The 144,179-nt window shown below is 40.7% G+C and overlaps 2 protein-coding genes across 12 annotated transcripts; one reads left to right on the top strand and one right to left on the bottom strand.

Moving 5' to 3' along the window:
* Nucleotides 1–11,289: 11,289 nt before the first annotated feature.
* On the top strand, nucleotides 11,290–20,960 carry SRI (sorcin). Of its 3 annotated transcripts, XM_076331567.1 has the most exons (8): nucleotides 11,291–11,411; nucleotides 12,678–12,761; nucleotides 16,049–16,118; nucleotides 16,860–16,903; nucleotides 18,657–18,804; nucleotides 18,965–19,078; nucleotides 19,551–19,609; nucleotides 20,244–20,960. In XM_076331567.1, exons 1-8 carry the CDS (start codon nucleotides 11,358–11,360, stop codon nucleotides 20,268–20,270), a joined length of 600 nt encoding a protein of 199 aa, XP_076187682.1. In that variant the 5' UTR covers nucleotides 11,291–11,357; the 3' UTR covers nucleotides 20,271–20,960. The 3 variants fall into 3 exon arrangements, with proteins under 3 accessions (XP_076187684.1, XP_076187682.1, XP_076187685.1); XM_076331569.1 differs by lacking the exon at nucleotides 12,678–12,761 and having other exon boundaries at nucleotides 11,290–11,411; XM_076331570.1 differs by lacking the exons at nucleotides 11,291–11,411; nucleotides 12,678–12,761 and adding an exon at nucleotides 15,304–15,485.
* Nucleotides 20,961–24,397: 3,437 nt separating this feature from the next.
* Nucleotides 24,398–96,082, bottom strand: ADAM22 (ADAM metallopeptidase domain 22). 9 transcript variants are annotated; one of them, XM_076331571.1, is made up of 29 exons: nucleotides 96,026–96,082; nucleotides 93,786–93,868; nucleotides 89,122–89,185; nucleotides 88,395–88,464; nucleotides 83,091–83,161; nucleotides 81,732–81,806; nucleotides 79,012–79,083; nucleotides 77,815–77,981; nucleotides 75,768–75,852; nucleotides 75,226–75,316; nucleotides 73,309–73,360; nucleotides 71,336–71,435; nucleotides 65,014–65,085; nucleotides 64,274–64,366; nucleotides 62,042–62,122; nucleotides 61,764–61,814; nucleotides 61,415–61,478; nucleotides 60,800–60,905; nucleotides 60,116–60,232; nucleotides 59,239–59,407; nucleotides 58,153–58,261; nucleotides 54,514–54,604; nucleotides 53,158–53,175; nucleotides 50,076–50,270; nucleotides 47,126–47,226; nucleotides 46,480–46,546; nucleotides 41,040–41,126; nucleotides 33,035–33,158; nucleotides 24,398–31,136 (listed from the first exon to the last, which is right to left on the bottom strand). In XM_076331571.1, exons 3-29 carry the CDS (start codon nucleotides 89,179–89,181, stop codon nucleotides 31,116–31,118), a joined length of 2,409 nt encoding a protein of 802 aa, XP_076187686.1. In that variant the 5' UTR covers nucleotides 89,182–89,185; nucleotides 93,786–93,868; nucleotides 96,026–96,082; the 3' UTR covers nucleotides 24,398–31,115. The 9 variants fall into 9 exon arrangements, with proteins under 9 accessions (XP_076187686.1, XP_076187688.1, XP_076187692.1 ...); XM_076331573.1 differs by having other exon boundaries at nucleotides 50,163–50,270; nucleotides 96,026–96,075; XM_076331577.1 differs by lacking the exon at nucleotides 50,076–50,270 and having other exon boundaries at nucleotides 96,026–96,075.
* Nucleotides 96,083–144,179: the final 48,097 nt, after the last annotated feature.

Here is a 144,179-nt window from a genome sequence, read left to right on the forward strand (position 1 = left end):
CTGTCTTTTACAAAGAAGCTGACACTTAAATTCACACTTAACTGTCATCACAGACATATCCCGAGTTTCTTTAATGATCCATGTCAGTGACTTATACTACATCACGTAGGAAGTCAGAGGCAAGGAGAGGAATTGGATGCAGGTTTCCTGAAGCTGAGGATAGTTCTCTAATTACGAGGAGCTTTACAGATTAGAGAGCCAGAAGGCAACCTTGTGATTAGCTATTCTCTCTTCCTGCAGAACACAGGCTGTAGATACTGCCTGAATTAATTCCTTTCTGAATTATCAGGAGTTGTCATATTTTTCAGTTCACAGACCCCTACAATTTTCCAATGGTAATGCAGATTGCTGTAAAGTTTAAGCTTCCTGACAACATGCAGTTTTATCCTAGTTACCATTTGTTATTGCTGGCAGGTAATCCATTAAAACGGGCTGAAAACTCCTGAATTAAAGATATTCTGAAAGAACTGCTGAACTTGATATAAACATTAGAAAACTCACCACAACTTTTGGCAAATGATTTTGACAGCTGATTACCGTCACTTCAATATATATAATAATATACAGATACACAGCCTGATTTTTTTTTTAACCATAGTATTCAGCCAACATAATTTATGATTTCCATGACGTATCTGAAGTGTCCAGAATGGTGGCTATATATGGAACATATATATTACCCCAAAGAAGAAGCTCAGGTGTAAGAAGAAAAAGTGTGATTTTATATATATATTTATGGAGAAATATAAATCATACTGGTCCTACTGCATATGTGGAAATACAACCACACACTGAAGTCTCTTGATGATGACAATGAAAGATTCAAGGTATTTCCAGCTACAACTTTTTTAATTTTAAAATTAAAAAACCTAAATAAAGTAAAAAACTAAAAATATTAACAGTCACTGCAGATAATATCAAACGAACATAATTTCACAAAAAAAAAAATGCTAATAAAAATTTGTTAGTAACACTGTGAAAACAGCTAGTATGTTACCTGCAGGATTACAGTTTTTGTAGCCTACTCTGGTAAATTCATATGGAGAACAACTACCACATAAGCAGGTTTCTAGGAAGTTTCTCAGGAATTAGCTGCAGGCCCACCATTACACATAACAAGTCCAAACAAATATAAAATCATTGCTGACAAAATGTGCAAGCTATATTACCCTGGAAATCCTTATGAGCAATGAGGACAGATAGACATGGAAGCGATTCGATGAGTGGTGCATTTTCAGCCACGGCACCACTGAATCCAGTTCTGCAGAAGGTCATTGTCGAGGAACAAAGACTGCGTGCCACACTTCCAGCCCAAGGAGGTGCAGCCTGGAAAGCACTGGCTGAAAACCATTCACAGAGGGCCTACTAGAAAGGGTCATGAACCATGTTCAGATATGCTAGGGGAGTAGGAAAGGGAGGACAGGAGAAAGATCTAACGTGGTCTTGTGATTTTCAGATGTACAGAGAAGGGAAGCTACTCAACTGCTGCAGAGAGCAGCGGCTGCATACTGTTTCACATTGTGAAAAGGACAATGAAGACTGTGGAGAAAAGTCCATTACACCAAAAATGGTGTAAGAATGTGGAAATATTCCTTACATTTACAGACTACAGGGATTTAATTCATTCACTTCTGCAAAAAAAGTTAGAGGTGAATGCAATAAAACATACCCAGGTCATTATCCTAATGATGAAATTTCGTAATCCAGTAACTGAAGAAGTGCGAAAAAGCAGCTCATCTCTTTTATGAAACAGCAGAAAAAAATACAAGCTACACAAACATATGCAACTCTGGGATTGTTTAACAGAGCAGCAGGTGTGAGAGAAGTATACAGGGACTATCACGTAAACTTCAGATAAAACCACAAGTGTACTTAGGCAGCTTTGACTTGGTTTAAAGCTGCAACTCTATTTAAAGCACTCTACCCAGAGGCTGAGAGTAAAGAAACTTGTTCAATTCTTCCCAGGTTTAGGCATTTGACATTTGATGCCATTGCACTTATTTTCAAAGAAGACACATAAGGAAATATATGCCTCCATTACAACTTCTCTTTCCAAAGAAAAGAACATGAAGACTAATAAGCTGTAAATGCTTAGGTTAGGAGAAGTATTAGAACCATTAGAGAGACAAAGCACCAGTATCAAATATCATTATCCCAGCATGAGAAAGATACAACAAAAATGCTTTTGGAGTTAAAGCCATACAAATTTAGATTAAAAACCTTCTGGTTGTGCCTTGAAAACAAAAACAGTGAGAATAATTATCCTCATGTTATCAGGTGAGTATTCTTTAGCATGGGTGGATTCACTGTCTCTTGCAAACGTTAGATCAAACGTGGATGCTGGTGTGGATGCTTTAGTCAAGCCTGTCACTGAGTTTAACATAGGGACAGCAGCATTAGATGAAATGTTAATTGCCTGTGTAACGCAGAAGGTTACACTGCATCACAAAATGCTTGTTTATTCTTTAAGCTGTGGCAACGAGTGTGTGAACGCTACCACTTGCATACTTTCTGCTTATTCTTCTGAGAGTTCCTAAAAACAGACAAATGAAAAAAAGATCATGCCATTTCATCATCTGCTTCTTTCCCCACATGGTTACGAGAAAAAAAAAAGTGAAGATTTTCTTAAGTAGGTCACTCTAGCACAAGCACAGAGTATGTGTAAAGAGCGAGCCATGGATTTTCACCTTAGCTATCTGGAGAGAAGTTTCAGTGATCAGTCCAAACACTGTTTCTGTCAGAGATGTGCCAGGAAAAACAGTAAAAATAAATATAGTGGAAAATACAGTAACGACAACTTCCTAAGTAGGGATGTTTAATTTTTAGAAAATACATAATAATAAAATAAACTAATTAAATTCAATCTGTTACCTATGGCAGAAGAAGCAAGCTAAAAAGGGATCACAGTGCACTAACTGGGTGCAGTGCTAATGCACTCTGTGAACGTGCCTTAAATCCCAATCTTGGATGTAATAAATGCTAAAATATTACTTTTGCTGAATATTCATGCTGTAATTAGTTAAATTATGGAAGTTCTACCTAAAGATTTTACAAATTAAATAAGTGGAAAGACCCAGAGGGGAAAAAAAAAAAGTCTTGTTTACAAGGAGGTAAAAAGAAGTGTTCAAAGGTAGACAGAATCAGAGGCATCTGACCACTGTTGACACCTGAGCTCTAACTCCTGCATCAGAAGAAAATCAAGTCTCTCTGGGTACAAAGTACTCATAGCTAATGTATATCTACATGGAAGACAACTTTTAAAATCAGATCTTTCAGCCAGGACAGCGACACCCCTTAACATGCCTCCATGTTTTATTCCAGAGAGGAAGAGGCAGTATTTGCAGAGAATTGCTTTCTGACTAGCTTTATTAACAGAGTTCATGAGGGAAACAAAATAAAGCACTTAATCCATAATCATTCTCCACCCCCCTCTCATCCCACTCACTTCTTAAGGAAAGTAAACCTCCAGAGGAAGCAGACTTACTTACTTCTTGGATAGAAAAAGCCTGGCCACTTCTACAAGCATGAAGATAGGTATCTGTGACCTCCTCTCCCAAGCAGGTTTTCAGCAGAGAGCTTCACAAGACTGTTCATTGATTCAGTCTTTGCATCATCGTAAGTTCCTGTGCAAAACAGGACTATGCAGGTATAACTCACTGTGCCCACTACAGTGAAGAACTGGGGGCCCTTAAATCCAAGATAATGATGGTCATGAGCTATCATATAACCATCTTATATGTCAGAACTACTATGGAGTTGGCTTTTCCCTGAATATGTTCGCGGTTTTATTAGACCATGGCTTTTACGTTTTTTTTCCCAGTCTTTAATATTTTCATTAGCCTCCACTCTAGAACATGATGAGAACACTAGTTTTGATCAATTTTGTGACATATGTATGTGAAATATGTATGTGAAAGGCTGACAATGCTTTGCTCTGTTAGATTTGGAGGTATTATGCTTAAGCTAAATCCTCAGAAAGCCATACTAGGTATTAGCTAATATGAAAGGTGATGAAAAACACCAGAAATGAACAAACGACACAAAACCTGTGTATGAAAGCAGAAAGGGAAGAGGATGGGAACATCCTTAGAGAGTTATACAAACACCCTAATCCAGAAGAGTGTGGAGGTGACTGTGCTTATCCATAGCTTTGTTGGCTTCACAAGGGCTTTAGCCAGCCATGGGAGCCCACCCATGGAAGGACACTGCCCAGACTGGGCTCCCACATCTGAGAGCAGCTCCAAACTTCAAAGAGCCTTTTTTTTAAGTGTTTGCTGCCACCAACTGATTGCTCTAACTTTTCCTTAAATAAAATTCAAAGGGAATCAGAAAGCTTTGCTGTACACTTGCAGAGTGCTCTTAGACAGCTCAAGGCCAATTCATCCCTGGATGTAACGTGTCAAGCATGCACAACACAAATGCAAAACAGCAAGTGATTATTAGCATCTGTAAAGATTCCTGGAGTAGGTAAGTATTATAAAGATATGTATTGTTGTTCATGACCATATACAGTTATCAGAACAGCAAAAAAATAAAGTTCTGTAGCTTTTTTTAATTAGAGAGCCCTAAACTTTTTGAAGCACAGAGTACAGCAACTGACAGCCCATCTGGTCTCTTTACCCCTTTGCTTTCTCATAAGCCCTACACATAGTTTCAAACAACATATGTGAATGTTTTTACTAAGAGGTGATGTAGAACCTTATTTTATTTTCCTGAAAATTCTAATCATTTTACTGAAAGAATAAGGAAGAATCACCTATAATGTACATATTAACAAAGTATAAAAGGATTCAACTACAAAAGAACTGGACAAGAAAGAAGCATCAATATGACAACAAAAAAAAGTGTACAAGCCATCTGACAAACCTGAACTAAGAACAATCTGTATAGCATCAGCTGTCCTGATAGCCATGGTATCATGTCCTGAAGCTCAATGCATCAAATATGAATATGCTTTGATACATTATTATACATGGCTGGCTAATGATTACTTACTTTATTTGACTAATCATGACCTCATGTGTAGATAGTACTCACTCTTTCTAGGTGAACAAAAAGGTTCTTCCCATATAACATAATCTTACCCCCAACACAGGGAGGAGAAATGTTCCCTGTGATCTAGTTCATATAAAATATGGCAAAATGGAATACTATAAGTGGCAGACTTATAGCTAATTTCAGAAATTACACTGCTTAACCAATCTAGTTATTTAGAACTCTCATACCCAAACATTTAGATATTAGCCAAAAACTTCAGAGTGGATTTCAAAAAATATATGCATGAACCTATGCTAGGTTTTTTTCCAATAGAAAAACCTACATATAAACTCCTAAACCACTGTTAGATATCTACAAAGGGAGTTTGGCACAAAGAATGGCTCAGGAATATTACAGCTCCTATTAGAGATCAGCACTGAGACCCAAGGAGCTGGTCCCGCAGCAGGTACCTGACGCCTCTCTAGGTGGGTTCCGTTTCTACCTTTGGCAGAGCTTATATTTGTATATGGTAAAAACCGGGTACAGGTTAGAAAGCCATCAAGCATGGGCTGATGTGCCCGTATTAGAAGTATCAGTGTGACATCTGGTGGGCACTTTTTGGGACAGCAATAGGCTGATTCATTCAATCTTTAGCAACTGAGAAAGGTCGCAAGAAACGAAACAAAAGGAGCAAAAAAGCTATTACGAGGAACAAGGAAAACAGCATGGACTATACATGTGAGAAAAAATATTTACAAAAGCCACAGCTAGAGGAAGAAATTTTGTGTTCACTGGTATTGCCTTAAGAGTGTACTCAAGTATGATAAAATCTTGTGGCAGGAACTGCAAAAACATCTCATGTTGGCCACATGGGGATGTGTTGCAATATTTGAGGAATTTTCAACACACTCCCCCTGTAGTAACAGAAACAGTAACCAAAACAGGCACCAAGAGGAGACATCATGATCAGGAAAGTGATTTTTCTCTGCAGGGTGCGGCACATCTCTTCCACTCCAGGCCTGCTGATACTTGGGATTTCCCCAAATGCTGGAAACTCCGTTGCATCATTCGTGGTAGTAGGGCACTTAAACAAGCACATAAAAAATAAACTTTATTCTCCTGGAGTCATTTATTTGTATGCTACTGGGTGAGTCACATGCAAACTGGCCCAAGACATTTCCCCAGTAATTCTGCCAGTCTCATCGATTATAGAAATTACAGACCAGCAAATGAAGATGAATTCTGGTAGCGCTGCACTGGTGTCAACTCAGTTCAAGCGCTAGACATGGAGACAATAAATGCTATCTGCCTAGATACTCAAGAAACCTAGGAGGTAAGAATGAGAGCCCAAACGGACATCAGGCACCTAACGGGTGACAATCACAGAATTTAGACACCTGAAACACCATTTCTCCATTCTACATGCTGGTTTTCTGCCCAGAAGTACTGCCCCATGGCTGACTAACCAGCTGAGCTTATTTCCCCACCTACCACCATTTTGATACTCAAGTGGAGAGTAATTCCTCAATACTCCGACAGGATCACCTCACGGAACTGAGCTCAGTGCGAACCAAGGTGGGGAAAAGAGCACAGTGCCAATTTCTTGCATAATTAATGCACATCTAACCCTTAATGCTTAGGGTTTTCACCCACAAAGTGGCAAAAATGAGTTTTAGGCTACCTGAGAACAAGCTAGTGCTCTAAATTCCTAGCTCAATGGAACTTTCTACAATAACATGCTGCAGCTCACGTATTAAAACAAAGCCACTGTGCAACTGAAATTTAATTGAGAAGGTAAAGTAGCATAATATATATTCTGACTTATATCAGAACATATATGCTGACACATATGATTGTAAAAAGTGCTGTACAGAGGGAATGAGATGCCTTATTGCTGAACTTGTTCTGTGCTGCAGTTCATTTTCATACTCTGGCTTCTGTCTGGTGAAAACAGTGCAGATCAGGATCCTGACCCCATGTTATTCAACCAAAGGATTAAAGGAGCTTGCATGACTTGCTCTAGTTCTCATCAATCTGTTTTAAATTATCCAAGTTTTCAGTACCGAAGGTTTTGAAATAAGGTACATGGTAAAGGAATAAAGATCAGTTGTAAAGTGATATGCAAAGTAAGCGGAACTGTAAATGTCTTTTCCAAGTCACTGGCATGTATCACTGTTATCTTCAGATACCTTTATAATGTAATTACAACTCTAGTTAAAGACCATCTTGGGAACCATCCGACTGCAAGCTGTGAGATCTTAGAAATTAATGTTGTTACTGAAAAACTACATTTTAGCTTTAATTCTGTAAAGATCTCATGCCTGGGGAATACATATAGCACCAACTGCTATATATATAGCACCAACTGCTATATTTATAATGAAATGGATGTGGTAAGTTGTGTTATTGTACTGCATTGAATAAAAGCTGATTGTTAGCCTCAAAAATCTCAATATCAAAACCTCACTAGCTGCACCACCCACAGTTAAGGTTATCTTGTCTTAGGCCTTCAGTGATACTCTTGCTGATGCCCCGTGAGTGATGAAAAATTCCCACAATGCTGAACACAGAGGAAAGAAAGAAGGGAAGGAGTATGGAGTAAGGAGGTTGGTCACCACTGAACCATCTGTTAAAGAGGTTGGAGCTGGGAGGGAAAAGTAAGTCTGGAAGTCATATGAGGTTGGAGAAAATTCAGGTAGCTCAAACTGGATAATAAAAATTTTAACTTTTAATCTCCATACTCTCTTTACCTATAAAGTGACAGAAATGCCTTCCCCCTGTCCCTTATCATTGCAAGTACATTATTTGACGATTCCAACATAAAACTTGGCTATTACAGAAAATCCTTGTACAAAATAACTGGCTGCAGAACTGAGTATAAATAATGTGCGGTAAATACAAAAAGGGTGGTGTCAAAGGGAAGAAAAAGCAGCAGAACAGTGGAGCACCGTTCATTCTGGGCACTGAGTGAGGCATTGTATTAAGGACTTCTGGTCTGTACTATATTTACCTTTCCACTGTTTGAATTTATCCCTCCTCTCAAGTTATGGCAATTAAAAGGGTAAGGAGATTATTTTTTGTCCCTCCTTAAGTAATATACTTATTCTCAAATTTTTATTCCCTCAGATGTCCTAAGTAAACACTTCAGGAAATTTGAACTTTACCCTTTAATTCCCTGTCTCCTCCCTAGCTTCTTTTATTGCAGTTCTGGAAAGGACAAATTCCACACCCGGCTTGCCAGGAAAGCGTGATGCCTCAGCACGCCGCCACCGAGCTCCCAGCCACTACACCAGATGGGAACGTAACTGGCAGCACGGTGTGGCTCAAGGCTTTCAGTTCAGGGTGGCTGAATTCCCACATCACGTGCAAGCTCATGTCAGGGTTAAACATATCCAGACTTAGTGGGGCAGAGGGAGGGAAGAGGGGCAAGCAGAACGTGTGATTTGTAGTGGGTTTATGCTAGCCTTTGTTCACTGTGAGAAAGCGTGGTACATACAATGAATGTGACCTGTGATCAGATTTTAAGGCAGTAATGCTGTATTACTGTATCTCCGTTTTGAATTCCTTCTTAACGTCGTATTACGAAGAATCCAGCAAAAGCTATGGAATGTAAACTGCACACATAATTTTCATTTTCTAAACAGAATTATTTTACTTCAGTCTTTTCTTAGGAAAAAATACTGAATGATCTCAAAAAAAGGCAATAGTACTAGCATTCTGTGTTGCTTGACTTCAGTCTTCCCACTAGAGGGATTACATATTCTTTGAGACCTGCAAAATCAGTAGCTATTTATTCTACACAGGTTTCTTACTGGTGTATTTCTAACGCAATGATCTTATTGTAACTTAAAAGGTTACCATAGCTCAGTAGCCCCTCGTTAATCTCGAACAGTCTTCCTTTGGAGCCTTCCTTTTCCTTGGATAAAAACTGAATAAACAAATGCACCACTGCAAACAAAATGCCTACCCAACAAACCATATAAAATACATCACTTTGTTACATCTGTCTCCTAGCTCTTTTGCTTATGTGTGGTTGAATTCAAATAATCTTGCAAATATTAACTACTGAGTGCAGTGTTCATTACCAGTAGTCTCAGCAGAAGCACTGCAAATGGAGGATGACTAGGTATTTATGCCGAGTTCAAGTACAAAAAAAACCCCAAACTTATGAAACGTCTACCTTTTCTATACAGCTACAGTTGTACAGTTTTAGTATCTTTATCTACCAACTGGTCTGAATCTTATCTGTTTTTTTCTCACTAAAGCAGTTAAAAATTCCTCCCTATTATCTTTAAGCCATTGGCAATACATAAATGCTATTTGATATTTTGCTTATCAGTGTATAACTCTTTAAATCTTACCACTTACATTCTTTGCCACTTATTTTCAATCTTTCCAGCCTTTAATATTTTCATCACTGTACCTAGATCCTATTTTAATTAGGAAGGCTTCTTGCCTAGATATTAATATATGTACTCTAACAAGGTTCAGCACAGGGTCTCCAATAACCTACACTGCACATGATTAAGTCTGGTAAATAAAACTATTTGACCGTTGCAGAGTTTGAGATCAACAGACGCTTATTCAAATACTCTTGTGAGACAGGTATTTCTTAAGCCGAAACTCGCCAGATTCGCTACTTTGTTTCTCAGCTGCCCTGAAAAGATGGGCTTCGTATGCGCTATCTTGTGTGATGAAGGTATTAAAAAATGATTTGTCTCTGTCATTTGGCAACTCTATTGAGTATTAAATTTCACAGAACACCACAGTACTTGTTTTCATGTTACTGGCAACTATTGACAATATCAGTGTAATTGGTGCTGAAATAATAAAAATATATGCTATATAGATATTGTCTGAAAGCCCTGTTTACTGGATGACTTAGAAGCAGAGAAGGGGTGCCTCACTCTTAATGAAAAGTTTACTGTAAATTAGCGTGATCAAATTAATAAGGTCCTACACAAATTTACAAAGTTCTTCAGAAATTATGCTAACAAACAGAAAATAAAACGTTATACTTTCAGATTTCTGACAGACCATTTACCCTGCAAGGTCTCCATCAGTAGATTTGTTTCAGTCATGCAGACTCTAGCAAATAATTTCTCATCCTCTTGCGACTTAATTAAATACCTCTCAACATGAGGAAGTTCTAATACTTTGCAAACAAGCAGTCCGGCTCAGACCGAGCTGCGGCCATTTCAGCTGTTGTTGCTTCCTGGGGTACTGACGCGAATGAAGTCCGTAGGATTAAAGCGCGGGTTGTACCAGTGAGCTCCTCCAGCCTGGAGGAGGCTGTTGAATCAAAGCCGAGACTCCTCCAGCTGATGGCCAAAACAGAGCGGCCTCAGACTGAGCACTGCTGGAGGGACCCAGCACGAAAGGGCTTCCTAGCTCCAGCGGGACACTGGCATTCCCCTCTCCTTCTGGCTCCAGAAGAATTTGGAACTACAGACGCAAGAGAAAATTATACAGCTTATCTATTTTCTCTTTGGGACCAGGGACAGGCATTCAGACTTTGAAGAGAAAGCTACAGTACCAAAAAAGCAGGATGTTTAACGTAACGATGCATTCTGTGATACACGTCATATATACACACGAACTGCTGAGTTTATAAAATAATTTGACGTCAACACAGCCGATTCACCCGTGAACGCCTCCAGTGCTTTCCAAACGCCTTAGTGGGTAACAGCGCGACACAGACGACCGCAGGAGCAGCAGGCCCCGCGCTGTGCCAGGGACACCACCTCTGCCGCCGGGCGCTGCGGGCGGGCCGCGGCAGCACCGAGCCCCTGGGCTTCCCGCGGCCGCTCGCTCAGGGGGGCAGTCTCCTCCCTAGCTGCGCGGTGGTTACCACGGGCGCTGCCTTCCCTGCGTGTCAGACAGCTACTGGCAGGGACACCCCGCGGGCGAGCTGAACCCGCGCCCCTTCGCCTCCACCGGCCCCGCGCCTGACGCCGCGGCCTCCAGCGCCCGCGGCACTCCCCGCCTGCGACCCGCCCTGACGGGGCCGCGCCGCCCCGACAACACCGGCAGCGCCGGAAAACGCAGGGGAAGAGGCCGATCCCCCCCTCCGCCACGGGCGGGCCCCGAAGCCGCGCCGCGCCGCCCAGTTACTGCGGGGAGGACAAGCCGCCTCCGGGCCGGCGGCCTGTACCACCCCGATGGGGGTGAGGGGGTTGGACGGGGTGGTCCCTCAGCTCCCGGCGGCACCGTCTTGCGCTGCCCGGCTGCCCCGGTGACTGGAGGCAGCCGCTTGCCCGCACGGGGAGCTTTCAGCCCCGGCCCTTTCCGGAGCTCGCGGCCCGTCCCGGTCCCCGCTTCCTGGCCGGGTGGTTGCGCCCGGGCGAGGCCGGACTGGCAGGGGCAGGTGCCAGCTGAAGATGGCGTTTGCCGGGCAGCCGGCGCCCGGCGGCGACGGTTTCTACCAGGGCGGGGTGAGCGGGGGCTGGCGGCGGGCTGAGCCCGGGCGGCGAGGGCTGGCGGGGCGCGGCCGCGCCGAGCCTGGGCTCGGGGCCGCCACGGCGGCGGGGCAGCCTGGCTGAGGCGGGGGCGATGGCGCCTGGGGCGGGGCAGCCCCTTCCCTGCCTTCCCCCCCTCCCCGCGCACTGCCGGGGACCTGAGGCGCCCTCCAGGCCGTCCCGCCGGCGGTGAGGAGCGCCGGCCTCCGTCTCCCGCCGGCCCGCTGTGGCCCTGCTCGGCCGCGAGGCGTCCGGCAGAGTTGGGGGGCCGCGACTCTCGTCCCCGCGGCGCAGGCAGGGGTGGCTTCACGGGCTCTCTGAGGCGGGGGGACGCTTCGCCGGGGCGGGGACGGCGTCGGCTTTCCGGCCCGCGCGGGGAAGCGGTAAGAGCCGCGTTAGGTGGGGCTCTGCCCGGCTCTCCCTGCGGCCTGCCCGCAGCTCCTCCGCGGGAGGTGCTGCTGGAGCCGGCCCGCGGCGGCTCGGGGCTCCGCCTGCGGGAGAGGGGAGAAGAGAGCAGGCACATGCCCGGCAGGTGCTGCCGGTGAGCGAAAGTCACTTCTGCGGGTGTCGCTCCCTGAGTCGGCTCCCCACGCGGTCCCCCGAGCGAGGTCTTGCGTCCAATACCTTGTGTAAAGCTGGCTTCGCTTCAAGGGGCCGGGAGCAAGGTACACCTGATCAAACTCTGTCTGTCTCCAAACAAGGCATATTCTTGTCTCGGCAAAAGATGGGTATAGACTTGTTACACAGATTATTGGTTCAACTCAGTCAAACAGGATTAACTTCTCTCAATCCATGATTTTCAGTTAAGAATTTTATTTAAGAATGTCCATGCTTAATGCATATTCTTCCAAGTATTTTCCGTAGAGATCTGTCTTGCTCAACTTTTTTGAAGTGGAAAGAAACATCTGCAGTGCCTTAGTAGTCTTATCTTCAGTACCCCATTTTCTGCTAGTAGTAGACTAAAATTCAACCTTGATGAGAGACACCATACTGCATCTAGATCAGTGGGTTGTTCCTGTGCAAGGTTTTACACTGATCTGCTTAAGTTATAATAAATGAGTATATCAATACCAAGACTCGGGGTTTTTTTTTTTTTTAAGGAATTTCTTTTTTGGTTGGTTTGACTTTTTTTGCATGGTGTGTATATAAAAACACAAGTTGATTCTTAAGTACAAACACTGCGGTTTCTTAACAGTTAACTGAATCATCGTTTAAAATTAATTTTGTTCTTGATTTCTGAAGTATGGAGGAGCTCCAGGAGGACCAGCATTCCCTGGACAAGCTCAGGATCCTTTGTATGGTTATTTTGCTGCAGTAGCAGGGCAGGTAAACTTATAAAATGTTATTTATTTCTTGGATTTTTTTTTCTGGGGAATAATTTCTACATTAGCTTTTGGAAAGAGGAATGCCTAATATTTGCAGTGAGGAAAACCGGTGTTTCATTTAAAAAAAAAAAAACAAAACCCAGAATGGTTTTACTTAGCCTATCTGCTATGTATAGCTGTATAGCTATATACCATATAGCTATATACACACAGTAACTATACAGTTTGAGTAATGCTGTTAGTTTCTATATAGTGTGTGTGTATGTGTGTGTAAATGCATACATATATATACACACATGTATGCATGTATGCGCTATATTTCCTCTGTAAGTCTATACAAGGACTATATAGTTACATGAAAAGTTGTAACTGAATTGTGGCTCAGCTCTGGGCTGGGGAATGCTGGCAGTTTCAGGAGAGAGAAGCCAGAAACAATGGGAAGCATGGGCTGTGGAGATGGCCTGCCTAAGAGCAGGAAATGCTAATAAGAAAGAGATCATTACATGGACTTAATAGATTAACAAATGGAAAAGCAGTCTTGAATTGTGCCAATATCTGGGTTTGCTGGTGGGACAGAGTGATTATTCTTTTAGAGGAAAAGGCATTCACAACTTTTCGTTTAGGCCTTTCTTTTTTCCTCCCTGTCATTCTGCACTGCATTTTTAATTTCTTTCCTGTAATTTTGTGGCATATATTGTTTTTGTATGATTATGGATGTTACTAGAAATAAGTAGTTCTTGAACTATATAACAAAGTTTAGGAGCAAATAAGTTAGGTTTATTGAGCTGAAGCGCTGTCTTTGTTGGCCATATGTATAGCTGTTTATTGCACACTTCTAGGGTGTGTGCAAATCTAATACTCTGCTCCTGGATCTATTATCACAGGTAGACATAACCACAACATGAAAGTTTGAATTCAGCAATATTAGCTGATGTTTAAATTCCCAGTTTAAGACTGTAATTTGGGTTATTTTTGTTCTCTACATTATTCTTTTGAATTAATAATTCACCATACAGTCTATATATTACCTCTTTAACATTGCTTATGAAAATATGTAGCTGGTGTATTTTTGTAGTAAAGGAGAACACTGGAATGACCTTTATGTAGTGAGGCAGGCCTCTCTGGTAAGGTGGAGCGCAAGCTAAATTCTGCTGAACGTGCTGACAATTTGCCTGCCAGCTGAGATGCCTCTGCATCCAGGTGCCACCTGGCTGTGTGCCAGGAATCAGCAGTGGAGCCAGTAACTGACGCTGGAAAAATGAGTAAGCTCCTAGTGTAAAGAGAAAGGGAGGTAACAGCAAACAGGATGCAGTCCTGTGGAGAAGAGGCGGCAGGAGCTGGACCTTAGCAAAGCATAGACCATCCCCAGGCCTCTCAAGTGAGGCATGGTTACTGAAAAGTGGGGAACCAGTGAGCTAATGGGTATGATCAAGTTACCGCTTAAGAGTACTTAAGTTAGTACTCTTAAATACTTTATATTTGTAGAAATTATTCCTTATTGAAATAAACTGGGTAGCTTTTGAAATGTTATCCTTGGAATTGGAAGAGTCAGTTTCAGAGACCAGTGGCTGTGCAGAAGTAAAAATCCTGTAAGGAGACAGTGAACTGGAACAGATAAATTATCAGTTGCTTTTACAGCCATCCGTCTGTAAAAAGCCACGTCTCACAGTTTTCCATAAATACTTATTGTAGAATTAGTAAAGTTTTTGGCTATGGTTTGCTGCTCTCTCTGTTGTTTTTATGCCTATATAATATATATATATTATCTCTGAACTTTCTTTGAAGTAGTTTACAACAGAGATCTCATCTTAGATTTGAGGAATTAGTTTTCTTTGTTTATAGAAGAAAGTCCAAAGTATTGTTTCAAATCTTTATTAAATTAATTGAGTCTGTCTTTGTAGGAAGTAGTAATTTTCTTTTTTTAGTCTGTTCACAAAGCCCCTATGCCTTGTCTAGTTTAAATGCTTAAGTTGTACTTAAAGAAAAAAAAAATAGCCAAGCATCTTTTTGGTAATGTCACTCATGCTTACAAATCATGCTTTTCTGTCTTCCTGCCTATTTTAAATTATGTAGACCCTGCCTTTGTTTCAGAAGGCACAAGGGCTTTGAAGCGATTTGCTGCTTAATATGCATGGCTATTTCAAATATCTTTTTTTTTTTTTTTTTAATTTTCCTGTGAATGTAAACTTTTAAATACATCTGTATAGTTAGTCTGATGGAGTAGATTGGAAGCAGTTTTGGGTTTAGATGCCATTAATTTTACATAGAATCAAAATGTTGATTTTTTTTTTTCAGACCTTGTCAAATATCATTTAACATACTACCTATTTGTCCTATAAATAATTATACTTCATTTCTAAAAGTTACCTGGGTGTGCCATTCCCACCATGCTATTTAGTAGCATATCTCTGTTCCTAAAAAAAATGCTTACTGGATTTAAAAATATTAGGAAAATGCTGAGGCAAATAAATTTGCTTCAAATATAAAGCAACTCTCTTTTCCCTATTTAATGCTTTACAAAAGTTGCATCATTTTTTATATCTACAGATATAATATTCCATCCCTGAATGAGGTTAAATTAAACTCAAATTCTCTGTGAACCGAACTTCAGGTTGGGTGTGTGAGGAATGTGACCTAGAATTCCAGCTCCACTTTTGACAGCTCATTGTTTTCCATGAATTGGCAGTTGCTTTCTCTATTCAGCCCCGAGCAGGATGCATTGGAAGTGAGTCATTTTCCAAACCATGCAGATAGGTATTTTTGCTTTGCTTTCTGCTTTTGTTTGTTCTGCTAACAACTTACTGTTCCCCAAAAAACAGGTTTTTTAGATCTGGGTTCTAGGTTTCCTACTGTAGCAGTGAGATCATAAACGTATAATCTAAAGTGACTACAATACCCACTAAGTTAAAGGAAAGCTGTCCTTCTGTTCAAAATTTTGCACCTTGGTTTCTATGCAGTTTGCTCTCAAGTATATGCTACCAATATTTGATGTGGGTTTGTTTGGGGCTTTTTTAAAGTTAAGTTTAGAGCAAACCTGCCAATCCTGTTCATTTTTTAGTACATCACTAGATGGGAAAGCTAATGCATATTGCAAAAATCTCAACTAAAGAAACATCATTACAGATATGGGTTATAAAAGGCATTTTTTGTCATATAGCAGACAGGTAATCGGTTGTTTTTTGAAGGGGTGACTAATTTAATGGCACTGAAAAGGGAGTGGGTACTGGGAATAACCAGCTTGGGAGAGGGAATTAAAACAATAGCTGATACATCTTCTGTTATCAAAAGGATGGACAAATAGATGCTGATGAGCTACAGAGATGTCTCACCCAGTCAGGGATTGCAGGAGCGTATAAACGTAAGTTAATGATTTAAATAAACCAAAAACACCCCAACCCTAAAGCATACTAATTCTTATGCTATCTACTAGAAAATGCTCGACGTTGTGCCTTCTGCAGAGGTTTGGGTTTTTTATTTGCATGGTGGAAGGGCTTTCTTTCCATATGGTCTACTTTGAAAGGTAAATTCTCTGTATTCAGTTCTGTGCCCATAAGTCTTCCCTTCTCAGCCTCCTTAGTTCCCCAATGCTGAGCTGTGGAATTGGAGGAGTGTTTTGTTTTGTAATGGACAGCCAATTCTTAAAAAAGGTGTTTTGCTTTGTTTTTAAATTGAGCTTTGATATTGACAACAAAATTCTGTGGCAGGACTCCTCTGTTGGGATACCTACTGTTCAATTTACAATATCGAGCTTCTGTGAGTAAAACTGGCTTCCTCAAGTGGTGTCTATGGTAAAATATAAATGATCACTTTGACTGAAACCCGAAACCTTTATAGATTGAGATGAGCAAATTAATTTTAAATATAACTTGAATTGCTTCCAGATTGTCTGCTGTCAGTTTTTTTAACAAGTAATGATTAAAAGCTCTTATTTGGATCAAAATATGGTATGGCTGTATACAGTGGAAGCAGTTATATAAGATTTTATACATTATAATATATTATCAGTATATAATAAAAAGCAATTTAAAATGTTACATTTAGACAAAACTGAAAATCATTCTTTTAATATAACTTATTTTTCTTTTTTTAATTTAAATAGCTTTCAACTTAGAGACTTGCAGACTCATGATCTCAATGCTGGATGTATCCTTTACTATGAAATGTAAACATTTTTGCATTACGTAAGCAAAGATGAGAGGGTGCCCAAAATTTGGGAAATGCTTTGTAATTCCCATGCAGCTCTTACTTGGTGTAAGTATTATGATCATTATAATTGGGGAACTACAAAATTCCATTCTTATTCATTTTACTGGATGAAATAATAATTCTAATAAATGAGGCTCTCAGTGACTGGGCTTGGGGAAGAGTGGCTGGAAAGCTGCCCAGCAGAGAAGGACCTGGGGGTGTTGGTCGACAGCCGGCTGAACATGAGCCGGCAGTGTGCCCAGGCGGCCAAGAAGGCCAATGGCATCCTGGCCTGTATCAGAAATAGTGTGGCCAGCAGGAGTAGGGAAGTGATCGTGCCCCTGTACTCGGCACTGGTGAGACCGCACCTCAAATACTGTGTTCAGTTTTGGGCCCCTCACTACAAGAAGGACGTTGAGGTGCTGAAGCATGTCCAGAGAAGGGCAACGAGGCTGGTGAGGGGTCTGGAGAACAAGTCTTACGCGGAGCGGCTGAGGGAACTGGGGTTTAGCCTGCAGAAAAGGAGGCTGAGGGGAGACCTCATCGCTCTCTACAACTACCTGAAAGGAGGTTGTAGCGAGGTGGGTGTCGGTCTCTTCTCCAAAGTAACAAGCGATAGGACGAGAGGAAATGGCCTCAAGTTGCGGCAGGGGAGGTTTAGATTGGATGTAAGGAAAAATTTCTTTACTGAAAGAGTGGTTAAACATTGGAGCAGGCTGCCCAGGGAAGTGGTTGAGTCCCCATCCCTGGAAGTATTTAAAAGACGTGTAGATGAGGCGCTTAGGGACATGGTTTAGTGGACATGGTGGTGTTGGGTTGACGGTTGGACTTGATGATCTTAGAGGTCTTTTCCAACCTCAATGATTCTATGATTCTATGATCTTCTTACAACAAGTGGTATCCCTCTAAGCCTAGGGGACTGTTTCTCCATTGAATGTATGAGGAGTCAGGTCTGGCAGCCTAGAATAGTTTTGCGCAAATCGCTTGTTGTGCTTTTGAAATTGGACAACATTGTAGATGTCCTTCCTAATGAATTAAGCATTTGTACTGCACAGCCTGAGTACAGTCTTAAATCTCCCTAAATCCTGTTACTTGAATGAATCCGGTTCGAGTATCTAATGAGATAGTATATGGCATTCAGCAGTAGGACCTATGGAAGACTTAGGTATACTGTGCAAGGTTGGAATCTTTGGAGTTTTTTAGTCAAAACTTAAATTGTCACATTCAAATGTTTTGCTGTTTAAAAAGAAAAAAAGCAGAAATGAAACCAAAAGGGCTGTTAGCTCACCTTGAACAAACTGCTTAGAATGCGAGAGAACTGATACTATTCTAACTTAAAGTAATTTTTCATTAGGTATCTATTTTTATTTTGGATATTTATTTTATTGGTAACGATTACACTGCAGCAGGTAAGAGAGAAGTGTGTGAACTAAGTGAAATTCACAAAGAACAAATAGTTTTATCAGGTTTCACTGAGAAGAAGTGGGGAGAGCAAGTTCTCTGACCTCTGGTTTTGGTCGGTAGTGTTATCTCTGTGCTATGGGATGCTGTAGTTAGTTTTCTACCAGAAAAATTAATAATAGTAAAATATTGTTAATATTGACCTTCAAGAAAGAGGTTTTTAACTACAGGTGATACAAATTTCCATGGAAGAGAGGGCTTTTTTTAAATTTTTTAAGTTAAGAAACATTTTTCTTAACTTTGGAATCAGAGGGATATGTCTGGCACACTGGGATTTAATGAGTTTAAAGAACTCTGGGCTGTGGTCAATGGCTGGAAGCAACACTTCTTAAGTTTTGACAACGATAGAAGTGGTACAGTGGATCGTCAAGAACTGGAGAAAGCCTTGGTGAATATGGGTAAGTTGTGAAATGTTCTCGCTTCTGACACTGACTTACAGCATTTCCCAGTACCGGTTATCATCCCGTAGTAACTGACACATGATATTTACAATTAAAAATGTGTTGGATTCTGTTAACTTACCCATCTTTTCAATATAGACTCTTTATTTTCAAATAGGATTTAGACTGAGCCCACAGGCAGTGACTGCAATCACAAGGCGATACAGCACTCGTGGAAAGATTACATTTGATGATTACATTGCCTGCTGTGTGAAACTCAGAGCTCTCACTGGTATGCTAGATTATAGCCATGTTACTGTCATCCCCATAATATATTTCTATTTAATAAAATCTGATTGCTCAGTTGTCTCAAGTTCAACTTTAACTTTTATGTAACACAAAATAGGTTTCTTTCAATAGAGTTTACAGGCAGAACTGGAACAATTATAGATTATGATTTTTTTAAAATCCTCATTGAAAAATGGACTTAAAATTAATGCAGGGTTTATTCCAGAGACTAGAAGAGTTATGTTCCCAAAATTGGTAAACTGTATTTCTCAACAGAACATAAAGGGTTGTATATGATAAATATGAAAATGAAGAAAGGGAAATTAAGTCTTGGAATGAATTGAAGTGTTCTTCATGAGTTCTCATTCACGTGACTTGGGGAATTTAATGAAAGTACAGTGCATTTTTAAAAAAATTGATTAACTGTCATTCTTCTTACCTGGTTTCTGTTTTGTTTTCTTAATGCATTTTTGCAGAATGTTTTAGAAGAAGGGATACATCTCAGCAGGGTTTTGTGAACTTCCAGTATGATGATGTAAGTGAACTTTAAGGAATCAGTTAAAGTTACAGAGTGAAACTGAAGAAAAACTTAAAACTGAAGACTAACAGTAATGATCTGAGTTTGTGCCTGTCTTCCCTACGCTTATGGTGTTACCTGAGAGCACAAAGGTTCTGGGTTGTGTTGAGTATTGTCTCAAAAAGTTTTCACATATTCTATAGAGTTCTATAAAAAGTTGTGCATTTTTGTCTGGATTTCTTACCAGCGTGGTTCAAGAAGATCTAAGAAGCTACGTCACTTTCTGTGACTTTTTTTTCTTCCTTTGTTTTGAAGTTTGGTAGCCATTTTTCCCGGGAAGGGTTGGGGGTGGTGCAGTGGGGATGGACACAAATCACACTCAGTCAGGCTTGTAGGTCTTGGCTTCCTGGCCGCATCTGTGCAGGAAAAGGAGAATACTAGATTCAAGTATTCCTGGGTTTTTTGTTGTTACTATTAAGGAGATGCTTTGTTTTAATTAACTATTAGTTAATTTTCATATTTAGGTTTAAAGCTTTGGTGTTCGTGGACTGAATTTGTTTACAGAAAAGGGTAGTGACAATGAGTATTTTAGGACAAAAAGTGAAAACTTGTTCTCTACCATGCATCTAATAAGTGGTTATTCTTTTTTCAGTTCATACAGTGTGTTATGAGCGTCTAAATCAAAAGGAAGCAAGCCGTGGATGACCACGATTAACATTCCAGTTTGTGTTTTGCTTTGCCAAATCTTCCAATGATGGTGTATCTCAGTATTGGAAATGGCATATTTTATGAAGGTATCGCTTTACACACTTGCATTTTTTTAGTTTTGACAATGACTATAAACTACTCATGTACTGTCGTCTTTAACTTTCAACCTGTGACTATTAAAGATGTTTTTATTTTCATAAACTTGCAATTCACTATGTATAACTCAAATTATGCAGATAGTAAGTTTTTCTGTAGTGTGTTTACTTTTTTCCTGTGATTCACTAAAACCAGTTCCTGGAGTGCAACTTACTTTTTTCTGTCTTAAACAGTATCATGTGTATGAGATAAGATGATACATATTCTTTTGTCTTTGACAGCATAAGACACATATACAAACTGAAAGAGCTTTTGGAATGATCATTTTATGCTGGTCTGTTAGAACATCAGTAAGTTTAAGTGGCTTATTTTGACAGCTAGCTGTTTTGAAGATGAAGTCTGTGACACCATGCACTGAGTGTAACACTACCTGTTAGAACTTCAGGGATGCGATAAAACATAGCAGAGAACTCTTCTAGCAGTGTGCTCTTGTATAGGGGGCTTTTGTTCCGGTAAGATTCTTGCTCTGTTGTGACACTATATAAAACTTTTAAACATACAAAAACTACACTGTGTCAGTTTATACATTAACTTCCCCTTTAACAATGAACTTCTAAGCTGCCAGACTTCAGTTACATGTAAATTAGGGTTTCTATCTCCTCCACTTCAAACCCTACAAGTAGCCTTTCCTGCCTCTATATGCCAACTAACATACAAGGGCCAAACCCCACTTCGAAAAATTCTTGCCAGGTTACTGTTTCAGATCACGGCAGTAATTACCAATGCTGTAGAATTTACATGAAAGCAGATACAGAAAGGCTAGCCTTTTTTGCCTGAGATTTTTTTTCAGGGAAAAAAAAGGTTGGTTTTTTGTTTGGTGGAGGTTTTTGGTTGATTTTTTTTTTTGAGGGGAGGATTGACATTGTATGGGAAGAGGGGGCAGCATTAACTGTATGGAGGTAGTTCAAACTTTTTTCCAATGAAATAAGTGAATGAAACTTCCATTAATTTTGGTGCACACCACAGTGCAAAGAATGCCAGAAGAATGTTAAAAGGGGTATATTTCTTATATTAGTGGTTTAGAGCACTTTTGGGGAGGAGCCTTTGCACTAAGGCATGGAAGCAAAACTATACGTGCGTGTGTATATATAGATACACAAGTACATGTCACTAGACAAACAACAGAAATAATCCTTGGAGCAGAAATCTTGCTTGAAGATACTTTTTATACCCTAGCTTGCTAAGAATACTGTAAAATCTAGGTCTCTAGTTTCCGGGCTATAAGTTCAAAGCTGGCTGGTCTCACCTAAAGAAGCAAGTCGTACTACTTAAATTCAGAATCTTTTGGATATTGCTTCTAGTTTAATTTCAGAAGCTAGTTCTCTTTCTGCCTGTTGTGGTTTAACCTCAGTTGGCAACTGAGTACCACACAGCTGCTCGCTCACTCCTTTCCCCCCCCCCCCCCAGCCCCAGTGGGATGGGGGAGAGAATTGGAAGAGCAGAAGTGAGAAAAACTCATGGGTTGAGATAAAAACAGTTTAATAATTGAAATAAAATAATACTAACAGTAATAAGATAATAATAATACACAAAGCAAGTGATGCACGATGCAATTGCTCACCACCCACTGACCGATGCCCAGCCAGTCCCCGAGCAGCAGCCCCCCCGGCCAGCTTTCCCCAGTTTATGTACTGAGCATGACGCCACATGGTATGGAATGTTTTTTGGCCAGTTTGGCTGTGCCCCCTCCCAGCTTCTTGTGCACCTCCAGCCTTCTCAGTTGGTAGAACATGGGAAGCTGAAAAGTCCTTGACTAGTGTAAGCATTACCTAGCAACAACTAAAACATCAGTGTGTTATCAACATTGTTCTCCTCCTAAATCCAAAACACAGCACTGTACCAGCTACTAGGAAGGAAATTAACTCTATCCCTGCTGAAACCAGGACACTGCCCTCAAAAATCAATTTTAAAGGCATAGACATGATTATGCTTCCACATTTTGATAATTGTACGCTGTCTTGTTGCACATAAAGTTGGGAAACAGACATGGAATGCTACAGAAAGCATTTCTAACACGACCCAAGTCCATAAAGATTTGTCTGACTGAAGTGGCCAACATCAGTTCTGCTGTAGTTCAAAACTTCAACAGCTGATGAAGGTAGTAAACTGAGTATGAAGCAAAGGCTGTTCTTCCTCTAGGGTTTTGATTAGACTATTTTGCATAAATACAATGTTCATCCTTATACTCTTAATTTGACCCCAAAAAGGATGAGACATCTTTACCAAAATGCACATTGCCCACATTTCTCTCATACTTTTGTTAATTGTGTTTCTGGTCTTGTACCGGGTTTGGCCGAGATGGAATTAATTCTCTTTATAGCAGCCCGTAGGGTGCTGTGGTTTAGATTTGTGACTAAAACAGCATTGATAACACACCAGTGTTTTAGCTGTTGCTGAGCAGTGCTTGCACTGCATCAAGATTTTCTGTGTTTCTCACTCTGCGACCCCAGTGAGTAGGCTGAGGGTGGGCACGAGGCTGGGAGGGAACGCAGCGGGGACAGCTGACCCGAATGGACCAAAGGGATATTCCATGCCATGTAACGTCATGCTCAGCAGTAAACCTTGGGCGGGGGTGGATAAGTCTCTCCAAAGTAGCTGTTGCCTGGGGACTGGCTGGGCATTGGTCTGCTGGTGGGAGGTGGTGAGTGATTGCCTTTGTGTGGCTTCCCCCCCCCCCCCCCCCCCTTTTTTTTTCCGTCACTTACTAAGCTGTTTTACCTTGATCTGCAATTCTTTTTTGCTTTTGCTGTTCCAATTCTCCACCCACCACAAGCCTGAAACTACTAATGAAAGAAAACATCAGGCAATATTCTTGCAGATAAGTGTAACTTACTAAATGATTTGAGGCCCCCCAGAAGTTCCACACTCCTATACAGGTATGAAGTTATGCAATAAATCATGAGAATTATTGATGAAATAATATGTGGAGGTAAAATTGTGCCTACAAATAAAAGCTTGGCTTCAGAAATGTGTTCAGCTTATTTTGCGTACTCGGGGTTTTTTGGGGGGGGGGGGGTTGCCTTTTTTTTTTTTTAATGAGAGGCATAAGAGGTGTCTGGAGCAATGAAAGAAGAGGACCAATAGCAAACACGCTAAGTCTTTCTCAGTTTATTTCCCCAGGCTGAATTACTATTCTGGGACCAGCCAGCTACTGGGCAGTGAAATGCTGCAAGAACAACAGTGTGAACCAATGGGGTTTTCTTCAGGGATCTTCTCATCAGAGAAAACTGGAAAACAAATTGCTCCAAAACCAGGAACAAATTCTAGGTTACCCAGGAAAGAATTGCTTTTTGTTCTCCATAAGCATTTCAAAAATCAGTGGTATTCACAGGGTCTGATAGGATAAATCATGGTTCATGTTCAGACATAAACTAAGATAATAAATACTGTTGCTAAGGAGTGACTACAGAATTTGCTGTCATCTAGCTAAAAAAAAGCCACCTGAAACCTATGTGAAAATTGCTTCCCCATTAAGAGTAGATTCAGTGGACAATTTGAACATGCAAGTTACCTGCTTGAGAGAAACAGTTATCTATAATTCAGAATTAAGGGTGTCTCTTTCCTAAAACACATACTGGGAAGGATGCTTGTGAGATACTAAGTGGGTGATTGGTCTTGACCTTTGTGCAAACAATTGGGCATAGTTTAGAATGTAGATCATTTTTCTAGGTTGCCCTCAGACATGCAAACCTAAGGAACGGTAATAGATTTGCCTTGAGAACAGTAGGACCCTAAGACAAAGACTGGGAAGCTCACAGGATCATTTGCAACCCTGGAATTTGAAAAATAACATCCGTATTCTATTAAAAATAGCATCTGTATTCTATTATTAGCCATTAGCCTTTTTTTCCCCATGCATGCAGCAGCTTTTTTTTACGGAGACCTATAAAACAGGAAGTGCTAAATATCAGGACTTACGAGAACAAAATACACACAACAGTCTGTCATTGAAAGTCACTTTACTGATGTTACAATATGTTAGTAACATTGAAAACCACAGGCATTTGTATTAAATACTCTCATAGAAGTGGGTACTGTAATGCTGTTAATAAAAGTGAGCAGGAATTTAGAACCCCAAATTACAATGATTTGATTTTATAAAAAGCAACATTTTGTTTAGCTACATGAAAGCCAGATTCATTCACTTCAACAGCCCAATGCCTGTAATGTTTATGACAAAAATACCACACTCAAAGCTAGAAGTTGTAAATTGCAATGCTTCATTTTGGTGTTTGTCAAAATCTTATGTTTCTATTACATCAGGTATGATCTTTAAAGGATTTTAACTAGCAAAGACAACAATATGGTGTAGATTGGTTGTTTTTGCTAATACTAGCCCAGCCCCAGTGGTGAAACATGATTCTCCTTGCCTCTCTAAATGTTTTACCAATAGGGGCTAGTATGAGTGTAAAATAGATAGCTTTTTTTTTTACAGCAATGCCCAAGATAAACATAAGCACAAAATGAAGCTGCCAGAGCCAATTGATATATACCGCCCCAAAAGCTTTGCTGAAAGAACTGGTCATACTGTAACTAGTGTTTTCTCCAGCGGATTAAAAATTATGTAACGCTTTGCTATTCTGAAAAAAATATTTTGCATTTATGCAACAATAAAAATAAGTACTGTATTCTATATAAAACACTACCTATTGTAATATATCTTTACCCTTAAGAAAAGAAAAATCAGGTTATATATTCACAGTTTGAATATGTTCTGGACTGTTTCCAAGCATAAAATATGCAGTCTCTACACAGGCAGTGAGCAGGAGTCCTTGTACCAATAATCAAAATAAATCAGCATTTACTGTTATACAGAGCCTTGCAATATTGCATGATTAGCTGCTAGCACCACTATACTTACAAGGTCAGTCAGGCCTATATACAGAATTTCTAATGTGGTTGTAAAAATAGACTCTCCATGCTAAAGTTAGAATATAGAAGGTCTTAAGGCCTCATGTTAAGATTTTTTTTTTAACTGAAACTTTATTTTTTTTATTCAGAGGAGTACAGAAACAGAAAAAAAATAGCTTGTTGCTTTGACATTTTATGCTCTAGTAATTAAAAATAGTGTAAGACACCTATACTTCTCCCTTAAAGAACGTGTTTCTGTTTAACTGCTCTGCGCTTACTTTCCCCGATCTTCCTCATCTCATTCTGAGTTATATTGCAATTACGGCCTGCCTGCGTAGCAGAGGTTGTTAAACAGTTTAAAGCTGGCGTAGCTAAAGTGATTTTGAAACTGGTGTAGATTGGATTTTAGAGAACTAAAACCATCAGACCCGGCCAGGGAGCCGATTTTGAAGTCCGGTACAAAGTTTCTCAACCAACGCCATTTCTGTGTTCTGAACTTATTTTTACTGCTTGTTTTAGTTACTTGGCTGCAATAACGTATTTATATTGACTGTTGCAGTGCTTCTCTAAATAGTTGCAGAAAACTTGTGGAACAACAAGACACCACCTTCTGGGTGTACGAGCTACTGTTTCCAAAGCTTTAGTCTACATCAGCATCCATACTTGAGGCACCAGATATGTTTTTCGTAAGCTGACTTGGAAAATACTCGGGTCAAAGGTGTTTTTTAGTGTAGATGATAGGAGGTATTACTTAAGTTCCCGTTGAAATCACACTTGAGAGTCCTATCTGTATTGCAACTATGTCTACAGACTCAGTTTCACTGTTCCCTTTTTTCCTGCTCTATTAGGATAATAGTTATGTGCACGCAGGAACGTTACCCCACCATGCAGTCATGGGATGACAATCTGTACGTGTGCAGTTTACTCATATTTGTCTTCAGGAAATCTGATCAAAGTCAAATCCCTCATATTTGTCTTCAGGAAATCTGATCAAAGTCAAATCCCATATTGCTGATGTCTCATATGGTTTGGAAGCCATGCAAATAGTGGGTCATCAGCTCAGCAGTCTGATGGATCATCCATTCTGGACAAAAACATGGCTTCAGAGGAGACCAGAATGCTCAAGCTCTTTAAAAATTAGGTAAAAAACCTCACACTCTGGTTGGTAACAATGGCCCAAACAGTCTGCTAATGATACAGATATACTTAAGTAACTTAGAGAAAGACATGGATGATCTTCAGACTTGGAGCAAGAGAAACAGGACACAGCACAACTTCTAGGTTCACGGACTCGGTGATTAAAGAGGCTTAGCCTTCAACAATGCTAGAGGGTGAGAAAGACGCAGGATGGCTGAGTCGTCAAATGGTTTTACCAGTGCAAATTGCACACGAGACATGGGGCACCATTGCCTACACTCTAGCAAGAGCAAAAGATGCATTAACAGCACTGGAAAAACCTTATCCAGGACATTGTGTGGAAAGGCACCTTAGCAGCTTTTCGATCTTAGCCAACCAACACAAGAGGCTATTAGTGGATGTAATTATCATTCATGGAAATGCTTTTCAGTAGGGGCAGAAAGGGGACGGAAGAGAAGAGAACAGGAGCTTGCTGAGTTTTACACTGGAGTTTGGCAAGTTTGCTTATAACAGCTAGGTATGGGATTCGATGACAGAGCAAGTCCTAAGAGCTAAGCTGTTATCCCACAGGATTACGGAGTCTCATCATTGTTTCATGTTACATCCTATCCTATTCATTAAGCAATGAAAGAACTGCAAATTTGGTCAGAATTTGTAGTATGTGCATGCCTGTAATAGTGTATGTTCCTGTTCTTAGCCCTGGTTTTGAACACAGTTGTCACACTGGTGTTGACAAGACCACTCAGTTCATTTAAAACCGGCAACAGGGATACAGGTAAGAGGACTTCAGTACACTGGCTAGTGACACAACTTCTTTCTGATTTTAATTCAGGCTATAACCGAAAGGTCCATTTGTTCATTAGCACAACCAAAATTATCTAATGAGTACATCAGCTTAGCAGGTTCAATAGCTCATAAATCAGGAACAAAACTCTTAAGTCATTTGGAAGCGGCTATCTTCAAAGGCAAGTCACACTCCAAATCAGATAACTGGCAAGTAGTGACTTAAGTTCACAACTTACGCAGAGAGAGGCTGCATAAAATGAACAACCTCTTTAAAACTACTTATTTAAATACAACAAAATTTTATGTAAATTGTCAATCGATCACAACCATTTCTGGTAAACTGCCTGAGTATATTCACCAAAAATCTGTAGTATGGCTTACTGAAGTTCTTATGTCAACAAATTCAGAATTAGCAGGTAAATTTTTACTTGTTAAACTGTGGAATCATTGTGCAGCAGTATTATTTGGATACGTTCTCTATCTTCCAGTTAGTCATATTAATTTTATTTTAAATTATACAAGAGTCTTCTCCCACATGTTGAAATACATAACCCCCATCCTGCAGGTCCTATGCTCATACGGACAATTACTTGTAATGTATTCAGAAGAGCTGATAACCTCCCCGCTTCAACAGGCATCTACAGCATAGCTGGCAATAACTAGTTCATTTATTAAAATAAAATTAAAAACAAAATAAAAGCATGAGTCTCAATGAGTCAAAATGACTGAGCTATCCCATTGACAATACAAGTACTCTATTTTAGACTGGATGAGGTATTATGTGGCAATTTATATTGCTATTGCCAGTGTAACTAAATACAGTTGATAAAAATATTTGCAATCTTCATGGTTATTAATCTGGCAGCCTTCCAACACACTACATTTTAGAAGTAGGAAACCACAGAATGTAAGCAAACAACTTCTCTCTTGGACCTCCACTGGCTTTGGAGGCTCACACAGCCCTACTAGTTCAGGTTTCGTGTAATGACAAGGTCTCCAAGTTACCAACCTGACGCAAAATCCTCTGCAGAAGAATTGTGCAAAAACCCAAGTCCTGTGATGTTCCCACTCTAGACCATCAAAGCGAAAGTCAGTATTTATTTACATTAAACTTAGTGCTCATAACTAGACTTCTAGTCACTACGTATCTCCAAATGTGAAACTGACTGTTAAAAGTTACACTACACACATAACTGTATCATCATATGCTACAGATGAATTATACCAAAACGAGAGAAGTTGAAAGTACATACTACATTGAAAATACAGTCAGGAGAGCCATTCGTTTGCAAAACAAGAAGCTATGAACATTACACAAAGAGCCAGTATGTTACATCCAGTTCAGTCTGCCAAATCTTGCTGCTTCTTGGTAAGGCAAAATGGAAAGGAAGAGTAAACAGTGGTAAACATAAAATATGCACATAACTCTAACAGGATTATTCAAAATTACATGCCAGTTTGTATCCAAACAAAATACCATGAAAGGCACATGATGAACAGTCCAGTTACTAAAGACAGGATACTAGTATGTGAGGGAAAAACAGCTTCCAGGCGACAGAGTAACACAGAGGCTACCGGGTTAGCATAATGTCCTAATGTGGGTGAACTCCTTGAGGGTCCTGCTCAAAGTCCAGTGAAATCAATAAAAGGCCTATTGATTTCAAGTGATTATGGCTCAGGCCCTAATTTCACGAGCTATAGGCTACCAACTATCTTTAATCCAGTTACCTACACTCAACGTAAATCTTTGCAAAAAATATTCTTCAGTGCTGACGGATATTTACTCTTCACAAAAGTGCAGAATCTTTTCCTAAAGCAATTACAAGTGACTGACTCCTTCCAGATGGTCTGTCTGCATCCACTTGTACTCACTCGTATTTTCTTTCTCCAAAATACTTACCAGAACCTGTCGACTGTGAAGGAAGATCATTGGAACTCCAAGGCCAATATTTTGTCATAATCCAACACGCAGCCTAATCATAAAATATAGTGTTTCTAAAAATCTTACATACTTTACAGTTGCTGACATCTTTAAACATTTCTTAATTTAATCTTACATATATTTGACTTTATCGAGAGACTTAAAAGTTAAAAAAATATATTAAAAGGCTGCAAGTGTTGGGTTCACTTATTAAAGGAAATACATGAAAGAGGTAGAAGATTCAGAAACACCATAGATGTTCCCATCATAATAATATCTAATTGATCATACGGCTGTTGGGCAAGGTATTCAACCGCACCGCACGGAATCGGGTGTTTTATTCTGCAACGGTACTACCTGAAGCTAAGAATTAGTCAATTTTGGAAAGCTGGAGAATTATAAACTGATTTAATATGGCCCAGTTTCTTACTGACTGAAAATTCCCAATCAAAAGACATTTGGTTTACAACAACCTTTAGAAGTCTCAGGTGTTAGAAATGTAACCATCCACTTATACACAGGATTAACATCTCCATGGTAAAGGGTTTGTTCCCCCCCTCCCCCCCCTTGTTTTTTTAGGCTAACCTCACTTGTACTCAGTTTAATGCCCCCAAAAATTGTCAAGGGGACTTCAGGGGCAGCAAGCATAGCGTTCAAGCGCATGGTAAAGGCGATTCCAGTAACAAATAAAAATTAAAAGACAGCAATGCAACTGGCCACTTGCCCAGCACTGTTATTATCTAGTGCAGTGAAATCGTTATGCTTCTCATAAGCTACGCCTTGCCATCTAAAACCGTGTCTGAAATGCTCTATCAAAAATACACAGCAACCCTCACCAGAAGGACTTCACATCACCACATCCTGAACTGACTACTTAGAAGTATTCCCAAATGTCCAGGAAGTTTGGACTGCACATTACTTAAAGACTCTGCCTCTGTTGTCTGCCGAATCATTCTTTATTACATCTGTGAGAGGATACACCGGTCATCTCACTGAACAACGCATTTTAGCTGGTTCCTCTTACGATGATGTAAGACAAAGTGCTCCTGTACTGGTTTCTGCAGTCTACCATACAATTGAGATTGTCAAGACAATATAAGATACTGAAAAGATAGTATAGATTTTGGTCAAACACCAGTTTCTGAGAGACACGGTTTTACAGTACTGTACTTTCTGTATTTCCAAAGTTGTCTGCTCGTAATATTAGAAAATCTGAAGTGTGATGATGTTAGTCATGACTGTTTCTTTAGGCATTTGGCAAAATACACTTATGTATAACAGCTATTTTTGACATTATCAAATGTTTACATATATACAATCTGTATACTGAGATTATAAACACGTAAGGTAAAAAAAAAGATATAATCCTTGCTTGTTTGACATTTGTGTCAAATAGTTGCCTTTCAAAGCTTGAAATCCTGTCACAAAAAAATCCTATATTTCTTATTCCTGCATGCTAATTTCTACTACAGTATGTTGTTTATCCCTTACATGTGGAAAGTAAAGAACACAAGGTTCATGCATACAGCGTACAAGTTTACATCGGCTGGGCTCTCCAGGAGGCGCATTCCTAGTTCCACTCTGGTCTGACTCAGGACTGCATTAAACCAGAGAAAAAACTCTCTTACGCGGGACTGGCAAACAGACTGCAGTTGGGATTCTAGGTAAGTGTATCTGTCATCATGCGGAATAGCCTTGTCACGTCCGGGCTAATTATCCCCTGTTAATTGTTATGATTTTGGTTGTTCATCAAATCCGTAAAATACTAGTCAACAAAAAAGAAAGAAAGAAAAGACTGCTTTTTTGCCTTCCAGATGAGAGGAGGTTCTCACTGTGATCACGGGCATCTCTGTTGATCTTTTGAATTGTCTGAAGAGCAGATGAATGTGCAAGAACTCAGTGACGCTGAGTTTCTATAAAATTCGAAGTAAACAGTTCTGATGTCACCCCAGGAAAACAGTGCAGCTAAATGGACGTCTCCCATAGCTGAAGAGGGGGAAAAGGAACACAAGAGACACGCTGAACACCAAGATAAAACAGGCTGTTATCCAAACAGTGTGAGGAGCTTGTTTGAGGAACTGCATCTACATCACTTGGGTCACCAAGGCTACGCTCTCGGTCTCCTCCCAGCCTCTGGTGGGTTCAGACCACAAAGTCAGCAGTCTCAAGCATTTCAGCATGACTTGCAGTCGGCATAGTAAATATCCACGGCTGGGAGTGCAGAGAGTATGAAGGAAGAATGTCAGTGTAGCATCAACTTTGTGTTAAACAGCTTTTACCTTACAGTTACGCTAACTAATATTTGTGTAATTTCCCCCTCTCTTCTGCCTAACTCTGCTCAGGGCAGCACAAATTTCTGCTGTGGGTTTGAGCTGGTGCCGAGGCAGCTCCAGGGTTGAGAAACATCAGCGCAGCCCTTCCTCCAAGCTGCCCGGGAGACCCTGTGCTGCCCCTCACACAACTTTCTGCCCCGAGCAGGACGTGGGTGTAGCAGCATGCAGGTCAGCAGCACTCCACTCCACTCCTTTTTTTCTTGGAAAGAAGAAAGGACAGAGAGCAGAGATGGGAATCTCATCTGCATCAGGAACAAGAACTAAAGCTATTACAAGTGAAACTCCTAAAGTAAATGTCAGAGGTTTTTTGCTTATTCAAATATCTGCTATGTCTGAATTGACACAAAGGAAGCAACGGCTAGCGTTGCCTTTCGGCAGCAGCTGGAAATCTCTCCCTGTGGAGCAGCATCACCATCCACAGAACGTTCCAGCTGTTCCTGCCCACCCTGGGGGGTCAGGGTGGGCTCAGGGTATGTGGCAGCAAAGTTACTCCAGGTCTGCAAGGGCTTGATACAAGCCCTCCACATCCTCCTTAACTGCAGTGTAGTTACCTTCCCATAAATCATAGAATCATAGGATCATAGAATCATTAAGGTTGGAAAAGACCCCTAAGATCATCGAGTCCAACCATCAACCCAATACCACCATGCCCACTAAACCATGTCCCTAAGCGCCTCATCTACACGTCTTTTAAATACCTCCAGGGATGGGGACTCAACCACTTCCCTGGGCAGCCTGTCCCAATGTTTAACCACTCTTTCAGTAAAGAAGTTTTTCCTCACATCCAAGCTAAACCTCCCCTGGCACAACTTGAGGCCATTTCCTCTCATCTTACCGCTTGTTACTTGGGAGAAGAGACCGACACCCACCTCGCTACAACCTCCTTTCAGGTAGTTGTAGAGAGCGATGAGGTCTCCCCTCAGCCTCCTTTTCTGCAGGCTAAACAACCCCAGTTCCCTCAGCCGCTCCTCATCAGACTTGTTCTCCAGACCCCTCACCAGCCTCGTTGCCCTTCTCTGGACACGCTCCAGCACCTCAACGTCCTTCTTGTAGTGAGGGGCCCAAAACTGAACACAGTATTCGAGGTGCGGCCTCACCAGTGCCAAGTACAGAGGCACGATCACTTCCCTAAAAAAAAGCTGGAAAGCAGCTATCCCCCAGCCCGAATGAGAGTTGCTGGCTGCATCAGCCCCCTGGAACGGGTAAGGGAGGAGAGCCAGACGCGCCGCCTGCTCCAGGGCTGCATGCCCTCTGCAGTCCCAAGGCTGCCCCAGGCACGATCCCAGCTTAAAGTAAGACAACTAGTGAAATCTGGGTTTCAGGGCAGGTTTAAGAGCAACCTGAGCGGATATCTGTAAACACAGACACCAAGGCTGCCCTAATAGCTGCCAGAGGCTCAGCCTTCAGCAGCTTCTGGAATTAAGGGTACGAAGGAAATGCCACTGCTGCTCTCACTCTTAGTCAAAGATGGTGATCTGCCACGCTTTCCTTTTGAAAAACTACCAGCAAATCAAGTCACTGACAAAATGCACAGAGAAGAGAGACACGTACCCTGGCACTTTGCCTGTTGGCTTTTTTCTCCTCGTCAGGAAGTGGTGGCATCGGGTAAGGGTATTTTCTGCTGGAAGCAATAGATCCAGTGGACGAAGATGGAGACTTTGCAGGAGACAGTGTCCTGAGATTTTGAAACACACAAAATAAATGTGATGTCTTCAGGTCCTAGCACTGCAACAGCAACTGCCATTACTCTGAAGCTTGGTTCAGAACCAAGTATAGAGCTTATTATTAGCTCAATATCGGGGGGATAAAGTTGTTTGATCAGTAATCTAATAATTTCACGATATGAATAAAGGTATTTATAGCTTTCAGGAACACTGGAAGAAAAAATAAAATCTCCTACTTCTTATTAGAATTGTACTGCATAACAAAAACAATTTCTTAAACTGTTTTATATGGTACTGTAATTAATCATTATAAAATCAACAAAGCAAATCTGCAATTGAATAAATACAGAACTAAAAGATAGATGTGGCATTATGAAGCCTAAACAGAAACAGTGGTTGTACAAATACAAGCTGAACAATGTCTTCTGCCAGTGACTAAATGGCAATTATCAGTGTCTTTATGTGTATCTTACACATCTCCTATATTGATACAAACATAGCAAATAAATCTATTATTTTATAACACATTAATTTACACAAATGCATGCACTTGGAGGCCAAACTGTTAGTTGTGAAGTAACAAAGGCATATACAAAGTGCTAATAACAAATTATTAGACATGCAAGCATCATACAGTGCATATTGTTCCAGCCAAAGAAAGAGTCTGATGAGAATATACAAAAATGGACTGATTAGTCAATGGCAATCAGCATTTCTGTACAAGGTGAGTAGAGTAAGCAGGAGCAAGTAAATGTTTGTATCACATGAAAGGCATTCTTTTCATGTCAATAAGGCAGCAGCACATTATTGACTGAAATTTTATACCCAAGAAAAACTCTTATGCTTCTGTTTTGAGATTCTGCAATTTTCCCACTTGAGAGGTTCCTATCAGGCTCTAAATCTGGGCAGAATAAAAGGGAAGAAAAGCCTCAAAGTAGAAAAAATGAGCTACCCTGGCCTTCTTGTTCTGTTTTGCAGACTGAGGGCATTTTTCAAAGGAGGCCTCCCACTAGTACAGGCACATCACCCAGACCCTCCCTAATCACTGCTGCCTACTATCTTCCAAACTTAACATGTCCCTGAAGATGGAAGGTTTCCCTCGGTTTCTACAGATAGGTCTTCCAAGCCCCTCAAACACAGCAGGGGGCTGCATGTTGTGCAGCTGTAGACCCCAGTGATGAGCACCATCGCTGACACCAAGGAGCCACAGGAACCACCCCTGGCAGACAGCCCCACATACCTGGCTCTGGGATTTGCAGGATCAGGTCCTTTCATCTAGAGAGGATTACAGACAAGGCAGGGACTCTTTTGTGTCTGGAATTGTCTTGTATCTCTATTATCTAAGTGAAATGCATTTACCTTTAAATAATTATTCTTTTATTTCAGACTACTGTATCATTTTGTTGTGTCTGTAGCTCCCTACAACAGCACACCCTCTTGTCTCCCATACAAATAATGATTGATGGTAGCCACGAGCAACAAGGTATCAATGGAAATTATATGGTGACAGGTCTCCAATCTGGCTCACCATGCTCTAACACCTCATGCTGTAGCCTCTAAGTTCAACAGCCCTTAAAAGATTTACGTTGCTACAATTGTCCAAACACTGAAGAGTACATCTTCAGCACATGCACTTTGATTACCCATTAAGATGAACTGGACATACATGAATGTTTTCAGGAAGAAAATTTTAAACAGCTACTGCAGTATAAAACAAAGCGTTCATATGTCCAGCATCACAGATCTGGGCACCAAACTGCACATGCAACAAAACAGGTTGGTTTTTTTTTTAAATCCAGGGAAAGGTTCTCAACAGTGCCCTGCTGTTCACTACCCATACAAGTCCTCTCATCTGTGCCCACACTTGGACTGATAAAGATCACTAATAAACTATTAGTGGATCTAGAATAAAAAAAATAAGGAGAAGAGGAAGGGGGGAAGGTAAAGAGAGCAGATTTTACATATTATTAGTAATCCAATTATTCACAAATTTTGCCCCACAGCTGCAGGAGGATTTAAAATCTTCAGGTTTAAATTTATAACGATGCACCTGGAGATTAGAAGCAAGGAACTGGGGGGTGTTAGATCTGACTTGGCAAGCCCTATCAGAAAGCTGTTTATATAGGTACCACAGCCAGGAGGTGGCACACAGAATGAAGGCATCTCCCATCCCTTGCACCACTACCAGGCACAACATCGCCTCCTGCACACCACAGGCTCTTCCCACGGGTTATTTTAGGCACCATAAGAGAAGGCCATGGTGAGAGGGAAAGCCATGGCCAATATACCTGTCCATCAGCCTGAGTACGTGATCCTGGAAGGAGCAATAACCCCTCCAAGGATGGGGCATCTTGAACATTTTCCCTGCACAGCAGGTCCTCTGACCAGGATCCCTAGCTGAGCCTGTAGCCAGATAGCTTTGCACCATAACTCAAACACAATGCTGCCTTTTCAAAAGATTTTGAAGCCCAGACCTCCAGTGTAGCTGCCTACATTTCTTACTTCTCAATCCCACTTCGTGTTGCCAGCTCACCTATGGTTTGCACGCCTAACTGATGTGCACATTGCTGCTCACCTGCACGTGCAAAGCTACAGCCAAATACATCTAGAATGCAGTTGCACACTTAAAAGAAATGACCTTGCCCTCCCCTCACAGGCCCTCGCCCCTTATTTCTGCTACACAAGTTACGTGCTGGTTTTTGCCATCTACCGAGACTGTAAAAACGTATCACTACTAAGTGTATGCTCACAGAGCTTAGGATGCGTCTTGTGTGATAGGCGTAGTTGTTTGAGGTGGTTTTGATCACTTTTCAGGTTCTGCCCTGCAATTGTGTATGTGCTGTGTATCCCAGATTTACATGTACTTTAAATGAGAAAGAGCCAGACATGACCTTTCTCATTTACAGGATGGAAGAAAGACAGCATTCAGGGACACTGGCGGGTAATGCTGGGGTTAAAGGTAGGCAAAACTTTGCAGTTTGGTCAAGGGTGGGATCCATTTAGCTTTCACTGGGGTTTCAGTTCTCCTGCTATCACATCCATTAGCTTTCATGACAAATCTTTTTTCCAGCTGAAACTTATACAACAACCTAGGAAAGCAGACTGGGTTGCAGACTGCATTCTGCCCTGTACATGCCGTGACAGTTTCAGAGGTTTTACCACCAACCCCAAATAAAGCCATGCACCTCAACACAATGCAAGAATTCTCATTTCTGACCAGAAAGCAAGATGTAGTGGCCACTTCATGTCCGTCTTTCTGTCTTGGAAGCTGAAACTAAGAGTGTGGGAAGACCATGCTGGGATTCACAACAAAATGCTGTGGCAGCAGGAGGACATCTGCATGCGCTCTCCTGCAGCCAGGCGCCTGCCTGATCTGCCTTCTTGTCACCTAAACAGGGAGAGTGTTGGCCCACGAGAGACGGTGGGAAATGTGTCACCTGGCCACACAACTAAACATCTTGCGACTTCGAGTGTCATTTTAGCTGAACTCAAGGCAGGTGGCCCTGACAGATCTGAACTGTTCATAAGCTGTGCCTGATTCTGTTTCGTAGACTGAAATAATTTAATGAAATTCACTTAACATTCAACCTGGTGGAAGTGTTTCAAGCCCCAGTGTAGATACTATCAGCCTAACCTGACCTTTGCTGCCGTAGGCTCAGCTCTTTGTAGGACATCATCAGCCTAAATTATCCTACATTAGGAAGTTGGGATCTTCTAAAAACACTGATGTGGCTAAACATTTTAACATTTTAAATGCAGTTCCTTTTAAAAACCACAGATGTGCACAAGTTTCCTCAGAAGGTGCAGCAGCAGAGGGGAGGCTCGGCTCGTGGGGGGCTGCAGAAAAGGCAAAGGCTATGGCTTGAGCCATCCACTTTAAGCACTGCACAGCAATGCCCCAGAAGCAGGCACTCACAGGCTTTAATGAACTCTTTTCCCTAACTCTTGAAATGAAATCCTGATCCTAGACGTCAATAGGCATTTTTTTCATTGGCTGCCAACAAGGACAATACTTTGCTTTGGTTGTAATGGGGAAAACTTTTTTTCTTCCTTTAAGTACAGTCTAAAGCTGCCTCACCGAGAGCAGGGAGCTAATGGCTGGTCACGGCTCTGGACTCAGCTGGATGCTCACAGAGGAAGGCAAGGGACCTCACAGAGCAGCAGAGCCAACTCTGGCTAATGATCAGCTGAGGAGGAACTGAGAAGAAATCGAGGAAGAAAGCAAGAACACCAAAGCACAAAAAAATAGGAGGGAAATGGATAGCCTATTGTCTCTTGCCCTCCATGCTCCTTGCCAATGCCCTTCTGATATGGGATGGCCATTTTCCCTCTGGGTATGCATCCTGGGTCACCATCTAAAAAAACTGTTTTCTTTGTAAACTATTTTTATACTTAAACAACTCCCATAGAATCTTAGTTACTGTAAATATTTGCATTCAATCAAATGTAGGCAGCTCAGTGCTTCAGAAGGTGCCTTCTAGTCTTTTTTGTCTATAATTATCTACAGAAATGCCACATTTTGCGATTCTGACAGTTTATTTTCTGATACCATCATGGTTCCTGAGTCTTTCAAGATTCAGTGAGGATTTTGATTGACCATATTTCATAAGGTCAGTCTGTGCAGTAGCCACTGTAATTGGCAATAACAAAAATAAGTAGTAGTATCACACTGGTAAAACAGCGTGTCTTGCAGCAAACCCAAATTCAGGGAAAGATTTCCTGCCTGGGTTTATTGCTGGGGTTACGCGGCTATGGCCTGGCACGTAAAATTAAAATCTAGCCTAGACTTTGAGCAGTAAAATGAGATTTTTCTTTACAGATCTTATTTTCTTACAGAAGGGAATCCCACAGCTGGGAGCTTTCTGGCACCAGAGACACCAGCTACTATTATTATCACTAATAAAAAGTAATTATATAGAAATACCCATTAGACTTGTAGACTAGGGGGAAAAAAAAACTTGGACACCAGGTGTCAGAGAGACAAATTTTGATTTATACAGGGTTTTTTTAAGCTAATGGAGAAAGTCTTTGTGACGACTAATATCTCTATTTTTCTGAAAATCTGCAGTGTTCCTAGGAATTGTGGGAAGTGGTTTTGTCTTTCTTCCTGATTCTGCTTCAACTCTACGTGCAACAGCATCAGTCATCAACACATTATTCCTAAAACTATAGGGAGACAAGCAAAACAGCAGTGTTACTTTCAGGATGTCTTTAAAAGAAAAGAGAAATCAAAGATGATTAGCAACAAAAATACTACTCAGCTAATTATCTGGTGTAAATGTCATCCTGGGCTATGATTCCTAAAATGTACTATCAGCTGGACAGCCTGACTTTAGCCTGACTTTCTGGTTTCCCAAATAAGATTTGTTTTGTTCGTGGATCACTTCACAGGCTCAAAACTCAGCCACGTGATGTCTAGACACACAGTTCTTAGGAACAGTGTTTTCCAGTCCGTGACAGATTAACCAAAATTGCACCTGAGTTTTGGGGAGAAACTGTTCAGTTCAACCTTTCATAAGCCCATGGCAACGCATCCCGGGAGAAGATTTGATCCTTTGCCTTCCATAATGTGCCTGCAGAATACTTCCCCATGGTTACCTCAATTAATTAGGACATAGAGGTTTCCAAATTTATTCTCTTTTCTCTCTCATTTCTAAAGCTACTGCTGCAGGCAGTCATTAGTAAGCTTCTATGCTGTAAAATTTTTATGTTATGTTTCATCTCTGCTGATATACAGCCCTTAAAACTCACATGGGTGAGCTTAATCCTCATCTACATGCAAAAAATGCTTGGTTTATCTCAAATACAATTAGAAATGTGACTCATTCAGTGCAACAGTTGAAAACCCTCGGAGTGGGGTATGCTCCCATCAATTTAATCTAGTTACTAAATCAAGAGATACTGATATTAAAAGATGAAAACCAAATTAAGAGTATCCACACAGGAATTTAAACCTGTTCAACTAAACCATTTAAAGTAACATACTTTAAACTAGTGCTATCTTCCAATACCATCTTGTCTTTGTTTATTGCGACCACAGGGCTTCTGATACAAACACCCTAAAAGACAGCTACGGGGTTAGATTATGGTGAGTGACTGATGGCCTTGCCTGAACAACGAAGGTCCAGAGGGTGCTTTTAGGAAAAGGTTTGCTAATAAAAACACACCTCATTTCTAGTGTGAGTTTGCCTAATTTCACCTTCCAGTGACTTTTGGTCATTATCAGTCTCAGTCTGCTAGTCTAAAGGACTTCCCACGAAGGTTTTGCTCCATATGCAGCTATATGGATTTTATGATCAGGTAAGCATTTAGCTGCTCCATTAAACTGAACAGCTTGAGGCCCCGCAGTCCCTTCTAAGGTTTCTCAGGCCTTAATTCTCCCCAGTTCTTGAACATGCTTGTTGAACTGTGGATACCAGAACTGGACCCTGTATCCCAATGCTAAAACCAGCAATGGCAAAACTACTGGATTCACAATACACCCTGCCTGAAACCCAAGCACCAACACCGAGACATGGCTGATACCGGCTGGCTGGCAAAATCACAACACCCTCCCCTAAGCCTTGGATTCTTGTGTCAGGGATTTTTACTCCTTGTTCAGGACTGGCAGGCTTAAATTTACCTCATTTGCCCTATTTGTTCATTGGAAAGCCTTTCTGCAACTTACTCTGTGATTTAAGGGTTCTTGAAAGCAAACACAAATGGTCTAAAACAGTGACAATTTTATGCTCTTTTAAGACTTTGGGACAGTTCTAAAAATGACTAAATTCCCACTCTGCCATTTAATATCTGCCAGTGCTACTATTGGAATAGAAGCGTTTCATTAGCATCTTGTGATACAACTTCATGTTTTTTTCCCAAATACACACTGGATGTATTTAGTGACTGTTTCTGCCCTTTTGCATTATTATTAGTTCTACTAATGTAGCAAAATTATTGTTAAGATTCTATTTACTCGTTCTTACCATCCTTCACTGTTTTGGCTAAAGATTTTGCTTTGTATTCTTTTTCTTTGTGTTTCTATAATTCTTGTTTCAGCTTAAATTTTGATATGTCAACTTACAGCTTCATCAGTTTCTTTCATGTTTTATATTGTTTGTCATAAATTGTCTTCCATTCTCTCCTATGCTAGCTGATTTCTTCAGCTGATGCAAACTTCTGTCTCAGCTGTGGAATTGTGTCTTTTGGGAACCTACTAAAATGTTCTCAGTCTCCTGATTCATGTACAACAGGGAGGCCAGCCTCATGCATGCTTATTCTCTTTAACTTGGAATGTATCAAATAATACACACTTTCCCCTCTCAAAAACAAGTGGTATTTTTGGTTGAACCCTACACTCACTTGTAACAGATTCATTAGTGGTTTGATAAATACAGCACAGAGTATATTCTCATACATTTAATTTTCCAATTACTATATATTAATTATTTCATTGTATGTTGATGGTAAAATACCACTACTTTTTATTCTTTTTTCATTTAAATTTTAGTATGCACTATATAAGACAGTGGGTAGAGTCAATGTGTTATGAAACCACTTGCTTCAGTAAATTACATTCTATTTAAGTTAATACTACTTTATTAGTGATAAATATGTCTCATGCCCATAAAACACTACTTGGCATAAAATGATGAGAAAGCTACTACAAGCTATAGATGATGGTGGGAACGCATGCACTACACACACCCTTTTCAGTGGCTTCATTAAAACATTCAGAAAAAGAATTGTAAATTGCACATGAAGCCGAAAACAGACATCAAAATGCAGCAAAAGAAGAGGGGCCCTTTGCACCTACAGTAACTTGTATTGATTTATACAAGGTAGGAGTCCCAAGATATTTGTATATGCTGGAACAGCTCTTAAAAATGATATAGAATTAATTTACAAAATACCTAAAGTATGGTCCTTCAGTGTTTTTATTCACATCTTCTACCCACTTAGCTACATTATATTCTCTTTTGAACCATGGGTTTAAATACCTGCAGAAAGCAATGGAAGGAACAGAGAAAGCAGAAGAACAAGAATAGAAAATCTGAGAACACACAGCACAAGCTTAGCAAGGATGTCTTCATCCCCAAAATGCAAGTGAATATGGCAAATAAATCAGTATGAATGTTGGGTGAGGACTAGGCAATGTGTACAACTGCATGAGAAAATCTGACCTACAACAAGACTCATATGTTTGATTAATCTGGAAACTCTTTGGGATACACCATTCATTTAATGTCTTAAGGGTAAAATTCACTCCTGTGCAGAGGGCCAGCATTAAGCTCATGGTTTGAACTCCTCTCATGATCTCAGAATAAGGATGAAGGGGCATTTTGGCTCCAGTCCTGCAGTTTGTTTGCTGAAGACACACGTTTGCACTCATCTAGAATAAATTGCAAGATAATAGCTTAATGAGCACAGAAACTTGGGCTTGGGCCTTTCTACAGGAATGAATTTCGGCCCCAGTGTGTTAAAAGGCTTGAATTGTTTGCCACTACAGTGGCAAATTTTACACTTATGTGCAAATAACACTCTGATTTTTCAATGATCATTTAATTTGGTAGGACCACAAGAAGCTTTAATGGAGGTGGGCTGCAGAGTTATCTCACATTTTACAGAAGCAATCTCGATACCAAAACCACACATTTTAAGAAAAAAGTCTGAGCTGCATACTCATATTAGTTACATGAAAACTATGAAATAAAGATGGTGTTTAATTATCTGACAGTAATACTACCAGGGAAGAATATTTTTTTTTGGTAACTGGTTTCTCTTAGCCCCCAAGAATAAGATTAGCGAATTCCACCCCCTCTGTCATGTTAAAAAAAAAGGGCAATGTAGAAACAGGAGTCTGCCTGGTCCAATTTAATGTCTGTTCTTTTTGTATAAGAATAGCAACAGTTTAACGATTATTTGTGATCACCACCTTTATATAATAGAGACTAGCACACTCTGAAATAGGAAACAGGGAAAAAGGGAAAGAAAATTCCTCTTTAAGTTATTTTCGATATTTCTGGGCCAGTTCTCACCACGCCTGTTTATGAGAGTGACTCCAATGACCTCACACATGGGAACAGGTCTCACAAGGTATTGCTCAGATGAGTAAAGCTTGGGCCAGATCATGTCATTCAACCCCCACCATATTTCAGACCACGTTGATGACAAAAGCGGCAGCACTTTTTCGACTTCTTTTGCTCCTTTTTTGCTCTGGAACTTCTCCTCCCCGCCCCGTGCAAGCACAGCCACAGCTCTCAGAAAGTACTCGCCCTCAGCCACAAGTGCTTCTAAGTAGCTTCCTCAGCTCGCTTATTTATCAGGAATCAGGAGTGCTTTATGCTTTCCAGCTTGGCCTCTTAGAGAAAGAAAAAGTCAAAAGTGATAGCGCAGCAACAGATGAACCGCAAGTGAAGCAACACGCTGATGCCAGCATCACCAAGAACTAATAAACTTCAGCTTTAGCTTTAATTGTAGGTGCGACTACACATTTTCTTGTACTTGCTGCAGTACTTTTGACTAGCTTTTTTCATTTGAAAGGGTCTTTTGGTAACCATGAAACACTCCCAATCTGGCTTCCTGTATTAGAAAACAAAGTGTAACGTGGTATCAAAGCATGCAGTTGTTGCACAACCGTGTTGCAGGGTTTCCTGGGTCTGGTTGTATTACAGACCGTCGTTCACCACCTCAATTCATCTGTTACAGAAAGGTTAAACTCGAGTTACAGCAGACCACTACGTGATACCATTAGAAAGCTCTCAGGTTGATCTTCCCGGCCACATGTTCATTAGTGATGGCCAGAATCCACATTTTCTTTGAGTGAGAAATTCCGCTTTAAAACACAGGTGTCCTTACACGTAAGCCTATAGCTAGACCAACGGCTCAATTTGGCTTGTAGCGCAACATGCAACAAGGCAAAAGACCTGCGCTCAAGAGTACTCGTACTCCTCAGGCTGGCGAGGAGGAAGGTTAGCTAGCGCTGCATCAGCAGGTGCACCTCCAAGCAGTCACAGTGTTTTGCCACAGTGAAACTATTGTATACTGAGGGAAGGGACTTTTCATGGGATAAAATGGCAGCCCAAAACGCAGGGGCAGGTGAGACTGACCTGTGATCCCGACTCCCTGTTTGGGGGTGGTCAGAACCCCCTGGGCTTATGCCTTGGGCCGGGATTTGGTGGGCGAGAGAAAGCCCAGGCTCAGATGCATGGGTTACCCTGCTGCAAAAAGACAATATATAATAGAAAGTCTAAGCCAAAGATGTTCGTATCAGTTATAACAATGAGGAAGACAAACACTTATAGGAAAAGCAGTGCAAATTAACAAAGGTCAGAATCGCTATTTGGCAAAACGCATGTTCCCTGGGACCTGTTTTAACACAAGCTCCCAATGAAACTGTCAGCTTATTCAGAAAACTCTCATTATCATTCCTGGACAACTCTAATTGATTTTATTAGAAAACTTGTTTTATCAGGCCATTTCATCAACCCCGTTTGTGAAAAAGCTGCAGAAACATTTGGCCTGTTGGCATTCCTTCTGGGTGAACTGAACCATCTGCCTTTAGTAAAGAACACAAATGTTGTTTTAAAACATCTAGAAACAATTAAAAACGTCCCAAAAGAGCTTTAGGAGTCTCCATAGAGCTATACCCTTAGCAGAACCCTTGTTCATGGATCTGTTAGGTACAAGGGGTCACACAAAGGCATGAGCAGTACATTTTTCAGGAACTGCCCCATGTCCTGTCAGTGCTGCTCTTGAGGGCTGCAGAGCTCAAACCTTGCTCAGTGCCTAAGAAATTTTGCTTAAATGATTAATGGCACAAGTCTCTATCTGGTGCTTGGGTGTATACAAAAAAACCCCTTGTGCATAATATGTGCAGTTACTGCAGACCGATGCATATGTCAAATACTTTTGTAGGCAACTGTACTAGTGTGCACCTGCTTAAAAAAAAAATGAATTCTGCACAAGGTATGACACAAATGAACCCAATTTTCTAGCAGTTGACTACATTGTCTCTACTAGTAACAGGAGACCAATAGTGTTACCCCTTTTCTTCCATCTCAACAATTATGCTTCATAGGACTCCCAAGGGCCACACAGGTGGACTTTCTAAATGCCGTCCACCGTTTCAGAACAGGTTTCAATATTCTTCTGTATTTCCCAGAGAAGGTAAGAAGGTAAATTTGTCTGGGGAAAGCCTCCATGTATTCTGAGGCATCCTCAAAGCAGCTGGCATTGCTTTTTGTTTTCCTAAATGAGTAAATGCTGCCCACAATTGGATCATTCTCAGTCAATTTTCTCTGCTCATGAAGGAAGTTCTCTCTCTAACCAGAGCCACTGTGCATCCTCGGCAATACTCTCCATTCCCCACTGAATTGGCACAGCATGTGGATCATTCAGTGGGAGCTCTATCTCCAAGTGGTGACAGGCTTGCCAAGAAGACTTGGATAAGCCATGCGGTCCTGTTCAATCCAGGATAGAACCCATCAGGAGAAAGAGCATTTTCCTGCCCGGCAGGTCTCTCCCAGGACCACACAAGCTGCGCTTCATCCCTAACAGGCTGCTGCACAGCCCTTGGGAAGTACAAGCCTCCCCTCTCTAGCACCAGGGCTGCTGCTAGATCGAGAGTCCATAACAAGCAGCAAGAAAGAAAATAGAGAATTAGGTGGAAATTCAGGGGCACCTTTAAAAGAGAAAAAAAATTACAGGGAAAAAGATTTCCAACTCACACTCTCTCTGTCTACCCACTTATTTAGTACTCCAAAGTTCTCAGAGCAAATGTATAATATACCAGCTGAGCAGCACAGAGGAAAAAATATGCTCATCGGGGTTTTTTGCTTTTACTGAAAATAATACTCTTCCCATGCAGTTACATTCACTCTAGGCTAAAAAGAGCTGATCTGGTTTCATTCTTTATGGACCAATTCAGCCCCAGTGTATACCTCTGCTGAATGACAGAATAATGGCATCATTAATTTAGACTTTTTTTTTTTTTAACAAATATTGTTTAAGAAAGACAATTGGAAAATGAAGGTAAGCACAGGACAAGTTTCTAAAGAAGAATGTGCAATATCATTTGTATTCTTGGCAGTTTGGTCAGACTAATTTTGCTTTTATCAAACTGTCTCATGCAAAGAGAAAAGAAAATGAGCAAAATAATGTTCCAGTAGGAGTTTATCAGCATGAAGACCAAGATTACAGGGGCACTTGACAGATAAACTCCTCCAAGGGATCTGGGGCTAAAATTTCTGGTTCCATGTTGCCATTTTGATCATGCAATGTTATAATTGCAATGTGCATCAAACTATTATTTCTGTAACTTGTAACAGAGGGTCTTCTCTATGAACCTTTCTGAGCCTACTCACCTCAAGACAGTGCACTGCAGGTGGAAGAAAAGTTTCAGAACAAACTCAAAATCCCCAAACCGAAGAAAGCAGGGCCCAGAGAGGAGTTAGCATTATTAGTTTCCAGCAGGGTTGGTGTTAAGCCCATTTGCCCACACAGGTGCAAAGTTAGTACTAATGACACAGGGAAAGGGCACTGTCATTACCACTATGGTCAAAGAAGGGGTCGTTTCCATGTGGCGTAAGTACTGTAAGAGCAGGCCAGTGCTTGACAAGCCCAGAGATTATGTTTCCAGCCATTCACCATTCATTCACGACAGGAGCCTGAACCAGCAGGCTTCAGTACATAAGAAAGGCTCTTTCCCTATGGGGAGCACTGCACACGTGGGCTCTTCAGTAAATGTAACCAACAAATCAATATAGAAAGCAACTCTAAGCCATACTGGAAAGGTCTGGGGATCAGTTGCTTGGTAAGGACTCTCATTACCCATTTATTGCAGGGCTTACTCAAGACTGGCTGTTTCAGGCTTACAACAATAAACTTCAGGGTACTCTCAAAGCAGACAGATACCTCTCCTAAAACCTCCAGGCAGGTACGCAAAGATACAAATCTCTGACTCTGCAATGGCCCAACCCAAGGTGAAGACAAGGCTAGGCAACAGGTTATCAGAAATTCAGTATTGAACCAGGATACACTCAGCAATGGCAGTTTACTGTAGACAAAAGCCTGCAGTGATGGTGCAGGCTGCCACCATCATTGGGAATTGCTATGGGAACGACTGTGAGGAAGCCTACATAAAAAAGAAAATTGATAGTTAATTTTTAAAGAATACATAAAAAGAGGTTGAAATACATTAGCCAAACCATTTACCAGACTATCAGTCAGCAACCAGAATGGGCCACAGAGCAAAAATGAGCTGTCTACTTTTCAGTACTCTTAATCTCCATCTACAAAACACAAATATGAAAACTGTACTTTTTGGCTTTGCTTTTATAAGTTCAGACTTACTCAGTTGAATTAGACCGTGGCCTAAATCTTTTGCCTCTGACTTTCTTTCTGTTTCCTCCTATATTACCTGAAAGAAATCAAAGGATAAAGACAGACGGTAAAACAACTTGAAACTCACCTGCATCCCATGCCAAACTGTATATTCTTTTTGCATCCCCAGCAAAAGAGTCGTTACCTCATTAGCTTTAACCATTTAAAAGTCACAGGTCAGTCCCTCTTGATTTACCTCAGACCAGGTAAACTTGACACTTAGGTGATCTTTCTCTACTTTTTGCTGCAACTGTGCAGAGCAAAAAACTCCTTAATTTCAGCTTTCATTTGAGAAAATCACTACAATTCAAAAAAACCACTGAACACTGCCTGATAAAATCACAGAAGCTGGCAAGAGTGAATAGACTTCTTCCTCTTTCTCATGTTAGCTCACACTGGAGGAATGGGAGAAATTAAATGTAATTTCTATGTGCCAAAGCATTGTGCAAAAAAGGTACTTGTGTAGGGTGCTTCTAAATCCCAATTCCAGCTTAATAACAATTAGCACAATTTTAAGGAGACATGCTGCTGTCCTAAGATCAGCCAAACTTTCAGCAGAGCAGCAATGGCTCAGAGGCTGGTTTCTACTGTGGCCAGCATAGAGGTTCACACTTACCTTGCCAAGAATTACTCCTAGGCCTCCCATTTTCACAAATGTCTGAAATATGTTTTGTGTCTGGGATCCTTTCACTCCATGAATGAGATAATCCATTTGACCTGGAATAGGAGGGCTCAGATGCGGTTATTGTTAAGGGTATTGTCTCACATCAGTGTTAGTTCAGTGGTTCAGAGAGTCACATTCCCAAGGCTGGTGGCATAACACAGCCTAAGGTCTGTCTGCACTAGCAGAGCATCCAGGATTTCTGGTTAAACCCTGCAGTTACACTTTGCCAGTTGTCCCTGCAGTGGTTTGGTGTATCCATATTCAAGAGCCAGGCTTCAGCAATGCTTTCTCCCATGTCTACTGTGGAAAGCACAAATACCAGTGCACACCAGATTTCCAGCTCTGCCCTAGTTCTTAGCTGGAAGATGCTCTTCTAACTGTGCTCGTCTCAAGGTGTTTTTTCCTCACATCCCACCTGCAGGCTGCGCACTCTCTCCTTGTGCTGTTGCAGGAAAGCTGGGACTGCTTCCCTCTACCCACTGCGACAAGTCTCAGGGGTCCAGGAGTCTGTGATGAACATCCTCCCACCCACAGCTGGTAGCTCCAGCGGAAGGTAACTCTGTCTCATTTTTGCTTATTTTGAATTTTTATTATATTTTGTCAGCTAATCACTACAGTATATAATTTTAATGCCAAACTCAAAGCCAAAAACAGTCTTTATATGTAGGTGCTTGGTGCAAACTAAAGTTTTTCTTTCTTCTTGTATTCCCTCTAAGAGCCAGAGATGTGTGTGGCAAGGTCCAACACATGGGGTTTTGCAACAGGCTCCCTCCTGTTGAACTAGAGCTGCTGCTCAGCTGTTCGCCATGAGATCTACAATTATTACCAAAAGAAAAGAAAACAAGTTCAAAACTGGTCAGAATAGATGGCTTATCTATTACAAAGAAGTTTTGCTTAAAGGATCTATTTCTGTAGTTTTTAAGTCTGAATACTCTTGCATTTTTCAGCCTCCGCTTTCCTGGGAGGGTAGGCATCTGACAGATGCCCTTCAGCTTCCCGAAGACCAGGCTAATCACAGCCACACTGAATGAAGTCCAGGGTTTCATTCATTACTTACTTACAGCATGAAAGGTCTGAGAACCAACAGATCCTTTAAGAGATTTTATAATAATTTATCTTCTCCTCCTAATGGTCTCTTTTCAGGTTCAGGAGTGTCTTGCTATATACTGGTTTTGGTGTTTGCCATTTCATAATAGGAAGAGTTATCATAAAGTTATCTCTTAATCCTTGAACATCCTAATACTAACACTTCATAGTGCTTTCCAGCATGGAGAAGCCCAGGTGGCTAATGGCCCGGTCACTCTAATGTCTCCCAAGAGATGTAATCCGTATCTGCACACAAAGCAAATCAAAACCAGCTTGAAAGGTAGGAAATAGCACTCTGGGCATTGAAATGGGAGGACTATGTCAGCTCCACCACAATGTTAATGGAGTATTTGTCAGACTTGCTTTTCCAGACGTTACAGTGGCACAACATACCTGAACTGGTGGTGGGGAACAACAAAACTCTCTAGTACAGACAGACCTTAGAAGCCATTAGCTTTTTGGAACAAATAATAAACAGAGACACAGGAAAGAAATGAAGTATGAAGAGAAACACAGATACCGAATGAAAGAAGAAACATATTAAATGATATTCATTTAAAAACAAACTTTTTTTTCTTAACTGGTATTTGAACCTGCTTACACAAAGCTATGAAAACTTGCTTCCCCAAGACTTTTTTAAAAATTTTATCCAAATTAGAAAAGATTCTCCAACACAAACAGTGCATCATTTAAGATTAACGCTTGCTCCCTGAAAACAAATAATTTATCCACTCACAAATCTAAAAAGTGGAATTTAAAAATTAGAAATCATTAATTAAGTATAGATTACTACAGTTTTCTTAATAACATATTCATTAGAACAGACTGAATTAAGTTGCATATAGGATCAAGCTGCTATACCCAAATAGCAAATGTCACTGCAAATATATCCCTTCCATACATTTCTCTTCATTTCCTTTGAAATAACAACAAAGAAAATGGCTTCATCAACTGCACAGTTATAGACTGCTCAGCGAGACAAGAATTGAGAATTGCAGTTTTCTTATGAAGCAGTTCAGGATTGTCTATCCCTCCTATGACATAGTGCTTCTCATAAATTGTTTTAAAGCGCTAGCTGGAGATTTTCATAATTAAAGGATCTCTAACTGCAGAGGGATGGTGAGCATCATGACCTAATGACCTTAGCAATTACAAATAACTCTCAATGCTTTTCAAGGAATTTTCCATTTTAAAATGTTGATGGATTTTTAAAGTAACTGGAACAATAACAGAATTAGTGAAATCTGATCAAGGGCAAAATCTAATGCCCTCCTTGGTTACCCATAATAGCAAGCAGAAAACTACAGAAAGTCTCTGTAGAATTATTTTCTAAGATAACACTTGGTGACCATTTAGTATACCAGTCTAGTAAGTGGAATAAAATGCAAGCACCATCATCTTTAATGTGAGACAGCAAGAATATTATCCAGAACTGTAGGTCAACTCAGTGAATTAATGACGCTGACAAATAAGATATAAAAGTAACATTTATATTGAACAGTTTATGTTTATAACTATTATTGAAGCAAGACTGTTCCTTTTCTTTGATTACATGACCATGATTTAAAAAATTGTGGTTCTTCTATTTAGGTTTTTTTTTGAGCCAGCAATTATTATTACTGTCTACTTGAAAACAATTCTCAAGCAGGAAGATGATGAAAATTTGATTAACTGAAAATTGGTTTACAATGGAAAACTTGTTTATTCTGGACTAATTGTAATAATTAGCAGCTCAGGGCATGTGAGAAAAATCAGTAATCAAAGCACAAAGGATGCTATTTCAAACATTCCACAAAGAAAGAAGAAAGAATCAAACCTGCTGCAAAACAATGAAATGTTCTGACTAATGGAATAATGGGTGATGGAACAGGTAGAAATCTGAAAATGCGACAGAAAAGCAGACCTCTTCTTAGAACTAGATGCAGAGTTTGTGCTGACTCCAGGAGGCATGTCGCTATAAAAAGAGTCGGCCTCTCCAGGCTTTTTTACATAATCTCCCTGGGGTATTTGTCTAAAGTATAATAAACATTGTAGAGTCAGAAAACATGACAGGCACCAGCACGCACACAAACATGCACAAATATTAGTTTAAAAGAAAGAGGCAAGGATCGCGATCCTTGAGGAAACCTGTTAACCACACACAATAAGCCTATTAATAAATAATTCAACCATCTGAGAGAAAACTCCCACATGCTTCTGATATGTGCAGAAAAGTGGATTATGTGGTTTTGGTAAGGGAAAACAAGGAACATTTCACTGATAAACTCTGATCACAATTTTCAAAGTGAATAGTTTGTGGTTCTTGAGACATTGGATAACCAAGTTCAGACATTTCAAATGGCTCATTGCGCTGGTTGTGAAAAGCATCCCCAGGTGCAGTACAAGTACTGCAGCCTGAGCTGAATGGCATGCCTGCATCAAAAAGGAGTTCAGGAAAAGCGAATGCTTTTTTCCTTCTGAGGTAGATGCTTTCCATTTAATTTTTGTGATCGTTATTGAATTCAAGAATAGCAACCTGTTCAGTCGTTTAAACCTCAGGAGGAGAAAAACCTTAGTTTATTAACTGTTTTCTTGTGCAGGGGAACTAATGCCAGCGTCAGAGGTTCTCAGCTACTCCTGATTACCACAGTAGACTCAATCTGCCAAGACACACAAAAATAATGCCACACACATCTGACAATAGTTTATCCTTTTCCAGTACTAGAAGCTCGGTTATGGTACATAAAACTGTCTATGCATTAGAAAGTCCTAATCAAGTTATGCACTTTTTGCAGGTGAATTCATTGCCAGAAGAAAAACTGCCGTGCAAATATTCCAGTTACAGTTCCACCAGGTTGAAAAAACCTCCCTAGTACAAGTAGTTACTTTGAAAGCTGGCTATATCGTAATACCAGCAACTTAATTATCTATTCAGCCTCGCACCTTTCAAGGCTTTTTTGTTTCAGTCTGCCCCTATTAAGATGTGCATTTATCAGAAGGTTGATTCACATTCAGACTGTGTCCAACTACAGACCTGAACTGGGCTCTCTTCATTCAGTATCTGAATTTCTAATGCTCCTAAAGTATTTAAAATATATAATTATATGGCACATAAATCATTAGTGTAACGCAGTACTTCCACACTATTTCTTCTAGCATCTCTCGAGTCTCAGTTCTTTCCCCATTCCTTGGCTGGTACATCAGTGTGTTCGGAGTCAACTCAGTGTGGGCAGCTCTGCTCTCCAGGCTTCCTCCAGCAAACTGCCCTTTCGGTACTCCGTCAGAAATAACTTCCCGTGTAGATGTCCCCTTTAAGCCACACTATCCCACCTCGCAGAATCCTTGCTAATTTGCTCTTTTTATTACTTTCATTTTACTCATTTCAGTTGCTTAGTACTACCAAATATCATTCCTTATGTAATGCTCAAAAATATCTTAATGGCTTGTTTTCATCTTTATTTAAGGACTAATCATAAACAATTAAAAAAAAAAAGGACACTCTGGACACTCTGATGGACGTCTGTTTTTTCCATTTATGGAGCACTCCTTGTACATATCCACAATTATTCTATTTAGAAGTCAGCCTACAGAACTTCATTTTCTGCCTGAAGGAGATTTAGTTGCTAAATATCTCCATCACCTTTAAAATGATGGAGCCCTCCATCATCTTCAAAAGCCTCAACTTATGCTGGTTTCTACTCTGCCCATGCCCACAGACACAGCTGCAGACTGACCGCATACTCACAGCTCTCTGTCCACATACTAATTCCTGGAGATGAGGGAATTTGAAGAAGTTAGATTCTCTAATATTCTGATGTGAACATGCATGGGGCAGTCTCTTTCTGTTTTGGCTGCTCTGTCCTCAGCCAACACTGATACACCCACAGTAGAGTGACTTGATGGCCATGTTAGTCTGTGCTTATAGATACATCGCGTGCCACTAAGCAGCACCAAACCCTGAAATCCTGCCTTCCTTGTGCCAGGTGACATTTCCTACCCACCAACCTCTCCATAAGGCTTGACTTCAATAGCTTTGCCTTTTTCTCATTACCGTTCCTGCCACCTATCTGACCTTGTAGTACGCAACCAGCACTTGGCAGAGCTTTTCTGCTTTTTGCAAGTATTTTGAGCCTGGCAGAGAAAGCGCTACACAGGTAGTAGAAATGGATAACAAGCACAACAGGTAGCAGCAACAAAGCAAGCAGCAGCTTGGACCAGGAGGTGGTGATACAGGCAGAAAACAGGGGAATTTGAGAAACCCTCTTATCTGTGGAGGACTGGGAGAGGAAGGAGCCAACTCCTCCCCAGAAGACCCATCTGCCAGGCAGATGACTGATCAAAGGGAGGTGGTCTTCCAGGAGCCAAACCCCAGTCACGAGGAACTGTTTGGTTTTTGGCCACAAGCTTGAGAGGGTGAAAGCTCAGCCCTGTGCTGAAGACAGTACCATGCTTTAGCTACGAATCAGTAGAGCAGGGTGGCAGGAAAGAATGGGCTCTTCGTTCGCACAGCAATTTAACTGCATTGTATTTTTAACTGCAAAGAAGCTCCAGGAATGAATTTGTCTCAAAAGGCTCCTGAACATCATGTTAATATTAATTATTCAATTCTCAGCCTCCCAAGAACACTTTCATCTCTAATAGCAGATTTGCAGTCTCTCTTATTGGAAATATTCTCCTGTTTTCCTAAATAAAACAGTCTATCTCAGAAGGAAACATTATTTTTGCTACTGAGTCCAGTGAAATCAGGATTTCAAGCACTGCATTTATACAATAAATACCAATTCCAATATTCAAGCAAATATTCTTTAAAATATGATAATTCATCACTGTATTTTCTTTATAGAAAACATAGTGATCACTATATGTAAATGAGCAAGAGAGAAGAAAAGCTACCACATTCCATTACTTTTATGACATACCTCTGTCTTCTGTAGTTTCTTTCCATACAAAGAGAAGAGAAAGAAAGAAGAATGAGTTATCAGTATGCAGGTATACATGGTCAGTAAAAGAAAAAAAATGTAAAGACAAAAGCAATGCATGCAGAATGAAATTTTTGCTCAAAATATTTCTACAGAAAACACTTCTGAAATAAACATACTCATAAACATACTGAATCAGAATAAACAAGGAAAAGATATTCATACTGATGGCTAAAATAAGTGCTGAGTTGGAGGTGCAGTTCATGATGAGTTTAAGTCTATTCACTGTGAAGCTGCTAGTGAAAAGTGCACTCTTGCCCTCCACCTCCAAAAACCAGTCCCACTGGCTAGATGTGATCTCAGAATGAGCCCTTAACTTTTGGAGTTGTACTCAAAATAGATGTCCAGATTTTCAGATACTGCCAGAAGCTGAGGGTGATATACGAAGACAGCATAACCTACCTTTTTACTACCCTAGTCTTCATACTTTTTTCCAAATGCTTCTTTCGTTACATGTTTCTGAGCTGCCCTCAGCCTACCTCAGTCTAGCAAACCAGCAGGGGATGAGCCAGTTTGTTACGCCAAACCGCTGGGGCCGTGTTCCAGCTACAGCACTGCCTGCAGCTGAACCTGCCCTGCCCTTCAACCACACCAAGGACCCGTGGAGGAAGGACTTCAGGAGCCAGTCTCACCCAAACACAGGTGACAAAGTAAGTACCTTGAATCTTTTTTTAATACCTGCAAAAAACCTAAACCCCCCTGGTTTTAGAAAAAAATCACAAAAGGAGAAAAATTGAAAAAGAGCAGTCAGGCTAAAATAATCCATTTTGCCTTTCAGTGAGTGGAACACTGACAGCTCTACACCAGGAGAGAACTTGCACCTTATTTGCAAATTACAGCTCTCTCTCTTGCCGAAAAACGCGCCTGAATTAATTTCAGGTTAAGCTGACAATATAAACATCTGTTTAAGGAAGCCTATGGTTAAATGCTTTACTGACTATCTGAAGGCTAATCTTGCTAAATTTACGTCATCATTAGGAAAGATTTATAATCGAATCAGACTATATTCTTGTATTTCCTTTGTCAGATACAGTAAAATAATAATCTGATCATCTACAAAAAAAGAAAAGAAATAACTAAATAAGAATCAATTTCAAACCTGGATCAAGCTCTCCAAAACCACACACACATGCAAGAATTGCTTGAAAAATGCTAATACTATAAAAATGTCACTGTATAAATATAATCCAATTTGGATTTTTTAGATTATGTTTGAATTGTTCTTTTCATAACATAATCAGCTATCAGATGAAATAAACATTTTTAACTCTATTAAGAAGAACACAATTTACTTACTTGTAACCCCAACCAGTTATTCCTAAAACGAGAGCCAACACTAAAATGGTGCCAGCGATAGCCCCTATTATTATATTTGTGCTAACAACACCTGGAAACACAAGAAAGGGGAAAAATGTACAGGGTTTTAGGAGAAAAATATACAAAAACAGTAAATGCACTGTCTTTCAAAAACCTGCTTGGACAACTTGCACTAGGCTGATTAATTGTAACCAGTGATATAATCTTGAAGTATAGCATGGACATAGAAAGATCATTTGTAAATCAAGCTTTAACCTCTGTGTCCGTTTCCCTTAACTGAACACTTGCTACATGGGAAAGTTGTGCCAGGTATGCCAATATAATGTTATCAATATTAAACTGCTGTAGCTTACATCCTTATAACCTGCCTGGCAAATACATGCTTACATTGGAATAAAAGTGACTTTTTTGTTTGTTTTTGCTCAAATCCCTTCCACAGCTGAATAAACTAAGCAAAAGACATTCTGGAAGATGGTAAAACTGTCCCCCCACAAGGATTGGAAGGCCAACGAGGCAGATATCCTGCTGGGAGTCTGTTATAGACCACCCAACCAGGATGAAGGGGCGGATGAAGCGTTCTATAAGCGGCTGTCAGAAGTCTCTCAATCGCCAGCCCTTGTTCTTGTGGGGGACTTCAACTTCCCGGACGTCTGCTGGAAATACAACACGGCAGAGAGGAAGCAGTCTAGGAGGTTCCTGGAGTGTGTGGAAGACAACTTCCTGACACAGCTGGTAAGTGAGCCTACCAGGGGAGGTGCCTCGCTCGACCTGCTGTTTACTAACAGAGAAGGACTGGTGGGAGATGTGGTGGTCGGAGGCCGTCTTGGGCTTAGCGACCATGAAATGATAGAATTCTCCATTCTTGGTGAAGTAAGGAGGGGGGGCAGCAAAACCACAACCATGGACTTCCGGAGGGTGGACTTTGGCCTGTTCAGGACGTTGGTTGAGAGAGTCCCTTGGGAGACGGTCCTGAAGGGCAAAGGGGTCCAGGAAGGCTGGACTATCTTCAAGAAGGAAGTCTTAAAGGCGCAGGAGCAGGCTGTCCCCGTACGCCGTTAAGAAGAATGGGCGGGGAAGACGACCGGCCTGGCTGAACGGGGAGCTCTTGCTGGGACTCAGGAAAAAAAGGAGAGTTTACCGCTTGTGGAAGAAGGGGCAGGCGACTCAAGAAGAGTACAGGGATCTCGTTAGGTCGTGCAGAGAAGAAATGAGAAAGGCAAAAGCCCAGCTAGAACGCAATCTGGCTGCTGTCATTAAAGACAACAAAAAAAGTTTTTACAAATATATTAATGACAAGAAGAGAGCCAAGGAGAATCTCCATCCCATATTGGATGCAAGGGGGAACATTGTCACTGAGGATGAGGAAAAGGCTGAGGTACTCAATGCCTTCTTTGCCTCAGTCTTTAACAGGCAGACCAGTTATCCTCAGGGTACTCGGCCCCCCGAGCTGGAAGACGGGGACGGCGAGCAGGATGAACCCCCCGTAATCCAGGAGGAAGCAGTCAATGACCTGCTATGCCACCTGGACACTCACAAGTCTATGGGGCCGGATGGGATCCACCCGAGAGTGCTGAGGGAGCTGGCGGAGGTGCTCGCCAAGCCGCTCTCCATCATTTATCAGCAGTCCTGGTTAACGGGGGAGGTCCCGGATGACTGGAGGCTTGCCAATGTGACGCCCATCCACAAGAAGGGCCGGAAGGAGGATCCGGGGAACTACAGGCCTGTCAGCCTGACCTCGGTGCCGGGGAAGATTATGGAGCGGTTCATCTTGAGGGCGCTCACAAGGCATGAGCGGGACAACCAGGGGATCCGGCCTAGCCAGCATGGATTCATTAGAGGCAGGTCCTGCTTGACCAACCTGATCTCCTTCTATGACCAGGTGACCCGCCTAGTGGATGAGGGAAAGGCTGTGGATGTGGTCTACCTGGACTTCAGCAAGGCCTTTGACACTGTCTCCCACAGCATTCTCCTCGAGAAGCTGGCGGCTCACGGCTTAGACAGGTGGACTCTGCGCTGGGTCAAAAACTGGCTGGATGGCCGGGCCCAGAGAGTTGTGGTGAATGGAGTTACATCCAGTTGGCGGCCGGTCACGAGCGGTGTTCCCCAGGGCTCAGTACTGGGGCCGGTCTTGTTTAATATCTTTATTGATGATCTGGATGAGGGGATTGAGTGCACCCTCAGTAAGTTTGCAGACGACACCAAGTTGGGTGGGAGTGTTGATCTGCTCGAGGGTAGGAAGGCTCTGCAGAGGGACCTGGACAGGCTGGATCGATGGGCCCAGGCCAACTGTATGAGGTTCAACAAGGACAAGTGCCGGGTCCTGCACTTCGGCCACAACAACCCCATGCAGCGCTACAGGCTTGGGGAAGAGTGGCTGGAAACCTGCCTGGAAGAAAAGGACCTGGGGGTGTTGGTCGACAGCCGGCTGAACATGAGCCGGCAGTGTGCCCAGGTGGCCAAGAAGGCCAATGGCATCCTGGCCTGTATCAGAAATAGTGTGGCCAGCAGGAGTAGGGATGTGATTGTCCCCCTGTACTCGGCCCTGGTGAGGCCGCACCTTGAATACTGTGTTCAGTTTTGGGCCCCTCACTACAAGAAGGACGTTGAGGTGCTGGAGCGTGTCCAGAGAAGGGCAACGAGGCTGGTGAGGGGTCTGGAGAACAAGTCTGATGAGGAGTGGCTGAGGGAACTGGGGTTGTTTAGCCTGGAGAAAAGGAGGCTGAGGGGAGACCTCATCGCTCTCTACAACTACCTGAAAGGAGGTTGTAGCGAGGTGGGTGTTGGTCTCTTCTCCAAAGTAACAAGCGATAGGACGAGAGGAAATGGCCTCAAGTTGCGGCAGGGGAGGTTTAGATTGGATGTAAGGAAAAATTTCTTTACTGAAAGAGTGGTGAAACATTGGAACAGGCTGCCCAGGGAAGTGGTGGAGTCCCCATCCCTGGAGGTATTTAAAAGACGTGTAGATGAGGCGCTTAGGGACATGGTTTAGTGGGCATGGTGGTGTTGGGTTGACGGTTGGACTCGATGATCTTAGAGGTCTTTTCCAACCTCAATGATTCTATGATTCTATGATTCTATGATTTATAATGAAAAAGATTTACACCCTCACTTTTTCACGATATATCTTTCTCTTGTATGCAAGCCAGAAGATGAATAAAACTTTCACTAAAAAAATGTAAAAGCCTAAAATTTGTGCGCCAACATTCTGCATACTGGCCATGTAATAAAAAATTGACTCTACAAATAAAAACCAATCATGTAAGCAACATTACCTTTCCATCTAGATATGAAAAGTCCCAGTAACTTTTTACTTGTCTTAATCTATCAATATACTTAATAAGGCCACTCAGATGACTGGGAGAAGCAAGGTACAACTGGACACACTGGTACCAGTCCCGAGAGTTGTACTGAGTGCTTGTGAGCAGCACCGCTCGCATCCAGCCCCAGGTCTGAGACCTCATTCACAGACACAGGGAGGAAGGGAAGGGAAGGGAATAAGGCTCCTCATGGTGCCTAATGTTGTATGCTAACTGAAAGAGTAGGAGATCCAGTTTTGCTTAATGAACCTTCCTCAAATCCAAGCTTTTCCAGTTATTGGTAAAAATTATAACAACGTACCTTTATTGATGGCATCTTTATCAAAAAATATATCATCTTTGATGCGAAAACTGCAGTCATCTCCTCCCCAGAATCGGTCACAGACACACTTTATTTCATTGCTACAAACCTGCAGCCAAAAGTGCAGCTCAGAATAAAATCATAAAATTAACCTATTCCCATAATTAATAACTACAGTATAAGTACAGTCATATAGCACTGATTTTGACTGCCTGCAAAATTTTGCAAAATGTTTTTAATATACAGCATTTTTTAATTTATATGTTAGGTATAAATGTATTAAATGTATTCTTATACTTTATATATAAATGTATGTAATATGTATTAATTACCTTAATATATTTTAATGTAATATATATTTAATAGAGCCATTTATAATTGCTTTGGGAGACTCTGAACCTCAAAGATTTTATTTTTTCAAAATATGATGAAATGGTTAATTTCAGATTAAAAAGGGAGTTTTAATGCAGTGTAAAAGACAAAAGATGTTATGAGAGACCAACTCCTTTGATCTCAGCTCAGCCGTAGGGACCTGGACACTGCTTCAAACCGTGTGAGGGACTATGGGACTCGCCAGGGCCACAGCAGAGCCATAGGCAGTGCACCGAGCGGAGAAGCTGTCACTAGCCAAGAGCCAGCTCGCTGCCCTCTCCTCTAGAGCAAAGTAACTCTCAGCCAACAAAATCCAACAACTTTATAAACCTTCTTGGCCGACATAATACAGAGGGAATTAAAAAGAGCATCTGGAAGAACAGAGACCCAAGTTTCTCAGTTCTTAAACCTTTATATTCTCCAGTACATTGCCTGAGGAAATATCACGTTAGCAGAAGTGATAGCAAAAGAATTGATTGATAAAATTTTTGCAAAACTAATATGTACTTACTGTGACTCATTGTTTAAGATGCCTTGACTGTGTGCATTATGTTTATTTATGTGCTTCCTCCCCCTTTCCTTTTCAAAAGCTTCTCCAGTTTAAAGACTTCTAGAGTCACGCTGCTGGCTTCCTGAAAGGTCTAGCTAGTACACTACACAACGCCAGATACTCAGCAAAAACAGAAAAAAGGATTAAAGAGTACAAGAACATACACCATGTCCTGAACAAATTTGGCTGTCTGTGGTGCCTGGGCAGGTACTGAAGTTGAAGGCCTCGGTGGGGAGGCAGCGATGCTCAAGGCACACCATGTTCGGCCCACACGGCGTCCCATTCTCCACATAGCCCAGGTCTGTCTCCTCATCGAGCTTCACATGGCCACCACTGCAAGACAACCAAGAGGACCCCGGAGACTTGTGCTGTGATTAGATGGGACTGCTTGAGAAACTGGGCTCTGGGCTGCTGCCTTCATTTCTGTCTGCATTATATGATGCCCAGGACCAGGAAAGAGTAAGTATTGGCTTATTTATCTCACTGGCCCTAACGTGAAACAAACTAAAATGCAGCATACCTACATGAAACAAATGTAATGGTGAAAATTTTCCTGTGTAGGAGCTAGTGTTGGATAAAACATTGAGCTTACTCATGTAGGACTTTGTTTCATCTTACAGTTGTGTGAAGCTATGATAACACACCAGGTCTATAACTGGGATTCAGCTAACATATGGCAACGTATTAAGCTGCCAGTTAGCTTTGGCAGTGCAGGCATATGTCTAAGTATTTTGAGTACATTAAGTACTTCACAAACATTGATTTTACTATTGTAAAATTAAGAGGCCAGAGAAGAGCATTATGTCTCTTCAGGCAAAATTAACTACTACACAGAGGGGACTGCAAAAGCAAACCAGCTGCGCTCCTCACACACAGTCAAGTTCCTGAAGCTTAACAAAGGTTGAGCTAGAATAATGGTTATGTGTTAATAGGAAAAAAAAATTAATGGAAACAGTTGTTCTCCACTTAGGAATGAGAAAGCTGCTTTTCCATGTAAGATGGATATTGATTGTCTGTTCTGTTTTCAGGATTTCCAATTACCTGCAGTTGTAGACTTTTCCAAACTGCAAGATTGACGATGTGATTTCACCATCAAGTTCTCCAAGCCTGGGCACACTGGATATATTGGAGCACAGAAGGTATCCACAAAGCACATCCCTGCATTGAGAGAATAAACAGATACTCACTGAAAAGAAAATTCAGTGAAAATGGATGATCAAAAAAATGTGTTTTTCTTCACTTGCTTTGTAACGTTTGTTATTCCTTGCTTTTCTCCCACTGACAGTAACTCCCGTAAATAATGTCTTGTTTCCCAAGAAAACTATTTTCCTCAGAGCTTAGACTGGGAAAAGAGTATTATCAAAATTATCAAAAATATATTATCAAAAATGCTCTGAGTAATAGCAAGCAGTGAGCTGTCAAGAACAAACCACATCAAATTGGTTTATTATCGTATTAAGATACAGTAACTGGCCCGCAGAGGAGAAGCAGTAGATACTGGCTTTTGGTCCAAGTGCTCCCAAAGCTCAGATGGTGCTCTCTTGACAGAAATCATCTCCTCTCGACACTCCTCTCCCTCCAGAATTTCCTGCACTATGGTCTGCAGAAGAAGGCCAGGAGAAGTCTGTTCTGTACAGAGGCTTTTTGAGCCTCTTCATGCCAGCTAGAGAACTGGATCAGGGATAAAAATCTCATACCAGTTGTTTTCTAAATGGATCAACTTACTGTTTATTGCACTGTATCCAAGAGTCCTTGTCTCTTCCACAGTTCCCTTTCTCAGTCCCTTCAATATTCAGCTTCTCATAGCAGTACCTGTCAGCAGCTGTCACTTCTAAAAACAGAAACAAATCTCTTCTAAGATGATGACGACTTCGAAAAGCCAGGTCCTGGGAAATGGCGATACACAATCAAAGCAAGCAGAGCTTCCCAATCTGTGAACTGCAGTACCAATGGTCTGCAAGTGGCCTGTGAAACTCTGCATGGTGTTCTCAATGAAAAGTTTTATGTTGGCACCACAGGACTGTTTTAAGATTTTGTTCAGATTGACCAGGATTTATTGGTCAAAAATGTCCAGAAGCCACTGAAATAAATCAATAAATATGAGTATAGGCTCCCTAGGTGGTTATTAATGAGAAGTTACCTAAGACTTCAGAATAATCACCAGTAAGTTAACCAACACTAGAGAAAGAGCTGGAAAAGAGGATGGAAAGACAAAATGAGGAGGGAAGAGGGGGAGGGACATATGTCCTGAATATGTTTCTTCCGTAATTTTTCTCAGCTAAGATAATCTTTCAAGCCACATGAACAACAAACAACTTAGAAACAATAGAATTCACTCACTTTCACCCCAGATATATTTACACTGCCGGTCCCTGGTTTTACATCTTCCTCCAAAACAAATACCCTAGAAAGAAAGAAAAGATACAGAAAAAGTTTCAAATAACTTGATTTTCCAAAATATGTATTTGTTTAATATACAGATTTGTCACATGCTTTCTATTGAGGCAACTACTATGTGATTCTACTTTCTGTTCATTTAAATGCTTAGCTCCAAAATATAACTAGCACCCAAAACTCAGGAATGTCAGCAGAACTGTCCCAGGTGACTTCCAAAGACCTTAAACCAAAATCTATAAAAAGGAATCTATAAAAGCAGAAAGAATGTAAAACAAATTGACGTGCTAATTACCTGCTTGTTATCACATGAATATCCATCCATTTTATGGATATTGGGAGAACACTATAGAAAGAGAAAATAACTAATATATCATAAATCAGACAAGCATGGAAGCAAAGCATACAACAAATGTCGTATGGAAAATTATTTCAGTATCATGCCTTTTTTTTCAGTATCAGCAGGTTTAATATAATTTTTATGCACCTTACTATACAAAATGGTAACATCCATAGTGATTGAGAGACTACAGGTGTTTTTTTAATCTCTTGGATAGAAGATATAAAAATCACCTGACTGGAATTTCCTGTGCAGTTCTCTGCAATATCACAATCATTCACTGCTTCTCGGCACAAAACTCCTTTAGGTTCAAACTGAAAAAAAAGGACAGAAAATTATTGTCTTGATTTCTCCATATCTTGCCTTAAATGCAATGCTTTCCTACGAGTTTTAACTAAAATAAAAAATGTGAAGTTTTCATGTGCTGACTGAAGTGGGAAGACTTTCCTTTCCCTGGTGCAGACGTTGCACGGGTCAAGCCACCGGCCATTTACTGGTGCAAGTGGTACCACTGAGGCACCCCCCGCTGAGTGCATCGAGTGTGGGGCCGAGCAGGATAAGTGCTCTCCCGGGACACAGGACCCCTGGCGTTTATCAAATCAATACTGCAGTGGCTTGCACCATTATCTTGACCAGGTCACTGTGCCTTTTTGTGACTATTTTACTCTTCTTTATGAAACAGGGAGAGTGATCCTGATCTTCTTTCTAGGGATGAATAACACTGCAAAGCTCTAGGTATAAACACCATGGTTATTACAATGCTCCATTGTAGAAGAGAAACTATTAATAAATGTACTGAATTCTATATGGTTTGACACCATTTTCTAAGTGACCAGATATTTAACAACGAAAAATGTATCAGTGACCTAACATAGGCATTTTGGTTAAAGACTTCTGTGCTAACTCTCAAGACTTGTAAAAGCAGGAAGACATCCCATTAGTGGCAATTGTTAGTGCAGACCTCTTATTTTCCCTGAAAGGTTTCTTAAGTCTGTGATATTCAGTTCATTTTGCAGCTGTGTGACTTTTTTTCTGGATCTGCATGCGCATACATTTTTTTGGGGACAACTGCTAACTCCACAGCTGGCGTGAACGGACACACGTCAGTGGAAGAGCTAGACTCTGGTACTTTCTCAGCCTTCAGCTTATTTTTTCCCTACCAGTCTCTGGAAAAATGCAGACAGACAGGAATGTTGTCAGAGACACTACAGATGCTGGGATGTACACCCACCATGTTTTGCTTGCAATCCCTCCATCACTCCTGCTTTCAGGCAGGGTATTACAGGAGAAGGTAACCCCAAGTTTGGGAACTGTTATACATGGTCTTTTGAGTTGTCCTGATTAACACCTCCTAGGGACACGTGTTTTGCAAAATTCTGCCTTTCCTTTCATTGGCTCACCTTCGCCACTCTGTATGTAGATAAACCCTTCTCTCGTTTGCAAAAAAAATGTAGGTATGCAGAAGCTTAATTTTTTTCTGAGAGTCTTTAATATGGTGCCTATGTGACTTGGATACTTGAACAAAATTCACCCACACTGGTAATCTGCTAATCGTTGATATTATATTAAAAAAAAGGAATGTGCTTAGGGAAATGTGATCTGTTCCAGCATAATCTGTGCTTTTTCTTTTTTTAACATTAGGATGAGCACGAAGTCAAGAATGTGGTCCACAGTTATTACTAATGCTCTTCCTAAGGAAATGAAACCCTCAAATGCCCACAGATAAAGATAAAAATATCACACAGAGTACACCACGGTTTTAATAACATTAATAATAATTATCATTACTACTAAATGAGTATAAACAACTATTTTAAGTCATATTTAGCTGGGCTCCCTTCCTTACAGCCAAGATCTGGCTAAACCTCCTTTTACTATTTACCGAGGTATCAGGAAGAATACCTTATAGTTTACACAGGGCTTGATTCCCCTTACTCAACAGGATTTCAGTCAGTCCAAACATAAGGAGATACAGGCAGACCTAAGTAAAATGGAAGTCAGGTGTCTTTTAGATGAACGCTTCTGAACAATTCTGTTAGCTGCGGGTTTTTTGGGTTTTTTTTAACTATATCCTTCTCTCGGCCCTCTGTGGTACGATCTTCCCATTCAGTCTCATGGGCAAATCCAGAGCAACATGTAAGGCTTTGGGACCAGCACATGGGTAAGGATGTGCATGTTTAAACAAGGACATCTAATGAAACCTCGTGGAACTTCAACCTGATTCAAACTTGTCTGAAACTGGAAGGCTTTAATTCAGCTCTGCATTTGATCACAATCCCTGCCCCAAGAAGCCCAGGCTAAAAGAAAGAGAATAGCCCCAGACGAACCAGTTTTCAGCCAATTTTAAAAGGCAAGCTTTCAGAAAAGGAAACACAAGGTCTGCAAGGAAAAAGACGTGCTGCGGTGCCTGTAGCCACCTGGATGCATTACTGTCAGGACGCTGCAGTGAAGGTCACTGCCCTTACCCGGCACTTCCGACAGCAAAGCCCGTTGCTGCACTGGGAACCTGCCGTCAGGGTGCAAGTATTGCAGCACTCTCCTCCTTCGCTGGCACACTCCTGGGGAACACACACACTTATAACAGAATACATGGGAAAAGCAGATGAGCCGCAAGCTCTCTTATTACTTCTCATCTTAGCTTGCTACCTGAACAGATTTTTAACCAGGCTTTTAGGCACCTGGAGGCAGAAAAAGAAGCATGCACTGTCAGGTATGAAGCTCCTGCACAGCTGTTTGCTATGCAATATAGGAAATAATTTTCCTAACTTCACAGTTAGGAATCATTAAATACTGACATTTTAGCACTGACCAGAATCATGTTCCCATCTAGGAAAACACTTTCTTTAACATCCTTTAAGGCTTGATTCTGCACAGGTAGCTATTGCTATTACTCTTCAGAATTTATGTGGTGATAAAATAAAAAAGCTGGCCCACATTGTGTTAAACATGATGGAAAAAGGTAAGAAATGATGAATCCCTTGCCATAGGACCTTAACATTGCTTGTCTTCCTCCACTTAATGTCAACAGCAGTGATGGGCAGCACCCACATTGTGTTAAACATGATGGAAAAAGGTAAAAAATAATGAATCCTTTGCCACAGGACCTTAACATTGCCTGTCTTCCTCCACTTAATATCAACGGCAGTGATGAGCAGCACCGTGTCCTGGAGAATCTAGTGGCTAATTTAAAGTACGTTGCACTTACCGCTATTGTCCCACAGTCACACTCTTCTCCGTCTTCCACAAAGCCATTGCCACATTCTGGAGGATCCAGAAGCTGCAGGGCAAAATCAGAAATCAAAGGGCATGTGTCTCCTAAGGGAATCATTGTCATATTTATTCTGTACAACATGGAGTTTTTTAGCTAGCACTCCAAATGCATTAACCAAAACACAGTACCCACAACTCAGGAAGAAGCAGACTAGAAACAACACAAACGAAATGTGAGAGAACGAACAATGCTGTGAATTAATTCATCAATACTGCAGAGTCACATGGAGTCTTCTGTGTGAGACTGCCATTTTTACAGCAGATTCAGTTTGAGCAGAAGCCACAATCAAAACAAAAGGTGTGACAATAAAAGAAAAAATTTAAAACAATATGACATTTTCATTATAATCACAGGGGTTGCAATTGCTGTTGTTCTGAAATTGAAGTGATGAGGGCTGTGTCCCCGGTTGATGCCTGCATAATACCTCCAGAAGGAATAGCCATAAAAAAAATTTGTCCTTTGGGAGCACGTGACTCAGAAATGCAGGGAGAGGGGAGAGGCTGGGTTTCTTTGTCAGTTTTTTTTGCAGTCGGATGCTTTTTCCTTCCCTTTTTCTCTACCACAGTTGGGAACTTTCAGCAGTTTTCCATAAGCATGTGTCACAGACATATCAGAAAGTATAGCTGGTGAGGCTTCCTCCCCTTCCCTTCAGCCTCCCCACTAAACTGTAACTTAAAATGTCTAAATCTGTATATTTGTACTAGTACTTTCCTTTCCTAGAGGCAAAATTCATTCACCATTTTTCACATAGGACCCATGCTATGTTATCTTTTAATGGACGCCTATACTCTGTTCTTTTCAGTTTCATTGCTTCCGTTTTCCTAAAATTTCTAGAGGTAATTCTTCAAGAAGAAATAACATGGGCATAACATTGGGCATAACAAAACATAAGAGTACTTTTACTACATAAACAAGAAGTCATATAAGCGTGTCACCAAGCCTAAAATTTTGCAGATTGTCCTCCGAGTTCTCCAATTAAACTAGGATCGTTCCAGAAACCACTCTGCTCACGAGCCATCTGCACAAGTATATTGCTCATGGTGTACAGTGCATTTTTCTCTGGCTGCTGCCTTTCTGCCAGTAGCCCACAGGATGGAGCATCATCCTGCGTACTTCGCTGTGCCACAAACCAGCCTGAGGCTTGTGGTACAGGCTGACGTGCTATTATTAGATCCCCCTATTGAAATGGAAATTTGACTGCAGCATGAAATGCGTATGTAGAATGTTACATTAAATGTAAGCAAGCAATTATCTTTTAGAACTATTAAAGAGTTGTTAAAAATGTTTGTTTCCATCATATTTTCCCAGACATCTTAACTTCTTCAGTATCTCTAGGTGTGATGCACAATACAGACAAGTAGATGGCAGTTACAGAGCGTCCTGCCTTGAAACATTGGGCCAATTTGCTGCAGTAAATAGGGACAGCTAAATATGAAATGGAAGAAAAAAAATGAAAAGCAAATTGGGTAACTTTTCCCCAAAAGTCATATAACTCATCCATTCATCTGAAAAAAGCATATGCTCAATCTGCTCCAGCAGTCATTGATGTAATTTTCGGGATCACAGCTGATCTTACAGTGGCGCACTGTCAAACACTGCACCTTGTCACATCAGTTTTCCTTTATCTCGTATTTCTTGAAAAGCAAAAGTAAGTTTGTGTTTCACCACCTTTGCTAGGAAACACGTCTTTGACAGCCTTGTGAATTACAGACATCCACTGACAATAACTTTAAACCAACACAAACAACGATACATAAAAGAGTCTAAATCACCCTGGCTTCCACATCTAACTTTCACATTTCCACATGCCATTAGAAAAAATTGTAAATGCTGGCAATCTAAATTGAGATGAGAGTAATTGGATTTTTCCAAGTGACAGATGTGTAAATGAACATAATCGCTACAACAAGCCCAAATAAGACACATTACACTATGGAAACAATTCACTCAGCAAAGAAATAAAACCACCAATATTTCTCTCAACATTTAATGAGATGGGAAAAAGCAAACTTCTAAAATGCAGGTGCATTTTAAAGAATGAAAAATATTACATCTTATTAACGAATTACAGTGCTATCTCTCCACTTTTAATAATACATTCTTCCTTGAAAAGGAGACCTTTGAGAGATAAGCAGACTCAGCTTATCCAGATTTGATGCTTTCTCCTCCCCTCTCTAACATTTATGGAAATTCTGTGATTGTTGGAACATGCACTTTTTCTTAGTCGCTCCAGGAGGAACGCGCATCACTCCAGAATTGACTTTCTCTTTTACATCTGTGACCACCTCAGCTACCAAGTCTTTTTTCCACATTGCACTGTCTTTCTGCCTTAGCCTCTTTCCTTTGCTTGTTGAAAGACAGCCATTAAATAGAAGATAACATTAATTATATATAGAAAAGAGTAAAGATCATTATCCTGATTACTTTACATTTTAACACATGCTTCAGTAAATGGAGCAGGAATATACTGAAACCCTGCTGCAAACCCTCCATTGTAGAAGTGCTTGCATCTTGGCTGGAGTTTCTTAAGCCTTGTTTTGTATTTATCTCCCTTAAATGTCTCAGTTAATCATTTCACACTCTTTGCATCCTTCATGTGAATATACCTGTTTAGCAGGCCAAAATTGAGATAACAGAAGCAAAGAAAAGGCGAATACTATCTCAAGAGATATTCCCCACTTCTGCTTTCCAAGACTCATGCAGCAAGACCTCTGATTTCGTACTTCAGAGGCAAGTTTGGAGGGGATGGGTTAATCATTTAAGTGGGTCCCAATGCTTTTGTAGCTCTCCTGCCCCCAAGCCTTTAAGGAGGTAACACACCCTGCTAAATGAGGCAAGGTACAGTGGCACTGAGGACCAGGGTCCAGCAGGGATTTGCCAGCCTTCCCCGTCTGGGGGACTCCCCAGCACAAGGCAGGGTTGTGCAGAGCCACATGAGTTGGCTTGGAAGGAGCTAACACAGGGCTAAGATGATCTGAGCACCTCTCACCAGACACGTTTCTCCCCCAGCACACGTGGTTCAGAGGATGACAGACGCTGGTGACAGTGATGGGGACCATGAGGACAGTGCCTGGGGAATGAGGAGTGTGACGGGTACCCAGCAACCACGGGCTCTCCTCACGGAGAGTCACAGTAGTGACTGTCCCCTACTCCTTGGGGCTTTCTCTCCTGCTCTGACTCTTCCAGCTTTAGAAAAACTAGTCCATTTCCAAACTCTGTTCTGAGAGCCACTGTAAAAACTTCGCCTTCTCCGAACAGGGAGAATATCACAACCACTGGTAACTGCTGGTGCCTGCAAAGCCGTTGGGCTGCACAGCAGTGCACCCCCTGCAGAGGCTCTGGGAGTTGTGTCTTCATCTTGGGACACATGTGAAATAAAAGCAATCTTACCTCAACTTCCAGAGATTTGTACCAAAAGACATCAGTTCAACGCAAATTAGAATTCAAACTGCAAAAATTTACCAAGACACTTGAAACCTCAGCAAATAAATTCAGCAATATATTGTATTTACAATATTCAGAACAAACTGTGTGAGGGACGGTTCTAGATCAAAGCCTGTGGGAACTCTGTTGGACATGAAAACACTTATTAAAAAATTATTTAAATATAATTTCCAAACTACTATGAACTAAAATCAGCTACTTTCACTCATATCATAGAATCATAGAATAGTTTGGGTTGGAAGGGACCTCTAAAGGTCATCTAGTCCAACCCCCCTGCTGTGGGCAGGGACATCTTCAACTAGATCAGGTTGCTCAGAGCCCCGTCCAACCTGACCTGGAATGGTTCCAGGGATGGGGCATCCACCACCTCTCTGGGCAACCTGTGCCAGTGCTTCACCACCCTCAGTGTAAAAAATGTCTTCCTTAGATCTAGTCTAAATCTGCCCGCCTTTAGTTTAAAGCCATTCCCCCTTGTCCTCTCGCAACAGGCCCTGCTAAAAAGTTTGCCCCCATCCTTTTTATAAGCCCCCTTTAAGTACTGATAGGCTGCAAGAAGATCTCCCCGAAGCCTTCTCTTCTCTAGGCTGAACAACCCCAACTCTCTCAGCCTTTCTTCATAGGAGAGGTATTCCATCCCCCTGATCATTTTTGTGACCCTCCTCTGGACCCGCTCCAACAGGTCCGTGTCTTTCTTATGCTGAGGGCTCCAGAGCTGGATGCAGTACTCCAGGTGGGGTCTCAGCAGAGCAGAGTAGAGGGGCAGAATCACCTCCCTCCACCTGCTGGCCACGCTGCTTTTGATGCAGCCCAGGATACGATTGGCCTTCTGGGCTGCGAGTGCACATTGCTGGCTCATGTCCAGCTTTTCATCCACCAGTACCCCCAAGTCCTTCTCGGCAGGGCTGCTCCCAATCCCTTCATCCCCCAGCCTGTGTTGATATCGGGGCTTGCCCCAACCCAGGTGCAGGACCTTGCACTTGGCCTTGTTAAACCTCATGAGGTTCACACAGGCCCACTTCTCGAGCTTGTCCAGGTCCCTCTGGATGGCATCCCATCCCTCTGGCCTGTTGACTGCACCACTCAGCTTGGCGTCATCTGCAAACCTGCTGAGGGTGCACTCCATCCCACTGTCTGTGTCACTGATGAAGATATTAAACAGTACCGGTCCCAATATGGACCCCTGCGGGACGCCACTCGTCACCAATCGTTGACCACTACCCTCTGGATGCGACCATCCAACCAATTCCTCATCCACTGGACAGTCCCCCCCCAAATCGATATCTCTCCAGTTTAGAGAGAAGGATGTTGTGGGGGACCATGTCAAAGGCCTTAGAGAGGTCCAGATAGACGACATCCATAGCCCTTCCCGTGTCCACTGATGTAGTCACTCCATCACAGAAGGCCACTAGGTTAGTCAGGCAGGACTTGCCCTTGGTGAAGCCATGCTGGCTGTCTCGAATCACCTCCCTGTCCTCCATGTGCCTTAGCATAGCTTCCAGGAGGATCTGTTCCATGATCTTGCCAGGCACAGACATGAGACTGACTGGCCTGTAGTTCCCTGGGTCTTCCTTTTTTCCCTTTTTAAAAATGGGGGTTATGTTTCCCGTTTTCCAGTCAGTGGGAACTTCACTGGACTGCCACAACTTCTCAAATACGATGGATAGTGGCTTAGCAACTTCATCCGCCAGTTCCTTCAGGACCCACGGATGGATCTCATTGGGTCCCATGGACTTGTGCACCTTCAGGTGCCTTAGATGGTCTCGAACCTGATGTTCTCCCACAGTGGGCGGCTCTTCATTCTCCCAGTCCCCGCCTTTGCCTTCTGCAGCTTGGGTGGTGAGGCTCGAGCGCTTGCTGGTGAAGACTGAGGCAAAAAAGTCATTGAGTACCTCCGCCTTCTCCATATCCCGGGTAACCAGGTCTCCCATTTCATTCCAGAGAGGGCCCACATTTTCCCTCGTCTTCCTTTTATCCCCGACATACCTATAGAAGCTTTTCTTGTTGCCCTTGATGTCCCCGGCCAGATTTCATTCTGTCAGAGCTTTAGCTTTCCTAACCTGATCCCTGGCTGCTCGGACAATTTCTCTGTGTTCCTCCCAGGCTACCTGTCCTTGCTTCCACCCTCTGTAGGCTTCCTTTTTGCGTTTGAGTTTCTCCAGGACCTCCTCGTTCATCCATGCAGGCCTCCGGGCGTTTTTGCCTGACTTCCTCTTTGTTGGGATGCATCGCTCCTGAGCTTGAAGGAGGTGATCTTTGAATATTAACCAGCTTTCTTGGGCCCCTCTTCCCTCCAGGGCTTTGTCCCATGGCACTCTACCAACCAGATCCCTGAAGAGGCCAAAGTCTGCTCTCCTGAAGTCCAGGGTAGTGAGCTTGCTGTGCGCCCTCCTCGGTGCCCCAAGGATCTTGAACTCCACCACTTCGTGGTCACTGCAGCCCAGGCTGCCCTTGAGCTTCACATTCCCCACCAGCCCCTCCTTGTTGGTGAGAACAAGGTCCAGCATAGCACCTCTCCTCGTTGGTTCCTCTGCCACTTGGAGAAGGAAGTTATCATCAACGTATTCCAGGAACCTCCCGGATTGCTTATGCCCTGCCGTGTTGTCCCTCCAACACATGTTGGGGTGGCTGAAGTCCCCCATGAGGACCAGGGCTTGTGAGCCCTATGTCACCAGAAAATTCAGAACTTAGAGAAAACCAGAAATATCAAAATTACAGGTGGGTTTTTTCCTAACATTATCATTTTCATTCTTCTTGGTTTCATCTAAATTAGAAATAGAATAGAAATAATACTCAATAATAAGGTAATGCTTACTTTGGTTGGTTTATTAAAAAGGCAGGCTCCACCTCCATTGTTTAAAAATTCATGATACTCTTCAATATCACATTTGGAGAACTTGCTTGGAAGATAATACCTGCACAGAAAAAAGGTAGCAGGATTACTTTCTATAGTGCTTTTTACAATGTATTTTCTTTTTTCAAAATGGGAGGAGAAATATAATGTTATACTTTAGAAAAAGTACAACATTACACTGTTCAGAATCAGAGTGACTCTCTGCTTGTAACTCTATCTAATTTGTAAGTCATTTTAGTAAATGACAAAGAACTTTCAGCAATGGAAAGTGAGAGGTCTAAAACATTTCACTAAGTTATTTCATGCCAAATACCACAAATCTTACCACACAGTGTGTAATTTTCACAAACATGACCTGTTCCACTAACGGGCCTGATCTCAGAAATACGTTTATTTCTTCCCGTACTTACCGCAGAAGACAAAAATTGCTCATAGTTCATTTCCCTCTTAGATGAAATTGCTCTCCTGGCCCACAGAATTTTTATGTAATAGAGTCATGCCATTTTAAAACATGCTTCTAACAAACATCAGCTAACATTTCGGCTTCCCTCCCTCATGTGCCCCACTGAATACATTTCAAAGAATCATAGAATCATAGAATCATTGAGGTTGGAAAAGACCTCTAAGATCATCGAGTCCAACCATTTCATTCGAGCACAGAGTGCCAACCTAAGGCACAGTGCACCACCTAAAAACAATTATGATGCAGAGAATCTTTGCATGGATCCTTTCCACTGGGAAAGAATTTTTCCCAAAGTAACTTAAGTGATCTTTATATTTAGGTCCTTAGTCGTGAAAGTACTTATGCTTCATGCAGATTTTGGAGTCTCAAGGGCTTTCCCGTATCAGCTCATCACTGGATAAAAAAATATTAGCAGAAGTGCTATACAAAATAATCCTGCATTGCCAGGAGTGATGGCTTGCAAACCATAATTGATCTTTTCCACCTCTAGTGTTTATGATTTAGGTCTAAAGACTACAGAGAATGTGGGATTCACCATCCTTCATCAATAAGCTATGTAAATACAAGCTTTTTTTGTGTACCTAATTATTTGAAAGGTTTGGATTTCAGATAAAGAATTTAAAGACCATTAGATAAGGAATCACATACCTAGTATGATTTTTAGGTAGACAAGGTGAAAAAGGCACACATTCACACTTCCAAAGAGCTTTCAATGAAATATGCTTCTTTGTTCAAAATTGTTCTGACCACAAAGCTATTGTGAAAATTTGCAGGTCAGTTTGAAATTAAAAAGCACTGTCTATATCTAAAACTAGACTATAGTTTAATTCATATACATGACAAAAAACAGGCCTGTAATATGAAGAATTAAGGTCTGAATACACACGTTAGCATCAAATTTCATCTAGCAGCAAAAATTTGCTGATTCACTAGTCTTCAGATAAAGTCTCTCCGGTGGCATTATATGTGGGCATAAGCGTATTCAACCTCCAATGGGAGCAGTTTTTCTAACATTATCACACAAACTGGAGGATAAAAAAATAATAGATACAGATGAAAGATTCCAACAGAAACACTGAAAATGAGACATACTTAAGCAATTTGACAATAGTATTTCAAGAATTAGCATGTGTCATTGTTTGTTCCCACACCTTAAAAGCAAACTCGCAGGAGAAAAGAAGCTGAGCACGCTTCTGCTTCTCTGCAATGACCTGGCTTGGCTGTTGAGCCCTCTGCTTTGTGAGTTAAACCAGCAGTCACTAAAAATCCTCACATATCCTCTCGTTAACTCACTTATTCACACATTTCTTTGAAAGTGTCTTTTCTACATATGTTGTACAGCTAATACCTTACTTTCTGAAAAATGATTCACAGAAAATATTCTGCTGAACCACAAAAGGCAAACATTTTCACACCTTTCCTTTATGTCATTGTACGAAGGACATGACTTTCCTCTAGTGAAATGCCTTACCCCGTGTCTCCCATTATGCATCCGGACCACGTGTCCTCACACTTACACTCACCTGACAACAACAAAAAAAAAAAATTTACATCTTGAGTCTTGTGAGTCCAAAATAATACATTTCTTATCACAAAAACCACACTGTAGTCAATTCCATTTCATATTTAAATACAAATTGAAAAAAATAATTTGCTGGTTTATTGCACACCTTAGTTTAAGTGTATCAATGCACGCTGACAAACCTTCTTTCAAAAACTATACATGACTCTATGCAATCCTGAGCTTTGAAAATACGTCCTGGTTTTCTTTCCTTCTCTTAAAGTGAAGTTAGGGGAAACTGCAGTGTCAGCCTCCATCACTTGCAAATCATGAGTCAGCTCTCCTGCCTTCTCCCGTGTCGTGATATTTGATTCCCAAATTTTCAGAGTAAAAAAATAAATCATTTTAACCCTTCTTCTAATTTTTTAGTTCTCTTCTACTACTTACTAATGTGACTGGGGAAATCTTCGCTTGAAAAAAACCCCAAACAATAATGCACACAAAAATGCATAAAATGGTCTGTAAACACAAGCCAGTACAGCAGGATCTAGCAGTTTCTTCCTCCGCTCTCCCTCCCTTCCCCACGCGACTCCCCGGCAGGCAGAGGGCAGCCCTCTCTTCTGCCCTGCCAGCCTGCCTGGGATTGCTTCGCTCTGTTCTCAGCCCTCCGCTTTCAAAGCTGTGTCTTGTGTCTATTTCTGTACATATGCTTTGCACATATACTTTCACCTTTCTCTTTCTGCAATTTGCCTTACTGTAATACATGAACATCAGTTTATTGCTTCCATTTTAAAACTACAATTAAAAAGGAAACGAGGCTCTGCCCAACAGTTGCATTCTCCTCCTTCCCCACCAAAACCGTGTCCTGCCCCTCTGCTCAGCCATAAGAAAGGGAATCACCACTATTATCATCTTCACTTTTACCCTGCCCCTATATCAGGTTAATAATATGCAGCTGCAAAATTAATACTGAACATGTTGGTAGTATAGAGCATCCATCCTACATTTCTGATTATTTTTGAAAATAAAATTACATAAACTGCAAAAACCTTTACATGCAGATGTATCTCTGCATTATATACTGTCTTTACAATGCCTGAAAACAAAATTCACCTAAGCAGAGTTCTATTACTCAATATAGTAATTTATTATTTTTATATGTAAGTCACATAAGTACGCATGATCCAGTAACTAAGCACTCCAATTCATCATCTAAATAGTTTCAAAATTGTATTATTATTTTAATCACCCATTGTCCTCCATGTCCTGGGACTTCGTGTAACATGGAAGCAGGGAGGGTGAGGTGCTTGTTGGGGAGGGCGAGGGACGGAGATCTGAATTAAGGCATTGCAGATAAATAGGGGTTGCTAAGAAGTTGAATACCAAGGTTACAGCAGAGAAATGGTAGCAGTAGCGTTGCAAATACGGGAGATTTGGGTAATCTACAAGGGAGTTCAATCAAGGCAAACAGGGAAAAAGCTATGTTGTCAAAGCCATCCTGTGTAACAGGACTGAGGTGGTTCCTCATCATCCCCAGGTCTAATGCATGTTTCTGCCTTTGCGCCATAAGATGGCAGCCATTCAGTCCATGGGTGTGACATCGATCTCCCTGAAATGAATGGAAGTGGCAGACACCTTTATGATTTATTTTTAATGAAATGGTGACACCAGTGCTGCCAGCAGTTATGGGCAGGGGGATATCACAGCATTTAAATAGAGGAAAATTAATGACATGTCAGTCTCTCTTCATGTTATTACACGAAAAATACAAATATTCCAACATTGTGAGCAACATGGGGAAAAAATACATATCAGAGGGACACTGATAAGATCCTCCACCTTTTAAGATTTTCTCTTGAGACAGACTGAAAAAGCAAACAAACTTACCACTCAGAAGTTTTCTTCTGTCTGAGAAAATGCCAATATTTTGGGCCAAGGTCTGTGCCAGAGTAACTGCCATTAAGTCTGGCTTTCCAAACTGAAAGAAACAAGCAAGGTAGGAAGAGTAATCAGTTACATACAGGTATCTCGGATACAAATGAAGCTTTTCTCATTTCAAGGCAATAAAAGGCAAAATCAGATTCACAGCGTTAAGAGTTCTTACTTCAGAGCAGCTAGATAATGGAGAAGTGAGGAAAACTGGCTGGCTTATGGACAAGTTAAGTAAGAGAAAGTCTCTTTCCTTCTTGCCATTCTGGCTGCAAGTGTGAATGACAGGATATTGCAGAATCTGCTGAAAAGTGTAGCCGAATCCATATCTGACTTTATTCACTCATCACTCTTCATTGAGACATCCCTTCTACAGAGCTGCACTAAAACTCTGCATCAGCAAAGCAGCAGCAAGATATTTTGAGGAACACGTCTGCGCTGATAAATTCTGTGCAGATAAATTTCCACCACTTTTTGCTCATACCAGTATCCCCACCTACCTCATTCACACCTCCGCCTTTAAGCAAGGAGCAGATTCCACCAGTATGGGCTACACCACTCCGACTGCTCTGAAATCGACTCCCCCTTTGACAAAAAGGAAAAGAAAAGAAAGTTTACCCTGCTCAGCCCATGAGTTTTGCACCTATCCATCCCAGTATTTACCCTTCTGATTTTCAAATGAGAAACTGGCATTTGCAAATGCTGGCTGCCACCACTATGCTGCAAACTATGCAAAAACAAAATGGGAAAAACGGATAACCACTCACAAACCTCACATGACAAATTACCTCCAGAAAAGTTATACCATCTTCCCTCCTCCTTCTCAGACTACCTAATATAAGAAAGCATAAGGGGACTATTTTGCCAAACCGCCTGAATCTCACCAGCCTTTTGTTCGCTGACATACTACTGCATCAAGTGACTTCCGCTAGCATGTGCTACAGACAGAGCACAGGAGAGGCCACCACGCTGCCAACGCATGGGTGACTAGGAAAAAGACACATGTCTAGCTGGGCAATGCTGATATAGCAAAACTCAAAGGGAGACGCATTAGTGGGTCCCTGATGCAGAGGTAGGTGAAAACTTCCTGGAACTGCAGTTGATCCCGTCCAAGGGACAGATACACTCTGAGCCTAAATCTAATCATCTCTTTGGTGCTGACCATGTCAGCCTGAATGACGACCAGTTACTGGAGACAAAATATACTCTGCTCTACTTCAGAGTACTGATCCATCCGAGCTGCGGTAATTTTTTTTTTTCAAAGGAAAACAGAAAAACATCAAGAAACAACACAATGGGCTAACTGTGCTGAAGGCAGAAGTTAATTTGTAACCCACGTACCATCATACCAGCCAGCCTCACCTCCCAACTTAGCCGTGTCTCACTCACAGACACAATTTCAGAAACTGTTATTTCTAAACAGTCTATGAATGCAATACCTCAAACATGAGTGGTGGTGTTACGGACAGCACTGCAATTAGCATTACAGTGGTATCCAGAGTCCCAGTCACAGGGCAAATAGGGCCCTCTTTGTCCTAGCCAATCCACAAGCATTCATAAGAACAAGACTTCCCCCAAAGATCTTACAATATCACCAGAGAAGATACACAAAGGATGTGAGAAAACCTGATTCCCATTTTACAGATGAAGAACTGAGACACAGAGAAACCAAAATCTGCAAGCACCACTTGCAGATCTTGCTAGCTCTTTTCATGGCAGAAGTCGATGACAGTAATTAAGCACATGCAAAAATTCTGGGAGGGTGGATACTGGGGCTGGGTATCCTGGCACCCTACCAGAGTCATGTGAAAGTGCGGTGTTTAGGTTAAGTTTATTCATATAGGCTCCTACAACAGTCAGCAGAGAGGGATAAGGACTCCAACAGAGCAATTCACCTGGCCTGTCTCGTGTGGATCAAAAATCTCAGCCATGAACCTCTCCTCTATTTTTGTAGATATATTTCATTATATCAATCTTATTTCCAAAACAATTAATAGATTTAGAGAAAATAACACTCCTTCCAGCTTATTCTTATAGCACGTCTCTCTGGAGAACAAACTGTTTTGAAGATCTGAAACACTTCAGTAATCCTGCAGCATGCAGGTCATTCAACAAAGTAAAGCAGGCCATAGTGCTTTTTAAGCAGGAAACCTCATTGGTTTCGAAACCAATGTTCTGCTTTTAAATAATATAACAGGGCTGTCGTCCATGCTCTATTGCCAAAGAAGCCAACCTCCGAGGTGGAACCATGCATCACCTTCCAGGCAGCTGCGCTTGCAGAGTAGGTAATTGCACAAAATAACCAAGGATGCATGCGCATGCAGCTCGGGCTTAGTACGTTAAAACTAAAATGAGAGTCAAACCTCTAGTTGCACTGGCAGGCAGTTTGTGCATTAACTTTTTCCCACCTCCCCATCAGAAATATTATTTTCTGAATTATTGTGGATTACACACACAACAGAAAGGAGACGCATCAGCCACTTGTGATAAGCAACCCCCAAGGAAAGGAAAAAACCCAGTAATAAAACATCACACGAGGTTACGTACGAAAAAAGGTGAACAGCGTCACTTTTCTCTCTGATAAAATCCCTCCTATATTTCATAAACTCACGTAGGGTCACCAAGGGGTTTTCAGATATGGTGAACTTGTTATCAGTAGCCCAGGTTTCCATGGCAACCAATACTATCCTGGTGTTAAGTTGTTCTTTATATATCTAGTACATTAACAGAATGAACAAATATATTATGTCAAATAGAATAAAAGTGAGTTTTACCCCTTTTTTGTAATAACTTGCATTTTTACATAAGTAAATATTTAGCTTGTTCTAACACACTTTAGGTTCTCCCAGGTGATTTTATCTTCCTTAAAACCAACAAACAAACATGAAAACAAAGTAAAATCTAAATTTTAGGCCTAATTCTTCAATCAGCTCTCTCAGCCTGCAAAAAGATCCCTCGCAGGTCCTACACAGGCAGAGGTGCATAGAAGGGAGATGGGATTTTTGAAAAATTACTACAGAACCATTCGAAATAGTTCAAAGATTTGGAATTAATGGGTCTTTCATAACGTTCAGCTCACCCCAGTGATACACGAGGGCTCTCTTATACCAAATAGCGATCTATAAAACTACCATTTTCACTGTTATGCACTCCTACAGGGGTATTTAACCTCATGCTAGCTGAATCACGAAAAAAGGGCCATCCTTTCAATGCTGGGGGTTAATACTCCACACCAAATACTTTCAAGAGTGGGAACCGCATTTTTCTTTTGCTAATAATACTTTTCTGGGATGAGCTGCAAGAGCCAGCAGCTCATCCAATTTAGTGTCACAGATATAATCCACATAATCCACCTGTATGTCCCTATTCTAACTCATTTACTCAAATGCACTTTTTCTGGAAAAATTTTAGTGCATTCTAATTTCAGATTGTCCTTTGAGTTTCAGGTTGTCAACATAGGGATCCTGTGTTAAAAACTGTCATATCTAAGGTGCTCTTTAAAACTCAGACTCAAGGGACTGATCCAGCAGGATACTTAAATGTTTGAAGCCACAAAAAACCTGTAATGCTTTATGTTAGACAAAGGCTTTATAGACAGTTGATTGTGGTTCTAGATGAAAATTTGTGATCTTCACATATGTTATTATTAGGTATACCATGAATTGACAACTCCTGCATCTATCGGCAGGAGAACCGTGTAACTCATCTCACACATAAAAGAACATTTAGTTGAGTGATACTTACTAAATCTGCCATGTTTACAACCGATTTAGCATAGCTGTTTGTATGGCCGACTGACAAGCGGTGCTTTTTACACTGCGAAACAAACACAGACAAGTTACGTATACAGACTTCAGAAAAATAAGCTCCATTTCCAAAAAAGCATGAAGCAAAAAGCAACTACATCAACAGTAAAACCCCTGTGCAAGGTTTGGTCTCCTGTTCTGAATGTAATGTTAATAAGCAATAGTAGAAAATTGCTCAGAAAGGCACATTACTGATATACTTTACAACAGCTGTTGTGAGGATCTACTAATTCCTGTTTGGAAGTACTCTAAGATCTTTACTGAAAAATGCTATAGGAACAGGAACATATTGTTACTCTCTCCATTATCTTTATTATTGGCAATTTTAAAGTTAATTCCAAATGCCGATACAGAAATTAGCAACGCAACTTCCATAGTTGAGACTCCTTTAGAGGTGTTACCCCGAGTGCCTGCATCTGTGTTTTAATCTATCAGACTTCCTATTTTTTTTTCAGTTCTCTCTCTTAAGCTGTCTTCTGGATTTCTTCACGTACAATTTCACACTCCATAACGCCACAGTAACTGGTTCAAATCACTTTAGCAATCAGACTGCAATGGCACCTTTACTGAAACCTGTAATACAGTGCTATAAAGATGACACTGAAGATAGCTGTCCAGGTACTCCTATTTGCAGAAAAACACACTTATAAATGAGCACCATGGGTATGAAAGTCACAAGTATCTTAGAAGAATTTAGGACAAAAGGGCCAAGATTTTCAGAAAAGTTTAACCATCTTGTGCCCCATGACGCTTGATTTTGGAGTGAAAGTTGTCCATATTTTCTTGAAGTCAGGATCTTTTCGTGGGCAAGAAGTGCCCAGCAGCTAGGGGGTGGGAAAGGCATGCTTTCAAGCAGGAATGGAGGAAAAACCACCAAAAATGAGGAAGTTAGTTACACTTAGTAAAAAAACCAGAAGGACAGGACAGTGAAGCTAAAAATGGTAGAAAGGATGAAATGAAAAAGCTACAAAATAAATGGAAAATGAGGCACAGGAACGAAGGGAAATAAGTATACTACTCAAGTCTCTATTTGCAACTAAAACCTCAAACTTTAGGCCTCCAGCTTCTCTAAGCATCCTATGGAAATGTTTTCAGTATACTAATTTATAAGCCTATTTCAATGTTTGGGTTTTAAAAGCTTTATTCCCTGAATGGACGCAATGGTTGGATGAGCAGTCGAGGGGGCAGACAGGAGGGCACCGCACCCCTCGCAGCGGTGAGCGGCCCAAGGGGGCTGGAGGGACACAGCTGGCTCCGCAGACCAGAGGAAGAAGCACGAGGTTCATTGCTCCCTCTGGGAGCGCCTGGTGAGGGTGAATGGTGAAAACGGCTCCAACTCTGTGGGGTGTCAGCTCCACGCTGGAGTGCATCTGGAGTGCCGCATCTACTGCACGCATACAGAGTAATCCAAATACACACGCATGCTAGCCCAGGCCGTGGGGACAGGGAGGAGCCCAGAGCATACGACACTCCCTTCTCCTGGGAGGAAATTATTCGGCTTCTTTGACCACAGACGTTCACTGGCATTTGCTTCAAAGAATAAACTCCTAAGTAGACTGACTCTCACACTAGCTATAATTAACCAAAATTAGGAAACATTGTCCTTGGGGGGAATTGGCCCAGATAAGGTCCCAAGGGGAAAGTTGTGGCTTCAGGTCTTCAGGATCAAACACAATGACACCAATTTAGGGAATTCTGCATCCAGCATTGTCCATTTTAATCCAAGAATTTATTGCTATGCTCACCAAACTCAGCTGATGGAGGAGTACGCTGATTTACACGTTCCTTTACACTCTGATGTCTATTTTTGCCAATTTGGGTAATACTTGAAAGAAGCTGCATATTACAAAAAGGGTACATAAAATGTATAGACACATTTTGATTTTAAAGCCATAAAGGACCATAAAATCAACTAACGTCACCAGTCGGAGGGGCACTACCAGCCTCTGAACTTTATCCAGTTACTTCAAGATCGAATCCTATTGTTTGTGTTTGACACCACCACATCTTCCAGAAATACACTGTCTGGATTGGAAGACTGCAAGTGATGGAGAATTCACCATTTCCTTTGATATTCCTTTCATTAATTCATAATCATCTTCACTGACATAAATCTGTGCCTTTTCCCACTTGAATGAGCCTGTTTTTTCTTCAATACACTAATCTTTATTATGTCTCTTTCCACTACCTTAAAGACCCTATTTATGTTCTGCCAGAGAAAGTATACAGGCTTAACAAAGTAATTTTCTCTATATTGATTTTGACATATCAGAAAAATCTCCCCATTGTCAACAGCTGCTGCACAATTGCAGTAACTGCATTATTGATCGCTGAGTGGCTATAACTAAGATAAGTGCTCAAGAAAGCCAGAAAGAAAATCATCAGCTTAAGTCACACTGACATTAGTTACTTTATGACACAAAGTTTTAATTTATGACCCTTCTTTCTGATACTCAGGCCTGGTTGCATTCTTGGTGAAATTACCTTGCCAAAATCCAGAAGCAACTTCATCAATGGTTAACGAGACCATAATCTCTTCTTTTAAGGGCATACTGAATTTATTCTGGCCATATATTGTTCTTTATTGTTACCCTTTATGGACCAGTTAAGACAATTTGATGTTAATAATTGTAAGATGTTGAAGTGTGTCAGTCTTACCATTAGATGATCATTTACAATCATTAACTCAATGTATTTTGTTTCCTCTTCAACTTTACGTGGAATCTGACGAACCTATGGAGAGAGTACAACTGTAAGAGAGTCTAACAGAGTACAGAGAGAGTGTAACTGGTAACTAGAAATGGCTTCAGAAACCAAACTTCTCATGCATATGTTTTTTCTATTGTCTTAATTCTGGTCTCAGATATTGATGAAACATCTGGTGCTTAGTTGCATCATTCTAAAAAATTCTTTCACCTCCACCAGGACATTTATATGACCTTAAACAATGAAATCAAGTCTTTCAACCCATCTAATCCCAAGTTTAGTTTTTTTGAAAGAAAGAGAATCCTCAGTGGGGCCTGTATCTCTAAAAATGGCTCGTGTCAGCTATAAACTTTTTTTTCCACAGAGAAAGGGATCTCTCCTGCATTCTTTATGAAAGATCTCTGCAACAATTCTATTATTTATTCGCACACTGCTCAATTCACACAGTGAACGCAGTACTCACTTCTGTGTTAGGCTTACTTTGCATTTAGAAACATTTACGACTGTGCTTCTTCATGGTGTCCTTGTTTTCCTGGGTTTTCCAGGAGAGTTATTACATCATTATGATTTAAAAATGCAGAGTAATGGCTAGTTTATAGAAAGGTAGCAAACCACCTGATATAAAGTAAGACCCTCAAGAACGACTTCTGGAATTTCTCCAATGCCTTTCTCACTTCTCTTTTGCCTCTGAGAGGCTTGCATTAGGTAGAGGTGTTAAAGTCATCTTCCTCTCCCACTGCTCTCGGTATTTCATTTTTGCCTGCACTGTTCAGCCCCCCTGACCTGGCTCTGTTTTGACCTGTACCATTATTTGAGCTCCATTCCTAAAATGCAAAGAATCGCTGCTATCTTTCCAGGGTACAGACAAACAGATCTGCACTTAGTGGCTCCCCCACTTTAATAAACAGGGAATGAACTCTCAGTTTAGAAAATTTATATTAAATCAAAGTTAAGTGAGATAAAGTAGCTACTTGTCACCATTGCAACATAAAAAATATTTGTAAATGTTTCATTAATTGGGAGTTTCTGATAAAACTCTATACTCAAAATGAGAGAAAATATTTTAGCTACTTTTTCATTTGCAATTTAGCAGTGTTTAACAATTTTATAACTCTTCAGGTAGGCAATGTCCAAGAGAATCCAACAATGTTTTGTCAACATTAGATACCTCTTTTTGTAATAGCTGTATTGATATAGAGACCTCATGCCAAACCAGCAGCAGCAGCAGGACTCCATCTAGACAAATTAATTCAGCAGACACAAAACAAACTTGATGGCATATTACTTGTGAACAAGCATATTGGCACATACCTGCCTTTTACTTCTTTTGTGTCTTGGCTTTACAACAAACTTCTGCATTGTAGTATTCATTTGCCAGAACTCTAAGCAGAAAACACAGGCAAATACATTGAACGTTTACAAGAATATAGCCCAACAACTAGTGACCCTGACGCCACATGAGAGTAGCATGACATTCCTCCACACATCAGATGAGGTAGCAACTTTTTTCAAGTTTCCAGCTAGAAAGGAAGCAACATTACAGATGCTTCCCAGTAACAGGGTTCTTATTAAAAACTGTACTAGTGATAATCTGGGTCTGCTGAAACAGATGATCTGTGGGTGTCACGCTTCAGAAAGCACAGATGTTCTATGCCAAAACTTCACCAACACTGGGCATGTAATATTAGCACAGTGCCTCCATGGAGTGAATCACATTTTCAGGAATTCAGCAGACGTTCACAGAGCTCTCACAATAGCTACCTAAATTAATAAGAAGAGCACGGAAGGCAGAATTAATGCTTTAAGATTATTATATTCACAAAGTAAAATATGTTAGGGTTGGGAGAAACCTTATGAGATTTTGGCAATGCTCACTATCAATACAATATTCCTCCCTGCTATTCCCACTGTGTCTTTAATTTCTTAAACCTCTAATCATAAGCACCAAGTAGTTTATTCTTTTGCCAAATCCCTTTCACCAAATCTATTACTAGCCACTCACGGAAAGGGACACATTATAAACTAAGCAGAAGACAATACTTGCTCTCACCCTTTTAAATGTCCAAGAAGTATTTTTCCATCTTTAATTTTAGATTCATAGTCCCTGCCTCACTTTTCTCTATGCAATAGAAATCTCTTCCCTTATCTTGTATAAACATGTTTACTATTCACATAACCCCAAGAAGATCTTTTTTTGAGACATGTAAATTAAATGTTTGCAGTTGCTTATTTTGTAATATGTCTTTTCCCTTTGTCCCCTCCTTTTTACTTTCTCCAGCTTTGGACATCCTTTCAGTCTCCAGGGATCAAAAACTGCTTTCAGTATTCCAGAGTGATTTTATCAATCCTGCAGAGAAGTAGACAGTACTATAGGAGCTGTGTAAATTAAGGGACATTCAGTTCATGTACCTTTGTACACAACTTTTGGTTGTGTTACAAAATCCTAAACAGTTCAGTTTCGTTGGTGAGGCAGGAAAGTTTCTCACAGCTCCACCTCCCACCTGCTGTACATTAACTGTGCAATTTCTGCATGAGGTTCAAACAATAGGACTAAAAACAATGCTGATAGGAATTTGACAGTGCTGCCATATGAGCAAAACCTTAAAACACAAAGTCGAATTGCCCATCTGACAAAACAGGTGTAAATGCTAATCTTAACCAGGAGTGGCTAGTTACTGATAAGACAAACCAGGAAAGCAAAGCATGACTAACTGGTATGGTCTTGGCTAAATCTTGGGGATTAAACTGTCATTTTGGTACGTGAAGTTTGCAGATACCTTTTTATGGAGGGGCCTGGACAATCATAGGCCCTTTGCTTAAAAATGTTTTTATGGTTACACCAGTGCACTTGAGGATTTTCTTTACAAAAAGGAGCTAAAATAAATTAAATCACATCGAAGGGTCCCTTTTTATTGCTTAAAGACCTGCAGTCTCTGAAGCTCACAATGATGAGAAACTACATCTTGAAAATTTTTTTACAAATTTGTTTTTAATTATGCTTTACATATGTTGATTAATTTAGTCTGTGTTCTAGTGCCAGTCCACTGGCTCTCAACCTGTCATTTTAGGTTTTATATCATGGTTAATGAAACTGGTAAAAATACAACTTTTCAATTAATAAAATACTAATTTACAATATGTATATAGGGTCTCAGATAACTTTACCAGCAAATGCGATTGTTTTACCTACCATCAGAAGTCAGTCATCTCTAGAGAGGAATGATGCAGCCATTAACATTAACACATTAACACACATTAACACTGCGCTATAATTCACAAGCTGGACGAATTCACGCAGGGTGCATTTCCAGCCAGGGACCCTCAGGCAAAAGAACATGACCAGCAAAATCACAGGACATGTAGATAGCTGAGAAAGCCTAGCGGAAATTTTGATGGGAACATCAAAAATTTTGATGGGAACCTTGAAAAAGTGTAACGAGGATTCATAGAATCATAGAATCATTTAGGTTGGAAAAGACCATTAAGATCATCAAGTCCAACTGTAAACCTAACACTGCCAAGTCCCACTAAACCATGTCTCTAAGTGCCACATCTACACGTCTTTCAAGTGACCTCAAAAGAAAAGGACATCTGTTATGCACTATTTGAAAATCAACGCCTGCAATAACATGGTGTTGTCTAAGACCATGCCAGGGCACTATATGTCTCAATACAGATTGTGAGAAAAAATACAGTCTACTAAATTATGAAGTCAAATGCTCTAAGCATGCCAAGTCATCCATCCACGCTTTCCTTGTTTAAAGTCCTCATTACCTCCTCAGACCATTGCAAAGTACAGTACAATTAATTCTTTTCTGCAATAGCTTTTTTTTTTTTTAATACCCAAGGAGCAAAAGAATGTAAAAAGTACATTGCTATTGAGCTGTGGAATAATAGTGTGTGTGCTTTTACTATCACTGATATTGAGCAATCCCTATTACTTGATTTTTTTCCTTTCTAACATCAATATTGAAGCTGATGATACATCCAGTCCATTCCTAATGCAGTTCTGAGTGGAAATCTTAGTTTACGCACAGACTCTTTTAAGAAAATCTTGACAACAAGGAAAATCTCCTTAGGCTGGGCAAATTGATAAATTATGAGAGCAATAAGGAATATAAGAAATACTGATGACATAACCTAGCACAGTGCTTGCTACTAATAATAATGATTCTGCTGCAGTACTTAAAAAAAATCAATCACAACAATACTATTAGCAATTAATTGCAAATATTGTTTAAAGAAAATAAACAAACAAAAAAAGTCAAGACAAGAGTCAGCACTCTCCAGACTGGCAGGGAAAAGGCAGCGCCAAGCAGAGACACTAGTGGGGCAGCATGTGCGAGGAGCGAAGGAGAAGGTGGGGCAGGGGGTGCAGCAGGTTGGGGGATGAACGATAGAACTCCTGTGGGCACAGGATAAGGGTGGGGAAGCAGAAGGTGGTGTGGACTGCTCTCATCCTCTGGAGCTGTGGCTACGCGTGGAGGATGACGTAAAGACAGAGATAAATTGAATAATCACGAAGAAAAATGGTAGGATTCCTAATGAGGATATAATCCATTACATCTACCAAAACTTTCACTACAAACCTCAAACACCTTTCCAAACAGTTTTACAAAAACAAGTATGGGCATGTGGGAGAGCAGACTGTGAGTTAAAGTTTATTTCTCCATATATGGGATCCTAAACATAAAGCGATAGAAGATTAGCACCTTATACCTCTTATCCAAATTACAAATATTTGTATAATTAAGACCACTAGCACTCCACAATTAAATCTCCTTTTCAACCTTTTTTACAGTCTTGTGATTCTAATTCAATCTAATGGCAACATCTTCTATTATGTCACATGCCGGGCTTTGTACAGCAAAGCCAGCAACTATTTACTTGTTATCTACAGTAAAATCAAAACTGTACAAGCATATCTGGATTTTTGTGAAAAAAAAGAAAAAGAAAAAAAACAAACCTGAAGCCCTATTTTGACAGTTTTTTTGAAAATCAAGAAGCTTTGGTGGAGGTGAAACTGGTGGATTATACTTGCAATGAATTCCTTTTCATAATTTTAAAAGCAAAAAATAACTTTATACCAAAATCTTGAAAACATAGAATTTCACTATTAGGAAATCTTATGAGACAGCTGATAGATATCTACTAAGTACCAGCTCTAGCAGTCTCCTACTTCAACAACCTGAGACAGAAGATTTATTTTAAACTCAGCAGTGGTTGCATTATTTCCAACCTTTCAAATGACATATCCTCAAGAAAGTGTGATAAAAGATGCACTTTATTACTTGGCCTTATGTTCAATAAATTGTTCTCATTACACTACCATCTCCACAAGTACAGGGAGTAACCATGGTACGCGTCTAAGGTGCATGTACATAGGAAGCTTCGTGATACAGATGTCGACGTCTTGCACTGCATGAGCCTTTTGTGCTGCCCCTCCATCCCAAAACCTCCTCTACCTTGCTGGGGCAATCAGCAGCAGCGGACATGAGGCACCAAGCTGGGATACTGTTTTGTTTAGACTCAGAAAGATTCCTTCTTCAGAACTGAAATTAAGATGACCCAATTCTAGCAATTTCCCTTCTTTTTTCTCATTAGCTCTCTGAATGATTCTATTTTGCGTAACAACTAGCAAACCTGCACACACTGTGCTCCAGGGAAGGACCCATCAATGTGCAGTACCCAGCACCGAAAGATCCCAGATCCAACTGTTAACATAGGACAAATAGTTTGTAACAAGTTGACTGGCCATCTGTAACTCTCTTGAATAAATTAGTCCTGAGGTGGTTTCTATCAAAATGACAGTGTCTATGAAGGACAGTTTTATTTATCTAGGATATATTTTGTAGAGTAGGAAAATGCATCTGTAAAACTGGCAAATCCTTGACAGAATGGGGATATGCCATAAATACTGCAATTTTAGCTTCAATTAAGAAGCCAACTTCTCAGATGAAAACTCATTTTTTTAAAAACCTCTTCTCCCTCCACACACAATATAAACCGTTTGTGGGGATTCATCACTACAAGCACTTGAAATCACTTCTGCCTCCAAATTCATCTGTACTGAAATGCATGACCCACACTACAGCCAGTACTGTGAAAGATGCTGAACGGACTGGAGATGAGAGAGTCACTGAACAGCAATGGCATTTGGCAAGTTCTTGTCTCCAAGGCTTATGCTCACACCACGGTACTCACCCTGTATCTGAAAATAGGAAAAATCCGTGAAGAGTTATCAACCACTGGCAATGTGGGGTTTATTTTCATCATCTTTAGGCTACCTCAGTTCTTTCCTTTCTACAACTACTAGCATATAATGCAGACCATAGACTGCATGACTAGTTAAGAGAAATATACATCACAATGTGAAGGTCTAGGAGAGGTTTGATTCGTTGGATTCAGGGTTCTTTCAGCGCTTCAGGTTCTTTTCCAGTGCTTTCAGTGTTTCAGATTCTTTTTTTTTTTTCAGTGCTTTTTTATTTAATTGGGAAAAAGAAGAGCTATACAAATAAACAATATCCTATCAGAAGATTATCTATCAAATACAATTAACAAATTTGGCCTTAGACTAAAACAAGTCAGTAAGTCATGAATATTAAAAAGTCATACCAGATGGCAGGTCATCCGAAGGAAACTCAAACAACTTGGATTTGTAAACAGAGTGGAAATGGAAGTCATCCTGAAATAGTAAATAATTGCATGTATTAAACCTGGATAAACTAATCCATCTTATGAGCATTAAATAGACAGTTCCAAAGGTCCTTGTTATCCAACACCTACACTAGTGAACATGCAAGTTGCAAAGCACCGTTACTCTACACTCTTCTCCTTTTCCCAACTGTGATGTGATCGCTAATGCCGCAGTTAATGATCTTTTATTTGAAATATCTGAGTACATCCAACAGAGTGGCTGAGCACTCTTAGAGCTAGGCTTAAGAGAGCTGCCCAGGAAACAACAATGAGAGTCATAGGAGCTGTTGAACTGGAGTCGAGGCTGAACGAGGAGGAGAGGGATGTAATAAATCCAGAGCAGGAAGTTCCAGAGAAGGGGACAGGGCACTCGCAGACTTCTCCTGCTGGCTCCAAGAGACCCTGAACACCCTCTGGAACTGCACTGCTCTACACCCAAGTGTTACAGAGTACACACATATACACATACCACTGCCTAATTTTTGGAGGTCTACTTTTGTCTGTGATGATGAGGACTCACATATGAGGTAAATGAATTGGCAATGAGGGGATGACCCTTTGGTCCCAGAGCCTTACGCCTACCCTGTACCCATGAATGTCTGTATTCAACAAACAACACAGCAGGACTACTATAAGTTCTACTTACATCTGAAGTGTAGTTTTCATCTGGCTCAATAAGGTAAGTATGATTTCCATCATAGAACATCCCACTGTCAAAAGCAGGAAATGTAAATACTGATTTAATAAACAAGTACTAGTGCAACATGGAAGTAAGTTTAAGAAGTTCATATATTTTAAAAATGTAAATATTTAGAAAAGGAAGCAGTTAAAAATGGTTTCAGGAACTGAACCTAATTCTGAGTCAATCTTTTGTTTCTTCGCTTCAGAAAGAAAGATATTCTCTCCCATGGTGATATAGACTCTTCTTTCTTCCCCAAAGCTTCTCTACAACACATATAAACACCACAAAAATTGGCTAATTTAGCCAAGTGAAAATCCAGTTCAGAGCCCCCACTCCCATGCAAGAGAGATCTACCTGCAACAGATAAATAAGGGACCTGTCTTTAGGAACACGCGTATTTGGAACATGTGCACAGCTTTCCCCCAAATAAAAATATTGTTGAATTGAATTGATCCTTAGGTTTTAATGGTTTTGGTTAACTCTTTCCTCAGTAATTTCATATAGTACCAAGTACAAAGGGCAGTATGGGCTCTTTTGGGCAGAGGGCTCTTTTGGGAATTTCAGCAATAATAATTATGGCAGATGGTCTTTTCTTTTTAAATTGAGTTAGTTTAAGTTTATATTTCTATGAAGCTAATGGCTATATGCATTATCACATCAATATGGACATTATATGATGTTCATGATAAGGAGATAGGAAACCCCATCAGACAGGCTTCCAATGGGTTGTGGTGAAGAGAGATACAAAGGAGCAAGCCTTCTGCCATACCCATGGTTCTGGCCAAGTACTCGTGGTCTCTTTCTTAATGGCATAAAACCCACAGAAATTTGAAGGTCATTCACGATAAGCACACTGCTATGTATCTCAGAAAATCTGTCACCTTCCTTGCCTACACACAATCACCAATTTTCCATATTAAATTCCAACACACAGTTCAACTCTAAATGAAGAACAAACTGAACTGTTAAGGCTCTCTAAATGGATGAAGACAGTCTGTGACAATAACACCAGATTCTTTTGCATTACCACTCGAATGTACAGCAAAGATGAGGTCCATTCCTGCAGGGATGTTTTCTATTAAGAGTTACCTCACATCTACTTAGGTAAAGAGTGTACTGAGGTTCAGTCTTTAACATAATGCAGGATGCACAAGCGTGGTCAAATTGCACCTTAAAAGAAAGTGTTGATACAGACATTACTCTGTAAGAGCATAAAGCCAAAGGGCATTTCTTGTATCACTACCACCCTGATCTTCAATCAAATCAGCGGTTTTTTTGTAATAATTTTGCCTTTATTGCAGTGGCATACACGCATGGTTGGGATTAGGCTGTATCAGCATGTCCCTTTCAAAGTGCCACTACCAAGGGCTTTAAACTTGGCCATAAATATGAGCTGTAAGTTCAAACTTGGCACATAGTACACAACAGCAGCATGAAAGCAAGATTATTTATTTATTTAGATTACTCTTTAGCAAACTTTTAGGCATCAAAAAAACCCCACCAGAATTATAAACAACAAAACCAGACACTTTTCTTTTTTCTTATGCAGCTTTTTTTTTTTAATCAGCAAAACTGATTTTGGTTCTGCACAGGACCAGATGCAGTCAGTAAAATACTGTCATTCTTTTCCTGACTACTAAGAAATATAAGCATATATCAAGCCTGTAAACCACTACAGCTATTGATGAGCATACTTCTCTTAATATCATTCACTTATGGGGTTAACCATGTACCATTCACAGAAGCAGCTTGGGTTACTGATTGTATAACATACATCAAGTGTGATCATGACTATATCTACAGTATAAAGCTGTTTCACCTTCCAAATTACCGGTGCCTATTCTTTAAAAATAAATACTGTCTACACAGCTTAAGATAAATATTCTAGCACCTGCTGAAGCTTCTTTGCCTGGGAATAAGACAAGATTCGGGGACATCCTGCAGCTCTTAATCAGGCAAAACTTCCTTCCCTCTAATTGAAATTTTACCTAAGCACAGTCTGCCAAGATGAAGCGCTATCAGCAAACAGCTTCTCATGCGACTGTTGCACCCAGCAGCACTGACCTCTGATCAAGTCACTCAACAGTGACAAGAACAATAGTCACAGCTGACCTACAGATCTGACTTGCCCACTCAAAGCGTTCATGGCTCTTTTCCAACTAACTTCGATAGTCCAGTGCTCTGTGAACAAATCACACGCTCACGGATGTGTTAGAGAGAAAGCAATAGCAACACACGGGCCATTTCAAAAACCTGAATTTTGATTATGTATATTCTTCAAACAAACAAATTTGTAGTCGTGAAAGTCCGATTTGCAGTAATAACAGCAGTTTTTATATTCACCACCAGTGGGCAGCAAAATCATAGACCAACCTGGTGTCCGTGCAACTCGCAACACAGGACTGCAAGTCGTGCCTGACTATAGCTTATTTATATCCCAGCAACCAGTGTGTTTTGCATTCAAAGTTTTTTGTGTTAACTCATAGCAAACTGTGGTTACTGCATATCCCACAGAAAACAAAAAAAAAATTCCAAACAAAATGGCTCGCTCTGAGTTAAGGTTGCAGAGACACATTTTTCATTAGAAAAGTCATTAAGAAGAGAAGACATTCGTAATTTTAAGTATTCTGTCAGCCAGTCATCTGATTAATTTAACTAATAAAAGGAAGACTGCAACATAGACATTACCAACAGAAGAACTCATAATTTATGATTAAAAAACCACAACATTTTCTCACATGTATGAAAAATTCTGCTGTTACTGGCCAAGATCGAGGGGTACTAACAAGTAAGAGAGGAGATTAGCATGAACTTTGGGAATATGAAGCTTGTTATTCTAGTAAAGGCATCTGTTCTGTCTTATGCACTTCCTAAAATTCATGAAAGCAAAGCTCCTGCCCTGCAGACCTTATTAGAAGATTAGACTCTCCCCAGATTCCCTTATTCCAGCAAGACGCTCCAAACTATGGTTGGAGCTAAGGAGCTCTGATGGCTGGTGTGAGTTTCTAGCAATTATTTAGCATTTAAAATCGACTGTGGAGGAGCTAGTTGTAATGATGGAAATGCAGTGTCAGAGAATGTGAATTTAATACAGCTCAGGAAAACATTACTTTCTCATACTGGATGTTGGAATTACCAGCCTGCTATAGTAAGCTTCATATTGCATTTTGTGTGAAGGATAACTCTGCTGAAACTTTGTTGTATAAGAAAAAGGAAAAAAAAAGATACCTCTCAAGGGAGAGCTGAATTATACAGGGAAAAAATGCAGCTTTCATCACATAACTGTGTTAGAAAGGAACGATTTGAATATCAGGCAATTTAAGAATACAGAGCAGCAGGAGGGTCAGTCTTAAGAACAAACCCACAAAAGGAGGGCAGGAAAGGGCATGCGCAGGCTCTCCTTCCTTTCTGCTTTTTCTCCTAGGAGTTAGCAGGGGCCAAGACCTAATGGATCACTGCTAATGGAAGCCATGCAGTGGCTCAGGATGTATTAGGATGCTACTATTTTTAGGCTCACTGTCCATACTGAAACTGGGCTCAGGTTTCTTGAGCTGCTCAACCTTGATCATAAAAGAGAGAAATACAGCTGTAAATCAGACAAGTGCAAGGATGACAAGCCTTCTGCATGCATTCTCCCCCTTCCTAACAAAGGACGTACAAATATAAAAGAAAGACACTACTTAAATATGTGTACTTATATGGCTGATACCAAAACTACAGAATAGTTGGAGACAGACAATAAGCTGAAGATTTCCATCAGCTAAGCCCTGCTTCCTCAGAAAAAGGCAAAGCTCAGGTAATCTCCACACAGGCTTGCTTGCTGCCATGACTTTCCAAGCTGATCTCAGTATCAAAAGCGCTGAGATTCCATAATTCCCAGATTCAACAGACACTGAAGTTACTTGGTTGCTCTGAAAACCTGACTAGCATCTTTCAATAGTGCCAAAAGTAGACAGGTCCAAAAGCGGTACAATTAACACACAGCTCTGTGTAACCTTCAGATAACAGACGCTTTAATTATATTATCACTAAAATTATGTACTTTAAAAAAAATTATTATTGCACAATTTTATATCCTTTCTTCCAGATTTTCCAAGATTTTACTATATCAAAGGTATTATCCCACGCACACAGCTTAAGGCCAGCAATTCTGTGAAGAAAATGATCAGGACAAGAGAAACTCTAAACTGACACTTTCCTTTGTAAGAGTAGAAAAGAAAGATAAAATACATATTGTAGCAACAAGAAAAGAACATAATTTCCAAATGGTTCACGTCAATACTGGCAGTATTTTTTATTCTTGTAGAACAGAATGTTTTCAGCTACTTTTACACTTCTATCTCTATAATAAATTATCTTAAAACAATACCTGGCCACTGTCGTATGTCCTCAGTTTAAAAAAAAAAAAAGAAAAGAAACTTGCATGCTTTGTCAGTGAATTCTGAAAACAAACAAACAAGGCTTTTGCAAGGCTCAAATTAAACCCTTTTTTTCTAAAGATTGTTGAGTAGTTAATATTGGTGACAAACTAGCAGGAAAATAAATAGCACTTATTTTACTATAAAGAGCTTTATTTTGCTTAAAAGACTAATAAGCAAAGGCCAGTAAAACCAAAACAGCAGACTTACTGTAATCCATGGCATGTTGACAAGGCAACAAATGATACAGGATTTCCTCGAATTTCTCCCTGATAATAGCAATGTTCTCCTCCCTGAAATTGGAAATTGAGACCGTAAATCCACAGGACGTCCCACAGAATCACACTCCATCCTGTCAAACACTGCTTTTTCATAAATACACTGCCAACCCACTGACATGGCACCAAGAATTGACTATCACTCACAAGGGTGTTCATCCCATCTCCTTTTAGCCATGGTTTGGTACCTAGATAAACATCATCATTTTAACTCTCTCTACAGAATGGAGATATTTTCAGTGTGAAATCCCTAGCATCCTGAGACAGATTTCAGAGACAAATGACTCCAGAAGTGCTCATCTTTCTTCATTGACTAGGAAAAGAGTTGGAAATAAGGGGCTTAGACTCATCACCTGGTCTGCACATGGCTACATGGGGCAAGATGAACTCTGTTCTGAGGGTAAGGCAATTTCCTACTTCTGAGGAGAAAGCTATGCTTATCAAATAATAATAATACTTGATTAAAAAAGAGAACAATTCAGAAGTGCTCAGAAGTGCTCACTAGTGCTCCAAAACTAATGGAAACTTTAAGTATAACTAAGCAGTAAAGGAATACAATGAAAATTAGTATTTGTCTCTTCCGCAAATAAAATACACACCTTTCACATCAAATCCAGCAGACCTTACTCAAAAAATCCCCCCTTAGTTTCACAGAAGTCACACCCATAGAGATGTAAGCCCTACTGCACGTGCACTGAATGTATTCAGTATGTATGCAAAATTAGGAAAACAATTCAAAATTCCCTTAAATTCTCACTGCCACTCTACCCTGCAGAGGAACTTAGCTAATAGTGCCTTGCCAAATTCAGCTATGTCGTATTACTGCACTACTGTTGGTTAAAGGTCTATGAAGAAGATTTTCAGCGCCTTTTTTTTTTTTTAATAGCAACACTTTACTATTTCTATTTGCTACCAGCAAATGTATGAATAATCTACCTAGCCTAATGTACGCAGCCATGTGAATATTTCTGTCCATTTACTGCAGGGAGGGAAAGGCATTACAATTACTGCTTGCATAGTACAGAGTACAGTACTTGCATGATGCATAGTACAGTCACTTTAGACATCTGACATTAAATGCTCTTGGATTTTATTTTTCAAATATGAAAAAAAATTAATCACAATCAGGCAAAAGGCAATAGAATATGTTGGTAGTTTTGTGTTTTGATCAGAAAATCCTGTTCTGTTTTCTACAAGGCATGAAAACTATTTTTGAAATTAACTACAAAGTATGGGTGCCTCTGTTTTGAGGTGCTCTCCTTCAGAGAGTATAGGAGTTTGTCAGAGTGTGACTGCTCACAGGGAAAGAAACCTGATCTCAACCTGGTCACTGGAAATCATTAGTTCCTCCTCAAAATCTCCTCCGGAGCATTCATGCATGCCGTGCTGCTGTTGGACCCCAAAGCACTCCGTGCAGCGCACCTGGGGGCAGCTCGCAGCTGCCGTGACCAGCAACAGCAGCAGCAGCAGCGCTACAGAGAAATGCAACACCTGATCTGACAGACTACGAGTATGACACTATTTGGCAGGCTTGTTGCTTCACTCTGCGAGGAGAATCCCTGTGGCATATCTTCCGTTAAAAGTGTTACACTTTATTTTTTTTCCAATTTCTTTCAATCTCGTTATTTCCTCTCTTCTACATACCACTTCTTCCTTCCACTTCCTGCAGTGACAGCAGCCACCTCCACTGCCTATCCACCTCGGTGTCTTTTTCTCTGTGCATCTGGTGCAGATACAGAACACCTTCACCAAACTGACCTGCAGAGTGACCATCGTGCTACCCACCATCGGCACCTCCCTACTAAGATGTCTGCAGGAAAACGCTACTGGTGCCATGCAGGTAATGTTCGACAGGCTGTGCTGATGTTTAACTGGCTCGTGGCCACGAGAAGCTCTGGGGCTGACCCTCCATACCAGGCTACAGCTGGGTGTCTGGCAGAAGACGTACAACCCACCACCCTTGGACCAGCATTTCTCAGGACCATCAAGCATTTGGGACTCGGAGTACAAGTGAAAAGGAGATGGTTTGAGTTTCTGCTTTGCACTCACACGCATTTTAGCCACCAGCATCCTAAGTTACATGGGATTTTAGACAGACTACATCTTACTTTGTTTTTCCTGAAACCTTGGCTCATTTTCTCTATTTTATTCTCCTTTTTTACACCTACTTACTTCCTGTATCTTAGTTGCTTTAAGCTCTCTTCATTTGATTTTTTCTTTCTTTCAGTCTGTAGGATGCCCCCCACTACAGGATCACAGTACTGCTTAAGGCTTTCAGGTCCTTCCGGAATATATGAATAAAAAGTAAAGAAAGAGAGACTCCAGTAAGCTAATAACAAAACTAACAATCAAACTATATGGATGAGCTAAAAGCTTATGAGTAATAAAATACTCTCGAAACAGAACTCTTGCAGGAGTATTCCTATAAAAGATATAACTCGAGTAAACACATGAATATGGGAGTAATACTGAAAAGACTATCAGTAGGGAGTTGTACAGAGTTCTAGCTGCGGAAGGAATTTGGAGTAATTAGACAAATTGGTTTGTTCTCAGAAAATGTAGTTAATATGTACCAGAAGTAGAATCTCAGGCTCCATTAGTTTGCAAAACCATGTCTTTGTAACCAGGAGGAACATTTTTTCATACTAAGAATCCAAGTCTGTGGCTCAAAAGTGTGTTTTGATCTTCTTAATGAGCATCAAATAAATGCCTCATGATAGTACCTCCAAATTAATTTATTCCATAATAAATCCATGAACAAATTTTTATGCATGCAGATCTAGAAAAAAGAAAAATATAAGAAAAACAGCTCCAAATTCTTGCCTAGGAAAAACATAACTCAGACACACAAATTCTATTCTATTCTATTTAATCAAATCAATTCAACTCATTGAACTACTGAAGTTCACAGTAATTCTGGTGGAGACAGAAATATAACTCTGATCTTCCCAGTCTCGGGGACCGATTCTTACCACTACAAAACATTTATTTCTACACACTAACATCTGGGGGATATTTTTTACACATGGACTTACGTTCCTATCAACATAATGTAAGTCACCTCAAACCAGTTAATAAAATGTAAGGGGTTTAAACAAAAATAGCTTTTTTCAAGTACTTGATGCACTAGTGGTGTGGTGGTGTTTTTTTTTAAGAGAACTCTTCAGTGTAAGAAATCCTGCTGTCAGGATACTCCTGAATGAGTTCTGAGGATTGTTATAATCTCAGCAAGGAAATAAGAGGTGATGCAGTGAAACCAGATGGCACTAGCACTGGATGGCTCTGGGAAGAGTGATTGCTTAGCACTCCTTAACAGTGTCTCAAGGGGATAAAACATGCCAGTAACATGTGACACATGGTGGGGAGGGTGCAAATTGTATATTGTACTTTTGGGAGACTTGTTTTCAACAGTTCACAAAACCTGTGAAAAGAGAAGCACTTAAAGCTGCGAAGTCTGGGACTGGTTCTGTACTGAGAGTCAGGACAACTGAAGGGACTCCACAGGTCAATGTTTTCTTTAGAGCACATGTAATTTTGGACAAGCTGTTTACCGTCATTGCCTGCCTGCAGTGCTGAGGCTGAAATCCTGTTGGTTTTGACCTGTACTAAAGCTCCTTTATAGCTGTAATAAAGTACACTGTACTACAGGAAGAATCGCAGTATATGGGAGATCTAAGACCACCAAAAGACTAAACGTAATCATCACATCTATCTTCTTTTACTCTGCTCCTGGAAACACTCACTGAAGGACTGGGGTTGTCTCTCTTCTCTATTGGTATCTGTAGCAGTGAGACAGGAGCTGAAAAAAAAATCTTCATTTTTTCCTAAATATATTCTGGTCCCATATGAAAATTAAGACTTCCCCCAAGAGCTGAAATTAGCACCTTTACCAACAACAGTTCAGTCCAGAGCATCAAGGGTGTTTTGTGAAGAACTATTGGCTTCCTGTAGCTATTAGAGCCCCTCTCTGCTCTCTCAAAAGCAGGCAATAATTGCCCCTCTCAGCAAATCAAACCTCCACACTGGCCTTTGTCAGCTACTGGGGAATTGTTTAGTGTTAAGGTGAAGAGGAAATAAGACTGCTCTTCTAACATATGCCAGCCATCAGTGTGAGCCATCATTTACCCCCTTCTGCTCTAAAACTGAACCTGCCCAGTGTAGAGTCTGGGAGAAAATTAGGCTAAATATCATCTCCCATGAGACAAGGTCAGCCCGGTGACAATGCCTGTGACACAGGCCTGCAACACACACACACACAATATCCAAAGGCAGTCTAATGCTACATCAGAGGAAAGTTCAACATTTTTGCCTCCACAAGGCGCACAGCCACTGTTCATGCTGTGGTTAGAACGATGCAAGGCAAATTTTCTGCCAATGCCCGTGGCACACGGTTGTCCGTTTCGTCGGTTCAGTAAGTTCTCCTTCATGAAACCACTCAGCCTTACTGGTGACTTCCAAGAGCAATACAGAATATACAGATCTTTAATAAGAAGTCTATTGATTTGGGGAGCTAAAAATGTAATAACATCCTACCAAAAAAAAAAAAATCAGAATGCCCCCAGGGTCAATTAAAACAAATGAATCACTATGATAGTGGTCAGTTTATGACTTAATCTTCATCTTGATGCTTAAGTTGGATAATTATAGCAAAATCCTGAATTAGGGGTATCTTGCCCTAACTGCTACAGCTCCTCGCCAACAAGCATGCAATCCTTTTTGCCCTTGTCAATCCGAGTTTCCCTGCAGTCTGTCTGGGTAGGTAGTGTGGCAAAGATACTAAAAAATGAGAAGGCAGAGATGTTAGCAATGCAAGTAAAATCTGTCCCCACTTCTATCTTTTAAGATAGTTTGTCCCTGCCCAGAGAGGCACCAGCTGCTGAGTAAACACAAAAGAGAAGAAAAACACATTAACCGATATTCACAATGAAGGGGGGAAATAAGCAAAGCAAAAGAACAGCCACGAGAGTCAGTGATGGCGGCGGTTCACTCTTCTCTGCAGTCTCAGTGAAGAAAGAATCTGCTGACCATACACTGACAGTGTTTGTTATTCACCTCAGAGACACTATGACCTTCCCAGGGGAAAATTAAGGATGCACATTCATCTGCTTTCAAATAACACCCGACATCAGATCTTCAAGTAAGCAATTTTCTGCAATTAGGAGAGGTGCTGGCCGTTAAAACTCATGCTACACTCAGGCACTGACCCTAAAATTAATAACTTCCTTCTTCCAGCAGCTACATATTCCTATTTTAACACTCATTAATCCAAAGGAAAGTAGATTGCTAGTCTAGTTCAGATCCTAGTAACACAGCTTCCTCTTTCCTTGCAGCAGAAAGCTCCCAAAAGGCCAGCAAACAACCACGCCACGATTCGGTGAAGTGCCAGATAACGATTAGCTTTTTAAAGAGCCACCCATTGTGGGGTCACTAGTTTTAAAACTGCTTCCTTAGTAATCACTTAGATCTACTTACACATTATTGATGCTTGCACAAGTTTTGACCCAGTGATAACTAAGACTGCATGAGAAAGAGCAACAGGAGAAGAAAATGCATATCCTCTTGCTGACTTCTATGGCAGAAAATGACTTGTTACGGATGAGTTTCTATTTGTAAAGAGAAAAGTCAAAATGGCACTTTGACCTGTGTAACTGCATCGAGAGAAAATCTCTTTTAATTGACATGTGCTTCAGCAAAGGCAGGGGCCTGGCTGGCAGGGCTGTGCTGTCCTGCAGCAGAACCCTGGGTTCAGCCCTCACACAGCTCAGTAACAACACCAGGGACCCTGGCAATCACCTCTTTGCAGAGTAGGTCTCTGGACTTAGCTATGGTGTACTGTAGACTCCTGAAAGCCAACTGTTTTGAAAATGTGAATGGTGCCCTCCCTTTGTAGGAGGACAGCTATCACATGTGCTCATACAACTCAGAGCTGACATGCTGTAGTGACATTAGGTTATAACGCTATTTCAGATTCTGAAACCAGAAATATAGATTCCAAAATTAGGATAAAGCATCACCGCTTCTAAGGCTTCTCCACAAAATGCCCATGTTTAAAGACTGTTGGCAGCACCATTAAAAAACATAGACACACATGTACGTGACAGGATCCTGCACACAGGTGACTTGCTCCGACTGCCATTGGTGACTCATGGTAGGCGCTTTCAGCAGATGGCGTGTGCTATCAGCCCAGCTTCCTGGTTCGGAGGCCAAATGAGGCTTGTGTTTACTGCCCAGTAGCTACGAGAGAAGATGCTCCACGAACATAGCTGCAGGGTGGGGACAGAGAGCTCATGCCAGCACAACGCCATCTGGTCTGGGAGCTGCCTTGGCATCTGCTTGGGAAACAGCCTCTTGACTTGTCTTGCCTTACCTTGGTGTTAGAGAAAATTATTTTAATTATCAGCTGCCGGATAAAGATGAGGCAGAGGAGAACAGGTTTGGTTAACTCTTCCTGCCTACTCTGTTGTCTTTAAGTCGGCTATTGTAGCAGTGCCTAGTGTCTCTGAGTCATGGCATACAAGTCATTTTAATGACAGTCATTGTGCCCTGTTCCTGCATGCCTGTATGTAGGGAAAAGGGAGCAAACATTTTAAGGGACTATATGAAAATTCTTTATAATCTACCAATACTAATCTGTCACATCAGTTCACCAGCCTATCCCGAATCTGAAGCCAAGTTATAAGCACGTGATGTACAAGATTACTATAAACACAACACAGAAGATGAGATGTTGGCACGCACCTACATGGATATCAATCAGTCTGAAGAAGATAAAGTTCTGAGTAAAATGAAGACAAATACTAATTAGATTTCCTTATTGGCTCATTATTTCTGAATGACAGAAACTTTTCTTTAAGTGAGAATTCACAGAGCTTGAGACTGTGTCTAGAAACATTAACGTACTATATATAATACAGTGCCAGTTCGGTATCCATAGGGAACAGCATATGTGTCTAGGCAAAGCTATTTACAGAAGTCAAGATCAAGTAAGTAAAGATGTCAAGCTAAAGCACACTGAAGTCTTGCATGGAAGCGCTCTGTGGGAAGTACAGCAGCTTCAGTTTGCCTAGCTTAATTCCCCCTCAAAGGGATTAAGTTAAACCCAAAAAGATACTTTTTTTTTTTTTTAATAAGAGCATCTATAAAGGGATTTAATGTTCTTTAATGTTATAGCAGTAGTTAATTTCTCTTAGCTATACTCAGTCCTTGCACGGTCTGAGTTTACAAAACGCTTGGTTGATGCCATTCTCTGCCTATGTACGCTCTATGTTGTAGCTCATGGAAAATAACTCATGAGGTGCACAAAGTCTGGCAGGACTTTTCTGCAAATTCAAGCACTGGACTGCTGCCTTCCCTCTGGGGCATGTGAAAACTGCAGCAGAGTGTACTCAAGAGGTGACTCCTGACGGTCACAAAGTCACCCGACTTCTCACTTCAGCAGAACCGGGACTTCATCACTCACATCCACAATGGGATGTACGTTTTAAGCTTCCACTTTCTGACAATTTTTTTTCCCCTCCAGGACTACCTAAAAACACTGGATTTATTTTTTTATGTCATAAAGAAAAGGAAGATAAGATAATTAAACCTGCAAGATCCTACATGAGTCACGATCTGAGATTCATTCCAGTACTGTAGTATATTCAAAAACATGTCCTGGGAAGAACTCCTAATACTGAAAGCTGCCACTTTTAATTTCCTCCTTCTCAGTAGCAAGACGTATGTAGAAAGTAAGCTAGTAACAGCAGAGAGATAAACAGATATAAAAAAATGTTCATGCAAATGTACTTTAAAAGTGCCAGCCTGCAGGACCATTAGGTCAGGCAAATGCATTATATACAATGGCTGATTATCTTGCCCTGGTACCCCACAGAGGATACTACATTTTACTAAACCCCAAAGGAATTGCCTTCATAGTTCAAACAATGCTAAAACAGGAAAGTGAGATATTTCTCAATGCCTATCAACTCAGTGCGGCAGCATGACACTGCTGAAAAAAAAGATGTCCAGAGTAACTGAAAACACACATAAATTTAAAAATTTTGTGAACTTTTCATCAGGGCACATACAGTAACAGAGTAATTCTAGCCAAAATCTATGGGAAGTAATTTGACCAGTATACTCTGGGACCACAGTTCTCTTTGCGATGGCAGCATCCTGTAAGGTATGAACCATACAGTCCTTCCCTGCTCCACTACTACACTTCGATCTTCTCCTTCTCGTGGAACTTTCAATTTATAAACTCCCATCGTATAGCAAAAACACCTATAATTAGTCCCTATGTGAAAGAAGTTGCCATTTGTTCTATGCGATTTCATCCCATTTTTATTTACTCTATTGGTCAAAGACAGCCTGTTCTCCATCTGATCCTTCCGTGCACTGTAATGCTTCCTACTTTTGTACTGCTAGCAAATTTCATTAATACACACAGGCTTTTTTTTACCTAAGTAAGTCATTGATGAAAATATTTGATGAGAGCAGTCTGAAGATCAACCTTGCAGGAATCCCCTGCTAAACTGTGTCAGACTCACAGACTCTCTGTCAGCTTTTCTTCGGCTAGTTTATTGCTATCACTAAAAAGTAGATTATGGCCTAGATTTATTAATAATTTGCCATGAGGCAAGCAGAGCTCTGTTGAGGGAGTAGGGGAGAGGAGCTCTGACGACATTACGGGAACCCTTATTCAAAATCTTCTCTCAAACAAGCAAGAGAGTGATTTTTCTGGTACTAACAGCTTCTCTAGTCTCTAGACACAGCCGAAAAAGCCCTGCCAGAAATAGGCATATATAATTCCTGCATTATTTATGATTTGTTCCTTTTCAGTTTCTTTTGTCCCCCAGGGGCTCATCACCAGGTTGTGCAAGCTCCGCATACATGCACACACAGCTCCCCACCAGCTCCCAGGGCAGAGCCTCCCTGCGCTCCTCTCCCATCCCCTCCCGCCAGCCGAACTGGCGCTCCGGTTTTCAGGAAGAAAATGTAATCCCTCACAGGAAAGCCTGTTTAGCATATGGGCTTTTCTGGCAAGTTGAAACGTCTTCCTCTTTGGTTACAAAATGATGAGTTATCAAAAGCTGAAGAAAAATTAAGAGATTCTTCTACGGATCTCAGACAGTGGATACCCTTAAAACAGGAAGGTGCTGGTGGAAGCACCTTGCTATAAGATTGGAAACATACCAGTCAATGATAAAAATGACCTGCTCGCTGGCTCGGTGTTTATTCTGGCTGCACCACAAATTACTGTAGCCTTATGATCAGTTCGTACCTGTGGCGATACAGTGAAATGTTGGAATGCTACTTAGGATAAGGTCTCATCAAACACAGGCACTAAGATGTGACAGACACAGACACTGCCCTCAGTCAAGGGGACTGTACCTTAACAAATCCTCAAGCAGACCAGATTTGAAGGAGGGAGATTAACAGAAAAAGCAATACCCACCATGCCAAGGATCCCCAGCCCTCTCTGGCCTTTCAAGATTTTAATATTTTTCTCCCTTCTATATTATTTTCCTAAAAAAGGGCATTTAAAGAGCCCTTCAAATACACATCATGGCACAGACAAGCCAAGACTTTAATCACAGCAAGGCAATGAAGAACAATAATTTTCCCCTCTTGTGCACAGGCATTAAAATAGCTGTAAGCTACAGTAACAGGCATTTTGCACACGCTACTAGCCAAACACCGCACATAACAAAAGGAAATAATGACTGTTTTTGCAAACTAAGGGCTCTGCTTTGCTGTGCAGCATAAAAATGCATTTGCCCCACAACCCTCATTCCCCAAACTGCAACGACGGCACCCCTGCTATAGCCACCGCAGAGCATGAGGCCACGCTGGGGCACCCCAGCTCGAGAGGATGGCCGCGGACGGTTTGAAGGAAGGCACCAGGCACTGCCCTGCCCGCGTTTGCTGCTGCACAGGCAGTGGCTGAGCACCACAGGGGTCAGCAATATGGCTCAGCACAGCCTGGGACACAAAGCCACAAGGCAATCTTAAGCCACAGGGCAAGTTTGGCCAAAGCTTCTCCGTCAACACTACAATGGAGAAAAACAGTACCTAGCATTTAATATTACTCCATTTATGTTGTTCGACGCTATCATGATTATGAACATGCTGTGAAGAAGAAGTGAAAAGCAACGTACTCTTATGCTGTGAACACTCTTGCTGTAATTTTGTGCCCATAATACACATACTGTGTTTACACCACCACACTTAAGAATTTTAAGATTGCCTATGAAATATAGTTCCCTCTAGTTATATTTAAATATGCCATCAAAAATTCAGGGCATTTATCTACCACAACTCTACCTGTGCAAATTCTCTGACTGGGATCTGAATTATTTTCGTTGCTTAACTTTTTTTTTGAGAAAGCGATTTTCTAAGAACTCATAGAATTGTCCAATGTTTTGGGGGAATACAGGCAGAAACATCTATTTCTACACTCTCCAAAGAGGAAAACTGAAACATTTTATACGAGAAAATGTCACTGAACAGATATCAGTTGTTCCTTCTGAGGAAGAAAAATCCAGCAATGAGAATTACTCAGCACTATAGCTGTTTTTTGCCTTTCATCTCACTGACAGCATCAGTGACAGAATGATAACCCAAAAAAGAGAGAGAAAGAGAGAGATAAAAGGACACAGAGATGTACTGCAGCAACACTGAGTATGCACAAGTTGAGTATTTATGTGCTGTGAGCATAGGATGATCTGGACTGACACAATCAGGAAAAGGCAATGCATGAAGGGTTTTTCTCTTTCTTATTAATTGATTATTCTCTTTGCTACCAGAGGGAATTTAGGGCAATACTGCTGCTTTCCTAGCAGTTAGAGACATGATCTAAAGTAAAGGAGGGTGTGGGGGGGGAAACACTGAAATAATTCAAAGGTCTACCTCCTTTTGTTTTTCTTAAGCACTGCACATTGCTGCTGGTTTAATAAGAATGTCTTAGGTGCTGCCTAACTGTGCCAAATCAACAAGGACATCTCACAAAGAAGCCTCTCTTCTGCAGCTGCTAAATGCTGGCACCCTGCAAAAACATGTGTAACATGTTCCACCTTCACAATGGTCCAATGTATTAATGAATTATGCAGCAATCAAATGAAATTCAACTTTCTCTTATAATAAAAAGGTGTGTTAAACTGATGACTCTCCTCCCTATAAAAATCCCTTTGCTCCTTCAAAGTGGCATTTTTCATGATCTGAATGTTTCTCCCTTTCCCTGTCCCCCCCTCCTCTCTGAAGCATCCTAAGTAATGGCAGAAGATCCATATGTATTTTACGGCACAGGAAGTTTTACTGGGGGGGATGGAGAGGGGGATGAGTGGCAAAAGTAGTTATCAATTCCACATCGCGTATAAGCCAAGGCAGGCATCAGCTTCCTGGACACATTCATGCCTGTAACATTCCCAAACTGCTGAGCGTACATACAGCTGCCTTCCCACAGCAATTCAAAGCTCCTGTCTTTTCCCCCACTGCTGATGGCACAACAGCAGCACTGACAACTTGCGTGTTTGTGCAGTATTCCTGCACTGAGAAATGCAAGGGGGAAATATGTATGTATTTGAAAATACACCTCTCCTTACGTCACTAAGGCGGCCAAGAATAGAGGAGGCCTTTTTGCTGTATAAACAGGCCTGCTCAAAGCCTGCAGCTGGCAGTGGATGGCAGATGGACATTTTCTTTCTGTCACCGTTTCTCCCACCAAAGCAGCAAGAGAGATGTTGCCAGGCCGCCTCTGTTTCTGCCTACAGCCAAAGACAAATCGCACAGAGGTGGGTGAAGAGCAGCGCATTGAAGCAACTGATAGAAACCCGGCTCCTTTCTGAAATACCTCTTCTGCTTCTGCTTAAGAATATGCTGCGTAGCAGAGTGCATATTTTGTGATTTATTTATAAGTTGCACCCTTTTACTAGCTATTTTTAAGTAAGTATCTAAGCAATCTGCACAATCCCTAAAATCTAGTATAATAATTATGTTTTGCCTGGTACATATTGTAAGTATGAATTTAAAGGTGGTTTTACCGGTTACGGTAAACAGTTTCCACAGAAACTGAAGGTACTAAACCACCATTGTGAAAAATCCTTGTATTTGCAGTGAGATTTTCAAAACACTTGATGTAAAACCAGAGTTCAGTTTCTCAAATGCAAAGCAGATACTGCTGGGCTTTTCAGAAATTGTTTGATGGACAAACAGGGCTGTCCAGGGCACTTACAGGCACTGAAAAATACTGGCTGGTCAGAGGGAACCAGATTTATTTTTAAACAGCTGTTGGGTACTGAAATTAGCCTCACTCAGTGTCTGGCATCAAAATGTACTCGGCAGCCTGCACTCTTCGAAAAATCTTTTGATATCTGAACTTTTCTGAAAATGTGCCGATGACTGCGGCCAATGGGCTCTTCCGGACATTTTGTCACAGCAGCTGCTTCCCTCTCCTCCGATCCCAGACACTCAGATGCAGCAAAACAAGCAAAAAATTTACATCCCCCTTCCTGGCACACTTCCATAGGACTGCTGCCTGCTGAACTCCCGGAGCAGTGGGTGAGGAGGGGGCAGAAGAGCCCCCCCACCTGCCCGGGCTACCCCTGTGCCCCTGCCCTCAGGTGCACAAGGTGCAAGGCAGCATGGAGAGGGAAACACACCATCCGAGCAGCTACGCCCCTCCTTTGCAGTGCAACCTCATGACCCTTTCACTCCCAATTCAGTTCATCTTGAGCATCAAGGTCAACGCAGCAACGCTGGTTCTCTATTTAAATCAGATTTGACAGTACTAAGCGAGGCAGTGATAGCCATCCTTGAAGGTATACCACGACACTGCACTGCAGCTAACTAAAGGGGAAATAATCTCTGGGACCCTGGAGGCTGGGAGATGTTTTGCCCAGAAAACATTTTATGACCCTTCCTCTGATAGGCCTGATCCTCCCGTCTCTTCCCCATGCAATTAAACAGTACTTACATGAGAAGAACCACTGATTCAAACATTTCCTTGCTTGATTAAGGCTTACTCATCAGAAACAGATTTGTCCTAATTCAGTGATGGGACTCGGATAGATTAACTTAGCTAACTTGCATATATACCTTGATGCAGACAAGTGGATTGTTTTGTTCTTATTAATATCAGCTATTATCTTTATTTCTGCTTTGACTCAGATTCTGAATCTGAGTCAAGACTTCTTGACTGCAGAGCACGGCTGACTGAGAAATTAGTCTTTACAATTTAATGGAACACGTATGTGTTTGTCTCAGTCTGATAATGTATGTAGACTATTATCAGAGAGTAAAAAGAAAGCAGACTTTAAGTTTGCAAATGCTAGAAAGGGATAAACCAAAGGAAACAAGTATCTTCAGCCACGCAATGGCTAAAGGATTCAGCTACTCAGTGGCTAAAGGATTGCTTTGTCCATTTCCACTTCCACATTGCAGAGGTTAACGCATTTGTTTCAGGATATTTAGGTGATCTCAGATTTAGTATAAGACTTCTGGAGTTTTTTTAATAAAATGTAAACTTTGAACAAAATTTGACCTGATAGGCAAATATAAAGAGTTTCCATTATGCACAGCATATATTACATTCATGCACATTTTATGTAATCTATAGCAATTTTATACCTGACGTCTACAAAATAGTGTCCTAACAAACAGAAGGTCCTCAAGAAAATTCTCCCATGTTGCATGCAAATAACAAAACACTCCTGCAAAGGCAGTGGGACATTTCACAGAAGACAACTGCAACAAACAGGATCTTGTAGCCATCATGCCAACAAACATCCAGAGAAAGAAACCCACAATTTGAGACGGTGACTAGGTATTTGGAAACATTATACAATAAATCTCGCCATTCTCAAACTTACAAAGAAGCTCATTAAAAACAACAAACTTGGGGTTTAGAACAATGAGGAAATGCTAGCTACCAAACCAGAAAGATTTTCTTCAATAGGCATCAAAAGTAAATTATATTTACTAGTAAAAAGAACTACCATGTATACATTTTTCATGGATACCATTTTGATATAAACATTAATGTACTAAGTTTGCCAATAAAGTTTATTTGTCTTATTTAAAAAGCCGAAAAGTTAGAAGACATGACACATGCTTGCCTCAGAAGAGTAAAACAAATCACCTGAAAAATCAGATATCTCTTCTTTCAAAAAAATAGGTGAGTTTGCATTAACATCAAAAGCAAAGCAAATTAAAAAAGCAAAGCATAAAAAGGAAATTCTTACTTTAACTTCCACTGTCTTCCCACCTTGCTCGATATGCCTCTCAAGATATTCAGAAGACAGCAGGTCACTGCAAGAAGAAAAAAAGAACCATAAGCCTCGCGCATGTGTTCTTGCACTCCCTCTCACCAAGCACTGATTAAACATTTACATTTGAAAAGGGCAAAACCTGCAGGATACTTTTCCTAAAATGTTCATAAATATCACTGAAACAACCACCTCCAATGGAATTACACAGCGCATGGGACACATTGATTTTTAATACCAGAAGGCGGGACAAGGACAACTGAGGGGGGTTTTCTTCACAGAAGGTTCAAAACCAGCCACCGATAATGATTTTAACTCAAGAGAATTTTCTATTTGCTGCTAAAAGCAAACAGTAAGGAAGTTAGGTGAACTTTAAGGAAAGAAAAAAGCAGAAGGGTGAGAAACTAGTTGGAGTCACTCCTGCAGCAGGCTGTATCTGAGGGAGAATGGCAGCTGCCTCCAGCAGACTCCTAACGGCACAATGGCACAACAATGAAATGACCTTTTAATACCAATATGGTGAGCTCAGGATCACGCTAAACGGGTAGGCAAAGCCATCAGCCACAGGAGCTGCACCACACCATAGGCTCACGGCCAGTTCCACCCAGTGTAGGTGCTAAGGCAGGCGGCGGGTGCCTCACTGTCCTCGGGCTCCCAGGGCAGGCCTCCATCAGGGCCCATCCCTCACACTCGCTCTCCCTGGGAGCCCTGCGGCTTTAGCAACGTCAGAGGAAAATGCTCTGGGCAACAGCAAACCCAGCCTCAAAAGTACACAAGGCTTTGGAACAAACACTGAAGAGCAGAAACAATCAGACCTGAGGCAAACGTATATAAGTTAAATGCACGCTGTATTTACTAAGACACTTCAGTGCTACACCAGTCAAATCCTCTCCCTCGTAAGTTATTTTCTAGGCAAGCAAATCAGAAATTTCATGAAACATTTTCAAAGATTGCAAAGTTTTACTGATGTTAAATCTGTATAAAGATTTGATATTGTCCCACCTAAGAGGCATTTAAACTGGAAAAGATGAAGAATCGGTAGAGAAAACACGACAACAGGCACACTGACTGATGGGACAGGAGGCAACGAGCACAGACCTTCTCGGCAGAAGAGGCAAAATTGAATGTTTCTCCTTCAAACAGCAAAACACCCAGGCTAGAGGCAACCTGACCTGCTGTGGGAGGGCAAGGACTGCAGAGCGGCACCCAGGGCTGCAGCCGCTCGGCTTTCCAGAGCTTCACCCTGGCTAATCAGTCAGCAGGGCCATTGACTTTTTTGCTCATGTAGGCATTGGTGACTGCCCAGAGCAAGCCCTGAGCAGGACAAGGTTGGTAGTATGGGTCCTTCCATATCAGCCCTAGAAACTGCCAGCTTGGTATTTGCATTAATAACCCAGGCACAAAAACCAGGAGCACTCTAATGAAATATGCTGATAACGCTAAGTTGGAAAGCATAGGGAGTAACGAAGAAGATTGAAAAAACTCCCACAGGAAAGAGCTGGATGATCTTCAGGACTGGATATTAGAAATAGGATCAAATTCAATTTTACAAACAGCAAATTTATGCACTTAAGGGCTGGAGGGAATTTCTATTATGTTGTTTTGGAGGGCCTGGTTTATAAGGAAGAGAGACATGACTGCACTTGATTCTGGCAAAATGATTTGCCAGATCAATAGGGTGTCTTCCTGAAAAACACACCTGTCATCCCAGAATGCATCAAAGATGTATTTCCAGTCAAACTGAGGTAAGATTAATACCACTGTCCAAAGGACACCTCTTTTCAAATACTGCAGAGAGGTACTGGACAGCTTTTCTTAGAAAGTTCAATTACCTGGAAGCACAGAGAGCCTTCTGAGATAACCAGGGAATAGAAAGCTCCTGACGTCGAGCAAAAAATTGAGTTGTGAGGGGATCTGAATGCACCAGAGTTTGTGCACCAAGATGTAGAGGTAGCTAATTAGGCTATAGAAGATGCTGGCAGAACCTCAAATGTACACGGACTGTCAGTGAGTCAATGGAAACTGGATGTTAAAAAAAAGACTTTGTATCTAAGTGCAAAAAAGACTTTGTATCTAAGTGCAAGCGACAGAAGCAACAAAAAGCAGGATGCTAATAAATTTCTGAATGGGAGCATCCATGGGACAATTGTCCATGGAGGTGGGGTCCCCTCAGTCACAGTGAGTTCACAGCTGGTTGCTGCTAAAAGCAGGGGGTCTCAGCGTCCCCTCAGTAGCAAGCATTGAACCTACCTTGTGTCAGCACAAGCACTCATCAAAATACTCTCGGTGTCAGTACTGGCACTCGTCAAAGTACACTTGGGAGGTTCAACAAACCCATGTGTTCTCTGCATTAGGTAATTGAAGTCCCTTGTGAAGAGGTATGATAAGCTCCAGAGCTGATGCAAGGGAGGGAAAGTACCTGAGCAGCTGTCAATAGGGGAGGAAGAAAGAGTGAGCAACTCCTTCGGCCACTGCAGAACCAGTGTGACCAGCTGCACCCAGATTCACCCTCTTAGGATCCCCTTAATTCTGGTCAAGCCCATATACCTATACTGATGCTTTGCACAGCAGCCTGCAAGTGAGCCATTATTGAGGAACACCTAAAAGAGATGCTGTTGTTTGAGTTACTGATTACAATCCTCTAATTCCTCTTAGAAGTAAATATTAAGTATTTAGGATACTCATCCACCTGGGGGAAGCTCAAAGCCTTCTATAAGGTCTGTATGCCTTTTCCAGATTTAGAAATTTAGACAGTTGCTCTCTTAAAATTTATTTAGTTTAGCTTGCTGAAGTTAGATATATAGTTTCTCAGCATTCACTACACTTTCTTTCCAGCAAAAGTCTATGCTTCCACAGATTTACTAAAGCCACCTCTATAGCTTAGGGCTCTACTTTTACTCTTAGCTATTTCTGGGGGACTCAGTCAAACTAGGGTCATCCTCCTTACCTGATGGCCACAAAGGGGTTTGTGCCAAAGAAGATGCAAGAGATTATAAAATGTAAGATATTAAAGTAAGTATACAGTACAAAAGACAAAGATCAAACAGAATGACTTAACTCGGAGAGAGTTCACAGTTGTATTTGGAGGGATGACAAGGAGAAGCACAGGGTCTTCTCATGTGGGTCTGACAAAATTATTGCTTTTTAAAAGATACCACTGTTAATGTTTTTACATTCTGGAAGATCATATGTTATGTTCTTAAAGATCTGTAAATTGTGTCTGGCATGAGAAAATAAAGAGATTGATCATTCTCTGCCTTGTACAACGCAAGAACTAGGAGGTAACAGAAGAGGCCAGTAAGCTCAAAACTAATAAAAAGAGACCTTTTCTGGCACAGCCCCTGGTTACAATGTGGAACCTCTTGCCACAGGAAAGCATGGATGCTGGAGGTCTGTACTGGTTCCTGTACTGGTTCAAACTGGGAATGGACAAGTTAATGGACATAACGGAGGGCTGCCAAACGCACAGAAATCGTACCTGACTCAGAAAGTCTTGGAGTCCTGGAAAAGGACTCTGAGGAAGCATCATACGTGCTTGTTCTGCTCTTCTGCTTCTCCCTCAGCATCTGCCTTAGGCCACTGGGACAAGACAGTTGGCCAAATGCCCCTCTGACCTGACTTGGGCTGCTCTGCCTGCACGCTGGCAGGGCCCTGTTTCTCCTGGGGGTTATGTAGGGTCCCCTGGCATCCAGCTCCAGGGTTGCCAGTGGTCAGTCAGCCACTCTTCTCCCACCCACCACCCCTCTGATGGATATACGCAGGTTGTTCAAGTTGTGTTTACTTTCAAAGTAGGCCAAAAGAACAATTCCTAAACAGGTCCATCCATTTCGTCCTGCTCAGTCCCTACTTTCAGAACAAAAGGGCTGGAAAGGGCTGGGTAGCCACTGGCATTCCCCCGCCTCTCAAGATCTGCTGCAGGTGCCTCGGTTCCTGAAATGAGCCTGGCTGGAAGGGAAACGCCATGGGGTCACCAGCCTGCACAGCTCCTGGGGACCAAGCCCAGAGCTTGCAAACAGATGACAGGTCTGAAATTTAAAGACATTTTTAAAGCCTACCCTAAGTAACATGGCAATATTTTATCAGTAGAAAAACCCACAAATGATGCCATGTTATGCTTTATTACTATTATTATTATGACTCACTGCACAGAAAATATCATAAAAAACACAATACTCTTGCAGATCCAACAGTGCAATCAATGCTATTACAAACTAAGCTACAACCTAACAATTATACAGAGTCTTGGAAACTTATGCCAAAAGATATGCTTCTCTCATGAAATCACCTCATAGGTGGAGTAATGTTTTGTCTTCAGTAACAGTGAGGCACCTATCTGTGTAATTTTAATAAAAGCCATTACTTTAAAACAAACAAAAAGCTATAGTGAAACACTTGAAACACGATGAAAACTATTTAAGCAACATAAGACACTGAGCAATCAGCATTAAAATAATATGCATTTCAACATAAATCGTACAACCCTTTCCTATGGTAGAGATGCAATAGGAATAATTTAGCTTGCCTGCCAATCTTTCCTAAAAGCCATCTTTGTCAGTTTAAGTAGTAGTTTTGGTACTAATTATAAAGAATATCTGCCTGTGGGAAAAAAACCTTAGAAACACGAGGGATGTAGAAAATTACAGTGAAAAATCTACACTATAAAAGACAATGCTGCAGAATGAGATTTTCAGAAACATTCGCTGAGGCATTGATACAAAGTCTTTGAAAAATCGTGGCAAAAACCTGCGTATGTTAAGACCTAAAAATAAAACATTTCACAGGAAAGAAGCACATGTGATCTGTGGCTTTTACAAGGAAAAACCAGTTATGCTAATAATAGCAATTCTGTTTCCGGAGGTCTGTTATTTTAAAAATGTACACAAATCAAGTAGTGTAGTTTTGTTTACAGCAGCATCATTTTTTGGAGCATTATCTTAAGTCACAAACATATGAGTCCATCCCTTACAGACCCAATAGCATAAGGGCCAGAACAAAAAATGAGCAAGCTCCTGTCTGCTCTTCCAACTCTCCCAAATAGTCACAACAACAGTACACAGGAGGAGGCGGCTAGGGGAATTTTCTCACAGAAGAGGGCCCCAACTAAGGAAATTATCCTTATCCAAGATCATGCATACATACGCACTTAAATTCTACCTTGAATTTACTGTAGCATTTGCGTATGAGGTTTACCAAACCAAAGCTGGGATTGGGAACCCAGGGAAACAGATGATCTTTGGAAATAGATGGGTTCCCCAGCAGAAAGAGGCTGCTCCGGGAAGCAAAAAGAGCGAAAAAAATGAGGTGGCAAGAGAAAAGAGGACAGAACAGGCCAAGTGTTTAAACAAACAGGGGATTATAAAGCACTTCGACTTGAAAGAAGAAAAAAGAGGCCATTAAAGATTTTCGAAAAGGGAACAGGCTTGCATTTGAATATGAAATGGATAACAAACTGGGAATTATCCCTGCAAATGAAACAGAAACTTACATTTTCAAGAAGAGAAGGAAAATGCCCATCACCAGCTTCTGAACAAAAATTAACTCTCCAGATTAAGAGTCTGTGAAGATGGAATGCCTAAAAGTTATGGAAGAAGAAGAGCAGAAATGATAGGGACCTCTTTAGAGGCCAAAGAAAGGTGGAAATAAAGGGAGTTCATAATCATAGTACTAAAATGCATTTTTGTTGGCATATCAGTGTTATAAATGAGAGAAATTACTGGCTTCATGATACCTGATATCGTTGCTGTGTCTCCTTGGACACTGTGGGAATTCTTTATCATTTCTTCTATCTGTTCACCCTGATTTCTGTCTCCACAACTCTCCATTATGTACACCTGAAATTTCAGATTAAATATGGTGCCAGACAAGGACATCAAATGAGAGATCTGAGCTGAGATGCATGACTGAAAGGGAAGACTGGGGTTTAGCTGAAATCAGCAGAAAGGCCTGGATGGGTCGAATGCCAGTAGGAAATTGTCAACAGACATATGGAGACATTCAAGAGAAAATGGCAGGTTCAGGGAAATGATGGAGACACTGATAAGAGAAAGATGCTGTATCAACTGCACAATTAATGCTAACCCACGTTGCAGGAGCAAGCTGTGAGAAGGGAGCCTCCCGCAACATCACGCTTGAGAGGGCTGCGGTAAAAGGAATGGGCACTGTTTGGGTACCAAGCACATGAGGATGAAGAAACTTCGCATCAAGTGAAAGATTTTCCCCCGATGGTGTAGATCCTCTACCAAGTAACCTGGAAAGGTCTGAATTATAACTCAATTATATAAGGGGAACTTATCCCCTCAAAAGAAGGGAAAAGGGAGGGAATCAGATTCATATAGGAGATTATTGTGGAAGATGGGAAACTACCAGCGTGTTGCTTTGAGAAAAGTGCTGAAAGACTCCTTTTATTAACAGGACTAATAAATGTGGAAGGAGTGACTAGGGAAGGTAATTTTTTAGAACAGCCCATCTTGTACACCAGGGAAGAGAAGGCAGGTTGATTATTATCGTGAAACAAGGACCAAGAAAGTGGAAAACTAGACGAGGGGGAACAAAAGGGATGTTTCTACCTGCCCGTCAGTAAAAGTACAAGGGACAATTAGCATTACCTCACATTACGCTATGGTCCTAAAACATTTGCAGTATCAGCCATGAGCTAACTAAAAAGTACAGCAAGATAAACTCAAAAAAGCCACTTAGCCAGCAGATTTCTGTGTCTGACTAGCTAGGACATTTTAATTCTCCTTTATCCTCATGCCTACCCAAACACCTTCTCTCTGCTCATACATGATCTTTCCTTGCACTGCAGGGGGGATTAGCTATCTCCATACTCCATGAAACTATCTGCATTAATAGCCACAGCTCTAAAACTTTCCTTCCCCTCAAAAGAATTGCTGAATTTCTTTTTATGTGGATAGTTAAGTTAATTTAATGACTGTATCTGTTAAGTTAGCCAAATGGACTAATCAATCAGAATTAGGTAGCTTCTCTTAGATACAGCAGCAGTTTTCACAGTGCCTACTCAGAGGAAGGAAAAAACAGCTGAGAAAAACAGAGCCGGTTCTTGTCTGCACAAATTGAAGCTTCTCCCCTTTTTAAAATATTCTTGCTGTGCTTTTCTGTTCTTGTTGCTGCTAATACGAAGGGGAGAAAGGAGAAAGTAATCTCTTAATGTTTCTACTCTTACTGACTATTTAAGACTTTCTCCAAAAAGAAATTAGGGACTTAGAAATGGGTTGAGTCCTCAAGGGATTATACACAAATGCTGAGTGGTACCCAATCTCAGTCCTTTCCTGGAGCTTAATTTCACATTTCAGTAACAGACAATGATACACAACTTGAATCTCTGATGAAGTTTCTTCCAAATACTAACATTTGCTCAATTTTTTCCTCTACAGGACTTCTCTCTTAGATCCCTAATGCCATCTGACTTGAAAATGCGTTTAGTCCCTTTATCCCTTAATAGCTAATTTGCCTGCAGGACACTATAGTAACTGCCCTGCACCCTACCGCAGACACCAAACTGCAGAGCAACTCTGCAGCCCTGCACAGAGCCTCCACCTCTAGCATCAGAGATGAAGTCTTACAGCTCTGGCTTACAAACAGCATGTGTTTGATTTATTGGATTGGTTTCATTTCTTGACGGGAAAAGTTTTAAGCAGGCTGAAGACGTTCTTGCTTAGCTTCAGTAAACTTCTATTATGCACACAGTTCCTATTACTAGCATAAAAAAGGGGAGAGGACACAACAAAAGCTGCAAGGAAAACTTGTAAAGCAACAGTGGTAGTTTCAATGCTCAGGCTGGTGTGGCCATATCCTGATGCTGGACATGCCTTGTGCACGTGAACTGTGCCTGAAGTACACCCAGCTCTCACTGCCCACAGGCATTGTGTGGTGCCACTGTCCATCTACAGCTACTACGCCACAGACTTTTTGGCCCATCCTTTTCAACCTTTGCAATTCAGTCTGATCTCCTCTACCTAAATGACCATATGGGCAATTTTATGAGAAATTACTGTAAATGTGGCACATAATGATGAACAGACACTGCTTGTATTTTCCAGGGAAAAACCTAAGAGTTTATATTTAAGTTCTGCAGCTAGGAAGAGAGACACTTACAAACTAATCATTTACCGACTCATAATATTTCACCAGACATTTCTTTTCACTAAGTTTTAATGAAATCTGAATATAGCTCCCTACCCCAACAAAGAATAATAACACAAACCTAAAGCAGCTCTGAAATCACAATTTCAGATCCTATTTTTTATTGCAACTTAAATATAATTAAATTGTTGGTGTTAATATTTCTTGCATCAATGTGAACATTTCTTAATACAAATATTGAAATTGATAAATAATATCTGATATGATACACAATTTAATTTTTTTTAAATAAAGCATTTTAAAACATTTTGTGGCATAAGCACTGCAAAGGGCACAAATTCAATACAGCAGTTAACTCATCCTGCTGGTGGTGGAGGGAAGGTGATTACAGTCTTCTCTTTCAGATAACACGAAGATTTAATCTACTGCCCTAACAAGGAAGCTGCACCCTTCCCCCTGCAGAGATTCTTCCCAGTATCCAAGGGGAGACACTGCTACTCAAGATGCTACAGTGGTAAACTAGAGACTTTAACAAGCATAAAGAGCAGACAGAAGCTGTTTGCAAGACTCTTGTCTTGCAAAGAAAGATGAAATAGGATTTTTCTAGCTCTAAACTTCTGTTTTCACAGCCAGAGTTGAAAGCAGTCTAGGCAACATTCACTTACTCTGCTCCTTACCTAGTTTTCCTTACAGTATTGATGGCAATGCAAGTGTCAATAAAACCTCACTCTGCTTTTGCTGATGAATAATTTACTCCAGTATATCTTCAGGCAATTACTTTTTTTTCCTACATAAATTTCAGAAGGAGTCTTATTAAAATGAGCAGATATTTTTAGACCATGTTCATACCACTACTACAAAGCAGTTTCCTCAATGCCATTCTGTTCGTACGCTTGTTACTTTAAAGTCAGGATAAACATAGTTAATTTTAGTATTTGAGAAGATGGTAAATTAATAATAAAGGGAAGAGACAAGCACACGAGAGGCACAGGCTACACATTTTCCTGCACAAATCTACTAGTGTGGTCTAATCCTAGTTTTTAATACACCTCATCATAGTGTCAAGCTGTTTTATACTATATGGAAAATCACTTCCCAAGTAAATTCACTTGTGATTTCAAGCACATTTCAACCCAACTCTTTGTTCATATTTGTGTATTGTCCACAAACACTATATTAAAAGATAAAAACTGCAAAATTAAATGCCTAAGTGTTATAAAATATCAGCCATCTCAACGTGGCCCCAACGTGGCTTTATGCTTAATATGCTTAAATACAAGCACATACATTTTGCACAGGACACCTGGATTATTTAGTGAATGGGAGTTAGTAAATATTTTTATTTGGTAGCTTCCTTCAAGATTTGCCCTCAGATTTTAATTACTGTATACATCATTTTGCCCTGGAGCAAATATACAAATTATTCCTCTACTCATGGGCATTTCCATGATGCTCTCTCAAAGTATTTGCAAAACACAAGTTCTCTACATACTTCCCCTCAGGAGATCAGGTGTTAGCATTTTCCTCAATACTAGAAAGCTGTAAAGTATGTCTGTTTTGAGTGCCCAGTTTGAAACTTCACAGAGCCATACATTGTAGAAATACAATATATTTTTCATCAAAACACATTTCAGATGTGTCCTGCCCTGTGTTGCAGTTAGGACAACTCAGGAGCTCTTGGAGCTCTTCAGAGCTGATCCCAAGTGTCCTGCTCACAGGCCACCCGAAGAACAACAGACAGTCACTAGAGCAAATGGTGAAGGCACTGCTTTGGGGGATGCTTCTCCTGAGCCACGCAGGAAACGCCTGTGAAAGGGGCCGGGCATCACCACTTGCTTTGTACATATACATTTCCCAACCCAGTAACGGGTAAACCGGGACTGTCCAGCAAACCGCCTCATTGCCAGCACAGCCTTCCTTCGCTCCCAGACTACCCAGGCAACAAATAGCATCTGATTACACAAATAAAATTTAAAAAGCTGCACAAAGTAGGAATACAAAGGGGGCAAATTATGCTCTGCCCCAGCACCTGCCTGTTTCATCATCTCCTTCCAAACTCCCCATTGCCATACCCACCTCTCCTCTGTCCTCAGATCCCCCTCTCCCTGGCCACATTCCTACTCCTCCTCTATTCCCCAGCCCATCACTCCTTCTTACCAACCCGCATTTCCATGCCGCTGCTTCCCATTTCTGCATGATGCCGAGAAAGACCGGCAAAGGAGTCAGTATCTCTTCAAGGTTACATTTACTGAACACATCCATCCTAAAATGTGCATCCTTAATGACAGCAAAGCTTTCCCCCGCTGTGCTGTCATTTCTTTTATACGCACTTAGGACGATCACCCCCTTACACTCCTGGTTACCTGCTGTTAGAACTTGCATTTTATCCTGAAATTTGAAATGTTGCTCATGCCCCAAGAATTTTTTTCGTTGTTATCACCAAGAAGAATAATTTCTTCTAAACAGTGTGCATTTTTATATAATTAAAGACTATTAGCATATATGGATTGAAAAACTATGGAGAAGTTTGTTATTATTGTTAATCTAATGAATGCATCAACTGTTCAAGTACTTGAGATGTTTCAGAAATGAGATCAGAAAAAATGGTTACCACCACTTTTATTTTTGTTCACGAAACATGTGAACTTTAGAAAAGGGTGTACCTCAAAATAGCTTTAATTCAAAGGATAGTAAACCTTAAACCTAAGAACTAATTCATTTCTAGAGTTTCTGATGGAGACAATCTGCTAGAATTCCAAGAAGATAGAAATGGGCTTGAAACTACAAAGACATTGAAAAAAGCCTGTTATTGGTAGAGGGGCTAAGGAAAAATGAGTCATTATGTGAAAAATATCTATAATGCCAGGCAAATTAAAGAGCAAGAAACTGAAATTATAGGTACCTGCTGTAGCACTGTAATCTCTCTCTTCTGATAAAGAAGGTCCATTTTAATAGCACAGAACATTGTCCAGATGGGAAGTCAAAGGTCTCACACTGCATTTGTGAGTGAACCAGGGTTTTAGTCTGAAACCATGCAAACAAATCTAAATGCACAGTTAAGGGAGACAAGGAAAGAAGTCTCTTGAAGAAGGAGTCTGCATTACTGGGAAAATCTCACAAAGCATCTACACACAACAAATGACACAAAGCTTTGTGAAATAGAATTCATGGATCATCTTAAAAATGAATGAAGAGTGGGAAGACAAGAGTCCCTTAACCACTGAATCCTCAGGAGCCAGATTCTGAGACAACACTAATCACTTAACCACAGCCCAAGGAATTATCACAGCTCCCCAAACTTACAATCATCAATCTTCATTTAGCATATACAACTGCAAGAGAACAGCTAGCTTGAGAGAGACAAAAAAATCCATTTCCTAATGCTGTTCCAAGTCAGATTTGTCTGGCTTGCCAGACGGCTCTGGCATTGCTGATGACCCAGCAGGTTACTTCGCCTCCCTGTGTGTTATCTACCAGTAAATCATCCTCTCTAAACTCAAAAGGCTCTTCAATTTGGAGAAGAGAGGATGGGGTGAGGGTGGGGGAATATGATAAGAGGTTTACAATATCGTGTGGGCCATAGACAGAATTAATGCAAAGCTGTTATTCACATACTTCCACATTAGTAGAATAAGAAAGTACTTGAAGAAATTAGAAGACCAATGTAAAGCAGATCAAAGAAAGTACTATGTCACACAACAAGTTGTGAATCTCTGCAACATGTTGCCACAGGAAGCTGTACAGGCAGACAGTATCAGAAGGTAATCCAGAAAGGGATTAAAGTCATGGACAATGGGTTCATAAAGAGATACTGAAAGGCATACGCAGGGATGTGCCTTCTGGCATCTTTAATCAAACAGACATGGATGTTGGGGGCGGTGAGTGGAATGGACCCTGAAAGTGGCCCAGCCCATGTGCTCTTTCACAGCATCTCCCATTGCCAATGCCAGGACAGATGGACCCTTGGTATGACGCAGTTTCATTTCTTTCGTATTTAATCGCTGTCACTGCTCCTTAGGGTAAAATGAATACAGTTATTTGATATTTTAAAATTACCTTTCTATCCAAAGTCATTTCTGGAAACTCTGAGAGAAAATATATTTGTGCTTATAGGATGCACATTATTTTCCATATATCAGCACAGGACTGCTTTTAAATACATGGTTCATATCCACATCATGTAACCTACAGTAGCTGTACAGAGCAACGGTGATCAGCAGCACCCTGCTAGCTGCATCCATTGCAGAGACTGCTCCACATCTGTAACTGGAGATCCATTTCTGAAAATGCAGCTTTGACAGTTTTCCATCTGCTGCTGCATGGATAAGACTATGATTCAACTCATACTGACAGTCCTACAGCAAAACACCTGCAGGGTTCAAATATTTCCCCCTTTTCTTAACATAGGTATCACATCCCTCCTACCCTAACACTAGCTTCGCTCCTCTACATACAAAACTCCCCATCTTTACATTTCTTCTCAAAGACAACCAAAGGCTGTATTAAGGCCAGTTACACTGGTAGGTGACATAACTATGGCTGGTTTTTAAGTAGTAAAAAAGGGCACAGGATGAAATCCCTGGCATCATTAACAGCGTTCATATATCCACCTAACTTGGTGCATTGATTGGTAAAAAAAGTTATAAACAAAATCTTGAGCTTTGTAGCTCATTCACTCATATACCATTGGTAGAAGTTCTCATTTGACTGATGCTCTGCTGCTACCATCCATTTCTTATATACATATATATATCCTATATATACACACACACAGATCCTCTATATGCTATATATCCATATAAATTTATACAGGATATATTTTACATCCCTGGGAGGCATCTGTCAGCAATACACTATGCATTATACATCCGATTTGCTTATTCGTCTTCTCTTGCTCCTTCACCACACCTTTTTCTATCCCTTTATGCTCATCTTTCATGTCCATCCTCTCTTAAATCAGGACCAATCCACTGTGTTGTTTGCAGAATTGTCCGTTTGCAGAATCCTAGCTCAAAATTCTTTTGATTAGAAAATAGCAGACTACATGCGCTCTCTCTCTTGACTCAAAAGACAAACCAAATTGCTTTATCCTGCATGCCTACTGATGTGTCTAATGTGCTATCAGACATTTTCAGAATTTGACATCTTTTATTCAGCTGTGCTCAAAAATAAACCACCTGCGAGTTCTCATGCTGCCACCTGGGCAACAGTTTAAATTTCAGAAAATATGTATCCCAGGATGGAAAAACTGGCAGGATCAAAGCAGACCCAAGTATATTGCATTCTTCCCATAGGGTCTTAAATCTGAATCACCATCTCCTTATATCTCCAGAACACTTGCCACGACAATTTCTCTAAAGCGGGCTTATGGTGTCAGCAAAGACTCAAAATTTTCTTTTTGTCATAATGCAAATCCTTATGACTATTTTGTCTTTTCCTGTAGCTTCTCATCTTCCAGCCATGATGTGCCTATAGATAGAAACATTATATACCCATTTATAAAATGAGAATAGATTTCTAAGAAGTATCTTATTTATTATTATCTATTAATCTTATCTATTTTTATCCTGAAGTATTCTCTTCAGGATGAAAAGGGATCTTCATACTTGAGCACGCCAACTCCAGTTATCACTTTTCAAAGGACTAACCTCTTAATTCAGAGGTTACTTACCTGATCCAGGTTTTTTTTCCAGGACTGTCATATTTTCTGTAGGTCAGGCTGAGCACCTGCCATCTCAGCTCTGCAGGACTCAAAGAATGGTATTCTTTGCAATTTGGCAACTATCTGGCATCGAACAGTTACATTTTGAACGTGGCGCAGCAAAGCACTAGAGTGATGGTGCAAAGTGCATCTTGTAGAAGTTAAAAGATGCGAGTATGAAAGCAACTCTAGCAGATGCAGAAGTGAGCAGGACCATATTCTGCCATACCGGGATATGCCGTGTTTTCCTCCAAAGGGCTCCAAGTCAATGTCTCTCCAAACAGCTGAATATAACTGAGATGAAAAGGTAAGTCTGCTTAGAGTTAATTTTCACAAGCAACTGCATAGCCAGATGCTTGTTCATAAAAAAAAAGAACGTCTAAAGGTGCAGAACAGCTGCAGATCCTTTTAAATGCTATATAGCAGTGTGGTAGAAAGCCTTGAAAGAACAAAAGAACTGCCCTAAAGAGCACACATTGTAACATATTCCCTCTCAGAGCCTTTGACTCAGTCACCCTGAATGGCTCATTCCACACAGCACTCCATCACAAGGCCTCCGATAGCAAAAGGTGCCACTGGTGCTAGGCAAAGGGACAGGGAATAGAGAGCTCAGCGTCACTTGCACTCCTGTCCTTTTGCCCACCCAAGGGTCCACTCGTGCATCCAGAACTGAGATGCAGAACACAGCCAGTTGACAGGGTCTGTGCCTGGGAGCACACCCAGTGCCTGTAAAGCCATCCCATCGGCCAGGGACACGGTCACACACAGATGGCTCTAGTTGTGATCTGCATCTTAGTGTGGAGCTGCCTCTAATTAAAATTTTCATTCAGTGAATGATGAGTTTGAATTTGACCAAGCATTTATACAAGAAACCTACTTTCAAATCTCCTGTCATCTTTGCTTAGCATCTCAGTGATGCACTGACACTGTTTTAACAAGAGAACTGCTCTAACTCCTCACTTGTCCTCATCCTGAGCTAACCTGGTGTCCTAGAGGAACCTCTGCAGCTGAGCAAAGATATAGAAGGACATTTTAAAGAGACAAGGAAATCATTTCCCCCTCCTTCACTCTGCTGAGCCACGGGGAAATGGTACACCCAACTGGGAGGCTGGTCCCTATGGGATGTCCCTCTTGCACAATCAGTGCAGAGAGTGAGCAGTTATTCATGAAGGTGAGACATCGCCCTCCCGCCAGCCTCCAGGAGCCCACGCTTTCCCTGCTGGCTACAGAGATCCTCGGAGATCAGCCTCCTAATTTAGGTGCCTCTGTTCATCGTGCCTGAAAATCAGGCGGTGGAACACCCCCGGGAATACAAACCAGCACCTCAGTGGAGGGTTCGAGAGCCTCTCACTTACAACAGTGCTCACCAGTTCTTAAGGAACATCATGTGTGGTCTTGCAAACATTGATTTAGATAAATGGCACCACTGTTTATACCTACAGCTCACACTGACAAGCACATGTTCAAGATTGTATTCTCCTCTTCAGTACAAAAATGTACTGAATAATGTACTCACAAATAAGGATATCCTTATTATCCTCTTTACTACATACTTCTACTTTAAACTATTTATGTTTCTAAAAATAATCCTTCTAACATGTCATGTGTTACTTATAATAAAAACTGGATATAAGACTCCAGGTCTACAGTGCAATGCATTTGATGAGCAAACACCAGGGAGGCTAATGTGGCTTGCAGAACAAGAAAAAGCCTTCCAAAAGCTCCACACAATATCATAGAATTTAATTCTGAGCTAAACTATAAATTAAAGCTAACAAACCTCCAAGGATGCTAATGGTTTTTAAGTTAGAAGCCTTACGGGGATATATATATTTTTTTTTATATATATATATATTTCTTTTTTTTTTTTTTATATATATATATATATATATAACCCAGACTATTTTTCCCCCTCACAAAAATAGACACAGACATATTTACAATGATACTACCAATTAATCGATCCTGTAATGTAATTTTCATGGGAGTAGTTTCAGTACATCTGCTAAACACTGCTGGTATGACTGAAATCTGCAGCACTCTACCTTAATATTTGGAGATGAGTATTAAAATGAAAGTTAGAAAAATAAATACTGCTGTTTCTTAAATCACGAAGACATATACCTTGACGCATATTTCCTTACAAGCTAATTGATTCTGCATATAGCTACCAGTGTTTGGGGAGAGGTGATGTAATCTCAAACACTGATTGCCATAATCAGAAATATATATACCCTTACAGAAAAGATAATTCAAAAGTGCCTAAGTTTAAGGAATGCCTTAACAGGAATAAATGCATTTTCCATTTACTTTTGTTTTGCTTACAGACCAGTGTTGTGTGGAGGTGGAAACAACTATGCTCCATAGCAGTTAGAGAATTAGAGCGTAAGAACAGATAGCAAGATGTCTGAGACGCCTCAGATGCCCTGAAAATGTATTTTTCATTAGTGCTGATCAGGAATTTCCAACAAATGGCTTTTCACCAAAAAAATTCCTCCAACTTTTCCAAAGTGAAACTTTTATCAGGAATGTAACAGTTTAAACAATTTTTTTTTTTTTTTCAAAACACATCTCCATGTAGCCGAAGACCTGCACAACCCTATACACTCATATTCAAAGCCCTAATTTGCTTGATTCAGATCAAGGAGTATAACTGGAGTATCTATAATAAGATGTATACCCTAATTATTGCTCTTCAGACTATTCTTGGGTTGGCATCAATTCCATCATTTCCACCACTCTGTGCCGTACAAGGGATTCCTTGGACCAAAGGAAGCAAAGATGAGACTAACTGAAAAATGTCTGTAAATCTGAGATATAACAGGCTTTGCTTTAAGTCTCCTGGACCTACTGTCAGTTCTCTTCCCTCTTTGTTCCCAAATTGACATTTTCTCTCAAGAACCTACACATGAAAGATTTTGAGGTGCTGAGCATTCATTATATCCGTTCACAAAGCAGAGGGTATTAATATGCAGCACTTTTGAAAACCTGTCCATTTTTATTTAAGCAATAGAATATGGATCAAGCATTTGAGATTGATATACGTAAGCATTAAAACATTCAAAACAAGACAATAAATATGTGTAAGGGAACTCTAGGGAGACGCCCAAGTTTCATGGAAACTTACTTTGTGGGAAAAAATGGTTAAATGCAAATGGCAGATGGGTGACGCACTGCAGAATGGGTGGATTCCAGCTCTTCCAACATCTGTATCATCACCTTACACAGAGTTCAAGGCTTTGCACAACAGCTTAGTATTTTGGGTTACAATAGCAGAGCAAAGACCTGCTACCACTTCTGCATTACAAGACATGCCTGTCATCATTAAAATCTACTGACCTATCTTAACATTTTCTTATGGAATATTTTAAAGGAAAACAAAAGTTAACAGAGCAGAACCCTTTTCTAAATACAACTGGCTTTCTCTTCATTAAAGTGCACAATCTCTGGGGTATAGACAAATTTCTCATGGATAAATCCAGCATTTGCAAAGCTCATTTCATTTTGGTACAACACACCCTACAGCTTTTCATTGTGGAAGGCATGAAAAACAACACAGAAACTATCCAAATATGTATGTTTTTGTATTTTGTATTGAAATACTTGAGTTTAAAATTTCTTTAAATAGAACTGTTTAACATCAGAAACACTAGCAAACTCCTGAAATGCAACGATACATTCTCTACAAAGTCTTAATCCATATATACAAGTAGTATAAAATTAACATATATTTAAACAAATTAAAAGTAGAGTAGATGTGTTCTCCCTTAGCTCAAGCATCCTTTTATACACTATTTTACTTTTCAACAGCTTGCAGCCTAAAATGCTCTTTAGAGTTAAATAATGCATTTGCAGAATTAATATATAATATCAGCAGGAAGCACACATTAAGGACAATGTGAAGAAAGGAAACTTTTTCAACTTAGAATGAGATAACCGAAAAGCAGGAGCTGAAGAAGTGCTCTTCCAGATACTGCGAGCTGCTAGAGAAATTTTCTTTATACACGGGATGATATATATTGTTCTGAGACATAAAGTTCATACTTCAGTCCTCGCAATCTGAGCACACACAAAGTGAAGGTGCCCAATTCCCACTAAAATGAGTGGGAGTCAAAGGCACTCAGCCCCTGAAAGAACTAAGCCCTCTGAGATGAGACACCGCTCCTGCCAGCTTAACTTCAGATTACAAGAATGGGTATGCTACAAGCATAGATGGGTATTCATGCCTGAATCCATGTATGTGCTTTATCTTCATTCACAGAAAATTAAATGGAAGGTGACACTTATTCAGAAAATGTAAACTTAGATTTGCTACTTGAAAGCACTGGTGTGCAGTAGAGCATGGGAATTGCTCCTTCAGCAGCAAGGCAGAACCCCAGCCTCCCACTCAACAGAAATGATGGTGAAAGAACTAAGTATTATTTATACTATCGCGCCATCACCTCAGAAAGGTGACAAGAGGTGTAGAACTGCAAATAGACTAAAACCACAAAAGACAGGAGCAGAGGGCAAACCCGTTAGGTGTCGCAGGGGTCGCCCCATTCCCAGCTCCTCCCACCGCCACCGTGACCCAGGTATGCCCTGAAGCCAAAGGAAGCCTCCTAGGCTATCTGATCATCATTATCCCTCCCTGCTATCTAAATACAGTCCAAGTATTTAAAGGTTGTTGCCCACAGTATGTTGATATAGTTCTGTCCAGGCCGTATTTCTAAGTATCATAATTTTGTACACCTGAAATCCTTTCATTTCATTTCCCACTGTATTTTAAAACACAGAAAGTACCGTATGGTGAAAGCTCAGAAAGTTCTACTTCGTTACCGTCTTTGTCATGCCATAAATGGACCATAAATAGCACACATGCTTTACACTTTTATCAGGACAGTTTCCATTCACTAGTGGTAATTCAACACACAAATACCAGACCCCTTAGTCTAACGAGAAAGAGTGTATTAACATTTTTTTCCAAACGGGTTTCTTCCCCCAAGCAATTCCTTTTTTAATCTTTAAAGATACTTAAATAAGAGAAACACACCAAAATAGAATCTTATTCATCTTTCCTGAATGAGCAACTTGTTGTAAAGCATTGGAAAACAATTCAAAATAAGCAATTATTCTTTGCTACTTGGCCACTTGAGCCCCAGCAATTTACTCAGGATACAAATACGTATTTTAGCAGCACTATTGATACGGGTTTATAAAAGGACATGGAAAAAATCATGAGTTACTATCCCAGACTTGCAAAATATCATTTCCAAAAGCACAATAACAGTCTTGTCTCAAATTCAAGTTTTTCAGAAGTGTGCAGCGAAGAACCCTACGCTACGACTGAAGAAAAGTTAGTGACTGGGTAACAGCAGCACACCAGATAATGAATGAAACACAGAATGCAATATTTCGTCCAGGGAGAAAAAGGAAAGCTCGCAGAAAAAGAACACAACCAAAAGAATAAGAAGCACAAATGTACACCTGTTTGTTAAATCAAAATTTGAGAAAAATGTTTAAAATGTTCTAAATTACATTGGTTTTTTTAAGCCAAGACTTCAAAAGCTTTTGCAGTATTTTTAAAGAATGTTTTTATTTTCCTTTCCTCCCTCTGTTACTGTTTCTCATTCATCAAGGAAAAAAAAAGAAACTATCTCCAAAAAAAAAAAAATCCCAAACTTCTTTTTTGTTGTCAGTTTTGTCAGAAAAGCTGATAAATTAGATAAGATTTTGACAAACATACAAATTATTTTTCTAATAGAAAACCATCTTATCTCTACAGCAATTATTCATTTTAGTTTTGATGAGAACACCAGTTATCACTGGCAAGCCTACTTTAGAAGTTCACAACACAGTTCACACAACTTCAAAAACCAACTAGATAGATAGAATTTCAACGGAAATTACTGACACTTTTAAACATTTGTCTTACAGATGGAAGAAGATTTCTACCATGACCTGACCAGAGCTGGCCAGGACTCTGAGGTGGATCTGCAACTCTGAGATCTTCAAGAACCAGAATGCCTTCCATTTAAAAAATAAATAAATCAACAGTAGGTTTTATTTTAATCTAAATTAGAATAATTAACTTTTTTAACCATGTGTCTCAAACACAAAAGGAATGGCTATGCAAGACAGTCTATGTATATACAGAAAGGGTGTGTAAAAGAAATCCCCCCAGCTCACGGAGTCATTACAGGGAAGCACCACTGAAGAAGCCAGAAGTAGCAGGTGTGAGGTCCCACATTAAGTCTCTCCTAGCAGAGTAAGTAGGGCTGGAGCACAGGCTCAGACATGGGCATATGATCATCCACAGCGCTGTCTGCTCAGATACGCAGTTTTGTTCCATATACCATGCCCTGAGGGAGAAGCTTCCTGAAAATGAACACTGCTGCCATGAGGCTGCAAGGTCTACGAGCCTGGGAAGCGAGAATAGAGCGAAGAAAGCCTTCCCAAAGACCCTGGGACAGTTTTCTTTCTTGGGGAACATCCTCACAGACAGAAACCTCTCTGAGCATGAAGGGATTCACGCTCTTCTAGCTTTCATGCACAGTCCTGCACTCTGCGACTAGAGACTGAGGGCAAGTATTTCTCATCAGGGTAAACTTGGACTTTGGTCTAAAGCATCTTTCTGGGTTAGAAAATGAATAAAATCTTACAAATAACATACGGCCTGGAGACGCGGTTCACCTAAACAACCGGCAGTGTCACTTCTGTATACAGGCCATAGGGCGGAGGCCAGAAGACCGTTATGCGTCACTTCACCTGTAGCGACAAGCTTGAAGATGGAGAACAGGACAGTGCAACTCTCTGAAAGACTCCAACATGAGAAGAAAAGGGCCAGGGGAGGGGGAGTGAAAGAAGAGGCTCTGGGAACAGCTGCAGACCATATGGGCATCCTAAAATACAGTCCTCCGCCAAAGCTGGATGAGAGGTGCAATGGGAAGCATGCACCACCTTTTACGTCCTTAGGCCTGCAACATAAGCAAAGACAAGACACATGCACGCTGTGAGACTCTAAAAGGCAAAACCCATCTACAATGACCGTTTGAAGTGCCCATGCACACACACAGTAGTATATATGGGTAAATGGTCAAAGGAGATGCATACATGCAATACTACAAAAGTACAGAGTACTACATATCTTGCAGGATGAAATCAAATTGATCCCTTCTTCACAATCTCTACAAAGTGCACTGTAATTGACACACCGATTTCTAACTAAAGTCCTTATTCCCCATTGTTAATATGTAAACCAAAGAATATTTTCTCCAACCCTCTGCGCAGATTCATCCTAAAACTCTTACAGTTCTCCCCTTGACACTAAACCATGAGCAATAATCCTGAAAAAACTACATGTACTACACACACCACTTTATGTTTAATTTTTGTAAATTAAGCAGATATCACAAATTTTCATCGCTTTCAATCAACAACCCCAAAACCCTGCCAAAAATTCAATGCAGTGACATGAAAAGGTATCACGAATATTATTCTTAAAAGCATTTCCTGTGTTGGTATCAAGTTGATGATTATTTTTATCTCTTGCGTCAGTTACTGAACTATGGCTAACATACTGGTAGACCTTTTATTTCTTTAAACCCTGCAACACATTAATGTCTTAATATCAGACATTCATTAGTAACTTTTCTCTTCTGAAGTCAACCAATAGTAAACATCTATATTACAGATACTTGGAAATTTAAAGAAAGAGAGAAAAGAGAATTCTTAAAATGAAACAGTTCCAATTAGCTAACCATTTCACCCAAAATATCTCACAAAGTTTTAAAGTAATGTGTCTGAAAACCAGCACAGAACTGTAATTTTTCAGACAACCAGAGTACAAATTATTTCCAAATGTACTTGGGGGGGGGGAAAAAAGTGCTCTTTCCACCCACATGAATATTTATTACTGTCTACATGATGGTATAAAAGCATTTGACACAAGCGAAAGGGAATAAAATTACATGATTGATACCGGATCCCTAAATACTCTGTGCTTCTCCCTCTTTTCCCCTTAAGATCATTAGAGTTCACTTTTTAGGAAATAAAGGCAAACAGAGATTACTGAAAACAGACGTTCTCCCTTTCCTTCAGCTAGAAGTCTCATTAGCAAAACTAGATCTAGATGACATGAAAAATGCAGCAGACCCAAATCCCCCCATACGTTTAAATTCAGTGCTTGTTTCACTGCTGAGCAGAGCAGAGCGGCTGCAGTCCTCCAGCTCAGGCCCAGCAACACTTGGAGGTTAAGACAGAAGAAAAACTGGAATCAGTTCTGCAGTTTCTGCCTGCTGGCACGGTTCACATGCAAGCACGGGCTTCTGTGGCTTACGCTGTCCTCATGACCGCAGAGGTTACAAATCTGCAAGCTGCCAGGATAATTAATCTGCCCAGCGGCTCAGTCCCTGCAACCTCCTTTTTCTCAGAGCAATCAGGGCCAGATAAATTGGTCTGGCGGTGACAACGTTCCCAGCCACCACTTTCCCTTGATCCTTCTCCATGGATGCGTGCCAGCTACAGAGACAAAGCGTGGCCACTGGAAGCAGGCTGCAAAAGCCGTTTGGACATAACCACCCCTGCTAACCATCTTTCCTGGGGCAGCCATTTAGTGCTTCAGGTCTTATACATTCACATGCATACACGAGCTGTAGTGGCTTGGCTGCCTGTGCACGGCATAGCCATGGAGCACATGGACCATAGATCTGCCGCTGCTTGGAAAAACAAGATTAGTTGCAGTTGCACAGCTCAGCTGAACCATTCATGCATACTATTGCCAGACGAGAAGGGTTTTCCTGACACTCCTCCTGACATGCAAAGGTGCTAAGGTACTTGCACAGCCAGATTGGGCTGTGCTATGTCAAAACATACAGCCCACAAAGTGATGCACCTCTCTCAGCATAGTGTTTATTCAGTTGTTTTGATTGGGAAGGCACTTTGTAAATGAAAAACCTCAGTTCAAAGACGGGAGATTTGCTCTAAAAAAAGAATTTCGCAAAAGATGTCTGGAAACTGAACAGACAAATGTGCTCTGTTCCTCCCAGAGACCCTCCTGGAAGCAGTCTGGGTAGGATTTTCTGGGGTTTTTAAGCTCATTCGTGTTTTTTTCCAGTACTATAAGTCTCTATTGTTAACTTATGCATTATTTAAAAGATACCGAGTTTAAAAATAGCTCTAACCCACCAAGGGAAAACGGGAAAAGCGGTGAGCTGAAAGCCACAGCGCTTCTCTCACACATTGTTTTAGCATGCAAGACATCACAGCCTTCTCCCGTTCTCATTTCAATTTAGTAGTTGTCTTTGACATATGCCCACCCATTTTCACCATCAAAGTATGTGAGGATAGCTCATTCCTGAGGGTGCATATTACAAGTCTCTGTGCACCACTCAGACAGCAAATTACTACCACTATAGGTCCTGGGATATATATGGTTAAAGCCTTTGGGTTTGGAAGTTCTGTGTTCAACCCCCATGATCTGAGTTCACCTATTAGGTAAGCACCTTACACTCTTTAATATGTTAAAGCCCACAACACACTTTCAAGTTACAGATTGTCTATTATCCTGTTTGACAGACAGGAGCTGAGTTACAGTGGGACGAAGTGATTTACCCAGGACTGTAAGGTGAGGCAGATGGCTAACAGGGGGACTGCCCAGTCCCAAGGGTGTTTCTAGCTACTGGATCACCTTTGCTCATCCTTCAACTGCAAAGAACCACTAGACATGCAGGGTGGGTGGGCTACCAAGGCAGCTCAAACACAGAGGAAGCTCTCGCACACACTAAATGTACAGTATACACACACAAATACTTGGGGAAAGCACCAAGCCTTCCTCAGGCACTTGAGACAAAAAAGATATATGGGACCAGAATATGAACATCTGGGGCATCAGGAAGGAATTGGAAGTATCTGAGGCCAATCTAAAATCAACAATGATCCTGACTCTTTATTTCATCTGTAAATTGAAGTCCAGAAAAAGACAGGCCTGGAAATACTTAACAATCTCCTGTTTATAAAAGTAGCAACGCTGAGCTCCACAACAAGGGAAGAGCAATCCTCATGTAAAAACTATGTACACATCAGAACTAGAAGACTGCTTCACACTGCAGAAGAAACTAACTTGAGCATACATAGGTTAATTTTAGTTCAAAACATTTTCCTGCAGTTTAGCTACGTACTGGTTTTAGACACTATATTAAAATAGTGTTTGTGAATGTTTACTCCCAAGGAAGAAAAGAGAAAAAAAAAGGGGGGGGGGGGGGGGGGAGCAGGAAGGGTTACCTTGTTTAAAATATAGCAGGTTGTTCACATACCTCAAAATTCAACATGGGATAGGTAGTCCTTCTCTCAGGTATAGAGTAATAGGTAGAACCTATATGGGCAATACCCTATGTGGTAAAGGCTTAACAAAACAAAGCAATCACTGTATAATTAAACCCATGGATCAATAACAAGAGTGTTCAAACAGTTTGAAAACATATAAAAATAACCCTAAATGGACCCAAGACTGCTGAGGAAGAAACCCCCACCATCAACATCAAGCTCCTGACAAAGACCCCGGGACAATTCAAGAGAGGGTGGTGAGGATTAAAACGCAGGGGCTGCTGCTAAGATAATGACTTGATGTTTATGCACTGAGGAGAGTCCTAGAGAGTCCCTTCCTTACACCAGTTTGAAAGCATGGAGACTGTCCCCCTGAAGTCACAGGCTATTTGTTATATAAGTCACCCCCTGATTATAGAGGCATCCCTTTGGTATAGAAGCACCCCCCAAGTTGTGGAAGGTAGCAGAAGTCAGTGCAAGAGCACAGAGTGAAAACGCCATGGGGCTTCTAAACTTAACAGTGGCTAAGGACATAAGAGAACAGAAAAAACAATGTTTGGGTATAAATACACCTATATGGTCACCTTGAAATCTCCACTTTTTGAATACAGAAATATGATCTGCAATATTTTAGCAGAATGGTACAGGACTAATATCTGTACAGAGTGCAGTAACCCTGTAGTGCAGCAGATACCACATGGTACCTGCCAATTGATTTTGGTTTGCTGAAAGAAGGTACTGCTGATAACCATCTCTGCAGTGGAGACACCCAAAAAAACAGCATTAAAAGCTGCATAGTTCTAAAAGCTAAGATACAGTATTATTCTTATTTAGAGAAGATAGAGACAACAGTCCTATAAAACACACTAAGACAACACTGTAAATACATGTACAAAAATACTCCAAAACAATAATTAAAAACAAATTCATGAATCGCATTTGGTAATTGGTGGAAGAGAGAAGACTTTAAATGGGAAGGAAAAGCAGAGAAGAAAGTCACTGAGAGAGAAGAGACATGGCTGGAGGAGTAGCTCTGTGAGTTAATGCCAGGAAAAGGAATAACACATTAAAAATAGAAGGAAAAGAGGCAAATTTACAAATTAGGAGAACCACATTAAAAGGCGGTAAACTTTGAGCAAAGGTTTAGGGCAAGACGAAAAACCCCTTTGGTTACTCAGATCCCTGTGTCTCCAGCATGCAGACAGTTCATTCTTTCCAAGTGCAAATGCAATTTGAAATTAATGTGCCATAAAGAAGTTGAGGGACACAAATGTCCTGGGCCTGATGTCCTGAGCCAAAGCAACCATATGTGAGAAGAGACAATGCAGCACACGAGTTAAGACGACAGTCAGGCAAAGTCCCAAGGGAAGGAGGAGGAGGAGTATTGTTGAAAAAAATCACTTGTGAGACTGCTAGAGCAATGTCATGCTGCTCTTGATGTCAAGCCAAGTAATTGTGGTACTCGCACTGGAAGAGTTCAAAGGGGCACCTGAGTAAAGGGCATACCTTCCTGCATCAAGTGTTCTCCCTAAAGCTGAAAAGTATCTAATCCCAGAGACCCATCACATTCAGTATCATGGAGCTGAAGAAAAATTTATGAAAAAGACGGTGCACCTGAAAAACACTGAAACAGAAAGCTTCTCCAGGTATACTGTTCAAAGCATTGCATGTGACTGTTGACAAGCAGAAAACAGTGTCTGGGTTAACAGCAAACAGGCAGGCTCAGAGTGATACCAGGAGAGCAACAAAGATGTATACGTGCCCTCTCAAAAAAAAAAAAAAAAAAAAAAAGATTGAATAATGACAAATTCAATCAATGGAAGCAGTACAGAGATAGAAAGGATGCAATGGAAGAAACAATAGTAGTGACAGGTACATGCTTGCACCAAGTTACAGCAAAAATAGAAAAAGCAAGCAACCATTTTCTAAGCTGAGATCTAGCAAGACCAGCATGAGAAGGAAGATGACAATATCAACACGGCAGCATCAGCTGCCTCCTCTGCAGCCCAGGTGCACTGATGCTGGAAGAGATCGAAAGCTGTGTGATATTTTGGCAACCAAACCTCCTTAAAGGACAAGAGAAGAGTCAGCTGAAAATTATAAGACCCGGTTCATTCAGAACTGGGCACTGGCTGAAAAACAAAGATGACATTTTTCAAAAGTGATTAAAACTCCTGGTTTCTTACTGGATGTTCAGCTTGACACTTTGGGGGTCTTGGCATTATTTTAATGCTGGTTTTTTCATATCTAAATTTTGTGTTTAAAATCTTTTTTGTCTTTAAAAAACTTTTAAAATTTTAAAAACATTTAAAAACTTGAAAAAAAAAACTTTTAAAAAACATTTTGTGGTTAAAAAAAAAACAATAACCCTGAAGACATTAAATTTGTACTATGGGAGAAAACTACCTTTATACAAAGGGGACTGGGCAGGACCACTCACTCTTGCATTAAAGAGAGAGGGCTTCTATGGATCCTTACCAGAAAAACAAACTCTATTTGAAAACACTTGTTAACAGACTAATTGTTCTGAGACAATCCTTAATATCTCATTGATGATTATATCAAGGGTCAGTGAAAGTATAAACTGTGGCATTCATGCACACCACTAAAACCAACCCTGGCATAATATTAAATTACCCACTCATTATACAAATTGGGAATATGACCATCTAGTTGCAAATTACTGAACAGGATCACAGTTTGAATAGTAACCATTATTTCAATGCATATCTGAAGTATCTGTAAGGAAAAGCAAAGAAGGAAGAAACCAGCAATTCATAAACAGGAGTTTATCTGTTCACACCCTCTAATTTAATGCAACTTTTCTTAGTCACTATACCAGCAAATCCTTGTTGTTCTTCAGACTGAGCTGACACCAGCCTTATCCCTGAACAGCTGCCACATATTACTGAAGCATTTCTCTATCTCGGTTTAGCATCTACCCAGTATCAACTCACACACTAATAGACGCCTAAGGAAACACGGCAGCTAGCAGACCTGTTTTAAAAATCCCTACTTAGGCTGATTTGCAGAAGAAACCTCAAATCGGGTTTCTCGCATCCCAGGACAATGCTCTTAATACTGGGCTTTTGGAAAGCTTTTGATTTGCTATATATACTAAACAACCATCATGCCTGAAAGGCAAATTCTGCAGCCAACTACTCTGGGCCCCCAGCTGGGGTGGCAAATTTGGTCCAAGTTCTACATCAGGTACTGGGAATTCTCCTTCCCATTAAATGGGGAAACTTGTAGAAACACAGAAACATTTCTTACTCCAGCTTCAGTTTACTGACAGCAGCGTTCCCAGTTTACCAGCAAGCAGGCAATCCTGCTTTACCCATTTACAACAGCATAAAATTATTATCAGTATCTGTTGGGAAATACCTAATGCAGCTTCAGCCTTTTAGCTTCTCCAGGTGGTTTCTCTGTACATTGATTATTCCCTCCTCTGGCCTACTCTTTGACTGGCAATTTAAATTCCTTTGTCTCATGGCTCCTTTGTAGTGAATTGGAAGATTTTGGTTGCCATATGGTCTAAGAGGAGGGGAAAGGATTCTTGATTTCTGATATGCTCCTCTGCTGGCTCCGCTGCCGAGGGCTGAGCGGTGCCTCCCCCATCTTGGTATTCTGCCTCTTCCCTTAAGCAACAACAGTAATCCACAGCAGAGGTTGTTACCTACATTCAGAAACCCCAGGGAAAATGTGACTACATAGTTACAATACATTAACAACGCATAAAAATGCAGCTTAAAAATTATACAAAACACTTATACTATCCCAGTAAGCATATCTATAGCCGTTTCTACAGATGGCTGGTGTTTAAGATCATTCTGCTCTGGTTAGGGTGTTAATTGTCCACACACACTTACAAAATCCTAAATGCTTTGGTTAGGTGGCAGCTGAGAAAGCAGGGTCTGAGATCTGAAAGGTGCTCAAACATTGGCCTCTTAGTCCCATACAGTATTTAGCTCCTTCTGTTTGGCTTTCCAAGGACAACTGAAAGAGGCTTGTTAACAATGCTGGTAACTGCTGTACTTTGAAAACAGGGAGATACACGCTCCTAGAATATAGGATGCAGCAAAAGGGATTTTAGATCAGAGGCCAAGTTCTTTTTTTAGGATGTTTGCCTGCAGCTCCTGCTGAAGTCAACCAGAACTACTAATGTTCATCCAAGGGCAAAATTTGACATATAACATTTATTTTATGCTATACACAAGTCTAAATAGGGAAAATATAAAATGCGTAACTGAAAACTAGCTATTAGGTTTGGATAAAGCAGAACTGAAAGGCAGCAGTTGTGCAAGTGCAGGAGCATAATTTAGTTTGCGATAGCCCATGTGCAATTCCGTTAGCATCTTCTCCTTTTTCTGCTGGGGTGATACAGCTGACGCAACACAAGAGCATTAATACATCTTTAAGCTGTCTGAATTCACAAGCAGATTTCTGCCTAGAAATATTGAAGGACTAGTGGGCCAACAGTATGGAGAACAACTCATTATTTGCTCATTCCCCAGCCATTCCCCCAAGTCCCGCACTGACAATTAGGTAGCACCATGGTGGTCCTCCTTATCCCAGTGTGAGTAGGAAGGAACTCATGTTATCAGCAACATGGGGTGAAGGGATTATATCCACAGTGATTTACACTGACCTACAAATGATTCTGAAAACAGTTTAAAGCTGCTTTCAATAATTTCAAAATATTGAAAATGTCCACATTTTTTCCTCATTGAAGGTCAGCTTGAATACTTTCCTTATTCCTGCTGGCACAGTAAAGTGTCAGCATGTTGTCTGCATGTCGCTGCTTTAATTTCTCCATGACAGAAAGAGGTGCAGAGAGAATAAAAAAAATAATCATTTCAGTCATGTTGTCCTAAACCAATGTAGTTAAAGCCAAATCCTTTCTTATGACAGGCTTTGCAAGGACCAAGCAGTAATTGCCGTGTTTTTCTCATGTTCATTTCATGAGAAATGTGAGTTGTTCTCAGGAATTATCTGCATGATTATCAAGGTGCAAGAACTGAAACCAAAATAAAAGCAGAGTATTTGCTTCCAAAAAAAGCAACCACCCTTCAGAATTTTTCTGAAAAAGAAATAAAAGTAGTAAAAATCTCACTCCTCTGAAGTGCCAAAGCGCTTCTTGTTCAATCTGCTCATTTGGGGTGGAGGGTGGGACAGAAATGGAAAGCAGGAAATGTGAAAGAATCCTCCTAAGAGGTAGGTAGGTGTTCAAGTACATCTCCCATATGAGAAGCCAAGTCCAGAATTTGCATTACCTACATCAGTCTATTGTCTGCACACTCAGACAATGTCTAGACAATTCTATTGTAAATAACAGTCCTTCTGTGCTGCTGTTAGGAACAGGAGCCCTGCAAGAATTACTCAGTCTTAAATGCAGGCCTACCTATAAAGAGAGAGGGAGGGCAGAAATACCCCTCTGTGTGTGTATATGTATATGTATGTATACATACACATGTATATGTGTGTGTGTGTGTGTATACACGTTTATTAAAAAAGTACAGAGGAAGTTACTAATAAAATTCATTGTGCTATTTGTGAAGAACTGTCAGATAATACATGTTTCTCTGGATTCTCTGACAGCCTCTACTTATTTCCAACTGAATTATACAATTAGCTAATAGTGGAACTGTACTGGCCTAATCCGTTGGCATTACAGCATGGACCAACATGAAGGCTATCACAATGATATGGAGATAAATATATAACAATAGACTACCTAAATTTTGCTCTTTTTTTTTTCTTTGATTGAAAATCATTTTCTGTACAAAGTCCAAAAAGTCAATAGAAGCAGTGAGTGTCTGGTATCCCTCAAAATTAACTTGCACTGCAGCTTACGGAGACATTCAGTGAAGTTTTCTCCCTTGTTTGTACTTACATGAAAGACCCATTTTATTGAAGGTTTATATGAGATTTTAAGGAAGGAGGAAGAGGAAATAAAATTTTTCAAACAGTTAATGATCAACTCTTGCTACTATATTTTAATGATGCATCCACCCAGGAATAAGAGTCTGAGTAAGTTTACAAAGAAAAAAAGTTACATTTAAAAAGTTAACAGGTCACTTAGGAAGAAATGCAACGGTGCCTCAGTAAAATCTGGTTTTAAAGCACATGACCTATCACACACCATTCAGCCCGGCACAGGCATAGGAATATTATGCACTGGGTTATTGGAAACTTTATTACTAAAGGTAAGACTCTTCTATGCTATATGCTAATATGTACCTGCAAGGGAACTAGGATTTCTTGAAACAGGTTCTGAAAATGCAAATTAAATTTTAAAGTGTAAATCCCAGAAAGATTAAGCAATTCTAAAGACTAAATAAAAGTAAAGGCACATGCACTTTCTCCCCCACTGCTCCCACCATTGTTACAGGCAATATCTCAGTTCTCAACATACATGACACCAAAGTCACTGGGCGCCAATCCAAAGGAGGTCTCCAGGACACTAGTTTTGTGCTGCTGTGCACTTGACAACTCTCTGAGGTCTAATCCACCCCTCTCTAGCCCAACTTCACATCTGCTTCTGCAGGGACGAGAGGTCGGGCAGCGGGGACAACCCTACCTGCTTCCACAGGAGAAAGGCATGGATATGGGTCATGCTCTCCTGTTCTTCCGAGTACTCCTTTCTCACCCCAGCAAAGACCAAACACAAAGTATTTGTAGACCACCAGGCAAGAGAAAAAAATTGTTGAAGTGGTTCAACACTCCTCATGTAGGGAAGAAGAGGAATATATCTCAGCACTGATTTGTATTCAGTCTTCAGGAAGATACTTCAGCCCCTCAGGAAGATCAGATTAGTGGGAAGACCATAGTAAGTGCCTGAGCACTGAGATAATGCAGCCCCAACCCAAAAGATATACTATTAGTAAAGCAAGTTTATTAACTCACCATATTTTTGCTGGCATCAATACTGCAAAAGATTAAAATGATACCACCTCTCCCTACCTCAGCATCATCCTTTTTTTTCAGGCATCTACCACAAACCCTCTTCTGTACTCTGTCCTTGAAATCTGACACCAGTAACTTTATCTGTCAAGCTTTTTAGGGTAAACCACACAGGGCCTCAACCTGAAATGTTCAATCATGTGTTAGAAGCATAATCATAAAGAAAGGCTCGTCTTTTCTTCTTCAGATAAACCCACAGGTCACGTTCCAGTTTTTATACTGGTGAAACAACCAACTGCGAACATGTGGGATAAATGAAGGAGGAATTATTAGTGACAAGCAGCAACTGACCGTATGAAATCCAACACTCAGTATCTGAAGGTCTACACTCAAACGTGGTTCAGACCTTACCAGGCTAACTTAAATCAGACTTTGATGGGAAGGGCAGAAATAGCATCAGCCAGCAAACCTATATGCTTGGGCCTGAAGTGCTTCATTTCTGCTGTCCAGATGGAGCGGGACTGAAATGAAGGTGAACTCAAATGACCTCCGCCGCTCAAAACCCATAAAAATACATGCAAGAACCCAATCATCATGGGAATGGCAGAAATTCATTAGTATCAGCTCCTAGTCTTTCAGACTCCCTGCTGCAAAATTATCCCAGTCATACCACCAAATATGGAAAATAAACACATTCAATAAGAAGTGATGAATTGCATCTTTTGAATTCCCACAGTCTATCTAAGGAGACAGGCAAAGGGAAGAGCAAAGCGTGAGTACAGCGTAACTGCCTAATTCAAGTGGCAACACATCATGTGTTTGCAGGCCATCGGAACATTATTATATCTGTTCCTATTGTAAAATTTCTAGCTCACTAGAAATCCATTAGCAGTGATGTTCTGGCAAACCACCAAAGAGAAATACATCCTCTTATACCAAAAAAGAAATTAAGATCAAAGAATTATTATGGATAAGTACAGGCTAAAGATCAGCAAGCTCACCCAGAAAATACATTGTAATGTAAGATTTAACAATTCTCGCAAAAAGAGAAAGACAAAAGAAACCCTCTAACTTTGTACCAAAGCAAAGGCTGTGCATACATAAACGAAAAGCTCCAGCCACCGTTTTTCATTAACACTGGAAACGTATTTATATTAATCTCTTTAACTAGACTTGGCAGTGTCTTTACAGTATCATATTCAGCTTGATCTTGCAGTTTCTCTGTAGCTTCACGTTTCATTATTTCCACTTACTGATGAGCAACTTACCGGAGTGAAGTACAATAAAACAAATTTATTGCTTGGCTAATTTCTAGAAAGTTTCCTCTGTAATCAAATTGGCCACTTTACATAGGTAGAAATGTATTGAAAATCTGACGCCTTTGGATGGATTCCCATCTCTGTAGTCAGTGGGAGAATTGCTTTGTTTCTTATGATTAAATAAAAACAGAGGTGATGCTAAAACAGATGGCAACATAACAAAAAGTTCTTTGTCTGTTCAATGATACTTAGAAATAGCTGTCTCTTTAGGAAGTAAAGATATATCTGAATTTTCTTACTTCTTTGCTCTGAAAACATGCATAACTCCATTATAGAAACATTACGTCAAGCTCGTTTTTTCTCCTTTTCTCTCAGCATAACTTCATTGACTACTATCAAAATTTGACAGACCAAATGGAAAGTGTGATTCATTATAAGAGCAATAATAAGCAGAGAGACAATTATAATTTCACTGTCACTGCCAAGGCTGTCTCTGTGAAAGGAAGGTTGAATGGGTGCCACGAGTACCACATTTACAGTGAGAAACGGCACAGTTTTGTTCTAATTGAACTGCTTTGTAGAGGGAAAATATTTTTAAGATGTGCTTTTTTGGCTGGCTGGCTTAGGCAAAACGGTGGATTACAAAAATTCACAATCTTCAAAAAGACAGGGTGATTTTTTTTCTTTTAAAACGATGTCTTAAGTAATCTCTACAATGATTTAACAGTCTCAGAACTGTCACCATGGTATATTTGATAACATGCAACCAGGGGCTTAGAATCTCTCATGCCCTTTGGACATGAATGCTTTCGTTTTGTTCTTCCGAAGCAAATCTCACATCTTTGATATTTAGGCCAATCTTCAGTATGTCGTCAGGAGGGGTTTTACTTTAGGGGATGAATACATCCTGTACATTTGTAACTCTTCCTGTACATTTATGCCCTCCCCAATAGATTCTTCCTCAAGAACAGAGAGATCTGAGATGAGGTAAACAACACTGGATAAAAATAAATTTGGCTATTAAAAAGCTAGATTTTAAGTGGTTTTATTTCTTTGGGGAAAGGAGGGAAGAAAGATCAAGAGAAAAAAAAATTTTTTTTTTCAGTTGACCTTTTAAATCTCAAAAAAGGGCAGAAGCCCAATTTAGAAGAAATATGTCTTTGTAGGTCATCTTTAATAAAAGTACAAGATGATTCTTCTCCTTCATCTCACTGTGTATCACACCAAACGACAGCATTTCATTTCCTTTGGGATGGCAGAAATAAAGTAAATGGAACAGAATGAGGACACATGATAAATACTCCCTAACATTGTTTTGTCATTTATTTTTTTAAAGAAATAGAACTATTATCATACAACCAGTCCTTCAGCCAATTAATAAAGGGATCTTTTCTGGCCTACATGAATTTATTTGTATTTTATGGTAATGCAAGCAGATTCCATACTTCTTGGGTAAAACACTTGAAAAGAAACAGAAAAGGGATTAAAAAAAATAATAATAATTCTTTTCGATAACGTACCATAAAACACCACTCAGTGTTTCTGTTAGGATTACCTGATGGTACATTTCATTAAACAACTTCTTAATATATTCATGGAATGTAAATCGTTCTGTATTTCCATAAAACACAGAGTTTAATGCCCTATTTGATGAACAGTATGAACAAGATATCTTTCATTGCTTGATTCATCTACTACTATTTCATAATGAAACTTGGACAGTAAAGAACTAAAACTAAATAAGAAGCAATTAGGTATTTGAAGAATTTTAGAGACATACTGAGTTCTGTTCAAATCAGAAGATTATTTAAAAGGAAAATTTGATTACCATATAATTGAAAAAAAAAAAAGGGAATTAGATGGGGCATTACAGAAGCATCACAGAATCACAGACTGTGAAGTCTGAAGGCCTGGAAAGTATTCAAAAGAATCCAGCTGTTGAATTGAGAGAGGATCAGGTTATAGCCAAGCCAACCCTCATCTACGGAACATCAACAGAGTAAGAGTATCTTTGGGTTATATGCAAGAAATGAAAGGTTTACCAGTAGGATACTTGCCTATCAAAAATAACTTTTAACATGCCTGTCTACAATTCAGAAGCAACCTTCGTGGAGGATACCCTCTGACAAAAGGCAATGAGCATTACTCAGCCCAGGGTGCCACAGGGTGCTGCGGCACCAGTGGGACAGGACACAAACCCCAAGGGATGAGTGGCACATCTGGCTTCCTTGGCCACAGCGCCCCTGACAAAAGGGAAAGAGGGCAACGGGCAGGATCAGTAGTTTCCTAACAGATTTGCATTTGCTAATTGGTGCTCCAGGATTTGGAAACCTGATTTTTGCACGTCTTTTGGAAGAAGAAAGAAGTCTCCCCATAGGGAGGGGTCATTACGCTGGGTGAGCTTCTCATGCTAATACAGCCAGGAAGAGAATCAGAGCAACACGTGCGAAGCCTTTCAAACGAAAAGTGCAGAATTTGTTTTGTTTGTGGTTTTCTTCAAGGAAACAAACTTTCTGCACTAACTAAGATGACACAGCTGTCTGTAAATGAGGTTTTACCCACTAGCAGGTCCCAACCAAATGAAAACAATTACATTAAAGACTACACACCATACAGAAAGTCTGTCGAAAGAAGCCTCTTTCTAGCCACTGAGCAAGGGAATGTGAGCACACCCGTCTTGAATCTTACTACCAAAATGCATTAAAAAATGCTATGTAAGTCTCACACAACTACAGAAACAAATGGCTGTAGACTTCATGGGTAGCACCTTATCTCTGTAATAGATAATGCTGCAAAGAAAGCAAACAAGTCCTTTGTTGTGATACAACAGAGTTTGTGTGCACAAGTCCAATACTGTTATTTGTTGGGTGAGACGTTCCATACGTTAAAAGCATACTGTTTTAATACTGCCTGTTGATTCAGTCTCTGGACCAAAAACACATTTCTTAAGTAGAAGCACTATCCTGAGTAGAAGAGGGTTGAATAACCTATTCCTCATGTAAAGATCTTGTGGAATTAAAGACCGTGAGTTTGTACACTGATGGTTATTCAGGCATCCGTTAGGTCCCCCAGTTCCCCCCAGAAAGCCTAATAATTTCTACTATTTTCATGCTCCGTATCTTCATTCCTAGCTCCATGCATCACTTGACTCCTTGTCTAGAAAAGGGGATTCCAATTCATTTCACTGCTTAACTGAGGAAAGTATTTGAGCCCCAAGCTAAAAGGCCTGCAGCACTTCCTCTGTTTCTATAAGTGCTATTTTTCATGCACACATACAGAAGGTCATGATGCCAAAGGAGTTCTCAAGGAGAGAGTAAAAAACAGGGCAGAGCGGCTGGACAACACAGGGAGAGGCATATAAAGGGAACTGTATCAGCAGGAAGGCTGCTGACTCATGGGGGAGATGCCTTATAAATGACAGCATAGAAAATACCTGCTATTCACATTCCAGTTCATGCATTTTCCTGTTTACTATCCTCTTCATATATCTTACTCTGACTAGTATTTATATGTAACAATTCATAGGACAGTAGTAGTGTTAGCCACAGTGGTCTGAGAATCTAAGTGACAGAAAGTAAGTAAGAAAAGATAATTGCTTTTAATAGACCAGCTTGTATGGCTGTTGCTTGCTTTTGTAAACACAAATCTTATTCTAGCTGTTAAACCATAACCAAAAATAGAAATAGTTGGAAAAGTCAATGGTTTGTTTTGTATTATTTACAGAAGTGGCAGTAATGTATAAACAATCCAAACACTCAAGTAAAAACTCTGGTGCCCAAACTAGTGTTAGCATATGAGGATATCATTCCATTTCA

This window comes from Aptenodytes patagonicus, chromosome 2 (assembly GCF_965638725.1).
Source record: "Aptenodytes patagonicus chromosome 2, bAptPat1.pri.cur, whole genome shotgun sequence".
In the NCBI taxonomy this organism is placed as follows: domain Eukaryota; kingdom Metazoa; phylum Chordata; class Aves; order Sphenisciformes; family Spheniscidae; genus Aptenodytes; species Aptenodytes patagonicus.

Coding starts and splice junctions, on each gene's coding strand:
- SRI (XM_076331567.1), top strand. CDS start 11,358: ATGGCGTTTGCCGGGCAGCCGGCGCCCGGCGGCGACGGTTTCTACCAG. Junction 12,762..16,048: donor TTGCTGCAGTAGCAGGGCAG/GTAAACTTATAA, acceptor TGTTATCAAAAG/GATGGACAAATAGATGCTGA. Junction 16,904..18,656: donor TCATGATCTCAATGCTGGAT/GTATCCTTTACT, acceptor CTTTGGAATCAG/AGGGATATGTCTGGCACACT.
- ADAM22 (XM_076331571.1), bottom strand. CDS start 89,181: ATGTTCTATGATGGAAATCATACTTACCTTATTGAGCCAGATGAAAAC. Junction 79,084..81,731: donor TTGTAAATGATCATCTAATG/GTAAGACTGACA, acceptor TTTGTTTCGCAG/TGTAAAAAGCACCGCTTGTC. Junction 46,547..47,125: donor TAGGAGTAATTCTTGGCAAG/GTAAGTGTGAAC, acceptor GATTTCTTTCAG/GTAATATAGGAGGAAACAGA.